Source organism: Salmo salar, chromosome ssa06 (genome assembly GCF_905237065.1).
Source record: "Salmo salar chromosome ssa06, Ssal_v3.1, whole genome shotgun sequence".
Taxonomy (NCBI): domain Eukaryota; kingdom Metazoa; phylum Chordata; class Actinopteri; order Salmoniformes; family Salmonidae; genus Salmo; species Salmo salar.
Window position 1 is genome coordinate 43,704,223 of NC_059447.1, and position 144,179 is coordinate 43,848,401.

At 41.7% G+C, this 144,179-nt stretch overlaps 4 protein-coding genes across 9 annotated transcripts; all 4 read right to left on the reverse strand.

Moving 5' to 3' along the window:
- Positions 1 to 4,774: 4,774 nt before the first annotated feature.
- LOC106607495 (uncharacterized) lies at positions 4,775 to 8,980 on the reverse strand. 2 transcript variants are annotated; one of them, XM_014204494.2, is made up of 9 exons: positions 8,933 to 8,980; positions 8,591 to 8,687; positions 8,325 to 8,448; positions 8,012 to 8,169; positions 7,737 to 7,879; positions 7,255 to 7,435; positions 6,661 to 6,800; positions 5,815 to 5,977; positions 4,775 to 5,555 (listed from the first exon to the last, which is right to left on the reverse strand). In XM_014204494.2, the coding sequence occupies exons 1-9, from the start codon at positions 8,953 to 8,955 to the stop codon at positions 5,490 to 5,492; spliced, it is 1,095 nt and encodes a 364-aa protein (XP_014059969.1). In that variant the 5' UTR covers positions 8,956 to 8,980; the 3' UTR covers positions 4,775 to 5,489. The 2 variants fall into 2 exon arrangements, with proteins under 2 accessions (XP_014059969.1, XP_014059970.1); XM_014204495.2 differs by having other exon boundaries at positions 8,834 to 8,957.
- Positions 8,981 to 10,555: 1,575 nt separating this feature from the next.
- Positions 10,556 to 79,638, reverse strand: LOC106607494 (insulin-like growth factor 2 mRNA-binding protein 1). Of its 4 annotated transcripts, none has more exons than XM_045720628.1 (15): positions 79,617 to 79,638; positions 65,885 to 65,945; positions 25,149 to 25,197; positions 23,964 to 24,015; positions 23,184 to 23,247; positions 20,108 to 20,395; positions 19,476 to 19,610; positions 19,143 to 19,265; positions 18,580 to 18,715; positions 18,244 to 18,360; positions 17,903 to 18,019; positions 17,444 to 17,518; positions 17,004 to 17,135; positions 16,670 to 16,783; positions 10,556 to 16,496 (listed from the first exon to the last, which is right to left on the reverse strand). In XM_045720628.1, exons 6-15 carry the CDS (start codon positions 20,230 to 20,232, stop codon positions 16,317 to 16,319), a joined length of 1,254 nt encoding a protein of 417 aa, XP_045576584.1. In that variant the 5' UTR covers positions 20,233 to 20,395; positions 23,184 to 23,247; positions 23,964 to 24,015; positions 25,149 to 25,197; positions 65,885 to 65,945; positions 79,617 to 79,638; the 3' UTR covers positions 10,556 to 16,316. The 4 variants fall into 4 exon arrangements, with proteins under 4 accessions (XP_045576584.1, XP_014059968.1, XP_014059967.1 ...); XM_014204493.2 differs by lacking the exon at positions 79,617 to 79,638 and adding an exon at positions 67,170 to 67,879 and having other exon boundaries at positions 23,184 to 23,238; XM_014204492.2 differs by lacking the exon at positions 79,617 to 79,638 and adding an exon at positions 67,170 to 67,877 and having other exon boundaries at positions 18,244 to 18,354.
- Positions 79,639 to 84,973: 5,335 nt separating this feature from the next.
- On the reverse strand, positions 84,974 to 103,433 carry LOC106607493 (ubiquitin-conjugating enzyme E2 Z). Of its 2 annotated transcripts, none has more exons than XM_014204490.2 (7): positions 102,644 to 103,431; positions 101,171 to 101,243; positions 100,525 to 100,712; positions 99,580 to 99,691; positions 99,066 to 99,178; positions 94,964 to 95,054; positions 84,974 to 88,897 (listed from the first exon to the last, which is right to left on the reverse strand). In XM_014204490.2, the coding sequence occupies exons 1-7, from the start codon at positions 103,078 to 103,080 to the stop codon at positions 88,721 to 88,723; spliced, it is 1,191 nt and encodes a 396-aa protein (XP_014059965.1). In that variant the 5' UTR covers positions 103,081 to 103,431; the 3' UTR covers positions 84,974 to 88,720. The 2 variants fall into 2 exon arrangements, with proteins under 2 accessions (XP_014059965.1, XP_045576585.1); XM_045720629.1 differs by lacking the exon at positions 84,974 to 88,897 and adding an exon at positions 92,638 to 94,650 and having other exon boundaries at positions 94,808 to 95,054; positions 102,644 to 103,433.
- Positions 103,434 to 108,000: 4,567 nt separating this feature from the next.
- Positions 108,001 to 117,238, reverse strand: LOC106607492 (ATP synthase F(0) complex subunit C3, mitochondrial). Its single transcript, XM_014204489.2, has 5 exons — positions 116,962 to 117,238; positions 115,484 to 115,531; positions 109,284 to 109,364; positions 108,573 to 108,751; positions 108,001 to 108,321 (listed from the first exon to the last, which is right to left on the reverse strand). Exons 2-5 carry the CDS (start codon positions 115,520 to 115,522, stop codon positions 108,207 to 108,209), a joined length of 414 nt encoding a protein of 137 aa, XP_014059964.1. The 5' UTR covers positions 115,523 to 115,531; positions 116,962 to 117,238; the 3' UTR covers positions 108,001 to 108,206.
- Positions 117,239 to 144,179: the final 26,941 nt, after the last annotated feature.

Below are 144,179 nucleotides of genomic sequence, written 5' to 3' on the forward strand. Positions count from 1 at the left end.
AGACAAAACAGAGCAACATTAGAAAGAGTCATGAGATATTTACTAGGGATGTGCAGCTCCCTAGTAAATTCGAGAGCCCATGTATCTAGATACACATCTAGATACATGGGCTCTGATATTTACATTTACATTTAAGTCATTTAGCAGACGCTCTTATCCAGAGCGACTTACAATAGTGCATCTAAATCTTTTAAGGGGGGGGGGTTAGAAGGATTACTTTATCCTATCCTAGGTATTCCTTAAAGAGGTGGGGTTTCAGGTGTCTCCGGAAGGTGGTGATTGACTCCGCTGTCCTGGCGTCGTGAGGGAGCATGTTCCACCATTGGGGTGCCAGAGCAGCGAACAGTTTTGACTGGGCTGAGCGGGAACTGTGCTTCCTCAGAGGTAGGGGGGCCAGCAGGCCAGAGGTGGATGAACGCAGTGCCCTTGTTTGGGTGTAGGGCCTGATCAGAGCCTGAAGGTATGGAGGTGCCGTTCCCTTCACAGCTCCGTAGGCAATCACCATGGTCTTGTAGCGGATGCGAGCTTCAACTGGAAGCCAGTGGAGAGAGCGGAGGAGCGGGTGACGTGAGAGAACTTGGGAAGGTTGAACACCAGACGGGCTGCGGCGTTCTGGATGAGTTGTAGGGGTTTAATGGCACAGGCAGGGAGCCCAGCCAACAGCGAGTTGCAGTAATCCAGACCGGAGATGACAAGTGCCTGGATTAGGACCTGCGCCGCTTCCTGTGTGAGGCAGGGTCGTACTCTGCGAATGTTGTAGAGCATGAACCTACAGGATCGGATACAGGAACGATATGTTTTGGTCATAAATGATTCGGATTGATTAGCAGTGGTTCCCAAATGTTTTAAAGTCCCGTACCCCTTCAAACATTCAACCTCCAGCTGTGTACCCCCTCTAGCACCAGGGTCAGCGCACTCTCAAATGTTGTTTTTTGCCATCATGGTAAGCCTGCCACACACACACTATACGATACATTTATTAAACATAAGAATGAGTGAGTTTTGTCACAACCCGGCTTGTGGGAAGTGACAAGAGCCAGGGCACAAATAATAATATAATAATCAATCATTTTGCTCTTTATTTAGCCATCTGACATATAAAACTTTATTTGCTCATCGAAAATTGAGAATAACCCACCACAGGTTAATGAGAAGGGTATGCTTGAAAGGATGCACATAACTCTGCAATGTTGGGTTGTATTGGAGAGTCTGTCGGTTAGGAGCACTCCGGTTAGGAGCACTCCCTTTAAGAGTGTGCTCCTAATCTCAGCTCGTTACCTGTATAAAAGACACCTGGGAGCCAGAAATCTTTCTGATTGAGAGGGGGTCAAATACTTATTTCCCTCATTAAAATGCAAATCATTTTATAACATTTTTGACATGTGTTTTTCTGGATTTTTTTGTTGTTATTCGTCTCTCACTGTTCAAATAAACCTACTATTAAAATTATAGACTGATCATTTCTTTGTAAGTGGGCAAACGTACAAAATCAGCAGGGAATCAAATACTTTTTTCCCTCACTGTAGAATGTTGAGGCGATGTCCTGGGCATGGGCAACTGCATGTCTTGTGGGCCCTGGGGTCATCCTTAGGACATTTTGTGCTGCCATCCTGCCCTGGTTGTTAAATGGAGACTAGGACCATATTATTTTGCTGTTGACAAAAATGTCTCTTTCAGCTTGGTGGATTTCTTCTTCATCTGAAGATGGTGCATCATGTTTTGGGTTGCATTCTTCCCCATCTTCTTCAGATAACACCTCTTCTAAATCATTGTTCTCTTGCTCATCCTGGACATCTGAAGAAAAAAAATCTGATCTACGACCTGTTGGGCACTGAAACGCGCACTCATGGCTTCAGCAAAGAGAGAAATATAATCTGCAGCACCTTTACAGCCTCTGACTGCATTCCCCATTAGTAAACAACGCTTTCAAGAAATGTTTATTTTGTCCGAAATTGTTTTTATTTTGTCTGTGAACTTGAGTCATGGGTGGGGTCATGGAGGGGAGATGCTGCACATGCACAAGAAAGTTTAAGTTTTGTCTGAGTTCAATAAGTGTAACAAATAATCTCAATTTCTCATTGTGTGTGTGTGTGTGTGTAAATGACTTTATAACTGCCGGGTCAAAAATGACCCTAAGACAATCTTTGTACCCTGGTGGTGAACAGCTTTCACGGAAATATGAACAAAGGCGATGTTTCACTTTTTCTAATGTTGTGGTCACTCTAGGAAAAGTCAAGTTGAAAAAATATCATTTAGGGGGTTCTCTGCTGTTGAACATAGTGGCGAGTCATTTTGACCCTTAAGACAACACAAGGGTTACCCATAGCCTCAATTGTGTCCCGCACATTGAATATAGTTGCGGATAGTCCCGGTAATCCTAGATTCAGATCATTCAGGCGAGAAAAAACATCACCCAGATAGGCCAGTCGTGTGAAACTCGTCATCATGCAAGCAGTCAGACAAGGGAAAATTATGGTCCATAAAGAAAACTTTAAGCTCGTCTCTCAATTTTAAAAAATGTGTCAATACCTTGCCCCTTGATAACCAGCGCACTTCTTCTGTATGTTGTAAAAGCGTTACATGGTCGCTGCCCATATCATTGCATAGTGCAGAAAACACACGAGTTCAGGGGCCTTGCTTTAACAAAGTTAACCATTTTCACTGTAGTGTCTAAAACTTCTTTCAAGCTGTCAGGCATTCCTTTGGCAGCAAGAGCCTCTCGATGGATGCTGCAGTGTACCCAAGTGTAGTCGGGAGCAACTGCTTGCACACACGTTACCATTCCACTATGTCTCCCTGTCATGGCTTTTGCGCCATCAGTACAGATACCAACACATATTGACCACCAAAGTCCATTTGATGTCACAAAGCTGTCCAGTACTTTAAAAATATCCTCTCCTGTTGTCCTGGTTTCCAGAAGAGGATGTCTTCCTTAATTGACCCCCCATAAACATAGTGAACATATACCAGGAGCTGTGCCAGGCCCGCCACGTCTGTCGACTCGTCCAGCATATAATTCACTGGCTAGTATGCAAAGCAGAAATTGTTTCAAAACATCTCCTGCCATGTCACTGATGCATCGCGAAACAGTGTTTGATGAAGGCATTATCTGTATAGTTTTTTTTTTTTTTTACCTTTTCCCCCAGCATTGTCCCAGCCATATCCGCGGCAGCAGGAAGAATTAAGTCCTCCACAATAGTATGGGACTTGCCTGTCCTAGTCACTCGGTAGCTCACCATATAAGACACTTCTAGCCCCTTATTATTAGTGGTATCTGTTGCTTTTATACATGTCTTACTACTCGAAAGATGTCTTAATTCTCGCTCAAAAAACTCCCGTGGCTGATTTTTCAAATTGGCATGTTTTGTTTCTAAATGTCAACAGTGAAGGTTTCATAGAGTAGTGAGATAGTACTTTTGCACACATAACACACTGTGGTTGAGGAAAGCACTACTCCAAATATAAGTGAACCGCAAATCAATGTAGTTCTCATCATATTTGCGGCTCTTCGATGGTCCAACGTCCCTGTCTGTTGTTCGGTGCTTTCCCGGGTAAGGGGGCAGTAGCTCTTCGGCTGCATCAGATTCACAACTGTCAGTGTCCATGCTAGCTAGGCTAACAACAAATGTAGAATTACTGATGCTAGCATTGGATGTGCTCGTGGAAGCAGAACAACCTGTGTCATCGACAGGTGCAGGTGTAGTACTGCTGGTAGTAGCAGTACTAGTAGCAGTACTACCAGTAGAGCTGATATGTGTCTATGGACGCGGGCCTTACTACTTTAACCATTTATCAATATTCGAGCAAACGGAATGAGCAGCAGCTATGTTAAGCTACATACGGCCCGTTACTGGAATTCCCGCGAGAGAGTAACGGTTAATGTGATTGGATGTTAATTATTTGACTAGGCTACCTGTATTTGACATTGTGTGTTGTTATTTCGCTGAATACTAGACGGTTTAATTTTATTTTTGGCAGTGAAACGAGGCTACTCGGGTGAGAAAAACCTCACCCAAATGTATAGCCCCGTTGGAAAATATAAATTGACTTTGAAAATGTGAAGAATTTAATTTAAATATGTGTGTGTGTATATATATATATATTATTTTTTTTTTTTTTTAAATGTGAATCACATTTTTATTTGGCGAACCCCCAATGGCTTTGTGCCTACCCCAGTTTGGGAATACCTGGATTAGGGAAATTAATTGATGGGATTGAGTTCTATCCAGTATTTATTTCTTGTTGTATAAACACATGAAATTTTCCATTTTAAAGTCATATCTGATAATGATTGGAGTGCAGGAGCTGGGCCTCTGAGCTGAGATTACTTCTATAAACTGAGAGGCCCTCTGTTAGTGTCTGTGTGTCAATGGTATAGGCACATGAGCTGAGCCATAGAGCAGACATCTACCAACCCACTATCATCAGATTAGGGGTGAGGGAAATGTATGTTTTGTCCCCCCCCCCACTTTACATTTTTTTTTTTTTAAATCTGCAATCACCATTACCCACTCATTAACTTGTCATTTCGCCAGATAAAATATGTTGAGCTTGTACTATGTCAATAATTATCTTTACAAATTAGCATGGCATTTAATATAATGGCAATTATTATATCATGCAGCGTTGGATTTTACCCTTCTCAAAAGCAAATGGTTTAGACCATTTTTAATGTTCTGGAGCGCTTATCCTGCTCTGACCAGTGAATGTGACCATGCGCATCCTTTATGAAATGACCCTGTTCATGTATAAATGACCAAATACACTGATTGGGTAGTTTTTCTTTAAACAAACTATTTATTATGGGGACCTGAACAATCTACATAAAATCGGAACGATTGAAAACCCCAAATCAGCAGGTCGATGCGAGTTGTGTCCAATCCGGTAGACTACGCAACCCCAGTAAAAATAAATAAATTCTACAGCGCATTTGGTAACAATGACCCAGCAAATTACAATGGTTGTCACTCAACTAATAGACCCTATGATATGACATTGAGAAAGCCATTTTCAAAGCCTCTGAACGCTGAAGGTGCTGCGCTGATGTATGAACAGCCTATTAAGAACATATATAGGCCTACTTCTAGTCGGCGCAAGCAGCTGTGTCTACCTGCACTGTGTTCACAGTTGTTATCTGACAGTCATATGCAGTTACACGCATAAAAGTTCAATAGCCTACTGAACTGAAGGAGAGGACGCATCAACTCAGTCACAACACATAAGAGGTATTTCTGGAATAAAACAATGAGCGAAAAACATTAGTGAACTGGCGATTAATGTTTGAAATTGGTTTTCTGACCGATGCATGCTAAATTTGGATTGGTTTGGGGTTCTGCAGAACCATGCACTAGTATCTTAAACATTTGAACCAGGATCAATGCATATTGAATTGTTACATTCCTAATATTTACATATTAGAAGTAAGGGCGCCCTTTGGTGACCATGGGGAGAGACAGCCACTTCCTCTGTGTCAACTAGAGAGAGGATGGTCAGATGTACGGACTGGAGGAGAGGAACTCCAGCCACTCTGTCAGAGAGGGAGTCTTCTGGGGAGGCTGCAAATTCAAACATACATGTCTCACATTGTAAAGGAACAGAATGTACAAATCAACATCACTTACATGGTTGTTCGTAGCTGTGGATTAAACAATAAATTTTGTTTTTTTTAAGACCCCAGAGGGTTAATAATTTCAAGAACTAAATAATTCATGTTTAAGGGTAGATAATAACTTGAAGAACAAGGGCAGTGCTCTATCTTTTCTAAAAAAAGTTTTTCCTAATACATCAATAAACAGGTAATGGCGAATGTTTTACCTGTAGGACAGCGTTGTCGACCAGTTCTCCGTCCCTGCGTACAGAGATGAGTGTAGCTGTGCCTCTGGAAGGGTAGCCCTCCTCCACCCCCAGGTTGCACACCCTAGAGCCAGTCTTCAGGAACACTAGCAATCTCTGGCCTGGACGCCAGTCTATAGCAAACCTACACACAGGAGAAATTGTCACCATGTCAAAAACAGGTGTTTAAGAACGCAAGCAGATTGGATGTTAGAAAACTTCATGTGCCATTGTGCTTGAAATATGAAAATGGTCCACAGATATGAATAACCTCTCACACAGTGTAATTCTTGCTTAGAAGTGTTGGAGTATAAGCAACGTTATGAACATAAACAGTGTTCTCGTGTGATTGAGAATGCATGGGAAAGGAACTCAATATTTGCTGACAACTTCTACTCACCTTCAGTAGAACTGAGTAGTTCAGAAGTAATATTGTGAAGATATTCTATCAGGGATCATTAAAAACATTGTCTTTGATGGGTTCGCAGCTGAGCTAGTTACGGTTGTTGAGTGCTACTCCGCATGTTTTCGTTTGCAGAAATCTCTGTTGATCTGTGTGTGGATCTGATACAACTGTATACAACTGTTTTACATTCGTTTTTTGTAAGTGTGTGTGTGTGTCTCAATGATCCCTCTCCAAAAGAGAGGCAGTGGGATATAGTCAGACGGCTGTTTTTAATGCTTCAGATCATCTGGTAAAGCAATTCAAACAGTTAAAGGATTCAGTCTCAGAAAGAAACATCATGCCACTTCATCATTGAAGATCAAGGGTCTCACTTCTATCATAACTGACTGATCTTTGTAGGCACTGTGTGTGTGTGTGTATACCTGGAGTGCAGGGCCTGGATCTCAGCCAGCATCTCTCCCTGGCTGATGTAGCACTGCATTATCTCCAGCAGGGCAGCACTGAGGTGAGAAAGGCGACCCTTCATGGACTCCTCTAACAGCCCTGTAGTACCCTGATACACCTTGAGAGGGGGATGGGGGACAAAGTGGGGGTTGTGACTAATGGCGTCAAAATGTTGTTCTTTTCTCAATAGATGCCAAAACCGGAGAAATATTGTATAGATATCTTACTTGGCTAAATCTAACAATGATCCCCATCTAGGAGACCGGGCCAGGAAAGTGGCTCAGATGGAGCTAAAGAGAAGAGTTGTAGGAACTAGGATGGAACCGGACCAGGGGAAGGAGCTATGGAAAAGAGGTGTAGGGACCGGAAACTGAACTAGGAGTGTATTCATTAGTCACTCACTGTAGCAAAACGTTTTACAACGAAAACCGATTACTCTAAGCGGAAAACTTTTTGCAACAAAAACGAGAGTTTCTATTGGACAAATTCAGGAAGGTCCCTCCACATTTTGTTTGCTAGCGTTTGGTTCATAGTGAATACCACCCAGGTGGGAAGTCAGCTGCGTTGTTTACCTGAAGGTGGAAGTGGTCATCAGGGCTCCAAGTGACAGTCAGTCTGAGAGGCTCCAGCTGGCCAGAGAAGGAGGAGGATCCACAGGAGGGGGGCCTCAGTTCCACACACAGCTCCGAGGACCCCACCGACAACAGCCTACACTGCATCACCCCTTGTGTCTCCTCCACATAGCCCTGCAGGCTGGGGAAGGGAGACAACAGGGGACAGAGGTGAGTATGGATTGGAGCAGGGCAGTCAGGTGCCCACACTCATTTGGAATTACCAAGGGGCTAGGTTTGGGGTTCTGGGTTGATTTTAGACGTGGCAAATTTTCATCTCTCACATTCATTATGAAATGATAAATTGAATGAGAGTTCTAATACCTGAGTGTACAACATGGAAGTGTGGAGTCTCAAGACTCAAGTCAGGGAAAATTAGAGTAGAAATAGGACACGTCTCTGCAAGGATGTATGATTGGTGGATAGAGCTGCTTGTCACTCACACGTCTCTCAGGTGCTGCCAGTCAGCTGAGCGGTCCAGTGTGGCATCTGTCTCCGCCCTCAGCTGGGCCAGCTGCCCCTCACACACACGCAAGGCATTGTGGGCCGTCTTGAGGGACTCCCCCATCTGCAGGCTGAGATCTTTCTATGGGAGAGATGTGGAAAGACATTACACATCCAAAACATGGCACAGGACTAATACAAAGTAACCATAGTCACCATACAGACTAAAGTGTGTGTGTCCGTGAGTGTGCATCATGAGTGTGTGTGTGTATACCTTCTTCTCTAGTGCTATGACCAGGTTTGTCAGTCTGTCCCGTTTGTGGTGCAGTTTGTCCATCCTGTCCTGTAAGGTGCTAATAAGTGTCTCCACCTCCTGGACTCCCTCTTTATATTCACTCTTCAGGACCTTCCAGCGCCTGTGAGCCTCGTTGCCTGAACACAGCAGACCAGTCATTTACAAAAGTACTACACTGGGGTAGACCTGACCCCTCCGATTACTATTACATGGTACTCAGAGGCCATGGAAGTAAGGATATCTTGAGTGGCATGATTGCTGATTGTGTGTTGGGTGTGTCTCTGTGTGTTACCGGGGTTTGGGGAGCAGGGTTCATTAAACAGCTGGTCAGTTGACTCCAGTCTCTCCAGAAGCTGCATCATGTCATCCAGCACAAACAACTGTCTGCACAAAATCTTCTGTTTGCTACGACTCTCCTGAACAACAACACAGATAGTACTTATAAAACGTAATTAATGCAATGCATATATTTTCTTTGACCATCTCCAACATTTTGACGAGTTGTTTGGACAAGCATTTCAAAGTGTCTAAAGTAGGTGAGGTTGTTAACCTACTCACGGTTAGGTAGGGCACCATCAACTCTGCTTCCCCACCCTCCTGATGCTCTGCCCCATCGTACAATTCCAAATGTAGATGGTCGCATCTTTCAAGCAACCTGGAAACGATGGTTCAGAGTCAAACTCCGAATTGTTATCTAACTAGCAGCTAGCTAGCTTGCTTGTCTAGCCACTCACATCATCTTGACAGTTATTTTTAGGGATTTATAATTAACTAACGTTAGGCTATTATAGGAAGCCTTACCTCGATTCATAATTTAACGAAAGGCACGATATTATGGAATAGGGTTGAAATACATTGCATAAGAGTATTCCATTTGATAAAAATGTTTGGGCGACTTACGCTTGAACAGCCTCAGTAGCCATTTTGGTTTTCAAAATTGAGCGGCCGCCGTACAACGTGGAATGTGATTGGATAGATTATTGTCCAATTAGATTGAAAGTGCGTGATGGAAAAGGGAGTGGCTTCTCTCATAGCCATAAAAGGCAACATTTATAAGGAAATCTATGTAAAAGCCTAGAAATGGTCTGCTTTTTCCAAATGTATTTATTAGCAGCACAGGCTCCTGACTACCGAACTCAACAGTACTTTACACATAAATACACACCACAGTGTTGCTCTTAAACAGGTATAATTAGTGATTTTTCAATCAGGAAACTACCAAGCTAGCACATTTGGTTCCTTGCAAGTTGTGGGAATGTAAGTTTTTGGTTTCACATTGGTTCTGGGAACGTTTCCTGACCGGTAAAATTGAAAGGTTTTAGATGTTATGAGAATGGAAGTGAAAAATGTAGCTTGTTCTGAGAACGTTCATTTTTAGGTTGCAATCGGGTTCTGACAATGTTTTACATGGTTCCCTGAAGGTTTTCCTGGGAGGTTTTCTTAACGTTCTGAGTGGAAATGATAGGTTATTTGGAGGTTTTAGAATAATTTCCTTAACTTTCATGGAAAGTGTTAATAAAACTTTTGAATAACACTGCTAGCTTAGTTTGGGTTAACTGTTTTGAACTCCAAGCACAAATAGGACACATGGAAATTATTTTGCTTAGGCATTAATCATGCAAAAATTGTAATTTTCAGTGATGCTCAAACCTATGATCTTCTGTTCTCTATCCATGGAATTAGTCCACAGCGTCACCAGGATGGAGCCAGCAAGCTATGTGTATTATAACAGACACCATTTCAAAGGAAACAATCATTCATTAAGATCAGGTGTCACCAATTAGTGTGCTCGGCCAACACACGTAAACACACTTAATAAGACAGAGGATCAAGAGAGTTTTGTTGGAGCTGAGAACGGAATGTATATGTTTTTAAATTACATTCTTAGAACGTCATTTGAACTTTATTAATCTTTTCTTGTGGTTTTTATGGAAAGTGTTCTTAATGTTCTGAGAATATTCATTTCAAATAGAACCATGAGGAAAAAGTTGAAATTCCCACTTAAGAAACATATGGTTCTCAGAATGTTATGTGCTAGCCGGGTATTTTGTGCCCAGAAAGTTGTGGGAAGGCTGTATGCAAAATAACCATAGAACAACCATGCTCTCACCAAGCTCTAGGAAACGTATGGTTCTCAAAACGTTATGTGCGACCTGGGTATTTTTTAATAAGAGGGGGGTACTGCTAAATTCATAGACTGTAAAAAAATAAAAATAATTATAGGACATTGACCTAGCCATGTGTGTACCCATGATACAATTATTCTGTGTGTCAGAGGAAACAGAGGAAAATGCAGATATAGTCATAGAGTTCCTAGACTCTTAATTGATATCTTTGATCGAGGTATCTGATGTGACATGATAAATAGTGTTCCACTCATGGAAATATAATAAATTATTCTAGTTCAGTTCTGTGGTTAAATTGTAGTTTTTCTGTAAAGACCACAGTGGGTGAAGAAGGTGCTGGTGGAGGCACTGTATAGAGTAAAAAGACAACACAGAAAACACACAAGACAGAAGCAGGTTCCGTTTTTCTCGTCTTTTAATAACACATTCATATCTATGCTCTGTTTTGTTTACAAGGAGTTTAAAACAAGTCTTGATGAGAACTAAAGAAATCAGGCAGGCAGAAGTTGAAAGGCCAAGTCCCCAGAGGTGGAGGAGGGCTGGCAGCAGAGAAGAGCTAGATAGATGGGCCTCTCTCTCTTCATGTCCTCCTCCTCCAGCTCCTCTGGAGACTGACCAGCTAAACAGGTCCTTTCTTTTCAAATGAATCATTAAAAATTAAAATAAACAATTTAATCGTTTAGACATCATGCTGCTCTGAAAGGATTCACTGAGTGTTATTATGTTGCAGTTCACAGAGAGAGAATCCTAATGCATCCAAACACAAGAAATACAATCCTATGTCATTTGAAAAAGCAATCAGAAAATAAATCAAACAAAAAAAGATGAAGAATTTTGAGGCTAAAAACATAAGTCTGATGAAGAACAAAAATGCAATTGGATAATTAAATGTTGTTTATCTTGTTTTTTGAGAAAAAAATACTTAAGTTTATCTCTCCCCTTGAATTTTTCCATTTCATAATCCTTTCAAAACAACTTCTAACAACAGAGAAAACAAAATCATCTTTGGAAGAAGTTAAAGTTTTTCTTTCTCTTTAATAGACTATGAACTGCAGTATTTGGAGATGCCGCTACCCAGTTATTTATTCATTTACTTACTTTTTATTTGAGCATTTTCAAATGTTAAACTTTTTGTTTCCTTTTTTAATTTGACCTTTTACCTATTTTTTCCGAAGAGGTAGATCATATTTTTTTACAGGGTTACAGGTATCGTGCCCTTTGATTCAGGAAGTGAAGACAAAGGGAGAGATGGTGGAAGAGGGGCAGAGCTAGAGGAGGACTGTGGGAGGAGGAGGGTGGGACACTGGGTCTCAGGACCCCAAGGTGAGGGCCTATGGGGGAGCTGGTTATCCGAAGGGGTCACGGAGAAATGTGGAACAGGCACAGAGTGTGGTGTATCTACTGAGGGATAGAAGCAATTTCAGGGGCCTCGGGTTCTCATTCAAGAGAGACCGAACAACCCTGCTCCACCAAAAGAGCCACAAAGGGTTTAGTTTCCCATGTATTCACTTTGTTCCAATCCTCAGTGCCCCCTTATCACTCAAACCAACATGTCCCAGGCTTACTAGAGGATGTCCATAATAGACCCAGTCACTCCCCACACATAGTCCTCCCCCTCCCTGCTCCTGCACCCCACTTCACCCTCTGTATTTATTTGTATTTTTACAGTCCCAACTCTAAGCCGGAGAGGTAAATGAAAATAAAAAAATAAATTAAAGTGAGTGAAAGAAAATACTGTAACATGCACTGTTTGCTCTTGTCTGGTTGATAAAAACAATCTTATGGCTAAGTCTTGAGGTAGCGTTCCCAGTTATGTGTGAGGTTTGTTTCATCTTTGTAGCACCCATCTATGATGTTTCGTTTAAGTGAAGACCAGAGTCTACCAATGAGGAAAAAACCATTGTGGTGTGCATCTTTGTTTCAATAATCATAGCCGTCATTGAATCTGTCATCAATATGCGAAGCTACAAGCTTTGATGGGAAGTTTCAAAAGAGTTTTGTCATCTTGTTGTGGCTTTGTTTTGTAAGTGGATAAACAACAGTCCACATGCCAAATGTTGACCATGAATATAGCTTGTCAACATATCACTCAAATTGCATAAAAAAGGACTTCAGTTCAGACATGAGAGAAATTTTGTTTGTGGACACAATAGTGAGCCATTCGCTTTGCCACAGACAACGAGCATGGATTTCATGTTATAGTGCTTCAAAGTGTGAGGCCTGAAGAGTAAGCCACTCAGTGAACAGACCAGGTGTCATCCATTACAGATAGAACCAAATTCTTATTCTTTCTCTTTTTGAGTATAAAAACTTGTGTTTGGCACAGTTATTACTTACATCATGTAATGCGTTACATGTTAGCATTTTGTATTTATTTAGTAGCTGTTTAAGAGATCTGTGCATTAAAAAATATGATCAGAAAAAAATGTAATCAGCAATTTTTCCAAACTAAAGCAACGGAAACAAATTGAAAAAAGTATATGTAATAAAACTAGAAACATCTGAACAGAAGTGAGAAAACGAACACAATCGAGGCCAGCGTAAGAGAGGGTGGAGGACTCCGTAGTTCCCCTCAACTCCCCAAAATGAAACGATTTTTTAAAAAGGTCCTCCTAGTCCTGTGAAGTACAGAAAAGTACAAATAAAATCCTGGTAGTAAGAGAGTGTGAGTAGAAGGATCTTAAACCAGGGTGGTGAGATAGTGAAAGAAGACTAGAGGGGAGGAGGTTACGTGTGTGATGTTAAGTCTACTTTGACTGGACTATATGGTATACAGTTGCATTTCCAGTGACCTAACATAAATAGGCAATTCTTGTACGTCAAACAAGGGTACGCTATTTGTATGTCAGTCTCTGACATAGTAGATAATAGTCCCTCCCCCGCTTTCCACAAAAGATTGGCCCATCTCCTGTCACTCTTCTACGCCTCCGTTACTAAATTGCATCAAGTTTTAAAAAGCCCTGGAGGTTCTCTGTCATTTCAATATTTAGTTGTTTACATTATTCAATTAGTGTAACAGTATTTAACCAGATGTCATGTCCAAATAAAGCTTGCTGTATACAAAAAAAAAAATATACAAAAAAAATGGCTGCAGTCTGAATAATCCAAAATAGTGTGTCTTGGTGTTTGTGAACAGAGCTCTATGGGTCGGAAAGAGACTGAAACTTCTGAGGAGCATTTGTACCCCACATGACATGGAGTCATATGCTCGTTGCCAAGGAGACCTCTAAACATGTGAAGTCAGCTCTTGCCATGGCAAAACAAGAAGTTGCCGTCTCTTGAAAAAAAAATGGAAGCATAAACAGTAGAATAGACTTTCACCTGTCGATGGTAAGAAAGTATGTTTCAAAGCCGCTGGCCCGTCTACTGGATGTGGTTAGTGAGTAGCTCAGGCTATGGAAATGATGCTATCTGGCAGTGTCAATCAGTGACCTGGAACTTTTTACTCTTCGGCTTTTCCATCATTTCTTCATCATTTTTCCCCCATAGTTATTTCAAAAAATACAAAAGTCTGGTGATCGGTTTCCTTTTACATCTTATGAACAGGTTGAATCTATTTATTTTATGCATTTCTTTCAACTTCCTTGTTTTTTGCTCCCATTTTTAAAAGGTTTTTGAACACCCCTCTGTTTGTTGAAAGACAAACGAGTCCATAGGTTCTCTTTCTACTTTTTTCTGCTTTTTTTACACCCCACCACTTCCCCCACAAAAAAATTTAACACTTAAAACCAATAAACAAAAAAAAACACTAACACCCAAACCCACACACGATCACATTCACAGATCAAGATCATGAGAAATGGGGAGGGCTGAGGCTTATTGGTCAGTGCACAGAGCTAATAAATATTCACATTCAGTGTTTTCAGAGTAAGGGGACAGATTGAACGCCCTTCAGTCTTACATCAACATTTCTCTGGCACAGCACTAAAGATGGACTGCAACATGTAAGTAAACATTCTGCGCATTAAGCTGATGTCATCATTAAACAGACAAGAGGGCCTCGGATACACAGTGGTCATAGTCATATCATGGGAATTCTGCCTCAAAAACCTGTCCTGTCATGCTGTCAGTATTCTAGTTCAGCAGTATAACAAATTATAGCTTGTATGACAAACATATATAATCATAAATAACCTTTTGACCATGTCAAAAACATAATTACCGGGACCTGATCATAACCCACACCCATGGTCTGGTATGGACCAAAATGTGCCCAGAGACCCTCTTGACTAACAGCGCCATTCCCCATTGGCCAATACTCTGATTTTAAAGACCGAATGCTCCAATCATACTTCAGAAGAGCCAGAGGCTGCCCCCAAAGCAGGCATGACAACACATGACATGGTCCTATATCACCTGGCCATTGTTGGCTGATTTCACTTTTTCTTCTGGGGCATCACCTCTGGGTCATTCTGATTTTCAAAATAAAAGTCACACAAAAAAAAACAGAAAAAAATAACCAAAGCAACAAGACAAAACCTAAAAAAAGTATTTTTCTTTCCTTAAAAAAATAAAAAATATTCAGGACTATCAGCTTTATATAAAACACCAGCAAGCAAAAAAAAGAAGTTAGGAATACTGAGGTAACAATACCCTGAGGTAGGTTTTTATTTTTTATTTCATTTTATCTAATCTTTTCTAGTAACGGTGAGAGCGCCCCATGCTTCTACCCCTCCTTCATTAGGTGGGGTCTGGAAGCGTCACCAGCAGGCCTTCAGCGGAGGGGAGAGAGAGCGAGAAGAAGCCATTCCCCACTAACTGTTATTACCTTTCCATCTAGAGGAAAGGACTGTGGATCAACTCACCTGACCCATGCAGTCGTGGTCCTCAAAGACCACTGTGTGTACTGTTTTTGATTCCATCTGGTCTCCTAACTCGTTTGTGACCACAGTAAGTATGGGTTCAATCCTGCTTGGTATCAAATTAACCAATGGATTTAGTTTTTAATGTTTTCGTAGATCCAATAAAACAAAATCCAGAACACACAGGGGATTCCAAAGAACCAGTTTTGGTCTAAATTGGGTCTGAGCATGAAAAAGGCAATGAGCAAAATCAAATAAGACCTCTTGTCTGTCAGTCATTGCAGGACTGCTACATATCTGGCTCAACTGTCCACAGTATTTCTCCTTGCCCTCAATTCATTCTCCCGAGGGACCGGGTTAACTCACATATCATATATATATAATATATATAAAATATGCCGTTTAGGCGTGGGCCGCTCGCCAGCGAGCATGGCTAGCTAGTTAACGGTTGTTCTCGTCCGCGTCTCGGAGCTAAGCCTCTGCAATAGAACTGCAGGACTAGCCGCGGCCTCCACGCACTTACTGATCTCTCACTGCTCTGACCACCAGACGCCTATCGGGACCTCAGGAACAAACAGTGCCTCGGAAACGAGGCAGACCTGAGTCTCGAGGCGACCCCAAAAGGCAAGGCGATCGAGGGCAGCATTTCATTACATTTCATGAAGATTCTATTTACAACCTCATATTTTATTTTTTTCTTTGTAGTTTTCTACGAAGGAGTCAAAGAGCAGTGTTAACAACTGCGGCCCCTCTGCTGAACTTTCATTGGCTGACGAACGGTCACCTAATCCATGACCCCGCCCCCACTGCAATGGCTTCCCGGCCCCCTCTCCCGGCTCCCGATCACTGCATTCTATTAATAATACCTCTGAATAAACATTTCTATACATATATCTTTATCTTAAAAAAAAACACCCTTAAAATATCGGACTGGCTGGAGATGGTTAACAGCTCAGTGTGGGTTTAGTATCAAGTAGGCTGGCCCATCCAAGTGTGATCAGGGAGAGTAGTCACTCTCCATATGAGGAGAACCAAATGCCCCCCATTGGTGTGAGAGAGACCCTCTCTGAAACACAAAAGGAGGCCTCTACCTGCCACATCCTCCAAACAACTCACCATTCCTAGTCAGTCGCTCTGGCCTGGCATCTGGTCTCTGTTTCTCTAAGTTTACTTTTCCTCTCTTTTTATCCTCTCTAAACTTTGTCATCTCTCAGGCGTTTCCTCTCTCTGACTCAGTTTGACTCGCATCTCTCCCTGTCTATCGCTGGGTCCGTGTGTCGCTCTCTTTTATCCGTCTGTTCATCTATCCTCCATCCGTTTTTCTGTCTGTCCGTCCGGTAAGGTCCCTCTGCCCCGTCACTTTCTCTGAGGCCGGGGCTCCTGTGCCAGTCCCTGGGAGGGCCCCATCTCAGACAAGACCTGGCTGGGGTGTGGCCCCTGGCGCTCCCCCTGGCGCTCCCCCTGGCGCTCCCCCATGCCTCCCTTCTGCTGCTGCCTGACCTGTGTAAGAATGTCCCTGATCTTCCTTTGGGCCAACTGCAAGAGAGACAACAACATATGAGTGAGCAAGTGAGGAGACGGAAGAGTACTGGAGAAACTGTTGATGGAAATGATGAGGAGAGGTTGGGGCCTCTTCAAATCTTGGTAGGTTCTATATCCAACTTCTATAGGCAGCTTGTGAAAGAGAGTGAGGACTAGGAGATCCTCACCTGGCTTGCGTAGAAGTGGCCGATGATCTTGACAATAACCTGGTCATTCTCGTCTGGGGTCTGTTCGCGAGGGACCACTACCTCAGCTGCAGTGAGGTTCTGAAGCTCATTCACCTGAGGAATAAGAATGTTTTGTTAGTGATTTGCACTTAGTTAAAACTAACATGACTGTTTATAGTGAGTAGTGGTCCTATGCTCAGTTATTCTAGCTCAGGAGAGGATAGCCACAAGGAAATATAGGAACAGAATTGATTGTAATAAAGGGTACAAGCTATGCCAAAAACAGAACGGGATGCAACCTGAAAAGGACCAAGAGAAGACCCTCTACACTCACCGTCTTTCCGCCTTTTCCGATGACTCGGCCGGCAGCGGCAGCGGCTACCTTGATGTGTGTCTCCAGCTTCACTTCCTCCTTTAGCCCAAAGAAGTTTTCCTCCTTCAGTTTGCCATAAATCCTGCCCTGAGCCTGAGGTGGCGACAAAGAGTCAAACGTCAGTTTGACATCGAAAAGTAACTACACCTATGGCTTGACATGTGACTTCAACAGGGATTTGAAGGAAAAAAAGAGAGTATGAAGGAGAGGAAGAGTGTAAGGCTAAAAGTAGGATAATACAGGTTGGAGGAAGAGAAGGCAGGACAGGCAAGCAGAGACCACACACAAAGAAAGATGCAAACACCAAGAAGAGGGCTCCCAGTTCTGGACACTGATATGAACACTATGACAAACAGGGGCTGAAGAATAAATTGTCTGATCATGCTCCCATTCTACTGTACCTTGAACTGGGCCTCAGGTGGGCCAGTTACAATGACCATTCGCATCTTGGAGTCAGGAGCCTCAGCTGGGGCAATCTGGAGAGGAAAAGATATGAAGGTCAACTTAAACCACATAGATAGAGGTCTTTGGCACATGGGGATGTGCGAAACTTACTTCACATGGCACCGACCGGCAAGACGCTTAAGGAGGGCGGTCACGTGTGCTAGCAAAGCAGAGGTCCCTAGTTTTAGGCAGGTATGGGCCGAATCAGAAGGAAGTGGTACTCGCTAAGCAAGCAGTGTGACGTCCTTTACATGATATGTACAAGTATAGGTGTCTCAAAAAGTCATAGTTTTTTTCTAATCAGTTTCAGAGCGGTGATGAAATGCACTATTTACATCAGCTTAATGCATTATCTTTCCTCATTGACCAATTTCCTTGTGTGAGTGAATGTCTGTGTATACTAGTAAATCTCTCACCTTGATTGATGCTCCAGCGAAGCGGCTCAGCTGTTTTATATGCTGTCCCTTCTTGCCAATAATAGCTCCTACCGCCTGGGCAGGGATGTACACATGGACTGTCTCCTGCTCAGGGGCCTGTAGGGTGATATGAAACAGTTACAACTATATCACTACTTGACCACAGCCCAACCAATATCTGACCCGCTGATCTAGAGGTTATTACCACACCACAACCCAACCCTGAGGCAGACAGAGGTAATGTTTGTGAAAGCTAGCATCAGCGTTTGCAAACACAGCCAACTAAACTAAAGCTCAATGACAGGAACACAACTAGCTTAGATAAAAGCCTGTGCACTTACCCCAAAAGAGCCGTAGGGGGATGCAGAGTTGCCTGATGGGGGAGGGGGCATTGAACCGGAAGGGGGGAAAAGTCCAAGCGCTCCAAGGTTCAGTCCGGGAATCAGATGAGTCTGTTGCTGGAGACAAGAAGCAGGTAAGTGCCGAAGGAACTGATCTGAGAATGCATGATAGTTTGAGTGCATGTGACAATGACTGCATGTGCGTTTCTCGCTACGAAAGTCAACAAATACAGGTGGAAACCTAAAGTGCCAAGGGGCAGGGGAAATATCTATGTGAGAAACCATTGTGTTTTGAAGAGAATTGGAGGCCAGTAACTTTATTGAGCATTGACTCACATTCATGGCGGCCATGTCATTGTCATAGGCCTCACGCACTTTCTTCATGATCTCTGTCTCGGCCAGACAACAGGCCTCGATGGGTCCCTTCACTGTGATGGTCCTCTCTGGGTTGTACACAGTCAGGTCCTGGAGTCTTCAAACAGGAGCGGAGGGAAGGAAGAGACAGGGTGGGAGAGGTGAAAGAGGAGAAGAGGAAAGAGGGAGAGGTCAAGTGGAAAAGGAGAAAGATAAGAAACAGGAAGAGCAGGGAGAATGAGAAATAAGATGAAAGAAGAAGCAGAAAGGTGATGGGGAGAGGAGCAGAGGGAGGAAAATAACGAGGAACGTTGTTAATCAACCATAGTTGATCATTGGAGACTACAATAATGAAGAAACAACTCAGTACATTTGATCAGTCTCAGTCATTGGATATAGTCATATGTTTCCATCACATGGTGCATGATCTTTCCGAATGGACCATGGCAGCTCTACATAAACATATCCAGGGACCCGTGTGTTTCATGATGTGTGTTGATGTGTTTGTGTGTGTGTGTGTATGTTTTTAGATGTGTGTGACTAACGGGGAGATTGTGATCTTGGTGTCGGTGTCCTGCTCCACTTTCTTCAGGTTGCGCCCCTCCTTGCCGATCAGTCGGCCTACAAAGTTATTGTGAGACAGGATCTTCAGGGGTACTTCTTCGGCACTTGAGAGGATGAGGAGAACACAGTATGAGATTAAACGCAGAAGAAAATCAAATATACCGTTTCCTAACTGCATGCATAAACGTTCACCCCTAGCACAATTGGAGATACCATTTTGTTTTTATGGGAAAGGTTACGAAATAGCTGGAGGGTCACTTTAAAGTTTTCACACTGTGCAGGTTTGACAGCTGCTTCATGGACACTGCACTCACGTCTTTGTGTCCTTAGCCTCCTGTTGCATGATGTCCAGGATCATACGGCAGGCAGAGGAGCAGCCCTCAGGGGTGGAGTGGATGCTGATTGGCTTCTCAGCTGCGCCGGCATTCTCTTTGCGATGGACGTCGATTCTAGCAGCAGGGACAGAAAACGTAGGAAAGTCCGTTTGGCCATACAGTATTGTGTTCACAAATCGGTGAGCAGGGTGAAGACAGCAATTTCCACCACTTTTGGTTTGTTTAAATTCAATCGAAAGCCCTTTGGGTTGTGCAATGCTCCCAGTACATTTTCATAATCACTTTCAAAGCCTTAACAAAGATGGGATTGGTCCCGTGTGGCTCAGTTGGTAGAGCATGGTGTTTGCAATGCCAGGGTTGTGGGTTCGATTCCCACGGAGGACCAGTACGGAAAAAAATGTATTAAATGTATGCATTCACTACTGTAAGTCTCTCTGGATAAGAGTGTCTGCTAAATGACTAAAATGTAAAATGTAATGTAAAGCTTCATAACAGTAATGGCTTTGCTCTGTCTATTCTAGCAACAAGTCACCGGTATGGCCTGACTTGCACTCACTTGATCTGGTACTCATCTGTTACTACTATATTGGTCAACTCATATTGGTACTTACTTGCTCTGGGTTTGTTTGGTGATGTTGCGGATGGTGGCACCCTCCTTGCCGATGATGGCCCCCACGTATTGGGTGGGCACCAGGAGTCGGAGGGGGATGTCAGCGTGCTGGTGTTTTGAGGGCATGCCTGAGCCCGGGGAACCGCCACGGGTTCCTCGGGGCCCGTAACTGGGGCGACGACTATTGTCTGGGCCGTGTTGGGAGTCGACATCAGACGTCTCATCTGGGATGTAGGAGACACGCAAGGAATTGTTCTCAAACTCGTAGCCGTTCAGCTTCTGGATTGCCCTGGGAGAAACAGGTAGATGTTAGATTTCACATTTAATTATACATCGAGAATATCAGCAAAACTAGAAATTGTCATTTTTATGGATGACGAAAGAGAAAGAAAGAATTCCCGTGGTTTGTGTCTTTCACCCATGAGGTTTTCTGAATACCTTTCTATAATGATGATCTGTTTTTACTCCCCCAAAAATTTGAACCTGGACCTAAAAGCCAAATGTCTCAAAACAATGCTTTTCTTAAGTGAAACCTCCTACTACGGCCAAATTCATCGCCTGCACGTGAGTAGTTCATCTTTAATATCTTTGATAATTGTTCACGTTGCAGGGCAGCGCAATCCTCAACTGCAGTCCTACTATCATACCACTAGAGGTCAAGCGAGTGATATATACACTATATATACAAAAGTATGTGGACATCCCTTCAAATGAGTCGATTTCAGACACACCCGTTGCTGACAGGTGCATAAAATCAAGCATACAGCCATGCAATCGCCATAGACAAACATTACCTGTAGAATGGCATTCCTGAAGAGCTCAGTGACTTTTAACTTGGTACCGTCATAGGATGCCACGTTTCTAACAAGTCAGTTCATCAAATTTCTGCCCCGCTAGAGCTGCACCGGTCAACTGTAATTTTGTATTTTTTTATTTAACCATTATTTTACCAGGTAAGTTGACTGAGAATACGTATTCATTTACAGCAACGGCCTGGGGTATAGTTACAGGGGAGAGGAGGGGGGATGAATGAGCCAATTGTAAGCTGGGGATGATTAGGTGACCATCATAGTATGAGAGCCAGATTGGGAATATAGCCAGGACACCAGGGTTAACACCCCTACTCTTATGATAAGTGCCATGTGTTTGGCGGATGCCAGGAGAGCACTACCTGCCCCAATGCATAGTGCCAACTGTAAAGTTTGGTGGAGGAGGAACATCTGGGGATTATTTTCATAGGCCCCTTAGTTCCAGTGAAGGGAAATCTTAACGCTACAGCATTCAATCACGTTCTAGAAGATTCTGTACTTCCAACTTTGTGTCAACAGTTTGGAGAAGGCCCTTTCCGGTTTCAGCATGACAATGCCCCCGTGCATAAAGCGAGGTCCATACAGAAATGGTTTGTCGAGATCAGTGTGTAAGAACTTGACTGGCCTGCACAGAGCCTTGACCTCAGCCCCATCGAACACCTTCGGAATGAAATGGAACACCGACTGCAAGCCAGGTATAATCGCCAAACATCAGTGCCCGACCCCACTAATACTTTTTGTGGCTGAATGGAACCAAGTCCCCGAAGCAATATTCCAACATCTAGTGGAAAGCCTTCCCAGAAGGACGGAGGCTGTTATAGAAGCAAAGAGGGGACCAACTCCATATTAATGCCCGTGATTTTGGAATTAGATTTTCGATGAGCAGGTGTCCACATACCTTTGGTCATGTAGTGTATCATGCATCAACATGTGGAGTTTGACAAAGATTCAAACAGCTAGGATCTCTTATCAAGTATTAAAGTGTTCAAATATTGAGAAAAATTAGGACATACACTACCGTTCAAAAGTTTGGGGTCACTTACAAATGTACTTGTTTTTTACAGAAAAGCAAATGTTTTGTCCATTAAAATAACATCAAATTGATCAGAAATACAGTGTAGACATTGTTAATGTTGTAAATGACTATTGTAGCTGGAAACTGCAGATTTTTTTATGGAATATCTACATAGGCGTACAGAGGCCCATTATCAGCAGCCATCACTCCTGTGTTCCAATGGCACGTTGTGTTAGCTAATCCAAGTGAATCATTTTAAAAGGCTAATTGATCATTAGAAAACCCTTTTGCAATTATGTTAGCACAGCTGAATATTGTTGTTCTGATTAAAGAAGCAATAAAACTGGCCTTCTTTAGACTAGTTGAGTATCTGGAGCATCAGCATTTGTTGGTTCGATTACAGGCTCAAAATGGCCAGAAACAATGAACTTTCTTCTGAAACTCGTCAGTCTATGCTTGTTCTGAGAAATGAAGGCTATCCCATGTGAGAAATTGCCGGGAAACTGAAGATCTCGTACAACGCTGTGTACAACTACCTTCACAGAACAGTGCAATCTGTCTCTAACCAGAATAGAAAGAGGAGTGGGAGGCCCCGGTGCACAACTGAGAAAGAGGACAAGTACATTCGAGTGTCTACCCTATTGCTTCTTTAATCAGAACAACAATTTTCAGCTGTGTTAACATAATTGCAAAAGGGGTTTCTAATGATCAATTAGCCTTTTAAAATGATGCACTTGGATTAGCTAACACAATGTGCCATTGGAACACAGGAGCGATGGTTGCTGATAATGGGCCTCTGTATGCCTATGTAGATATTCCATAAAACATCAGCCGTTTCCAGCTACAATAGTCATTTATAACATTAACAAAGTCTACACTGTATTTCTGATCAATTTGATGTTGTTTGAATGTACAAAAAAATTGCTTTTCTTTCAAAAACAAGGAAAATTCTAAGTGACCCCAAACTTTTGAACAGTAGTGTAATTTAGCTCTATATGCTTCATTCATATGGTCCTCCGTAGCTCAGTTGGCAGAGCATGGTGCTTGCAATGCCAGGATAGTGGGTTTGATTCCTGGGACCACGCCTTTGTAAAATGTATGCACTCGTAAGTCCCTCTGGGTAAATGTGTCTGCTAAATGGCATACATTATATGGACACAAAAACATCCAGATAAGCAACGTGTGAAAGGATATGGAGTGGGTACATTTGGAAGTAGAGATATAGAAAAGATCATGCACTATGGGAGACTTACTGTCTGGCATGTTCCCGAGTTCCATATGTGACGTTGACCACCGCAGTCTCACTGTCTGTGTTCACTAAGAAAAGGAGCCAGAGTGAGAGGAGAGAGAGAGAGAGAGGAGAGGAGAGAGAGAGGAGGGGAGATTGCATAAGTCAGAGGCTATAAACCCACCTCCTTGTCAGACCCATTTCCTGAACAGTTGAGCACTGAGAGTTAATGATATTGATTGACCTATGACAGAGCATGGGATATCCCATTGATCAAATCTGATTCGCTGACAGAGATGGACTGAGAAGCAGCGATTTACCACTGACATAAAGACTTCACTCTTGCAGGGTTTCCTGTAGACTGGTATACTCAAGCTATTTCTTAATGAGCTGTATTCACAAAGGGAGGTGCTTGGACTACAGAAGGACTCTCAGAACTCTGATCATGCCCCTTATTCATAAAGCGCCTCAGAGTAGGAGTGCTGACCTGAAATCAGTTTTGCCTCTTAATGATTAAGATTACCTGGACAGGTAGGACCTGATCCTAGATCAGCACTCCTGTTTTGAGACACTTTCTGAATATGCTTTTGTTTTGTAGCTCAGATGGATAGGGAAAGCAGATCCGGTCAGGTCTCAGGGATATAAAACAGCGAGTGATATTTTTGTAGTGCAAAAGCATTGTGCAAAGTGCAAAAAATACTGTGAATCTCATTATAATCTTGCCTTATCATTGGATTTGTAGATGAGATGTTCAGAGCAAAGTCTGACTGGTTATGAATAGAACAGAATAACTTCAGTATCTTACCTTGTTCGCAGTTCTCAACGGTTCCATATTGGGCCAGCAGACCATCCAGCACCTAGGGAGGGGAGAACACAATTTCATTATAGTTGTGTTTCAACATTTCCACCTAAACTGAGTTTCTCCAATGTTCTCCTATTTGTCTCACTTCCTACATCAGTGTAAAGCAGTTCCAGTCCTCAAGGGCCAAAGTGTCTGCATCATTTCAACCTCCCACTTAATTGATTAGTGCTACTGACTGGAGAGAGATGCTTCCCTGGTCTAAATCAGACACTGATGTCCTGTGTAGTTCAGTTGGTAGAGCATGGTGCTTGCAATGCCAGGATAGTGGGTTTGATTCCCGGGACCACCCATACGTATAATTTATGCACTGTATGTCGCATGGATAAATGGCATATCTGGCCATCCAGAAGCTTGGTTTGACTGCTCTGATGTAATGCGTTAGAATTGTGTCTTCAACATAGTTTCTTACTCTGACATTGGGCCTTTAAAAAAAAAAAAAATACTCCTTCTGGCTCATGTTCAGGGCTATAACATGGGTGGAGAAACGTTACCCTCGTGTGGCCAGCTAGGGAAGGACATACTGCGTTGCACGCAAGCACTGGCAGGATGGAGTGGAGAGCGAGAGAGCCCCACCTTTGCAGAGACATGTGGCCCGTCTTCGTCCAGCGGTAGCGTGCGCCGCTCGACACACACAATTTATTTTTAAACCTTTATTTAACTAGGCAAGTCAGTTAAGAACAAATTCTTATTTACAATGACGGCCTAGGAACAGCGGGTTAACTGACTCGTTCAGGGGCAGAACAACAGATTTTTACCTTGTCAGCTCGGGGATTTGATCTAGCAACCTTTTGGTTACTAGCCCAATGCTCTAACCCCTAGGCTACCTGCCGCCCCAAAAATAAAGCCCCCCCACAATAAAGACACAAATACACATACGAACACACGCAATCATGTCCGCAGCCGTAGTCAATCTAAATGCCTTGTACCCCCCTAACTCACTCACATCTCAGATGGCTACACAGAACATCCTGTTCTGAACAGATTTTTCCTGATGACTTACCTATGTTGTAGCAGGGACTAACCTATGCTTTTCCATATAAAAGTAACACTGATTGAGAGACACTGACAGTCCCATTGATACATTTTGATACGGTGAAAGTATGATCTGGTCAAACCAGGGGCACTCACCTCCCACTGCAGGTGCGGAGGAATGTTTCTGATCTGGAGTTTCCTGGTCCTAAGAGAGAGAGTAAAAGAGAGAAAGAGAGAGAGAAATACCATTTGAAAATATTCAACTCAAACATGGACGTAAAACATTTACATACTTCATGCAGTCAAATGGATTTGGTCAAGCTATTGCCTGGAGTGTGGTTATAATCCTGAATGCTGATTGGTTAAAACTGCATCCCAGCCAACTCTATTCCACAAGGCTAAATCTATGACGTTAAAATGTCTATTTACTCTGTTCCATCTGACTGCGCAATCCACTGTCTCATCTCCCCAGCCAGGCAATTTATAAACTTGATCTCCACTATAAAAAGCATCTAGACATTATCTCACATTTCTTTTAGACTAACATTTAGTTTTCAACAGCAGACAAGACAGACAAGCAGACAGCGTTTCTCAGCCAGTCGAAATCATGAAACAGCTGGCATAATTTTGATGGATATAAACAACTGTCAATTGAAAAAAGGTCAAATGAAGTGCAGCTGGTTTGCAGTCTTTTCAGTTTGAAGTGATTGTGTTAGCTATGTTGTTGGCTAGCTCCGCTGAACAACAGTGTCCTGACGAGTGAACACGTTTTTTTTATGCCAGGCGAAATTGTGCCTCATTTGCACATTGTTATGGATGTATCCAAATAACTGTCACTAGAAAACAGCTTACACAAATGCAAATGCAGTTACTTTGCTGTTATTCTGGCCGCACTTTTTAACGTGACTGTAAGTTAGCCGTAGTTGGCTAGCTAGCAAGCAGGGGATAAGAACGTTGCCAGCCAGTATGGCAATGGAACATTTAGAACGAACTAGCAACCGAACCTCCAGCCGACCAGCCGGCTTGGGTAGCAACACCTAGATTTGTGTCGGGACTATATCTTGTGGAAGGATGAAATAGTATGACTAAATTCATCAAAATAACGTTTTTAAGGAAAATATGTAAATCATTATTTGAATATGTTTGTAACCGGTTGTATAAAAGTGTGAATGCCCTCGAAGCCGGTGTTTGGGGGATATATTGGTAATAACAACACCCGTGCCAATATGTCCTCCAAAAAACCAGCTTCTCGGGCATTATCACTTAATTAACCATCCAATTCTGAAACGTTTTTTATTGTAAACCTACATGGAAATGTACCAAATATTTTTGGGTCAAACGTCATTCTTTATTTCATTGAATCAGCAGCATGATTGGGTTCTCTGGTTCGCGGTTTAGCACCTTAAAATACCAGTGTATCTCACAGTTTGCCTGCAGCGACTGTGAGAGGAAAGAGCATCGTTGTCACTACTCCATATATTTTATACTAGTTCACAAGTACAACTCCAAAACTTTGAGCCTCTCAACTGAGAAGTCTGTGACCATAAAAAAAATGATGAGCTCCATTGTACTGACCGCCAATACACCATTGAAAGGTATGACACGCTGTCAGAGACAGACAGACAGACAGACACACACACACACGGTTGGCAGTCTTGTGTTTCAGGTCTTAACATCCTGGTTCAGTACACATGAGCGACGCTGAAAGTGTGTGTGTGTGTGTCTCAGCTCATCAGCATCTGCCAGCTTGCATATCTCACTGCCTGTTGCTGGCCTGGACTCAGAGAGAGAGAGAGAGAGTGTGTGTTTGTGTGGGTTGGATGGTCTGAGGGGTGTGTAGGGAGAAAGAATGGGTATATTGAAACCGGACACTGACAACAGCTTTAGTACTCTGCCAGCTGCCCTGGAACGTTCCCAACACATGGGCACAGAGCGAGAAAGCGAGAGAAAGAGAAAGAGAGAGAAAGAAAGAGAGAGTGAGTAAAACTGTGAGGGAGTATAGTAGAGGGAGAGAGCGTGTGAGGTTGGCATTAAGCGAGAGAGAGTTGACTGCAGGGGAACGCATGCGAGAAAGGGACAGAGTGTGACAGAGCGCAAATAGGAGTGAGAGAGAAAGAACTGCAGCAGGGGGAGGACAATCTCCATAACAACAACATCAAGGTTCCCCAAAATACAAGAATAAACAAACAAGCTGAATAACTTGTATATTGAACCACACAGTACCAAAGTAGTACTTACAGATTTATTCAAAGATTTGGCCACAGAGAAGGCAAAGTGGAGGAGATCAGGGGAACATAGTGAAGAGAGAAAAGAGGACAGGGAGGGGTAGCAGGTAGGTAATAGTAGCCTATCAAATTTTCCTGATTTAACCCCTTAGAATCTCTGACTGGGAGTAGAATGACGTCGCCCTAGATGTACGGTCAGTTTTCGAATTTCCCACCAGATTTTAGAGGGTAAGCTGATGCTAGATCTGTGTGCCTAAGGGCAACTGAAACACAGAGCTGGCAATTGGTTGCCAGCGTCCTGATTGAAACTCTAGAGGGAGCTCTAATGATCTATGTGAGAGGTGAGGGTTTGTGTGTTGTGTGTGTGGAGGAGAGAACGGGCGCCAGGGGTCATAAGGGAGGGGCAGCTCACAGCTCTGCTGGTTTGTAAAGGGTTAATATGTGAGAATCCCCTTGTGACCTCTGAACCCTAGTTTCCACACCCAGGGGAGACACAACCCAATAAAAATTCCCTGCCTCGCCTCTTGGGCTCTGCACAACAAAACACATGGAAGGGCCAATCTAAGCTCATGGGCCTCAGGTAAATGACATTCTACACATATATTACCATAAAGCAACCCAATACAAACATGGCACATGTTGTTTTCAAGAGTAGAAACATTCCGAAAACTTCCAGGGCTTTTTGATGATGAGGCTAAGAGGTTCCTGTTTCCTGTGCAACACTGTTGGATGGTAGTTCAGCAATGTGTTGAATGTGCTGTAACAATTAAGGCACTAATGACTATTTAGCCACATAGAATGGTTCAGTTACTCGAAGGTCACCACAGTCTTGAAAACAAATGATTTTGTCCATTTTGGGGAAACTTGTGCAAGCCACCAAATGAATAGCCAACATCATGGCCGTGCTTCAGGCTTCACCACCCCACGGTAGGCTATTTGTGAGGGGAGCAAGTGAGGGGGATGGGTGGGCCTTTGAACTGGTACTTTTCCTCCTCGGCGAAAACCCTTCTTCATCCATCAAAGTCTCTGTCCCGCAAATCAATACATCAATAGACGTAACCATCCACCCAACCCCCACATCTACATAGCCCCCCACCCAACACTGAACTCACATTTGCCCCTTCAACCCCCCTTAACCATCGGCCCCACACCCACACCAACTGTGAAATGAAATGAACCTAGACAACACTGAACTCCAACTCCCGGGCATCTCATTGGCTGACGCCATGACGACAGGGGAGGGGAGGGGAAGATGGATGAGTGGTGAGGAGACAATATGGTTGCACCCATTCATCTGTTGTTGTTCTTCCCTTCGGGGGTGGTCTTCCCCCCACATGCTCCCAACCTCACATAACAAATACTCCAAAAAGAACAAACATTTAAAATTCTTTAAAAACGAATCTCAGCTAAAGCTTAATGAATGTTTATGTCTGTGCTACTGACTTTGCCCTTGAGGTAGCATCTAACGTACATAGCTTGTGTTGGTACCAACAGGACAATGGGAGAAAGAAGAGGGGCCTGGACGCTTAGAAGCCTCAAGCCTACAGCTTTGCGCTGGTGGGGTCAAAAGTAAAGGGCTTTAGACTGATCAGGAGACTCTATTGGGGGTGAGACCATAGCATTGTCTCATAGGAGGGGCATGGAGGAGTTAGTTTACCATGTGAAAGAATAGAATGGTCAGGGAATATAGGGTGGGGTGGGAGAAGCACAGCAGGCAGGAAAAGTAGAGAGGGAATAGTGGAGAGAGAGAGAGAGAGAGAGAGAGAGAGAGAGAGAGAGAGAGAGAGAGAGAGAGCACACTCCATAAAGGACAGACATCCCAAACATGGTTGAAAATGAGGAAGAGGGAAAGTGTGAGGGTGCACGTTTGCGCAGACCTGTGAAGGATAACGAAGGTGTGTTTGCATGTAAGTGTGTACATGTGTACATGTTGTAAAGACACTGGTTGGTTATGTAAGGGAAAATTGACTTGAAAGAGGTTTCGAAAGGTCCTAACTGAATGGCTTGACTCTCTGTCCTCCATTATACTCATGTCCTCAATTTTGGTTTCCGTGTACCGCTCCTTTGAAGATCTCTCCTGCAACATTCCACTCAAGGATAGGCCTCCATGGCAGGGGTCCCCAATTACATTCAGCTGTTGGCTGATTTTTCAGCGGATGGTCAGGGGGCCGGAACATAGTTAGTAATAATTGTACACTGCAAATTGGCCCGCAAGAATCCTAAACAGATATAGTATTTTACAAAAGCAGAATCATTTCAAGCCTTGATGACTTTGGGATACGATCACATATCCCTCTATTTATGCATGGGAATATTTGGGAACAGATTTCCAAAATTATAATCACTTTAAGCTCACTACTGTAAGTCGTTCTGGATAAGAGCGTGTCCTAAATTACTAAAATGTAAATGTACATACAATATAATTTCCTGAAATGTTATGTCCAATAACGAAAATTACATAATATATAATAATAATATATATATATATATATATACTACCTGTCAAAAGTTTTAGAATACCGACTCATCTCAAGGGTTTTTCTTTATTTTCAGTATTTTCTACATTGTAGAATAATAGTGAAGACATCAAAACTATGAAATAACACATATGGAATCATGTAGTAACCAAAAAAGGGTTAAACAAATCAACATGTATTTTATATTTGAGATTCTTCAAAGTAGCCACCCTTTGCCTTGATGACAGCTTTGCACACTCTTGGCATTCTCTCAACCAGCTTCACCTGGAATGCTTTTCCAACAGTCTTGAAGGAGTTCCCACATATGCTGAGCACTTGTTGGCTGCTTTTCCTTCACTCCCTGGTCCAACTCATCCCAAACCATCTCAATTGGGTTGAGGTCGGGGGATTGTGGAGGCCAGGTCATCTGATGCAGCATTCCATCACGCTCCTTCTTGGTAAAATAGCCCTTACATAGCCTGAAGGTGTGTTGGGTCATTGTCCTGTTGAAAAATAAATGATAGTCCCACTAAGCCCAAACCAGATGGGATGGCGTATCGCTGCAGAATGCTGTGGTAGCCATGCTGGTTAAGTGTGCCTTGAATTCTAAATAAATCACAGACAGTGTCACCAACAAAGCACCACCACACCATAACACCTCCACACTTTACGGTGGGAAATACACATGCGGAGATCAACTGTTCACCTACACTGCGTCTCACAAATACACGGCGGTTGGAACAAAAAATCTCCGATTTGGACTCCAGACCAAAGGACAAATTTCCACCGGTCTAATGTCCATTGCTCGTGTTTCTTGGCACAAGCAAGTCTCTTCTTATTATTGGTGTCCTTTAGTGGTGGTTTCTTTGCAGCAATTCGACCATGAAGGCCTGATTCACGCAGCCTCCTCTGAACAGTTGATGTTGAGATGTGTCTGTTACTTGAACGCTGTGAAGCATTTATTTGGGCTGCAATCTGAGGTGCAGTTAACTGTCATTTTTCTTTGCTTATTTGAGCTGTTCTTGCCATAATATGGACTTGGTCTTTTACCAAATAGGGCTATCTTCTATATACCCCTTTAACTTCATACTGAACCACAAATGTATAAAAAAAAGCAATTTCCATGCCAAAATCAGGCTCAATTGCATCACACACACACCCTCAGGTAATTTTACATGGGGGTAAGATGTACACAACCACACACACGCATACACAGAGGAGGTGCGATTTTCACAGTGAGCTGTTACACAGGCATGCATGTCGCCCTGGGTGGCTCGCCTCCCCTTCCCATCAGGATGTCTGTTTAGCATTGGAAAGGTCCCTAGAGCGCCCCCACCGGTGGCTCACCGATGCATGATGGGCCAGTCTCAGCAGGGCTGGAGGACTCGGGTGTCCTCCCGGTGGAAGGAAAAACAATGAGGAGCATTCCATAGCCCATAATCATAAACACACACCCAGACGCCCACACATAACACACCAAGGCACACACCTTCCAAGCAGATTAAAAACAAACACACCCACTCCTCCGCACATGTGCACATTTGAACATAGATCAGAATGAGTATTGTAAAAAAAAAAAAAAAATGTAAGGACAAATAAACACAGCCACATAGGCATTTAGGCACCACACATTCACGTTTGAACACACAAACACACACTGTGTTCTGAAAACACCAACACACCCACACCACACGCATCAAGTGCATACAGACTTTGTAGATGCCCCTTGACTTACAAAATACAGTCAAAAACAAACAAAGGCACACCATAAATGTAGGTCTGAACACACTAGCGAAAATAAAAGGGCACATAGATAAAATACTCATGATCATACTAACATACTGTAAACGCCTACCAACACAAATACACACATACAGACTGTGATTATGTGAATCACTTTTAAACTTAAGTCAGTGGGTGGTTGGCCTAAGTAACCCTTACTGTCCTTTTCATTTGAGAGTATAACTACAACAGACCATGGAGTTTTGAAAATGGAGGCCAAAATTAGTTTTAGGGAAGATGGCGTAGCCGTAGAATAGTGACAATTACACAACAGCATTACATATACAGTCTACTACACAAAGGGGCCCACGACAACTCAACCCACTCAGCAGAATGAAAGAAGTACACACACACGCTAACACACACACACACACACACACACACACACACACACACACACACACACACACACACACACACACACACACACACACACACACACACACACATGCACCAGGGTAGTTGCAGACTTCCAAATCCCACCAAATGAACTATGAGGGGCCCATTGCAAGGTGAAAGGTCAAGCAGGAAATGGAGAACACAGGAAGTCTCAGTCATGTAGCATCACTTTGCCTTTGCTTTTTATCCAGAGCTACTTCCTGTCTAATTTCACCTTGTCGGTGGCTTGGCCAATCAGCAACCAAGCTCAGAGGATGATGGGGGAGTGGGGAATGAAATGCAGAGAGAGAGAGATAGAGAGAGAATAAAAAACAATAGGCTTCAAAGACAGCAGCGTGCATTCTCTCTCTCTCCCTCTCTCTCTCGCCGTGCACTGCGCCCCTCCCCCACATGCACACACCCCCACTCAAAGCTAACTTCCTCTCAATGCATGTGGAGAGCAGAGGACAGGGGCGAGAGATGGAGGAAGGGAAAGGGGTGGGGCCTTCAAAAAAGTGCCTCTTAAAAATAAAAAATAAAACAGGCTACTGATTAACCGCTCCTATGTACACTCTTTTTGGTTCCAGGCAGAACTCTTTTGGGTTCAATGTAGAACTCTCTGGGGAAAGGGTTCTACCTGGAACCAAAAGGGTTCTCCTATCGGGACAGCCGACGAACCCTTTCGGTTCTAGATAGGACCTTTTTTTCTAAGAGTGTATAGAGCAGTTGGGTAACGAGATTAAGCAGCGAACTGCCAAAGCCGTGATATATGTTGGCACTGTACTACCGCTACAAAGCCTTTCAGTCAAAATGCTCACGTCTTCTCCCTACAGCTGTGATGGACCTTATGCGTGTAGACAACATAACGCATAGATTCTATCCGTTTTTTTTTACAACCAGATGCTTATTTCACTGCAACTATCAGGTGAATTTGACAATAAAACATTATTATGATTATTAAAAAATTTTTTTTAAGTATTATGAGTTCATGTTTTGATTTCACATAAAAAAGACCAGTCTGGCAACATTGACATTGAGAAATTATTTCACACAGAATTATTAGGGCTATACCCATAACCGGTGTGTTCGAACAGTGTATTCCACAAACGGTGCATTCAGAATGCCTGCCGTTTCAATATACGCATCAAACGTTCAATTCAATTCTGTGTTTGTTTTGAGCGATCATTCGACATTTCAGCTGAGCTGAATACACTTCACATCCCTACTAGCCATTCTCTGCTGCTTACGCCCTTCAATAGAGGTAGCAGTTTTTCACAGGGATGGAATAGAACTCTAGCCTGAATTTCAACCCTAAAAGAAACCAAATCCACTCTCACCATACAAAGCTCAAAGGCTCCAGATAATAACTATTAAAACAAGGCCATACAATAGCAAAGGATGTAGCCTAGCAGCACCAAAGCTTGTGCTCAGAGAGAACGATAGCGCTAATTGTGAATTGCAATCACTTAATTGAAAAGCTAAGCTAATTCCCATAATTGACCTCAGTAATGTTAGGTTGTCATACAACATACACCCTAAAGCCCCACACTCATCCTTCAATTGTCCCAAATTACATCAATTTGGTTGGTAGACACAGTTGTTGCACCTTCATTATGATCTTTTTACACAAAAATACCACAACTTGTTAATAGTAATGGAATAGTAAGACAGATGCAGATATTGCTTATTACACAATCATACCTTGTGATTTGGTAGTATTGATAGTGATACAAACAAATATCTATTTTTAAAAATACTTCAAATCATTCATCTCTTATTTCAGCAAAATTAACAAAGTTCAACATGTTAAATGAATGTTTTTGTTTTCATGCTGTTTCTCCAAAGTGTGGTAATTGATTTAGCAAGCCTCAGGAGAGCACTACAGATGTCGGATCTTAATTTGATCACCATGTTGCAGGAGAACCTTCCTGCAATGCAGGACCTTTTAAACTTTGAGTGCATTTGAGGTTTAAGTCTCCAGAAGTTTGTAATTTCCACTTTGAAATGTCAGACTTGAAAATGCATCAACCCCTACATAAATGGCCATTAATTATAATCCACATAATAATTCACGTATCCTGTTGCTGCAGGATTATTTTCCCGCTGTTGCAAACTGGCTCAAATTAAGATCCTGTATACACTATACTGTACTGTGTGGGTCAACAGCCTATCCATCCTGGGAATGGTGGTCAAGAAAGTTGATTGTGTGTGTTTTGTGTGCTGTGTGCTGTGTGTTGTGTGTTGTGTGCTGTTTTTATGGGGTGGGCTGGGAATCTGCAGGATAGCAGGCCAATGGTTAAGTTCTAAGCTGATTATGCCGAATGAGAGAGAGAGAGAGAAAGAGAGGGAGATTACGAGCGGACTACAGAAGTAAATGAAAACCACTACACAAAGCCTAGTTAAGAAATTGGATCAGTGTCCACCTTGCTGTTGGTGAAGATGGGAATAGGAGAGCGACACCACAAAAACAACCACCTTTACACACTCACAAACACACACACACAAATACACATAGACACATACACATACACATACACACAGACACACACACAAATCAAAATGTATTGGTCACGTACACAGATTTGCAGATGGTATCACAGGTGCAGCGAAATGCTTGAATTTCTAGCTCGAACAGTGCAGTAATACCTAGATATATAAAACAATTATACACACAAATAAATTATATAGGATGAGCCATGACTAGAATACAGTATATACATATGAAGTGGCTAAAACAGTATGCAAACGTTATTAAAGTGTACAGTGTTCAATGACTCTATGTACATAGGGCAGCAATCTCTAAGGTGCAGGGTAGAGTACTGGGTGGTTGCCAGCTAGAATAGTGACTAAGGTTCAGGGCAGGGTACTGGGTGGAGGCCGGCTAGTAGTGGCTGTTTAACAGTACGATGTCCTGGAGATAGAAGCTGCTTCTCAGTCTCTCGGTCCCAGATTTGATGCAGCTGTACTGTCTCCGCCTTCTAGATGGTAGCGGGTGGCAGTTGTGGATGGTGCAATTGCCGTACCAGGCAATGATACAGCCAGACAGGATGCTCACAATGGTGCATCTGTAGAAGTTAGTGAGGGTCTTAGGGGCCAAGCTAAATATTTTCCACCTCCTGAGGTTGAAGAGGCGCTGATCCGTGTTTACGGACATATTCAATCTCTCCATATCCCAGTCTGTTGTTGGATACAATTTGCATATCTACCCAACAGATCCATGGATGTCGCAATCACCATTGCACTGCACACACTGCTCTATCCCAAACCGAGTGTTTACGGACATATTCAATCTCTCCATATCCCAGTCTGTTGTTGGCTCGAGTGTTTACGGACATATTTTTGATATTTGGCTAGTTTGTATTTTGTTAATCATGAAACAAACCCCACCTGCCTTTCTTTTTCCCATAGAGTTTTTTCTTCTTGTCCGTGAGATGGACGGAGAACCCCACTGGTTGAATGGACAGTGACAATATTTTCCGGAGAGAGCCATGAATCCATAAAACAGAGTATGTTACAGTTCCTGATGTATCTCTGGAAGGAGATCCTTGTCCTGAGCTCGTCTACTTTATTGTCCAAGGACTGAACGTTAGCAAGTAATATACTCAGAAGTGGTGGATGGTATGCAAACAAAGGATCCAGGTCAGGGGGGGTCACATTTCTGCTAGAATTGCTGGTGAGTGACCACCGATCTAATGTCCAAAAGTAATTTCTGGCTGAAGGTAATAATACAATAAATGTTCTGAGAAAATAATGTAAGAAATAACATAAAAAATATATATACTGAAAAGTTGGCTAGGAGCAGGAATCGTGTCTGTCGGCGCCATCTTGACGGCGATTCCATGAGGTCCATACCAGGATGTTGTTGGTGCCCATGACTCCAGGAAGGCAGTTCACAAGACAGGACCAATGAGAGCCATGGAGCTAAGTACTCAGAAACAGGTAGTGGATGTGTGATTATCACAATTCTTTGTGAAAAAAGGCTTACTACCACCCAAGAAGCTCTCAAGATAGCATGGAGGCTAAATGACTTCATCAACATAAAGTGCAAGCAATGAGCACTGACATGAGACAAGAGATAGGGAAGAGTGTGGTAATCTGAGCCATTTTTTACATTCAGCATCACTCCGTCAAGCGAAATATAGTATTCTTTCTAACAAAGATATCTACATATATTTCAGTATGGTGGGTATCCTTGGAAATGATCAGAATTCATGTAAACATTACAGTTTTAAAAGCATAGCTTGTCCAAAAAAGTGGTCTCTTGGCACAACTTACAATGGTAAGTTGATCCGCAGGACAAAGTAAGTTAAGCCGCCTATACATTTCTGTACTGAATGAAATATTATCACTACTTTTTTAAAACCATGACAATCTTTATTTCCCAAACACAATTGAACACAATCACAATCACTTTTTTGTCTTTTAATCATTTTATGCATCTTTTAACACAGGCTTAACACCTAACAAACACTTTATACTTTTTTTAACACTTTTAACATAGGCCAGGCCCTGTTGTTACCTCATATCCCAGAGATAATGTCTTGCATTACACCTGGGTAGAAAACACTTCAATTTGGTTAACTTGCCGTTGGCTCAACCATTGGCTCAACTTACCCCATGGTTATTGGCTCAACTTACCCCAAGACAAACATGTTGACTATATTAGCCCACACATCTACAAGGATGCACTTTCATGCTAGGTTTAGGACCTCATATACAAGCTTATAGAGACCCCAACTGAACAATCTTAAAATGATCTACTTTAATAACCTCTAACACAATAAATTCATTTGACTTGGTAAAAATCAGTTTTTTGGACATATCTTGCTTACTGCTTTTTCCATGTGGTTTCTTGCTTCATAGACTCCATGAAATGATGACGTCTTAAAACATTTGTAGTCAAATTATTAATTTTGTTTATGGTTTCCTAGAAACAAGGATGGCTTAATTTACCCCTTTGGCTCAACTTACCCCACTCTCCCCTACAGTGTATATTTACAACCCTCCCTCCCCCTCCCTCTCCCCCCACTTGATCCTCCCTTCCCCCTTAGAATACCTGATAGCTGCCCCCACCTTCCCTTTTTCCCCCCTCCTCTCTTTCCCCCCTCCTCCCTCTTCTCTTTTCACGCCCTGCCCTACAACGGGGTGAAAGGTCACTCCGCAAGCCAGGCAATCAGGAGGCACCGATGCAACATTAACCCTAAACGTGCAATGGACTCCGTTGGGGAAGAGCCACCACACACACAAAGAGTTGGGTCTTTCTGCTGCTATAGCAGGCTGTCTATGTCACGGCCTACTCCTGACCTACCGCTCATATTCACCTAAATCTACAGTAGACCCTACTACTAGAACATAAAGCTATACTCTTTTAATCACTCGTCTCTCTTTCTCCTCGCTCGATATGAGTCATTTTGAAATGCACAAAACAAGACATGCTAACAAAAAACAAACACAGGGAGATCTTGCATAAGTACCGTAGGTAGAGTCTGTTGCATGAAGGGAGAACAGAGAGCTGGTGGAAAGACTGCCGCTGTCTATACGATTACAATCTTCACCTGGTGCACTACACTTCAAAAACAGCCTTCAGGAAAAGAGGCGCCAAGTTTGCCCGTGTGGAGAGAATTGCAGAACAACAAAAGGGGGAGAAATAGCATGCAGGGGTCTTATTTTCTCAGGGTACCTATATAGAACGCATTGAAAAACGACAGAGTGGGAAGACTTGGGGAAATGGTTAATCATCCCAAATGCTACAACTGTGAACTGTAGTAGGCCTCTATGAATAAAAGAGACAGTTCCCACTGGGCAGAAATTGGTTGAATCAACGTGGTTTCAGCGTAATTTGTCAACGTATTGTGACGTGGAATCTACGTGGAAAATACATTGGATCTGCAAAAAGTCATCAACTTTTGTTTGGGGGTGAAATTTCAACCACAGAATTATGTCATCATGGTAACCAATTTTCAACATAGACAAACCTTTTATAAAATATGTTGAATTTGTACATGAAACAACGTCAGATCTTCAACGTTATATCCACTATAAGAAAGAAAAACTAAGCTGGGCAGCACCTCCTGGAGAGTTTATCTAACTACAGCTATGAATTTGGTTTCCCATCTAGGCTTTTAACCAAACCCAGCCTTGCTTAACTTTGATATTCATCACTAACTACTACCAATGTGCTATCAAGATAATGATTATTTAGAGATCTCTTAATAACTAAATAGATTCACTGTTGCTAGCGAAGTCATTCCAAAGGGAAGGTTTAACAGAGCAAATCAAATGTAACCATATAAGTCATGTATCATCAATGATACTATTTAGGCCTATACATACTGAACAAAAGTGTAAATGCAACACGCAACAATTTCAAAGATTTTACTGAGTTACAGTTCATATAAGGAAATCAGTCAGTTAAAATAAATAAATTACGCCCTAATCTATGGATTTCACATGACTGGAAATACAGATACGCATTTGTTGGTCACAAATACCTTAAAAAGAAGGTAGGGGCTTCTTTTTCAGAAAACCAGTCAGTATTTGGTCTGACACCCATTTGCCTCATGCAGATCTCCTTCTCATAGAGTTGATCAGGCTGTTGATTGTGGCCTGTGGAATGTTGTCCCACTCCTCTTCAATGGCTGTGTGAAGTTTCTGGATATTGGCAGGAACTAGAACACGCTGTCGTACATGTCGATCCAGAGCATCTCAAACATACTCAATGGGTGACATGTCTGGTGAGTATTCAGGCCATGGAAGAACTGGGACATTTTCAGCTTCCAGGAATTGTGTACAGATGCTTGCGACATGGGGCCGTGCATTATCGGGCTGAAACATGAGGTGATGGCGGCGGATGAATGGCACAACCTTTGGGCCTGAGGATCTCGTCACGGTATCTCTGTGCATTCAAATTGCCATTGATAAAATTAAATTGTGTTCGTTGTGCGTAGCTTATGCCTGCCCATACCATAACCCGCCCGCCACAATGGGGCACTCTGTTCACAATGTTGACATTAGTAAACCGCTCGCCCACACAACGCCATACAAGTAGTCTGCGGTTGTGAGGCCGGTTGGACGTATTGCCAAATTCTCTAAAATGACATTGGGGGTGGCTTATGATAGAGAAATTACCATTACATTCTCTGGCAACAGCTCTGGTGAACATTCCTGCAGTCAGCATGCCAATTGCACGCTCCCTCAAAACTTGAGACATCTGTGGCATTGTGTTGTGTGACAAAACTGCCATTTTAGAGTTGACTTTTATTGTCCCCAGCACAAGGTGCACCTGTGTAATGATCATGCTTTTAATCAGCTTCTTGTCATGCTACACCTGTCAGGTGGATGGATTATCTTGGCAAAGGAGAAATGCTCACTAACAGGGATGTAAACAAATGTGTGCACAACATTTTAGAGTAATACTTTTTTGTGTATGGAAAATGTCTGGGATCTTTAATTTCAACTCATGAAACATGGGACCAACACTACATGTTGCATTTATATTTTTGTTCAGTGTAGCATTTGCAAAATCATCAACAGCTATTGTTTCAATTCAACCCAGGGTTCAACTAAAAATAGACAATACATATAGGCCTAGGATTTCAAGCTTTGTTTGATGTCAAATTTAATCTTCAAGTTAATAATGAATATGTTGGATTCTCATCTCCAATTCAACCAAAAATCAAAGTTAATGAATAGGACTAAATCAAATCAAACTTTATTTGAAGTGCATTTAACATTTGATTTGATTTAGTCCTATTCTTTAACTTTAACTTTTGGTGTAGATTGGGAATGTGAATCCAACATATCAATTATTAATTTGTAGACAAACTGAAATTAAAGTCAGACTAAGTACAAACTATACATCTCCTTCAAATGTAAATATTTGGTTGCGTTGAAAACCAAACACAATTCAATATCAGTTTTGCTATCATGTAAATAGCCTATTAACTTGTCGACAAGTTAACAAATTATATGTTGGATTCACGTCTCCAACTAAACCAAAAATAAATGTTAAAGAATAGGATTAAGCCAGTGGCTCAGATGGAACTATGTAGGCATTACATAAATATCCTTGAAATGTTGATATTTTGTTGTGTTGTCAACCTAACAATTCGATATGACTTTTGTAACACAGTAAATAGCCTCAAGTTAAGGCTATCTTACAAACTAATGTAGCAGTTTTTACTCAACCTTAAATGAGTAAATCATCCATGGCCACGTTTTAAGGTTACTTTAACTATAAAAGTCTTTACGTAATCACAGAAAATGTGCATGTCCAAGACAGCATACAAAGGTCGCAGGATCTGTGGAGATTTTCACAATATAAATATCTGTGCAGAATCTCGAACAGCATTGATTACTTGCTCTATGTACTTTTAATGTAATCTCAACTACAATCCAGGTCATTTGGTTGTGCTATTAGAGGAAGCACAGTGATAACACATTAAGTTCTTATACAAATACGAAATATCTGACAGTGTATTCCTATTTCAACTTTGTTGTGCTTTGAAATGGTTGAAAGTGCCATTAGATGACAACTAAAACAAAAATGAGACATCGTTTTTTTTGTGGAACTTAGTTGTGCTTTTAGATGGTTGAGAGCGTAGTGAGAACATATTGGGAATTGAAGACACTTCTGGGTCTCTTTTTGAGTGGGTGAATAAAGGTTGAAATCTCATTGATTAACGTCTCAACCAAAAATGTCCCACATTTCCGCGTTGAAATGACGTGCTGTGCCCAGTGGGTTGTGTCAGTTCAAAATGATCTTCACACTATGGCCAAAAGGTAGGAGATGGGCACTTCCCAGGAACGAATCAAAGAAAATTGAAAATCGGGAGTCGGAAGCAAATCTGAAAATCGTCCATCATCTCTAGGCACTCAAACACAATAAATGGTTGGCTTTCGTTGAAATATAAACGTCATCACCAGTCAGTTTCTATCTACAAGCCATCAGACTGCTGAACAGTCAAACTGGACTGACCACCTGCTCTGATTCTTCGCACCATAGCACACATGCGCTCACTCATGCACACACACGCCCACACATACAAACACACGCATACAGTAAATATACATTCATGCTACACACACACACACACACACACACACACACACACACATCACAACTGCTGCTACCATACTGTTATTAAACTGCGAAATTCATACACATACCCCCTTTCCCCAATACACGTGTAAATATTGGACTATAAATGGTGCCTTCCTGTATTATACTTATGCTAAAAAATGTATTACGTATGATATTCTACTGCCATTTACTTTATTTTCGTATTATATTTTATTATTTCATTTTTTTTGTTGCATTGTTGAGAAGGAACCTGCAAGTAAGCATTTCATTGGATTTGTACCACGCACTTCCTTACACAAAACTTGAAACTGAAACGGACTATTTGAAAATCCTATTGAGGATGTAATCTCAAATTCAAACAACGTACAGAGCAAAACAATGGCACTAAGGGATGATTGGAGCTCTGTGCTCATCAGTAACAGATAGGCTACATGAATGTCAGAGGAGCTGACAACTGTTTTGATAAATGATTGATAGAAATGCATCACATGAATTGCAATGGAGAATTATTTGCATAACAAACAAGGGATTGTACAGAAGCGAGATCACACTTCCAATATGGCTCCACAGCAACGGCCTGACGTTGTTAACCGACCGAAAACTACACTTGCATGGATTGGTTATGCTCGTTGAAACGTTTCTTACTAAGACGCTAACTCACATTTTTCAAAGAGCAAAGAACAGAGTGAGGGAGAAAAGGAAGCAAAAAAAAGGCAGCTTGCAAGTTCACATATTGAAACATGTGAAAGACCCAATGTCTGCTATAGGAGCAGCTATTACGTATGAGAGACAAGAAGATAAGTAAATATTTAATGGGGACTATCTAGCAAGCATAAAATCAGAGATGAATATTTCATTGTTAATGGGAAGGTGCAAAGGCAACCAAATATCGTAACAGTGTTTGTTGGTTCGACTGATCCTGCTGCTAGAGCCTGAAGTGACAATATTCCTCAGTGTGTCATTCAAAGACAGACATGAACCCTTCTGTGGATGTAATACTGTACTTCATGCTTTAAATAGCTAGAGTGTGCAAGAGAGGGAGGGAGGGAGGGGAGGGGGTTGTGAACGAGAGAGGGGGTGGAGAAGAGCGCAAAGAAAGAGTGGTAGGGAGTGGAAATCTCACAAGCACTTGGTGAGATTTCTTGAAGGTAACTGGCAGCAGGCAGTCAACTGGCAGCAGGCAGTCAACTGGCAGCATGGATGACATGTTCTTTACACAGGCTGAGCATTAAATAGGTGCCAGTACTAATTCGAGGTACTGGAGTCAGATTTTAGAGTCAATATTCTACAGAGTTTGAGTCTAAATTCAAGGTCCTGGTACTCACTACAAGTGCACACCTACCCAGCTCAAGCGCAAGTGGATACGTATTACGTAATGAAAAGACAATGAATCTTTACCTTACAAAGACACTACAGTAGCAAGAATAGCCGGGAGAGTTCAAAGACTCGGACAACCTCATTGGCCCGAGAAAACCCGCTGAGAGGGATGAATCTCTTCTAATCAAAAATGTATTTATATGTCACAATACATTTCCTCTGTGGTCGTGCAGTATCGGTGGATGGGCTGACAAGGCTACTGTGAGGAGCAGTGGTTGAAGGTAGAGGTTTGATTCCTCTGGCACTGGCCTGGTCCTGCTCCCTTCGCATATTAGTATTTCATGATTAAAGACAGATCAAAAACAAACAAAACAAGGAATTATGTTTGTTTGAATGCCTTGAATGCCTTTGAGTGCCTTGCAAAAGTATTCAGACCCCTTGGATTTCATCACATTTTATTGTGTTCAAAAGTGGGATTAAAATAGATTTAATTGTCCTTTTTTTGTCAACAATCTACACAAAATACCCTGTAATGTCAAATTGGAAGAAATATTATTTAAAACATTTTTTTATTAAACTTAAAGGTCATAACTAGAATATAGTCATTCGATAAGTATTCAGCCCCTTTGTTCAGACAAGCCTAAATTAGTTCAGGAGTAAAATGTGGCTTTAACAAATCACATAATAGGTTACATGGACTCGCTCTGTGTGAAATAATAGTGATTGACATGATTTTTGAAGGACTAATCCTTCCTCTGTTCCTCAAACACACAACATCTGTAAGGTCCCTCAGTCAAGCATTGAATTTCAAGCACAGATTCAACTACAAAGACCGGGGAGTTTTTTGAATGCTTCAAATAAGGGCAGGGATTGGTAGATAGGTAACATTAACAAATCAGACATTGAATATCTCTTTAAGCATGCTCAAGTTAACAATTACGCTGTGAATTACATATTAAACCACCCAGACACATCAAAGATACAGTCGTCCTTCTGAACTGAGCTGCAGGACAGGAATGAAACTGCTCAGGGATGTTACCATGAGGCCAATGGTTATTTTAAAACAGATACAGAGTTCTGTGATGGTAGAAAACAGAGGATGGATGAACAACATTCTAGAGACTCCACAATACTAACCTAAATGACAGAGTGAAAAAAATGAATACAAATAAATATACAGAATACTTGCGTCTTGTATGCAACAAGGCACTAAAGTAATACTGCAAAAAACAATAGCAAAGGAATACATTTTTGGCCTAAATTCAAAGCAGTATGTTTGGGGCATATCTATCAAACACATCACTGAGTAACTGCCTCCTTATTTTCAAGCATGATGGTGGCTGCATCATAGTATGGGTATGCTTGACATCAACAAATACTGGGGAGGTTTTCAAGATAATAAAGTGTGATGTAGCAAAGCACAGGCAAAATCCTAAATGAAAATTTGCTTCAGTCTGCTTTACACCAGAGACTAGGAGACGCAATCACGTTTCAGCAGGATAATAACCTACAACAGAAGACCAAATCTACACTGGACTTGCTTACTGAGAAGACAGTGAATGCTCCTGAGTGGCCAAGTTACAGCGTTGACTTAAATCTGCTTGAAAATCTATGGCAAGTCTTGAAAATGCTGTCTAGCCATGATCCCCAACATTTTGACAGAGCTTGAAGAACTGTGGAAAGAATAATGGGCAATCCAGGTGTGCAAAGCTCTTATAGACTTACCCAAGAAGACTCACAGCTTTAAACGATGCCAAAGGTGTTTCTAACATCTATTGACTCAGGGAGCTGAATACTTATGCAACAACTATATTCTAGTTATTTCATTTCTATTCATCTTTGAAAAAATGTTTCTTTCACTTTTACATTAGGCTACAGAGTATTTTCTGTCGATTGTTGACAAAAAATGTACAATTAAATACATTTTATTACCACTTCGTAACAAAATAATTTGGGACCTGAATACTTTTGCAAGGCACTGTAGCTTCCTCTTCTCTGGAGATCCCAAATATGCCATGGCATGATAAGATTTGTTTCTAACCAGAATTTTATCGAAACAAAACTCAATCAATTCCAGAAAATCACAAAATCTTAACTCAGGTAAAGGATGCTATTTTCTTTGCAAATCAAGCACCCAATGGCATTCTAGTTTTTTTTTAATCGCTTGACTGAATTTGTTGATTTGCTCCAGTACACTACAAGACCTTCAATCTAATCAATCATTTTATCTTCGAGTCCCATATAATTCAGAATCATAAAAGCTCCTCATCTTTGGAAACGCATCCGTAGTAATCAAGTATTTGGCAACCATGTTTTAGACAATGCCATAAAAAACGAACGGACTAATAAAGCATTCCTAACACATTCATAAGCACTAAAGGAACAGGACAGTTACAGGGTTACATAATAAACATATTATTACTCAGATACAGCATGAACATACTATTAGGCATTAATAGCCTAACACTTCATGACAAGGAAAATTATTAATGACCTATGGTAGGTTAATAATTAAGCAATAAGGCACGAGGGGGTGTGGTATATGGCCAATATACCACGGCTAAGGGCTGTTCTTAGGCACAGCACATTGCGAAGTGCCAGGACACAGCCCTTAGTCGTGGTATATTGGCCATATACCACAAACCCCCGAGGTGCCTTATTGCTATTATAAACTGGCTACCAACATAATTAGGGCAGTAGAAATACATGTTTTGTCATACCAGTGGAATATGGCCTGATATACCACGGCTGTCAGCCAATCAGCATTCAGGCTCGAACCACTCAGTTTATAATGTTGCCTATACACTTTTACAATATGATTAATATAGTGTACATTACTGTTGAGGTAAATTATGTAATTGTTCACTTAACCATTAAATAATATCCCTACTTAAATTAAACTCTATGCAGCTGTTTATTATAATGTGTATTTACTGCTTATGAGTCAAAATTTGATATTTTCTAAAATAGAGTCAAGTTAAGGTGTTACTGACTATTATGCTGCTGTAAACAATAAAGCCTGGTCATCAACGTTTGTGTATATCTCTGTGGTGTGTGTGTGTGTGTGTGTGTGTGTGAGGAGCGGTCAGTCCTGACAGTTTGAGGCCCCTGGGAGCCTCTGTGTTTTTGGTGTCATCTCTCTCACACATCACAGTATTGCACCACACACGCACACACACCGATGGACTGAGGAAAAAAAGCTCTGTTCAGCTGAGGAATGTGGGGCTTCTGCCATGGCAACCAGCAGGGGAGGGCACACAGGTCCTCTCCTGCATTATCACGTTACGAGCTCCAACTTCTTCCCTCCTCCTTTCCTCCCTCTATCCCTCCTCTCACTCACTCACTCCTCCCTCTCCCAGACGCCGAATTCCACAGTTCCCGAGCCCAAAACAAATCTGGTTAAGTTTTCGATCCTAGCTCATTCCATCGCAGCAATGGCGGATGGACCCGACCCATACACCGCAACCCTTGACCCTGGAGTGGTTATGGAATGCTGTAGTTTAAGAGGTTAGAAAGGGCCAGAGGGCAGGCATGGTCAGGGGGTAGCACTAGCAGCAAACAATTGTACTGTTCAAAGGGGCCGCAGCTTCAGCTGAGGTGCAGCCGCCATAGCGGGGGATGGGCTTCCCCTGACTTAAAATAGGCTGCGCATGGTATGTGGAACACTACCAGACAGTCAGCTGCACACTAAGGCTCATTTTTCACAGAGCTGCCTCTGGCACTCCTCTTACATGACATCATATATTAATAGGCTATATATGGATATCATATTTGAGATTTTACGTAATTGCTTGAATCAAAATACCACACAAAAAAACACCTCAACCAACAATCGCCTGAAAGCGTTAGATTGATAGCATCTGATATGCAGGCGTTTTGTTGCATTTTCAGAGTAGTTGAGTACCATTTGTGCTTTCGCCACCTTATTACAGAGTTGTGGCTTGCATATGCTAAGCCTATTCTATTGCAAAATGCTGAAGTACAGATGTAGGATTTCATCACTCGTTTGATGCTGAGAATTTTCCTGCGTAGCAGGAAATGCAAACTTATAGTGTATTTGAGTTTTAAAAAGGCTCCTAAAGTTTTTAATTTCCATTGAGAAATGTCAGATTCGATTTGCCCTAACGAAAAATGTATCAGTCCCTACAAAAAATGGCCATTATTATAATCCTCATAATAATTAACATTTCCCGTTGCTGCTCAAATTAAGATCCTACATCCGTTAATACACTGTGCACATGAATCAATGATGCGAATCGCAGCCAAGGACCCTCTCCTTCACTGTTGAAATGAGTCTACTCTACAGGTCTGGCCTACACAGTAGAGAGCGCATTCGCGCCATTGCCTGGAAGAGGTGGGGTGGTCGTTGCGGTGGCTGGTGGAGAAGAAGCTGAACCTGCGAGGACAACAACTCTGGAGTTCATTTAGCAGTGGAGACGGAGAGACGTACCTTTAGTCTGGCTCATAGTTCATGCTTTTCTCCACAATGACCCGTTCGCCATGAGAAGATGGCAGCCGCAAGATCTCCATTTTGTGTGGCACAGTAGCCTAACAGTGCATAATCTCCACGTTGTAGGTGAGATATTGATCACCATCGAGTACATTTAACCATTGTCACTTTATTAACACATAACTTATGAATATATATTTTCTGTTATACCATTCCGATTACTAAAAAACACGTATATAGCCTATATTTCCATTGTGATAAGAGCAAGGTTGAGAGAATCAACCCATCTACCTACGCATGCAGGGCGATGAGTGCCTTTATTTGTTTCCAACATACGATATGGAATAATAAAGAAATATTTATGCATGACAGTTGTTAATACAATTCCAATGCATGTTTCCTTTACACTGTAGATGTGCTACTGGAGTCTGGTCACTTTATGCCCTGTGCATATGGTCAGTAGGCTATAGGTTGAGTGGATTAACGGTGAACGTAGACCACTTTAGGAGAACGGAGAGTGAACCTACTGTAGCACGCTACGTAGTACCACCATGCCTTGATGCTGCCTGCGCCTCTCGCTCACCACTCCCTCGTGCGCCATTTTGTGCGCAACATTAACCTACATTTTATGCACTGCATGGGTTCGAGAGAAAGGCATGTCCACTTTACAGCATGTCAAGTAAATGATTAACTTTGATTGCAATTATTCCATATATTTATTATAGCTCAAGAATAGTCTATAGGCTACTCGTTTAATTACTTACAGTTTGATCATTAGAAAAAGTTGTCACTCAGATTTGGGTCGAAGTTATTAAGAAGAGGGTCAAATTGATTCATTTTGGTAGGAGCAGGTTACCTAGGTGGATGACTTTGCATCTATTTATCTTCCAAAACGATGATATTTCGTTGTCCCTTTCTCGTTAACCCACCCAATTTGACAGGCTCTGCCATATCACCTGAGGCCCTATATGCCCATATAGACCTATTGATTTGATATTTTTATGCAATATTAATGCCCAAATGATTGGCAATGAATTTCTATTGATCTAAAAATCAACAATAAACACTGCTATACAGGTTTCAAATGTATATTCGTTCAACAGTTTATTCAATCAACTGATGGTCAAAAGACAAAAGTGTTTAGAAACCTGTATACAGTTTTTGCATAGGCACAGGACTACTTGTCGTCTAAAATAATCTCGAGTGTCCAAAAAGCAATAGAGATTTAGGCTACTTGACTGAGGCCATAGGCCTAAACATTCCTCATTCATTAGGCTATATGGTCTATAAACTCATAATCAGAACCGAAGGCTATTTGCCTTATTTGACTCTCTGTCCATATTCCATATTTGCCATGCAGAACCCAACGGATAAACATCTGAATTAGACAGATAAGAAAACTATTATTCAAATTAGAAGTAGTCCGGATTGGGATGAATTCGCGGTCACTTGGTTAATGAGAATGCATATGTTTAGAATATAAACCAAAACACTGCATATAACTTGCGACGGTGGCAGTTAATAAGCACTTACAGGGCTCTTAGACACACATGTCGGTAAAGCCGGATTTTCTAGTTCACTGCGAATGAAACCACCCTAGATAAGTCTGAACCATGTGAGCCAGCAAGTTGGCGGCCATTTTTATTTGACAACGCCCAATTACCACAATGAAATACAGTCACATGTGGCAGCGCAGAATATACCAGAACATTTAGAAACATCAGTGACAGCACAATTCATCTGGGCGTCACCTATTGAATAAATTGATATGGATGAGTGTCACGTAGAGAATTCGTGGCCTGGTTCCTGTATGAGTAAAACAAACGCTTATAAAGATAATATATTATTCATAACTTACACAAAAAAAAAAAAAACAGCTGCCATTTTATCACTATTGTTTAAAGGTTAAACAATAGCAGTTTTATAGGCTATGCAACCATAGTCGAAGACATGCACAATATTGTAAATCTACATATTATGAATGCACGTCTGGCTATATTTCATTCGAATGCAAGGACTGTCCATTACATTCTATTGAGGATGCAAACACGTGCTCCTCTCTCTGGCGGTCGGTGCCGTGGCTACACCCCCCCCTCCCCCCCCTCAGCTGCTAGCGCTCGCTCTACAGCCTAGCAGCTGCTGTTAGGAGGAAAACCTGCCTTCATTCATAAAGTCTGTAAACTACTCGAGAGTACTACAGCATCGTGGAAGAGGCGGTTCTCCGAGTAGCTGCACCGCCCACCTAGAGAAGAGAAAGGGAGGGGAGGGGGAGAAGATAGAAGCAGTCATTGGATAGAAGAAAGGAGGCAGCGTGTGGCTACAATGAATGCCAGAGAGCACGCCTGACGCATACAGGGGGTATATAGCATGGGTTTGGCTATGCTGGTGATATCGAGCAGTGGCACATTTATGATACATGTGAACTGTTTTCGACGAGTGCCAGATGAATCATTGCTACAGTTGACGTGGACGATTTGATTCTCGTCGCTGCACTGTTCAGGAGAAGCCAAGCCTCATAGGCTACTTGCTATAACGTTTAACATGACTGCATGGTGCAGGAACATAACCGCACATCCTTACATTCGCTTTAATTTGATGTCGACATGTCTGCTGGTTCTAATGAGATCGAGATTAAGGGAGTGTTTAAATGGTTAGCCTAGATTTTATATGCATTATAGCCTATACATTAATTATCAAAGCCTCATGGGTCCTCATAAACGTGCAAAATGTTTTTCTTAATTGCAATCATAACGTAGCATAAAGATGACAATATATTCCATCTGAATCCAAACTTTAGATCTATGTTGTCAAAAGTTAAGAGTATTCATAGGGGAATCTCACTCATTTTGCATGCAAGCATCATGCCAATGATCGCAAACAAATAATTAAATACTAAGGGAGAATGCCTACTAGTTGAACGAAATATAGTTAACATCAGTATTATATAAACCCAAATAAAATGCACAATTCTCAAGTTTATCCACATTGTTTTGCCAGAGTAACAACTTCAGTGTAGTCAACTCATTGCTATTTAATGTACACTATAAACAGAACTTGTAAATCTTTGAATTCTATAATGAGAAATGTACATATTTCCAAACAAAATTCTTAAAGATAAACAATTCTTCCCCACTAATAATATAAAGTATTACACTAAAGAAATAAGAAACAATTACATGAAGCAAACACTGGTGAACATTTGTATATTTGCTCACTCTACGTAGTTGTATATAATGTACAGTATGTAAACTTTGTTTAAACTCAGTTTTCTGTATTCGGTCTCTAAATTATGTCTATCACTAGCAGCACCATATCACCAAGTAACATTCTGAGTATGTGTAAATGTACTTGGAGAATGAAGGTGATTCTGATTCTGAGAGAACTGATATAAGCCTAGGCCTACTGCTAAAAATCTGATATCAATCACTGATAATTGTCTGAACTTAAATTTAAAAGAAGAAACTTTGAAAACGGAATAACATTAAAGTTGATGTCATGTCAAATGGTTATTTTGTTGCTTTATTATATATCAAGATACATTCTATTCTCTGCTTAACTCTGATGTAAAACACCTATCAGAGTAACTTTAGGATGACCAGTGAATAACATGAATACACGTGAGAATAGAGAGTGAGAGGAGACAAATATTACTCCTAAATTAGACAAATGAAAACATTATGAAAAGCTAGTTGTCTTAAATCTGATAGTGTTAAAGCATTGTGCCCACACCCTAATGAAATCACAATGTTACCACTGCAATGTTCTGAATTCAATACATCTAGTTTACAAGTCAATTAAGCCCAGAAACCTTTACAACTAATTAATATAACATACTCAAAAAAGTTATTACATATCTTTACACATAAATTCAAATAATTGAATAACAAATTAATATCCATAGAGTAATAACAGAAATTGTATTGTATTATACTCAATTATACAGTACTATTTCCAGTTCAACTTATAGGACCCTCTCCAAATGGTCAGTATTGGGGTAAAGCCGGTCCATTGCCAGATTTCAATGTACAAAAATACAATTCTGGAAAGAATGTAATTTTCTATCAAGTACACGTCGTGGTAAGTGACATCCAATTGCTCAAAGCATTTTGTTATCCAGCACTACAACAGATACTGTTGTCTATTTTCAAAAACATTATTTTTGTTTCTAAATTCTTCAACCACAAAGTTCTATGCCAACAACACCATAATCTTTAGTTAACTATAAACTTTGTCCAACCAGAAGCCTTCTGTGAGTTCCACTTTAGAAGAATAGAGAAGTTATTCTTCCAATTTACCTTTAAAAAGGTAAATAAGGATTTGACTAAATAAGATTTTCCTACTTTTAGAGAATTTACAGTCCTTGATCAAATTGGAACACTTCAAAAGTAACAAAGTGTGAGGTAATCACTGACTACAATGCTCATGTACCTCTATTTTCCCCAGTCACATATCAACAGATGAACAAAAATAAACACTTAAAACCTGCCTCTAAAAACATCTACCAAAATATCCATATTCATCAATATGACCACAAACAGTTCTCAAAATCTTACTTGAAAAATCTGCTAAATGTAACAAGCATCTCCAACTTCAAAAGTTCACTTTGAGAGATTAAGAGAGAAAGAGAGAGAGAACTCGAGCCACAGTGTTCTTGTGTTTCAAAAACAAGAGGGTGTGACGTCAGCTCTGACTTTGTTTTGAATCATTGAACCCCAAGTACCTATAGAACGTCCAGAATGTGGGGGCCAGTCCACTCTATATGCAACTCACTCCTAGGAACAGCCACGGCGCCCCACCCACGCCCGTCCTGCCGCCCTTCCTCTGTTTTGTCCCCTCCTCATGTGCAACTTCCAACACACAGCACAACACCATGGCTGCTGCCCCAAAGATTGATAGAGGAACGTTGGGTAATGATCATTGCTGATCAACATGGCAAATATATTTGGGCTCTGGATTCTAGTAAAAAAAAAAGACATTTTTAAGAAACACTAGAGCGCAACTCTGTTAACTATTTGTTGTGTTTGGTACAGTTCACAGCATTAGAGAGAAATAACGAGTTAAAACGAATACAACTAAACTAGTTGACAAGTAACATTTATGTCAAGCATTTTGCTCAACACTTGAACATTGACGCAAGGACACACTACGTCATGATTCCATTGCATGGTTTCAGGTAGATTGCAAATCTTTTTTTCACATTTACAGAAGTTCTTCTAAGAAATGATCAAACTGCAGGGAGTCTCTGTGCATGTGTGTTTAATCAACGTTCAACGAATCTATCAAATTCCCACACTCAAAATATTAACATTTACATTTTAGTCATTCAGCCGACACACTTATCCAGAACGACTTACAGTTAGTGCATTCATCTTAAGATAGCTAGGTGAGTCAACCACATATCACAGTCATAGTAAGTACATTTTCCTCAATAAAGTAACTATCAACAAAGGAAAAACCAACATAAAGTGTCTCAATAGGGTGTTGGCAACTTGTGGTGGCCCCAACACCCTATTGAGACACTTTATGTTGGTATTTCCTTTATTTTGGCAGTTACCTGTAGGTTTGTTAACCAAGGTGTTGATTGATCTCTGCATAGTGAGTTCGAATGTGTTTCAATTCCTCTTCACTTCTAGTAATTTTGGTGTTTTGTTGATGGTGGTGGAAAACACTGTCTCAGCTGACGCTCCAGAATCTCCCATAAGTGTTCAATTGGGTTGAGATCTGCTGACTGAGACGGCTATGGTTTACATCATTTTCATGCTCATCAAACCATTGTGACCACTCGTGCCCTGTGGATGGGGGCATTGTCATCCTGGAAGAGGCCACTCCCATCAGGATAGAAATGATTCACCATAGGTTGAAGGTGATCACACAGAATGGCTGGCTGTCTATTTATTGGTGTTTACCTTACCCTCTAAGGGGATGAGAGGACCTAAACCATGCCAGGAAAATGCACCCCACTCCATAACCGAGCCGCCAGAACCCTCATTTACTCAAGTGCTTCCTTTATTTTGGGAGTTATCTGTATATGGATAATGAAGACATGGATTAAATGTTGACCCAATGGCATCCCAACATGCCAGTCATTTGAATTAGACCGTTAACTGAAAACCCTACAAAAACAAGTTTTATTCGTAACATCGGTTAGAGTGTGTTCAACCTCGTTCTTTTCGTATGAGACTGAAATGACGCCTGCGACCACAACTGGGGAGGAAAAATACAGTCGTGCATTCTCAAATAACAAAGCAACCATATATGTTTGCTGGACAAAATAAAATCAATACGGAACATATTTCAATAGATTTCGATCTCATCGCTCCTCAATCTATGTGCTCAGCAACTCAGTAAATAATCTTTATCCAGAAATCCAACACCACACTCACATCCATGTGAGCATGTGTCCTGTGTGTGACATGACACACACTCCCAGTATGATGAAATGACTAGTATGAGGTGGCCCACTCAGGGTATAGGGGAGGGAGGTTGAGTAAGGGTGTAGGTTTGTAAGCTGCCCTCGCTCCCTCTGCCTTGTAGTGTGTGTGTGTGTGTGTGTGTGTGTGTGTGTGTGTGTGTGTGTGTGTGTGTGTGTGTGTGTGTGTGTTTGTGTGTGTGTGTGTAATGGGATAGCATGGCCATACCAGCACATGCCTGTTTGGCAGACATGTGACCTGGAGGCTCCATTTTAACTGATTCAGCGTCAGAGCTGTGAGACTGAGGGAAAGAGCGAGAAAGAGAAAGAGCGAGAAGGAGCGATAGAGGGGAAAATAATGGAGGGGAGAAAATGGGTCTTCACTGGGCTCTGTAAGGCCTCATAAGAGAATAATAATAATAATAAAATACTTACATATGATTTGACACACCCACTTCTTACCACCTTATATCCACATTTGAATTGCAGCAGAGACATGTCTATATCAACTTATCCAAACACTTATCTTCATGCATCTAAAGTAATCATCCTCACTAATATTTGACTATTTCTATCTTTTTCCATTGATGTTGCCTTCTAATTATACACATTTTAAAGCTTGACATAGGCTTATTCTTGTATATATTTAAGTATTTCCTTAATACTGCAGTGAGCTAAATCAGGGTCACACAGAGTGTTTCTTGGTAGTCTTTAACAAATCTAGTTTGAAGCAAAAGTACACACCTCACACACATGGTTATGGGCTTAATAAAAGAAGAAGACACCTACCTGTCCAATATCAGATAGAGTCTTGAAATGTGTAACATTTTGAGTTTGCATCCCAGTATTACACTTTATATACATCACAGAAGACTGAAATATAACAAAAGCGTTTGACATAGAAACACTGGATTTTTGGCGGTTTAAAAAATATATTTGTTTATTAATTATGAAGTTATTACAAATATGAATAACATTCCACCCATGAGGCCACTAGGTCTTTTGACTGCAGGAAAGGGCTACAAAAAAAACTCAAACTGTCACCATGGTCAATGGATCTGGTAAGGGAAACCCCATTAACACATCACTGTTAACAAATATTAAGCCGTCCTTGCATGTGCCTCAGATACATCACAACCTTCGTAACTGTATGGGAAGGTTGGCATGAATTAGTCCAGTCTTTCAGTGACTAGTTTAGTTGGGAAAATGGTGATGACTTCAATGCACTGATAGAGCATGGCAATACCAAGAGTGTTGACCCGTGAAGGACAGAGCTATTTGGTCACTAAGACCAGACTCAGTTCAGTCACAATTATTTTCATTGTCTCAATAATTGGTTATTTTGGATGTCTAAAATAACAATGCTTTCTCACCTGTGATGAAACAAAATAATTCGTTTATAAACCATAGTTTAGTAAGGTTCAGTAACACTTTTATATGTGATGTCATATTACATACTTTAAAGACATATTTTATTTTTCAATTCAATACTATGAAAAATGTCATTCCGATTGAACTAATTAATTTGAAGACAGTTTTCAAAAAGTACTAACAACTTCCCCATTGAGGCCAAACATGTTACCATCATTAGATCATTATTCATATGAAAACAATATTTCATCAATCAATAGTTATTCATTACAAAAAGGTAAACATTCTGATTAGAATCCAAGAACCCCATCGTAAGTTAATATAAGAACATAATACAATTATGAATCTTAGGCCCACACAACTCTACAATCCTTAGATCATGCTGCTATGGCTACTACCATCAATAACCATTACATCACGTTACCACTTCAAACTGCAGACAGTCTTTCAATAACTTCATTGAGCTCTTCAAAATGTATTATGAAAATGGAACTAATTCTCAACAGTCCACTGACTTAGAAAATGTAGAAATCAACTTGCCAAAGGACATGCTGTCCAAAAAAGCTTTATCTTCCTCAGCTCTTTAATGACCTTGTACAGTACATACAAGATGTGCACTGGAATTTCATCTGTTGCTTGTCCTTAACAAGGTTTACAGCACCTATGCTTTCCACACCTGGGATCTGCAAACCCCGCCCCCCTTGTGAGTCAATGATGAGAGCAAGGCTCTGAGTGGGATTCCACTGATATGAAACAGGATTTGGATGTTGAAGACATACAAACTATGATTTTTGATGTTGTTGAAAATGTATAGAAATTGGCAGAAAATGTTGAGCTCCGCTACTATGGAACCCATGGACAACATCACTGAGAAGTGGGCCAAGGATTTCTGAAGACAAGCAAAAAATACCCTCTCTCTCCCGAACGAAATCTTCCACGTTCTGAGCCCCACTGTGACACCCACAGAAAGGAGATGGGAACACAGTTGCAAAATCCACATGAGGAGACGCAACACCTCTTAGAGCAGAACAGCAAAGGGACTGACTGGGGAAGCTCCGCCCACTAGGCTCTCTGCTCATTGGTGTCCAAGTGTACAGGGAGCACTCTGGAACAAAATGGCTGCCCTGGCTGATCAACCAGGTGGATGATGAAGCACATTCATGACAAACAACATTTGGGTCCTTTATGAGAAGAGGTGATTAAATGCAACAGAGCTAGTGAAAAGGGACTCTTGTCCTGCTGTGAACCAAATCTAAGGAGAGAAAGATTGTTGACACTACACAAGTTGTCAACATCGTTGGGTATGAAATGAATAATCAACATCTTGGCATTTAATATTTATCCATTCAAAATGTGGAAGCACATTCAAACGTATTTGTGAACTAATGAATGTATACTCAAGCAAAAAACTACACAAATAGTCAACATCAGAATAGCTCAGGAAGGGCCTCCCGAGTGGCGCAGTGGTCTAAGGCACTGTATCGCAGTGCTAGCTGTGCCACTAGAGATTCTGGGTTCGACCGGGAGACCCATGAGGCGGCGCACAATTGGCCCAGCGTCGTCCGGGTTAGAGGAGGGTTTGGCCGGCAGGGATGTTCTTGTCCCATTACACACTAGTGACTCCTGTGGTGGGCTGGGTGCAATGCATGCTGACACGATCACCAGGTGTATGGTGTTTCCTCCGACGCATTGGTGCAGCTGGCTTCCGGGTTATGTGGGCATTGTGTCAAGAAGCAGTGCGGCTTGGTTGGGTTGTGTTTCGGGGGACGCATGGCTCTTGACCTTCGCCTCTCCTGAGTCCGTATGGGAGTTGCAGTGATGAGACAAGACTGTAACTACCAATTGGATACCATGAAAAAGTGGAACAAAAATAAAAGAATAGCTCAGTCACTTTGAAAGGAATAATCAACATCTTGGCATACAACATTTATCCATTCAAACTGTGAAGTAATTCATGCTTAATTTCAACTGTTTAATAATTTAAGAGCAAAGTTTGGAGAAAATAAATCCTATGATTTCATTTAAACTTTCAAGCAAAAGAAGTGTTTCTGTCTACACTTAATGTGAATTACATGTGAAAAATATTCAGCAATCTTTTGATGATGCCCAAATGTAACTACATTAAAACTCTCTGCAGCACTATATATTATAGCACATTAAGTAGTAATAACATGGTAATAAGATTTTAACAAGATCTTAGTTTCTCTCAATGAAAACATTACTTGAATATCCTTTGATTTAATGAACAGAAATAAAGATAAACCAGTCACACCTTTATAAAAATGTATCCAGTTGGAATTTTCACACAGTGAAATGAAACAAGACATTTGGCAATGGATTTAGATTATGATTGTGTATCACTCGTTTGTTCTAACGTCCTTCAATTTTCAATGTATCGACATAGAGAGGATAGCAGTTGTCACCAGTCATTTACAGTGACACTCTGGTCTTGCCTATTGACCCCCTGTGGATTGACAGTGGCCAAAGGTGCTGAGAGATGCAGCGTAATGTATGCCATCTAGAGCTGCAGCCCGGAGGCTTATTTTAGCTTCCTTTGGGTTTGCAGATGCCGAATACAGAGGCTCTGTCCTGTTCCCTCTGGCCTTGCTTTTCCATATCAACGCGGAAGGATACAAAGGAACAGGCGTGATAGACATAGCACTGATAGACAATTTCATAACAAGCCATCATAACAAGGCAACAAGACAAGCTTGTCTGCAGTTAGTTTGAAATGCCAACAAAGCCAAGGAAAAATCCAATAAGGATGTTTGACCTCCAGACGGATTCAATTTGATGAGTCAAACTCACAAAATGAAGAAGATTGCACAAGACGCACACCCATAATGCTATTCATCTTTTAACTTTCTCCACATTTAGAGGGGAGATGGTATTCAGTGTTAAAATAACCTTTGTCCTTGAATACATTTTTACAGTTCAGTCATTTAGCAGACACTCTTATCCAGAGAGACTTACAGTCACTGCATTCAACTAGGTAAGACAACCACAGAAGGGTCTTTCCAAAGACCACAGCAAACATACTGGTAGTGTAATACATTTTATTACAAAGTTACTAAATACGAGGATGTCAGTCGGAGCTAGCTGTTACTGTGTCAGGTTAACTTATTTACAAAAAGCTGCATCATATTGGAGCAGAAGCTATATGCGACAACTTCAAGAGAGAACATTTCCCAACCTCAACAGTTTATATGATAGAAAGAATATTTCAGAAAAATGTGCCTTTGACATGTGCCCGTGGTACACATATTTCCTGTGAAGTTTGCAAAAACTAAAAAAAAGCAACAACAAAAAGAACGATAGAGCACTGTTACATTTTAAAGGAGTCAACTTCAGGTTTGAAAAGATCCACATGGATAGCAAGAGAGGGACTTTAATTACACAGAATGACTATACCTCCTTGATCTTAAATTTCTCCCATTGCAAAATATATTTTTAAGTAATTAGGTCTAAGGGGCAGTGCCTGCCGTCTCCCTACCCCTTCATGCACACACACCCCTCCCCTCCTCCACTTTGCACCGAGGGGAAACTTTGGGAGTGTTTACTGTGTTCCTCACCCAACCGAGCCTCCAGAGAGGCCGGTTCACAAGGCACACAAAGAGAGGTCAGGGGTGAAGGGGCGGGAGGCCCCTAACACAGGGAAGTACTTTTTTTTGGGGGGGGGGGTGAAGACGTTCTGCTAGACTGAGCGAGGCTGAAGACTGTATTCCAGGAACAGTGAGGTAAGTAAGTAAACATCCGGCTGACTGTGTTATACAGAGTAAATAAATGTGATAAATAAAAACAAATCAACAAACGCCCCTTAGTCGTGTCAGCTCTTCAGATTCAGGCCAGACATCATTTATTTAACTCTACGTTGATGTTTTTATTCAAACCAAATTGAACAGTCTGTATAATATCATAAAGGAGAGTAAAGGACCGGATTTAACTTAACAAAGTACTTTAAAGTGTATGGGCACAACCTAAAGCATGAATCAGACTGAAATGTATCACTGTGGGAGGCCGTTCCTTTTCTTGCTAGGACAAAACTGGTACCTGCTTAGTGCCGACCCGGTAGCAATGAACCTGCCGTTTCTACTTGTAGAATGGTAATGCTCGTCAGTGCCCAACAACTTGACTTTAAGCCAATCAGAGAGCATAAACCCCCACGTAAGGAAGCCAACAGGAGTGACAACAAAAACGGAAAAAACAAGGCATTTTACATCCACGGTTAAATGTCATGAGCCAGTCACACTTCATATGCAATGTAGCTTATGGGATGGTAACTAGCGAAGTGCACTAGTGCAATGCACACAACACAAAACACTTCCTCCAAGCTAGTATTGACACTATAATTAAATCACAATGGATTTGTTTACATGAAACAGCTGCCTGTGTTAGCTGCCGTGATAGGTCCGTCTGCTTAGCTAGCTAGAGAATATGTTAACGTTAACTAGCTAAATATTTGGCTATGGGCTGGCACTGGCAGTAGGGGATTATGATCTTATCATCTTGTTAGGTAGTTATCTAGCTATGGCTTTCTATAAAATAGCAACATTAGCGCAGCTAGCTATATAGCTAGCTAACATTGGAATCTAGACAATAAAAGAAGCAACACACACGGACATGTATTGCCAAACAACGCTACTGCCACCTTCTGGTTTGGAGTATTTTAACACGGCTGAGTGGCTGACGACTTCAAGGTCTTTGCTGGATGAACACAAAAGTGATTGACTGGCAACACTGTTCAGAGGTGCTAATTACTGTCTGAAGGCAAATGTTTGACAAGCCTACCACTGTGTCTGAGCTATAAGTGTCAACCCGTCTACTAAACCTTGAAAAGCACATTTAAAAAATGCATCATAAATGCCCACCCAATTTGTTATCATAGTTAACCTGTGCATTTTGTGCTTATCTGCCCCGTCAACTGCCCTTTCTATCCAGCTGTTTGGTGCAGAGCCACCCCTGGAGAAATACACTCTCCGGGAGACTTCTTCTGGGTGACGTGCCCTTGGATGGGTGGGATGGAGTGGAGTGGGACGGTGAGGCGAGCCTCCGTCTGTCCACACAGGGACAACTCAACTCTACCCCCGGGGCCTCCCTGCTGTGTTTGCGTGCGTGTGTGTGTGTGTGTGTGTGTGTGTGTGTGTGTGTGTGTGTGTGTGTGGGAAGGGTTGGTTTCCCTTGCATTTCAATTGTAGCTCGGAAAAGCCTGACTCTCACACATGGAGAAAAATCCATTTGGCTGCACACTGACCCCAGCCGAGTGGATCGCTCCTTTCCTTGCTCCACCGCCATATAGGCTCTCCCATTCAACACAAAACCCAAAGATATCCAATTTTTTTCTGTCCTCTCGCTCTGCCTTTCTTTCTTTTCACCCTTGGCTTCTTCCAGGTCAACGGTTCACATTTTTACCAAAATTTATGAGACACGTTGCCAATCCCCCTGCTTTTTTTCCACAGCAGCCATGGTTGGTTGATGTGTGTGTGTTGGGAGGGGGACAGGGTTGGGGTGGATTTAGAGGCTAGTGGTGTCCATGGCAAGTCCAAAGCTGTGAGAAGATCTGAAGGGAGTAGGACTCAACCCCTTTAAAAACAGGACAGATGGTCCAAACCAGAGAGGGGGAAGAAGACACATTAGCAAGGGGTTGGGGGTTTCTTAAAGAGACGGTGCACATTTTCCCCCAGCTAGCCCCCTCCAACAGATTCCCTTCCCTCTTTCCAATACATACACACAGAAATGGACACGTCTCTCTCGCCATCTCCACAACCCACACAACCCCCCACTAGATTTTCTTTCCTTCTGAAAGCCCATAAGGAAGTCCTTCCATGCAGCGTCCCTGCCTCTCCTCCCTCCACTATAATCCGCAACTGAAGCCCCGGAAAGAGAGCGAGCAGCTAATCATATGACCCTGTAGAGGAGCGCGCGTTCATGTATGCGGCAGCTCTCTTTCTTTCTCTCTTTTTTGTCTCACTTTCTCTCATTCACTCACTCACTCAGATGCTCGCACGCACACTCTTTCTCTCATTCTGCCTGGCTGGCAAAAAGTTATATATCAGGAATGTAATAGAGCGCAGAACATGTCTTTCTACTCTGGGTGTGTGAGAGGTTGGGGTGTGTGTGCCAGCTGTGAGTGGATGTGTGTGTGTGTGAGAAAGAGCGAGAGAGACGGAAAGGGAGGGAGCGAGGGACTGCCTTTTTGTGTGCTGCAGCGTCAACGGCCTCTCGGCGCTGCACACAGGTGTTCCAGCCAGCTGATTGGTCGCACCCCCTCTCTCCCAACGCCCCCGCCCTCGCCTTGCCTTTGGTAGTAGAACAATCGTAAGAGGAAGAAACAGTGAGTTTGCTGGTTGCTGGCTTGAGACATGGAATGGGAGCAATACTACAGCACTACTAGGGGCTTGATTGATGCAGATCAAGGACTTTTCATATGTGCCACATATTTCAAGGAAGTTTGTTTGCAACGCGGGAAAGAAAAGAAAAAACAATAGGACCTGTTTTTTTACATCTTTCAATGTACATTTCAAAGTAATTTCAAAAATGTTCAATGAAACTTTGGAAACATTATTTGAATAATCATATACTGGGCTTTTCCCTCATAATAAAATCACACTTGTAACCTTTTTTCCCCCATTTAACCCTTTATATAACAACAAATACTTTAAAACTGTAAATATGCAAATATGTTTCTTGCAACCAATAAGAGGACAAACACAACTAATACATTCAGTTCCAATTCTATAAAACCCAGAGGACAACGTCTTTAGTGCACATAAGCGCAACAGTAATAGAAAGCCATACTGGATGGATAGGAGGCAAATGGGAGGATAATTACAGAATAGTTCAAAAATATATATATTTACAGTAATGAACGCAATCAGGAGTTTAGGGGGCATGCTTTCTTTTTCACTAAGCACTCCAGCAACTACCCTGCTCCCCATATACAGATGTGCCCAAAGTGTTCAATTGCCAATAGCTGCATCCCACTGGGCATAGACAAGTGGCCTGGAGGCCTGCAAACACTGGTCATGATGTCACAATAGGATGCACAATAGGTGATACTAGAGGGGGGGGGGGGTGATGTGGGGGAAGTAGTAGGCTATTGTAACTTTTTTTTTTACCAGCACCTGGCATTTAAGAGGGGGTCTGGAACTTCCCTTTGTTTCAACATCTCTCAGAAGTGTAGGAACATCAAAATAGGCCCACCACGTCATTGCAAACGGCCATGCTCGAGCTAATTTAGCATTCCTCATTCAGCTTAAAGCAGTGAAGTAGGGCCATGGGTTTGTGTGTAAGATTGAGTGGAAGAGGTGTGGTGCACACAAAAGCTGTACACACCCACACCAAAACACATATATTAAAAGAGTAGTTCCCTATTTTACAAGTTGATATTAGATGTTTCCTCACCCTGAAAGTAGTCTATGGGCCAAGAGAAACTGCAATCCAGGGTTCAGTTATCATTATTAAATAGCCACTACAAACTTCAGCTAACACAAGCAACTCTTTCATCCAAAGTGACTAACACTAATGCTTGTATACATTTTACATATGGGTGGTCCCGGGAATCGACACCACTATCCTGCCGTTGCAAGCACCATGCCCTACCAACTGAGCTACAGAGGACCATGTGAACATGTTTTTAAAAAGTATTTGCAAATCACCTGAAATCAGTTCAAATCATTTCCATATTTGGTTTGATGTTCCTTAAAGGTGATTTGGCCATTTAAAAAATGCTCACATCCCCCCATCCCTTCCATTGATTGTTAGCTTGTGGTGGCTAAAGTTAGCTGAAGTTTGTAGTGGCTGTTTAATAAAGAGAACTGAACCATGGATTACAGTTTCTCCTTGCCCATAGACTACTTTCAGGGTGTGGAAGCATCTAACACCAAGTTGTAAAATAGTGAACTACTCCTTTAAATCGGAAGATTAACGCAAAAAAATATATATAATGTTCCACAGTTGCTTTTAAGAGTTGTGACAAACTATGCCAAAAATAGATAACATTTAAAGCTGCAATATGTAACTTTTTGGTTGACCCGACCAAATTCACATAGAAATGTGAGTAACAGATCTTTCATTCTCATTGAAAGCAAGTCTAAGAAGCGGTAGATCTGTTCTATGTGCGCTATTTCTATGCTTCCCGTTCTTAAGTTGAATTTTTGGGTCTTTTACTTTCGGTTTTGTACACCAGCTTCAAACAGCTTAAAATACAATATTGTTTGTTATTGAAAATATATTTAATAGCGGTTTAGATGGTACAATGATTCTCTACACTTGCTTGTTTTGTCGCATAAACTGAAATCAGATGAACTATTAGAATTTTAGCCACCAGGAAATGGCGGAGCGATTTCTACATATTGCACCTTTAACTTCCTCATCTCAAACAATGTCTCCCATTTTTTCTTAAAACATCAGATATAAACTAGGAGTTGTCACAACAGCTTAATTATAATAGTAAGTAAGCATTTCACTGTTAATCTACTCCTGTTGTTTACGAAGCATGTGACAAATAACATTTGATTTGATTTTGTAGGACATTTCAACGTCAATACATTTCTAATTTATAGTGTATGTACTTATGTCAGGAGGCACAGAGTTGTCTGAAGATCCTTCCTCTACCACCCCTCCACCTCTCACGTTTTACTCTCTCTCTCTCTCTCTCTCTCTCTCTCTCTCTCTCTCTCTCTCTCTCTCTCTGACACACAACCACAACTCTACATCGTACTCTAGGTCCTACGTCACTCACGGGCTTTAGCCCACCTCAATACTTAGGACGCTGCAGAAAGAACACGACTTGTGAAGATATATATTTGTGTTAATCAACAAGGGTGGCAACGTAAGCCAATACAAAGAAACAATTATAAATACACAATATAGCTTGAATATTGGAGAGTAGTCTCATTTAAGCACTAGTATGCAGAAAACAAACGAGATCAAGATAATATGCTGAAATGACTTCAAATAGCCTATTTGTCAAACGTAGTGTTTTTACAGTAGGCGAAATAAGATGGAACAATGAGTTGGTGTTGCACTCGAGTCACATGGTTGCTCTAGAACAGGACTGAGCCAAATGAGCAGAGTTTGAACCATTTTCTAATACCTCATAAAATGACCACTTTCTTCAAATGATGTTTTTCATTAAAGCTCCTATGCCCGGGATTCTCATCAAAATCAAATGAGGCTTTAGGTAGCATATTCATTGGAAATCTAAAACAACACAACTCGACATAGGCTACCGTAGTAGCGTTTACATAATTCCCAAATAATTGATAGGCCTACAATTTATATGTTCGGGTGACAATGAGGGAACTATAAACATGTATTTGCGTGAATTTAAATTCCTAATGCTTGTTTTAACAGAATTTGGCCACCGCTAGTTGAGTTGTTGCGGCCATTTTGAGTGTCAGCAAGATATTAGGCCTAGTCGAAACATTTATTTTTAGCCTATGTTTAACTTCATGATAAAGCCTATAGATGCCTAAGATCATCAGAATACAAAACTTAAACCGTTTTGCTACATTCATAGAGAGGAGTGAGTGCTTTGCAGCAGCGAATGAACGAAAGAAAAAGGACACCCTTTGCCATTCATGATGAGGCTCGCCATTTTTCCCACTCAAGTGACGTTGGATGACTTCTCTCAGTGGGGGTGACCACGTGTTGTGTATCACCAAAGGTAGGCCTCTCCAGTAACACTGAAATGTAGGCTATTTCATGGGCGAAAACCTCAACACAACTATATTTATCTATGCCATTCAAGGTTGGTAACTTAGGACATATAGCCTCGTTCAAATTGGCCATAGGCCTATGCATATCCGTGCATTTGTTATTCAGACAAAGGTTATACGATTCCTATATGCATCAATTAGTGTTATAATTGTTGTTCACTTATAGGCATAAAATCCACCAATGAATGACACTCGAATGGTAGGTTATAAAACATATTTATATTATTATTGCAATACAGCCATCACTTTTCCTTGTCAGGGCTACCGTCTATTACATACTTGTATGTAGTCTATACGTTTACATCAGCCTACATACATACCACGTTTACAGATAGGGCCTAACATACGTTTGAATATATTTACTAAATCAAAATAAATTGCCTTTGATTAAATGTCGTTTTTTTTTAATACAAATGGCACAAAAAAAGGTACGCCTACACCTGAATTAAAAACTGTTAGCCAAACCTCACAACTGTTACAGCCTAATCTCAAACCCGCTCTTTCCTAGACTAATAATTTAAAATAACCTAAGTGTGTTAAAAGGTTAATGGTAATGAATATTTTTTTAAACTAAGCTAAACTTACGTAATATTTGTAACTGGGTCAACTGTAATGGAGGGAGGGCTCAATGTCCCCATTTTGTTATAGCGTCTAAATAGACGCTATAACAAAACATAGGCTACTGAAATTATTTTTGACCGAACGATCCACTGAATTGATGTGAGTATTGCATTACATTTCAGCACAATGTGTGTTTACTGCCATACACACATACACATGTCTTTTTAATGACAAAATACGAACTAGACCAGAGCAAGAATAGATATAGCCTATGCATGTACATATAACCATGTATTTTCTACAGGCCTACTTCATGATTAATGACCAGAAACAGTATTTTTCACATTTCTAACCTAGAGACCAAATTTATTGGTGATTCGACATAATAAAACATCGCCCAGACAACACCAAAACAACGTTCGTGTGCAATAAAAGCAAAAACGTAATTAAAAGGCTTCGCTCTTCATAATGAATAATCGCTGTGCAACAAATTACTGAAGTTTCAGTAGTTGCCGTGACGTGAATTAAACACATTTCAATCCCACATATTGACATAGCAAATCGATTGTCTCTAGGCTGTGCATGAAAATGTAGTGCCAACATACACAATGTAATCACGTAACTAATGCCACTAAACTTCAGAACATGACACTTAAAATGTGAAAAGTAGCTATGGCCTACACATTTTTTTTTTTATAAATAAATAATTCTGCACACAGGAAGGCCTAGGCCTATGACAAGGCCTTCGAGAGGTAAAATGAACATGAGGTATTTATGTGATGACGTTGCAACCAATATTATATTCTCTGTGACAAATAAGTGTCCCAATAGTTAATAGCATTCATCATTTTCGTTTTATGAGCAGCCTTTAGTGCATACGTAGACAAGACTCGTGACACCACATACTCCACACATGAGTAGGCCACACCGTTCACAGCAATATAATTAAAGAGTAGCCTAAATACAAAAACTTAATTCAAATATTGGATTTGCTAGTCTTACTACTACATCCACACACCAGGCATATAACTCGACATCTAATGCGTGCATTAACTTAAATAGCAACATGTCCCTTCTGCAGCAAAATCCATACATTACCAGATGCAACAATTGAAGTGTTATTGGGGGAGGGTGCTAAATACCTTTGCTTCTTAGGGACAGAGTGTTCGACCTCAATATGTTTCCCATGGAGCTCCACTTTACCTGTAAAATAAATGTTTATGTTGAAAGAAAATGAGGCCATGTCCTCCATTCAGAGTGTAGAAATGGCATTGTATTTATTTGCCATATGGAAATAATATTTACCATGTGACTGAGTTGTGTGTTCCTTAATTGTGTCTCATGTTGTCTAATGTGCACGAATAAATGTTCAAGATTAGTAGTTAGGGTCAAATAACGCAATAGGCCTGTCATTCAAAGATGATGGGCAAAAAGTTACCCTCCTGGGTCAACTGGAAAGCCATTCAAAAATTGCATTGTGTATTAACTCATCAACTCCTATATCACGTACACACATTGTTGATCTTTTACAACTCATTCAAATACAGTAAAACAGAACACGTATAACTTAATAGTCCATTTGAAAAGGACATTGTCAAACATGTATTAAAAGCTGAAGATACACGTCTGCGTGCCCTAGAGTTCTTAGTGATCAATTTCAGGCTTAACACACGAGCAGCATGGCGTCCTTCGTGCTATATAGAACACACATCACATGCTACATATGTTGGAAATCATCAACATACATTTAAGGAAATCAAGCCCGTTCGTGACTTGTGAGAAGAATGGGAGAGTCATTTGGCAATGTAATGGTCAAGGCAATCAAAGCCATTAATCTATGAAAGAATAGTGTCGATGTATGCTTTTAAACTACACCTACAATAGCTATAGTGGCCTATTCGCCAAAAGGGGGAGGTGGAAGATTTAATTCTATAGCTCTACCGAGTACACAGAACCTAGTCATACAAGGCACCAACCAGAGAGCAAGGCTTCGGTAAGTACAATAAAAGCGTGTGGCCATAAGGCCGAAATATAGGTATCTGGCTATCATATCCAGGACTAAACATTTGTTTTAGTGTATGTAAATTGACCTAAAATAGAATACGATTCGAGAAATCTGGATATCTTGATGTTCACGTTCAAATAGGTAGGCCTATGTGATGGGCCCCCTCTCCATGGAAAAGTTGAGTATCTTGTTGTTCGGATAAGCACTTCATAAACCTTTCGTCGATTATTATAGGCCCATGGAATACATTTTCTTCGAAGTGTCTCTTAATTCTACCATGTCTTCTACTGGACATTGACATTAGGACCCGTGAGGGGAGTGGGCAAGCCCTTATATATTTGAGCCTTGCTAGTTTCCCTATTGAATTAAATTACATAAAGGTAAGACGCGATTGAAGTGCTCATTTACGTTCAATTACTTACCAGAAAATGCTTCAATGGCTTTCATAGCCCATTGGTCGTCCGGACAATCAACAAACGCGTAGCCAGTTTTCATAAGAAACTGCCCAGAGTATGGAATCTTGTTGTCATCAAAGGTTTTAACCAAGTCCTCCGCAGTCACGTTTTCATTGAGATTTCCAATGTATAGCTTGTTCATGTTGAAAAATAGAGGTCCTCCAATTGAAATGAAAAAATCAGAGCAACAAAACTTTTTTTTATTTGAAAACGCAACAAGATAGATCTACCCAGGATGATCACAGGTTGAAAACACTTGCAAATGTCCACAAGCAGTAAAAGAAAACGGAAGACATTTATTTTCAAAGTAAAACTAAAGAAAGAGGAAAAAGTTGAAAGTAATGGTGATGTAGTCTGATTAAGTCCAATACTGAAGTGGAGAAACCTTGACTGCAGCAACGCAAGCGAATGTATCGCACAATGTAGAAATTGATCAATTTGAATTAATTTGATGGTGGTTATGGTGGAATAGTGGTAGAAGTATGGCGGGATCGGGAGAAATGTTTTCCTCTCTCTGCCCCTCAACCTCGAGTTGTACTCTGCACTGTCACAGATCCTTCTGCCTGGCGATGGCACCGCCTCTAAACCGACTCGAATTCACTATTTTTTTGTTTGCAGTGAGGAAACCACGTGGTATTCGAGTAGCTAGAGAAAGGGCCAGCCTCCTGGCCGCGTAGCTTCCCAGATGAGTGTACGCAGCGAGCCTTCGTTCTGTGTGCGTATAGGCTTTATGCATACGTAGCCCACACATGCGCGAGTGTGCTGGGTTTGTGTGCGGAATATCAGTCACCGGGAGGGAGACTTCCTTCAAGATGCGGATGTGTGTTTTGTCTTTTACAAATATATAAATAATTCGCAGGTTTTGGATAGGAACACAATGTATGACTATGGTGGCGGACGTGTGCGAGTTGTGGTCTCCTTGGTTTAATATCAGCTCTTAGCTCATATACCATTTGGTCATGACGTTCTCTCTTCAGCCCAGCTCTAGAAGTCATCCCGCCTCTCCAATGAATATGCATTGTGGTAAAGAATTTGGTCGCCAGGAGGATGTTACATAAATGTAAAATCATTGAGCTTCAAGTCATTTTCGAAAAGGCTCTAACAAAAGGTTGTGACATAGGCAAGGAGGCCAACCGCAGTCAAGCAATATACATTGTAACAACCTGCCGCGTGGGAGGAAATTTGTTACATTGTGTCATTGTTTGGGTTCATTGTAGCACTCGTAACATTGTTGCATTCGCCTGGAACTAGAAGGCCTCGCTGGAGCAATGAGTCCTTGGTTTGAGGTTATTCTTTGGCCATTTAGCCAGCCTTACACGTTTCTCATCGATTTGTATCAATATTCAAGGAGTGAATGACAATAGTCATGGTATGCAAATACGCCCAAGCCCAAGGTTAAACACAACTCGGCAAAATAGGCCATCAAAGCCAAAGAAGATCTTGGTTTCTTCCGTTTTCATCATAAGGCTTTGGGGAAACTGACAACTCGCAAAATGGAGGATCCAGTGTTGCAGGCCCCAAAAGCGCAAAGAGCAGCATTTCATTGGAAGGGGAAATGGTAGAGCTTCTGTTGCAGTCTGTGTGCGTAGTGTGCTCCATCGAAAGTCGTGTACTTCATCACGAACTTACGTTATAGTGAGTTAAGTGTGTTTAATATAATCATGCAATTATCTCTACAGACAGAACACTTACTTTGAATAAATCATACGATAACGAAGCTGCATTGAGCCATTAGGTTGACTACTGAGACTGCAGCATATACTGTATTCAACGTGGCATATAGGCATACTGTATCGCTTAGTTGTAAAATTGCTCGCCTACAGACATTGGAGGGTTAAAAACTCAAAATCTTCCAACAATTTTATTATCTGTAACACATGGCAACGACTCACGTTATAACACATGTGTTATGGAACTGACAATAATATCACAATAATTAATGCTATACGAAACATGCAAGTCGTGGGCTTGAGAACCAACAGCAAAATTATTTTGATGCTAATTAAATGTTTATTTTTTTATTAATTACACATTATGACAAAACCTAAGTTTCACTTACATAAAGCTACTGTAGAACCTATTAGATAGTAATAACATCATCTATAGCCTATACCTCTTCAGCGTCACACAGTAACTGCAGATAGAACAATGGCCGAATTGTACTGAAAGGAAACTGACCAGATTCTGTTTCGAATTAGCCACGAGTAAGCCTATAGAATGGGTACTGCATAGTTATTATACCAAGAACTTGAAATTCCATGAAACCACATGATATCTGTTCACTTTTTATCTTTTAAAAAACGTTTTACAAACACCCATATGCACACACACATAATAAAAGTCTGTTATAAGATAAAAAACTGTAAAAGGCAAAAGGAACATACATTGTGAACGTGCATATAAAACATACCCTAACATTAGAGAAAAAAACATAGGCAAACACTTACAATAATACACAAAACAATAGAATAATGAACACTTTGGGATAATTGAGTTGATAATGAGGACTTGGACTTCACACCAGGTTAAAAAGATTCACAAAGACTATTGTAAGGAGGAACTGCCTTAGCCTTTGGCCCACCCTATATAATGTTTTAGCAACAGTGTAATAGTATATACACTGTATGTTGAAAGCTATGACCAATGGCACCAGTCACTCAAAAAAACTAATGGTAGATGCCACTCAATATTGAGTCAACCCACAAATAACAAGTGCATGTTTTGTGTTGTATCATTGATGTAATTTGTTGCGTGCAAAAATTATTACATTCTAGAACAAACTGTCTAGTCAAAGCTTAATTGGTTCCTATACTATCATACAAACATTTTATTTAACTAGGCAAGTCAGTTAACAACAAATTCTTGTTTACAATGACGGCCTCCCCCGGCCAAACCCGGACGACGCTGGGCCAATTGTGCGCCACTCTATGGGACTCCCAATCACGGCCGGATGTGATGCAGCCTGGATACGAACCAGGTACTATAATGCGCTATAATGCACTGAGATGCAGAGTCTTAGACCGTTGCCCACTGTAATAAGGCTATTCAGTCTGGTACAGTGGGGAAGCATTAGTCACTAGGGAATTGAAGTTGTAACCCGGGAGGTTTCTAGGTCAAATTACTAGATACTTAACATAAATTGCAGAAAAATACCCTGAGGACAACAAAATGAATAACTCTCAATACTTGTAATGGTCTAAATGGAAAGGTTACAAAGTCATGTTTTTTTGCTTATGTCTTACAGTGTGTTTTGTATCAATATGTTGCACTCACTAAAACGATCAATACAGTTATTATGGAGACCCACACACAACTGTGTTTGATAGGGAACTGTTATGTACAGAGGCAGGATCTTAATTTGATCACTCTATTGCAGGAGGTTTAAAAAGGCTTCTGAAGTTTGTAATTTCCACTGATATTTCAGACTTGATTTTCCCGTAAGAAAAATGTATTAACCTCTATAAAAATGTCCATTAATTATAATCCACATAATAATTCACATTTCCTGTTGGTGCAGTATAATTCTTCTGCTGTACCAAACTGGCTCAAATTAAGATCCTGCATCTGTATGGGATCACTGGTATGTAAAGCACACACTGATAATAGCATACATTGAACCTAGCTAAAAGGTTTGATAACTTAATGAAACAAATGAGGTTCTGATATCTTCATCATCAAATCAAATTGTATTTGTCACATGTGCCAAATACAACAGGTGTAGACTGTACAATGAAATGCTTACTTACGAGCGCTTTCCCAACAACGCAGAGTTAAAAAGTAAGAAAAAAATAAAAAATGTGCAAATAAGAAAAAAAGCTAACAATAAAATAACAATAACGAGGCTATATACAAGGAATACCAGTACCGAGTCAATGTGCAGGGGTAGGTAGTTGAGGTCATATGTAGGGTAATGTGGGAAAACTATTCCCTTGGGGTAGATACATAATCCACTTGTTTAGAGATACAAATTGTAATCAGCTTTTACCAAACCAGTAAAATTTACGGTAAGTGTGTTGAGGCTAACTGGCCCCCTCTCCAATAGGGCAACTTGTCCCCCGGCAATCCAATGCAAGTCAATGGTACCTACATTTGCATTTTCTAAATCATGGAAATGATGTGACGCAAAAATGAAAAGAGGGACCTTATATCAAAACCTCATTATAGTGAGGATATTAATAGTGAGATGTGCAATGCCGTTATGTTTCAATGTTTTGATTTTAGACTTTAGCTTTTAAGAGTTAATTACCAAAAAAATCAAAATAAAATGTGTAAAATTGATTTTACACACTAATCTTCAGGGGAGCAAGTACCTCGGGACTTTGGAAAACATTTAATGAAATAATAAAAATATTGTAAACTGTAGCCACTTATTTCCCTTCATAGCTTGTTTGCCTTAGCATGACCATCATTCACATACCTAATTTTTACCAAACATTGCTTTTTTCCGAATGCCAAGCCAGTCAAGATCCTCTGGATTATGTAGCCAACATATTGAAAATCAAGATCATTTTATTGTCCATTGTCCACGAATGTTCAACAAGAAATGTGTGTTCTACTTTATCCCAACCCCTTTCGAAAGACACCAATAGCCTACACACACAGAGGGTGGCAAAGTTAAAGCAGAGTGTCGGCCATAGTAGTTAAGGGGGTAAGTGCCTTGCTCAAGTGCACAACGGCAGGAGGCGGCATCTAGGATACAGGAGTACCGGTGCTTTTGATGTACAGAATCCCCTATTTGTGCTTTTCAACCATCTCTGCTGCTATATGAGTGAGGGGGACACTGACGATAACTTTGTTATAGAGGTAACAACAGAGAATGCTGTTCAATCAGTGCTATGCAATGTCAATTACTAACTCTGGCATCCCAATGAAAGGTTTTTCCACATACAAAAACAGTTATGTCAGTTGATGTCTGATGACACATCATACGGGCGTCCATTGTTGTGTGTTCCAAAGCCTCATTCTTCTTCATCGCTAGCTCACTGGTCTACCAGCAACATGAATGTCTGTGTGACAACAGCAAGTAGCCTAGCAGTTAGAGGGTTGGGCCAGTAACCGAAAAAGTAGCTGGTTTGAATATCTGAGCCGACAAGGTGAAAAAATCTGTAGATGTGCCCTTGAGCAAGGCCCTTAACCCTAATTTGTTCCAGGGACGCTGTACTACTATGTCTGATCCTGTAAAAACAACACATTTCACTACATCTATGTGTCAATGTAATATATTTTATATATATACAGTACTAGTCAAAAGTTAAAAAGTTTGGACACACCTACTCATTCAAGGGTTTTTCTTTATTTGTACTACTATTTTCTACATTGTAGAATAATAGTGAAGACATAAAACTATGAAATAACACATGTGGAATCATGTAGTAACCAAAAAAGAATTAAACAAATCAAAATATATTTTATATTTGAGATTCTTCAAATAGCCACCCTTTGCCTTGATGACAGCTTTGCACACTCTTGGAATTCTCTCAACAAGCTTCATGATGTAGTCACCTGGAATGCATTTCAATTAACAGGTGTGCCTTGTTAAAAGTGAATTTGTGGAATTTATTTCCTTAATGCATTTGAGCCAATCAGTTGTGTTGTGACATGGTAGGGGTGGTATACAGAAGATAGCCCTACTTGGTAAAATACCAAGTCCATATTATGTCAAGAACAGCTCAAATAAGCAAAGAGAAATGACAGTCCATCATGACTTTAAGACATGAAGGTCAATCAATCCGGAAAATTTCAAGAACTTTGAAAGTTTCTTCAAGTGCAGTCGCAAAAACCATCAAGCGCTATGATCAAATGAGGACCGCCGCAGGAAAGGAGGACTCAGGATTACTTCTCAAAATAAATGCTTCACAGAGTTCAAGTAGCAGACACATCTCAACATCAACTGTTCAGAGGAGAGTGAATCAGGCCTTCATGGTCAAATTGCTGCGAAGAAACCACTACTAAACAACACCAATAAGAAGAAGAGACTTGCTTGGCCAAGAAACACGAGCAATGGACATTAGACCGGAGGAAATCTGTCCTTTGGTCTGATGAGTCCAAATTTGCGATTTTTGGTTCCAACTGGCGTATCTTTGTGAGACGCAGAGTAGGTGAATGGATGATCTCAGCATTTGTGGTTCCCACAGTGAAGCATGGAGGAGGAGGTGTGATAGTGTGGGGGTGCTTTGCTGGTGAAACTGTCTGTGATTTATTTAGAATTCAAGGCATACTTAACCAGAATGGCTACCAAAGCATTCTGCAGCAATCCGCCATCCCACCTGGTTTGCACTTAGTGGGACTATCATTTATTTTTCAACAGGACAATGACCCAAAACACACCTCCAGGCTATGTAAGGGCTATTTGACTAAGAGGGAGCGGGATGGTGCTGCATCAAATGACCTGGCCTCCACAATCACCCGACCTCAACCCAATTGGGATGGCTTGGACCACAGAGTGAAGGAAAAGCAGCCAACAAGTGCTCAGCATATGTGGGAACTCCTTCAAGACTGTTGAAAAAAGCATTCTTCATGACGCTGGTTGAGAGAATGCTAAGAGTGTGCAAAGCTGTCATCAAGGCAAAGGGTGGCTGCTTTGAATAACTTTTTTTGTTACTACATGATTCCATGTCTGTTATTTCATAGTTTTAATGTCTTCACTATTATTCTACAATGTAGAAAATAGTACAAATAAAGAAAAACCCTTGAATGAGTAGGTGTGTCCATACTTTTGACTGGTACTGTATATATGGAGTTTGAAGGGTGGTGTGTGGGTTGCTGTTTACATTATGGGTTAAAAGTTACACATATGGGAGAGTTATGGACGTGCTGTGCAAAACAAAAGACAAAAAAACACCTACTTTCTACTCTGACTTTCACCAAATCAGCTCACCTCCCCTTCTTCACTGGTAGTGGTGGTTGTGTGTGTGTATGTTTTGGGGGGAGGTGCAAAGAAGGAGGTCAAGAGGTTAGGATAAGCATGGGTTACATTGGGCGGGAATGCAGAAGTAGAAGAATAGGGTCTCACCACCTTTTGCATGATGGAACACCAGACTGCTTTTTTTAAATAGAGCCATTAATTAGGTTGGGTGCTATACCCTCAAAATACCATGGAATGATTAAGTGGACGATCCTCAAAACATCATGGTGGAATACCCTCAGAATATCATGGAAGTCCCTGTGAATTAGCAACACAAACCTAATATTGTTTAATTAAAAAAGGGTGAGACTCCCATTTCCAAGTTACAGTGCCTAACACACAACATATTTGTAGGGATAACTTTGTGGATGGAAAAAAACACCTTGAGCAACATTGATGGAGCAAAGGTGATGAAAGTTCAACTATATAGATCTAACATGGCAGCTAGTTTCTAACCTGAACTAACTTTATCCTTGTTACTCCACCTGTCTTGAAAAGTGATATACTCTCAACCCATTTCTATGGACACTGCTGATTTCTCTGTATTCTCCATTTTACATCTGAGTGATACAGACATCTAAGTAGGGAACTAAAACCTAAGCTGCATGAAATATACTCATTGGGTCAGCAACAAGGAAGGCTGTATGCAGTTCAGCAATCGTACAAGGTCTTACCGAGTTCCCACTCTTACACTGGTATAATGGCGGCAATGGTACACGAGTTATAAGGTTTCTATTTAATTATGTTTCTATTCATTGATTAAATGATGTTGGTGATATTCTTTTTACCAAGATGTTCTCTCTTTTTCTTGATATATTCAACAAAAATGTAGCTTCATAAGCTACAGAATAAACCTTTGGCCTCATGTAACATAACCTCAGTGGCGTAAAGTACTTAAGTAAAAATACTTTAAAGTACTACTTAAGTAGTTTTTTGGGGTATCTGTACTTTACTTTAGTTTTTATATATTTTTTTACAACTTTTACTCCACTACATTCCTAAAGAAAATATGTACTTTCTACTCCCATACATATTCCCTGGCACCCAAACGAATGTAACACATGTCTGAGCATTCGTTACATTTCGAAGGCTCAGACAAAACAGCAATATGGTCCAATTCATGCACCTATCGATATAACATGTCATCCTTACTGCCGCTGATCTGGCGGACTCACTAGACACAAATACTGGCATTTGTAAATGATGTCTGAGTGTTGGAGTGTGCCCCTGGCTGTCCGTAAATAAATAAAAAACAAGAAAAGTGTGCCATCTGGTATGCTTATTATAAGAAATTTGACGTACAGCATTTACTTTTACTTTTTTACGCAAAAATGACTATTGAGTACTTTTTCCACCACTACACTTAAGTACATTTAAAACCAGATCGTTTATAATTTTACTCAAGTACTATTTTACTGGGTGACTTTCTCTTTTACTTGAGTCATTTTCTATTAAGGTATCTTTACTTTTACTCAAGTATGACAACATAATACTTTTTATCACCACTGCATAACTCTGCATAAAACTGTTCAAAGTACAATTTTCAGAGGCATCAAAAGACAAGGTGATAGTAGTAGTTAATGAAAATAAAGGGAAAGAAGATCTGATGAAGTTAACAAAGATAAGGTTTAGAAGAATGATAGAAGAGTTTAGTTTTGAGAAATTCCAGTAAAGTAATAGTTGTAATAATATCTTTAATGTAGTGCTACTAAAAGCAGCGGCAGCGACCATATTGCTGTTTTGCCTGAGTATTGAAAATATAAACAGTACTTTTGGGGTGGCAGGTAGCCTAGTGTTTAGAGCATTGGGCCAGTAACCAAAAGGTAGCTGGATCATATCCCTGAGCTGACAAGGTAAAAATCTGTCGTTCTGAGCAGAGCAGTTAAATAAGAATGTATTCTTAACTGACTTGCCTAGTTAAATAAAGGTTCAAATTTAAAAATGGTTTACAACTGATCAAATTAGTTTAAAAAAACATAGCTCAAGAGACCTCAAATGCAATTTTCTCAATGAAGATGAGACTGCATTCCAAAAACGACACGAGGCTACATTGCTGCTGCTCTACCTAAAAGGCAATACCGGACGGCCGCCCAAAACTGTTTGTCAGTTTGTCTTCAGAGCGTGTTCTACACTTTTGTTTTAGTGGCATAATCGTAACAAGAGATTGATACCTAGAAGGAGGAAAGAGACGTGTAGTAAACATAGTGAATGAAGCGTTATTGTAAATAGCCAAGAAGTACACCATGTTGACATGCAAGATACAATCAAGAGCCGGAAGGTTAGTAGCATACTGCAGACATGGTGTTACATTTTAGAATGTACAGTATTGTGTGCGATTTAAGCGGAACACCTGAGGGGAGAACATATTGGTTCTGCATCTATCCAATATGGTCACAGAACACATCATCTTGTATTTAATGGTTTCCACCTTTGGAGAAGATACATGAAACATCCAATGAGAATGTGCCATATGTACCATCACAGTGATGGCTGTTTGTGATACCAGTAGGTTGACTGACTGACTTTGGAGATGGAGTGTTTGCATTATGGCATTGCCTACACAGCCAAAATATTACAAGATAAAAAAGAAAACTTCCTTCATACCGTCTTACTGGCATTGTAACCCTGGATTTTCATATATGCACTCAACTACGATAGATACACACGACTAAGGATTCCAAAGGTAGTTTAGACAGTGCTTGACTGTAGACATCCGGTCTATGTCTGTGAATTGGTTCAGTCTGCACAAGGAATTGAGGATGTTCATCTCTCTCAGTTGGCATCACAGTCTTGGGCTATGTCCCAAATATTCCCACGTCGTGCACTACTTTTGACCAGAGCCATATGGGTCCTGGCCAAAAGTAGTGTACTGTATAGGGAATAGGGTGCCATTTGGGATGAATCCTTGGGTTTCCCTTAAGACCAAGTGTATGAGCCCCTTTCTGTCTGTCTCTGCATATATATTACATAATCTGTTATATTGAGGACCCCCATCCTAATCTAGATGTACTTATCTCAATGGACAGAAAGACTAGTTAGAGTCCTAAAGTGTGCTACCTTTTCAGAGGCTTGTATAGGATATCAGTGGGTCAGGGTGCTGTTTGTTAAGTGTTGTTTCTTGTTTGGGTTTTCCTTCTGGTTGTCAGTCACTCTTACTTCTGAGGTTGTGTGGTACCACACACTTCCTAAAGTAAAAGTTGGCGACATGAATGTAATATGAATACATGGTAGTGTGCACATTTCTAGTGCAATTTACATTTCAAAGTTGACTTACCTTTCTACCCATTTAGAGAATTACAGGGTGAAGTGAGAATGTAGCCCGATTTAGTACATGGCATTTCCCCCCCAAATTGAATGTAACATAATAAGTCAAATCAAACTGGATGTGAGAATACTTGTCTAAAAAGTAATAACACATCAGCTTTAAAGTCTTGAACCAAACTTGTAATGTTACAAAGTAGTTATGGCTAAAAGGGTATACATTCCTGTTCTTCAATAAGCCTGAAACAGGCGTGGGTGTATAAACACAATTATTCAAAAGTTTGTCTTTCTTGATACAGCATTTGTGGAACTAAAACATAAAACTATACAGTACCGGTCAAAAGTTTTAGAACACTTACTCATTCAAGGGTTTTCATTCAAGGGAGTTCCCACATATGCTGAGCACTTGTTGGCTGCTTTTCCTTCACTCTGCGGTCCGACTCATCCCAAACCATCTCAATTTGGTTGAGGTCAGGGGATTGTGGAGGCCAGGTCATCTTATGCAACACTTCATCACTCTCCTTCTTGGTAAAATCGCCCTTACACAGCCTGGAGGTGTGCTGAGTCATTGTCCTGTTGAAAAACAAATGATAGTCCTACTAAGCCCAAACCAGATGGGATGGCGTATCACTGAAAAATGTTGTGGTAGCCATGCTGGTTAAGATTGGCTTGAATTCGAAATAAATCACAGACAGTGTCACCAGCAAAGCACTCCCACACCATAACACCTCCTCCTCTATGTTTTATGGTGGGAAATACACAAAGACACGGCGGCTGAAACCAAAAATCTCCAATTTGGACTCCAGAGCAAAGGACAAATTTCCACCGGTCTTATGTCCATTGCTCGTGTTTCTTGGCCCAAGCAAGTCTCTTCTTCTTATTGGTGTCCTTTAGTAGGGGTTTCTTTGCAGCAATTCGAACATGAAGATCTAATTCACACAGTCTCCTCTGAACAGTTGATGTTGAGATGTGTCTGTTACTTAAACTCTGTGAAGCATTTATTTGGGCTGCAATTTCTGAGGCTGGTAACTCTAATGAACGTATCCTCTGCAGCAGAGGTAACTCTGGGTCTTCCTTTCCTGTGGCGGTCCTCATGAGAGCCAGTTTCATCATAGTGCTTGATGGTTTTTGCGACTGCGCTTGAAGGAACTTACAAAGTTCTTGAAATGTTCCGTTTTGACTGACCTTCATGTCTAAAAGTAAAGATGGACTGTCGTTTCTCTTTGATTATTTGAGCTGTTCTTGCCTTAATATGGACTTGGTCTTTTACCAAATACCCCCCTACCTTATCACAACACAACTTATTGGTTCAAATGCATTAAGAAGGAAAGAAATTCCATAAATTAACTTTTAACAAGGCACACCTGTTAATGAAATGCATTCCAGGTGACTACCTCATGAGCTGGTTGAGAGAATGCCAAGAGTGTGCAAAGCTGTCATCAAGGCAAAGAGTCGCTATTTAAATGTCTTCAGTATTATTATTCTAAGATGTAGAAAGTAGTAAAAAATAAAGAAAAACCCTTGAATGAGTAGGTGTTCTAAAACTTTTGACCGATAGTGTATATATTTTGCAATGCACATATTTAGGGAAATAAGTGCAAGAACTTCACAGTAAATTCAGACAGAAGTTGAACAACAATAACAACAACAACATTATGAAGGTAAAGCGTCATGCTTGACACATTGATTCGTGGGCTATAAAACATTTACAACTAAATATTTGTGAAAACGTTTAAGTCAACCTCAATTTCATGACAGGAAAAACTGTAAAAACTCCTAAACCATTTCAGTCAATTTGATCCATGTTTGTAACAAAACTACAGAAAAACAAAGAGTTATTTATGATACTTCATAATTCTGTTAATTTCAGAAAAACTGTTACAAATTGGCAGATAAACAGTTACAAAAAAAGTTTTTGGAAACATTAAGGGATGTATTTTGTAATTGAATTGTATTCAAAATAATCATGTTCGAGACTTTCTAGGTTATATACTGGATATTACTATTCACCAAATAAATTCTTACATAATTTATATATATATCAAAACATTATTTGAGGTTATTGTTTTCTCTAGGAGAGATGTTAGTCAGTGATCAAAACATTGTCATATTATCTTTTAGGAAGAAAGGCAAGTTAGAAATATATACGTTTGCTCACATTAAGTCAAAGGCTACGAAACAGACCCGCGCCCAAATAAAGTAAATAAAACGTTAAAAATGTACTTATTGAAAATCTTAGTAATTCTTACCATTGACTTGTTCAGAAATGGCTCATGTGTCGTTCTCTGATACGATAGTTTCTGTTGTTTCAGTCAATGCTCAAAATGGAGAGAGAGAGAGAAAGAGGGAGGGAGGGAGGGGGGAAAGAGAGAGAGAAGAGAGCAAAGTTATTTCCGACGAGAAAAGCGCCAACAGGAACAAAAAAAAATTACCGCTGAAGAGGATACTGAGTTATTCCCTGAACGAATATTAAAATAAATAAACAGTGTTCAGTTATTTTTTTTAAATTATCCCCACGTTTAATTAGCCTAATTGCAATAGCTACTTTCAGTCAATTATGAACCTTCTGAAATATTTCATTGAAAATCAGAAATAGTTTTGATTTAGAATTTTAGTGCATGTGATTTTGATTGCTACTTCATCAATAACTTATTGTTTGTTTGTTTGTCATAGTATCTAGCAATATCAGTACATCTGGCCAAGATTTCGTTCACTAATCAACTGCTACAGAAGACCTGGGAGAACATAAACAGTTCTGTGTGTGTGTTCAGAGGCATGATTGATTAAGAAGAGGTGGTCCTAGACGTTTCACCCACCAAGATTGTTCTGCTCGTAGCTACTCCCACCAAGTGGACACGTTGAGATAACGCATCGCATGTGCACATACATGAACTAAAATGGTTCAAATGTATAGTATTTCTCCTCAACTCACAACATAGCCCACCATGAACATTAGTTCGATGTTGTATTATCCTTCATTAAACTGTAATCCGCTAACAGGCCTGTAAGGGAAATTATAAAATGATCATAGAATGCTGCACTTTATTTTCAAATTAAGATGAGTTTTTTTTATACTGAATGTAGGCTACTGCAGCGAAGTAAACATTTTAAATACAATAACCTACCAAACAATATAAAATCAAACATATAAAATATGTTACATATGCCGGTTAAAGCTAAACTAGGATTTATTCAGCATATCGAAGTAGCCTATATTTGATCAAACGTGACAAGAGACATGCCTGGTGATTACAATGATGTTCGCTTATTTTCACGTGAACATTTGACAACAAATTTAAGAATGAACTATCTGGTTAAATCCCGTTGTCTTTTAAATGTTACATGTATTCAATTTATTAGAAGCTATTATTTAGAATCTTGTTTGAGTCATCGTTAATTATTGTGTAATAAAATTGTTAACTCATGTTTTGGAACGATAGGACAATTCTTTGGATTTCTCATCAAAAGTTCTACTGAAAGCACAAACGAAAAGCTCTCGAAAAGGCATATAATTACAAATCAACGCTCACCTTGAACGAAATCAGACCATCACAATGGCAAAAAATTATATGAAATAGCTTTCCAGGTGTAAATGTGAACATGTCATTGAATACACCTTTGTTTTCCTTGATTTTCTATTGTATAAATTAGGTAGTAATAATAATGATAATAATATGAATAATAGGATACAAATAATATGAATTATATAGGCTACAATAGACATTTGAATGGGTGTCAAGACTGCCTACTAACATAACGATGAATGTTTGCAGAGAATATTCCGTTTCAAATTCAACACACTTGACATATGAATAATTACAAAACCTCTCAAGAGACTTGATCAGTTACTACATCGAAAACAAGTAACTGTATGGAGCGACCTCGAAGTTATGCTTTGGAAAATCGTCAGAGTCATATTGAATCTTGTACAATTACGAAATGACAAAAACATACTGGATCCCTGTATCAAAAATGACTCAATTCGTTCAATATAGTGTATTTCATATCTATTCTCTAAGTTGTTGTCGGTTGGGAGGCACAACACCTGTTGTGTTGAAAGAAAGCGTATCCCGCTCATCTCAATAATAGGCTGTGTTTGAGGGAGGGTCGATAGAACGAAGGTATTTGGACCGTCAGATAGTAGGAGCGTTTACTAAACCAACATTGGGAATATTGAACAAGAATACTGTATAAAACGTATGTCACAAAGTCGTTTTCCAAATGTATAAATTATATAGGCCTATAGAGCAATAGCAAAATGTTATTCGTCGACGAGACAACTTGGAGAGAATTGTCTCACATTAAGCTGTCATCAACTAATGTCTCCACTGAAGATAGTATATAAATCACAAATGTTTCATCATGAAGTTGTGGCTTTCTATATGGTTTCATCAATAATTAAGATCAATATCTTATAGTCTTATTTTTGCTCTGAATTAAATGTTTTCATCCTCTTTTAAACTGTTAATATAACTACAAAGAAAAACAATTTGAATTAATCAATAAATTCAATCAATAAAATCTGTGAAACTCTTACAGATGAAAGCCTTACTGCCTGTGCCTGACAAGCACACAACATTGCCCAAAGTCTGAGAAAGACAATAATGCATTCATAATTTTTTTTTTTTAACTTAGTCCAAAGCAGGCTACCCTCAGAATAGCCAACATTTCAACATTGCTCCTAGTCCCTTGTCTCACATGATGGAATGCTCTTATTTTAGTCAAGTAAGTCTCACATGTAGCATAGATGAATGTAATTCCTGTGAATTGATATACAAAGTGAAGATAAAGAGTGGTGTGATTTAGGTTTAGCACTGTCAGGGGCTGTTGGCAAACAGTCACTGTTGCATTTCTAATGCCAAGCAGGGCCGCAACTTTGGTTTTATAAGTGGGGGGGACATAATAATAATAATTATTTTATCCAGTCGGATAAACACTCCAAACATCCTACCAGACCGCTCGGAGGTGTCAGCATGGTCCTAAAGCACACCGCAGCCTTGTTTTGTATCATAGACCAATGATAAAACTGGGGGGGGGGGGGGGGGATGATTGGCACCCTTGATAAAGATTAGCAAAAAAAAGACTGCATAAAATAAATAATACAAAGTTACTGTATTTTATATGCAAAAAATATAAGATATTATGTTAGTTTCTACTAATACAATTGCTCAAATAAAAAGATTATGTTTAACAAGTAAATATTTTTTCTCTCAAAAAGATATGGTTAAAAATGATTGGCACCCATGTTTTCAGTACCTTTCAATACCTCACCTTGCAAGGATAACGGCACTGAGCCTTTAATAAAAAATAAAAAAAGAGATTAGAGAACAGATTGGGAGGGAGTTTAGAGCATTCTTCCATACAGAATCTTTCCAGATCATTGATATCCTTCTTCTGCTCATATGGACTGCCCTCTTTAATTCAAACCACACGTTTTCAATGGTGTTCAAGTCCGGAGACTAAGATGGCCATTGCACAATTAAGATTTTGTAGTCAATTAAGAATTTATTTGTAGATTTTGTGTGCTTGGGGTTATTGTGTTCCTGGAAGATCCACTTGCGGCCAAGTTTCAGTCTCCTGGCAGAGGCAACCAGGTTTTTGGCTAAAATGTCCTGGTACTGGGTAAAGTTCATGATGCCGTTGACCAAACAAGGGCCCCAGGACCAGTGGAGACAAAATAGCCTCAAATCATCAAAGATCCACCACCATATTTAACAGTAGGTGTGTGGTTCTTTTCTGCTAATACATCCTTATTTTGATGCCAAACTCACCACTGGTGTGCATGCAGAGTGCAAACTATACCGTGACATTCGGGGAGGTCTCAAAGTTTTTCACGGTACCTCCTATATTTTTCTTGGCCTAATAGTAAAGGTTAAGGGAAAGGGAATGAAGGATACCTCGTCAGTTGCATAAACTAAATGCATTCAACCGAAATGTGTCTTCGGCATTTAACCCAATCTCTCTGAATCAGAGAAGTGCGGGGGAGATTCCTTAATCGACATCCACGTCATCGGTGCCTGGGGAGCAATTGTTGTTGGGGGGTTAACTGCCTTGGTCAAGGTCAGAACGGCAGATTTTTCCACCTTGCTGGCTCGGGGATTTGAACCAGCACCCTTTTTATTTGGAATGAACACAACAACGTCATGATGTTTTCATCTTACTGTCAAACAAAAAGTGTAATGTCATTACAGCAATTGTCATTGAGTCTTCACTCTTGTAGCCTGAATTAATAGATTTGTCTTGCTGACAGAAGAACCCTTTGGAAGAAACAAAAGGTGGGACACCTGAAAAGGGGCGGAGATATGGAACTGTCACAGGTGCAGCCACAGGGGGGAAAAATTATTTAAACGATGACAGAGGTGGGGGTGTTCATTTCATTTGGAATAAGCTTTTATTTCAATATTTACCACTGTCGCAGTACAAGTTACATTTTAAACAAATAGGAGAATGGTTAAATTAGCGTTCATTATTTAGAGACCTCCCCGAAGTTTGACTTTGTTGCATTTAGGGGGACTCATGTCTCATTCAGGGGGTCTGAGACCCCCCGTAATTCGCACCCTGTGTGCGTGGCCAAAGAGCTCTATCTTCATGTCATCCAACAAATGTAAACGCCTGGAGTTTGCTATATGGCATTGGCACTCGGATTGGAACCGGTCAGATGACATGAAAATAGAGCTCTTTGGCCACGCACACCAATGGTGGGTTTGGTGTTGAAATAAGGATGCATAAGCAGAAAAGAACCACACACCTACTGTAAAATATGCTGGTGAATCTTTGATGTTATGGGGGCTATTTTGCTTTCACTGGTCCTGGGGCCCTTATTATGGTCAACTGCATCATGAACTTTACCCAGTACCAGGACATTTTAGCCAAAAACCTGGTTGCCTCTTGCCTGATGACTCAAACTGATTTCTTCCGCTGCTTTCGTGGGCGTGGCTAGGCGTTTGCTCAGAGCAATGTGGTTGGCTAGCCAGGCAAGGTTGCCTCTGCCGGGAGGCTGAAACTTGGCTTCAAGTGGATCTTCCAGCAAAGACAACCACAAGCACACATCAAAATCCACAAAGAAATTGTTAATTGACCACAAAATTCAACATTTTGCAATGGCCTTCTCAATCTCCGGAGGGCAGTGCATAAGCGCAGATGAAAGATATCAAGGATCTGGAAAGATTCTGTATAAAATCCCTCCAATCTCATAAAACATTTTAGAAAAAGGCTCAGTGCCGTTATCCTGGCAAGGTGAGCTATTGAAAACGGGTGCCAATCATTTTTACCCGTTTTTGTTAGAAAAAAATATTAATAAAATCTCTTTATCTGAGAAATTGTATCAATATAAAATATAATGCCCTTTTTTGTAGCATACAATATAGCTCAGTATTGGTATTATGTATTTTATACAGTCTTTTCTGCTAATCTTTATCAAGGGTGCCAATAATTTTGGAACTGACTAATATATATATATATGTGTGTGTGGGGCTTATGGGACTTGTAGTCCTCCTTGGCATTACCAACACAAAGGTGGCTGGGCTGAAGCCCTCAACTGAATGCCTATAAAATTGTCACTATTAACAATAACACTTGCACTAAAACAGAATGCCACCGATCAAAATAGCCATTGGTATATTTTATTATATATTTTTTACATACACAATATAATGAAAACAGAAATTAAGACAGATGAAAATAAGTCTTGCATAAACTTGGCGGTGAAAGTCTTGGGGCTAATGCCTTGGCCTGGAACGTTGAGTCAAGGCCTAAAATGGGTCCCACATCTTCTGTCAACTCAAAAGTGTAAACCAATCACTTACCCTTGACTGAGACTGAGAATGAATGGCCATTAGTGTGTTGAGCGCCCCTGTGGGAATGTACTGCTAGAGCAGGGTTTCCCAAACAGGGTCCTGGGGGGCACCCCTGGGGGCCACGTATTGATTTTTTTGCCATAGCACTACACAGCTGACTCAAATAATCAAAGCTTGATGATGATTTGGCTATTATTTAAATCAGCTGTGTAGTGCTAGGAAGAAAAAAAAAAAGATGTGCACCAAGGGGGAGGGGGGGCCCAGGACCGTGTTGGGGAAACCCTGTCGTAGAGCAACTGCTCTATGTGGCAGCTAGTTTTAGCGGCCCTGTACATTGCTGGTAGCTAGCTAAGAAGCAATGTGGTCTACTCTACACCACCAAGTCCTAAACTCAATCTTGAGGAAAAGATGCAGTATATTTTAGTATCACACTCTTATCTTATAAAAAAAATGACATAGATTGAAGGTCAGGAGATACTATGAGACATCTAACACAATGGGACTCAATACAAAATGTTACTTATCTCATTGAGATGGCTGACAGATGAATTCCCCCCCGTTTGAAGTTATTATTATGCCCATGGCCTTGCCAACATTTATTCTAGAAGTTTCTACGCTTTACATACTTCACTTCTTGAAAACACCTAAATGCAAATACCATTATGGATTGAAGATGCCCTAGTAAAAGCAATTCAGATAGATACTCTGGGTTGGAGGCACAAACCCAAAATAAACCATCAGACAAGGGACACAATAGAAGGGTCCCATCAGAATGATACATGAATATACACACACCAAACCATAACAAGGCTTCAAACTGACTGCTCACTATATTTAGCATGAAGTGTCATCTCACACCTACTCATTTGCAGTGGAGCAGGCCAGTAGGATATTTGCTTGAATAGTTTCATTTGCAGTAGATTCATACATTTTAAACCATTTTTTCTTCGTTCAAACTTTGCAAACAAAGTTAGCAGTACGATCTCAAACATGAGATCTATTAAATCCAACATTATTTCCTGGGAGAGGAAGTCCCAATCGACAGAGAACTGAGCAGAAATTCACCCAGATGGGAGGGAATAGAAAAACATGTCCATGAGAAGGAAAAGAAGAAGGGTGAGGTCCGGTCCCGTTTGGGTGCCAATCTGCACTGGAGCTGCCCTCCTCAATTAGACAGTAGATTGTGGTCCAGACAGTCCATTACAAAGCAAGAGGTTTTGTTGTATCCTGAGTGCTTAGTTTCAAAATGCAATAAGGACTGAAGACAGTATAATTCTTTGCATCTTGCTAGATAGGATTACAAACCAAGTGACACGGTAGAGGTGTTTAGCCCCCTAGACCTTTAAGCAGTTTTGATAAAACCAGAAATATGAAGAGCCTTTGAGGCCTCAGTAGAGGTTATTGGTAAGCTGCACTGGCTGATAGGCACAATATTGTGTGACACTTTGAAGGGGGACGATTCAAGAGAAACAATTGTGGCTTGGGCAGAGGTCTCGAAAGGGGATCTGACTTAACGTCTTCGGAAGCAAGAATAACAACTCCACATCAATATGAAATAATAAGATCTACCCCTTACAGCAGACAAGACCACTGGTTAGAATGGGTCATACGGTTTATCGTAAAAAATGTTTTATCCTCCTTGATCACCTGAAGTCCAGTTTGTGTTGTCAGTCTTACTGCCAGGTTAGGTTTATATAGAACTTGTACCTTAGACTGTGTCAACCTGTGGAACACACTTCTGACACCATATATGTAAGCCAATGTCAAACGTTTAGCGCTTAAAATGGCCAAACCGACATAAGATCATTCTACAAACCAATCTACAGAAACCCATCGCAGGCGAAAACTCGAAATGAAAGAAAGTTCACACGGCCTTGAAGCAGGTGTCAGGTATTTTTGTTACCATCATAAAACATTTCCTGTGGCTCGTTTGAAATCCTGGCGGTGGCCTTCAGATGACTGAAAAGGTGACACCACGGAGGTCTAACACAGGTCTGTGCCTGTTTGGTACCAGACGACACTGCTAAATGGAGCTGAAGAGGCACCAGTCCACTGCCTTCCAATGAAAAATGCAATGGAAAATGGGACAGGTCAAATGACAAATCTGGCTTTCTTGGCATTCCTATTAGTCTCTACCAGCATTTTAGCATCAGAGAAGAAAACCATCTCTTGAAAGTTTAACCCACAACACTATAGCTCAATGATAATCATACACATCAAACATTGATTCAAAGTATCGTTTTCATGCACAGAAAGAAAATAACTTTCCATGCAGGCTTTAGCATTCAGTCAACAGAAAATTCTTTGAAGACACTACCCACAGACCATAATAAAATCTCTCGCTGTGCGCATATATATATACACACACACACACAAATATATTGGCACCCTTAAATGAGTCACTATTTTCTTATCAAATATGTTCACACCTATTTTTGTTTGATTTACATCTGCACAGGACCATGTTCTTATCAAAACTGAAATTTCGACTTTATAGTCAAAATATGGCCTGGGCTACATTATTGGAAATTCTAATAAATTTGGTTGGAGGCAAGTGATGTGTAATTTTTCCTCACTTGTCATACATTGCAAGTGACTACAGGGTACAAATAGCCACCCAACCAGTTTGAAAATAAGAAATATTAAAGGGAAAGGGGGATACCTAGTCAGTTGTACAACTGAAATGTGTCTTCCGCATTTAACCCTCTGAATCAGAGAGGTGTGGGGGGCTGCCTTAATCAACATCCACGTCTTCGGCGCCCGGTGAACAGCCTTGCTCAGGGGCAGAACGACAGATTTTTACCTTGTCAGCTCGGGTATTCGATCCAGCAACCTTTCAGTTACTGGCCTCAAAGCTCTAACCACTAGTACAATCTGTTCCACTGTAACGTGCAAAGGTGCCAATATATTTGGCCACAACTGTACATATTTTGTACTAGGCATTAATGGAGTTTTTTTTTTTAAACAAATGCAATTCATTATGAATTCATAATGTAATTATGACTCGCTTCATAATTGTATTAAGTACTGTTCAGATTAAAGAAAGATCATAAGAGACAATGGGACTTTAGAAGTGGATAGTCTGAGGTGTATGTACCGATGTATGAAAGAATAGAAGTTGGTGATCTGATTAAGACGATCGACGTGGTTGTACTGACTGAATATTGAGAATGGGCAATCTCAGATTTCACCTCTACTTCCTCATCCAATCAGCCGCGGGAAAATAAAGACAACAAAAAGGCAGAGTGTATGAAAAATTGCTTTCAAAACAACTAGTGTCCATTTCTACAAGCCAAACTTCCCCCAACACTAGCATTGTTTACTTACAACAGTTGAAAAACAAACAACAACAAAAAGTAATCAAAAGGCAGTCATTTGCAGGGGAAGGAAAAAGAACCAATCAAAAACAGACATTAGCTATCCCCTGCCTTTGTATCATAAGTGCTTCCTGATATCAAGCCTTTCCCCCCCTCCAACATCTAACTTGTTGCCAAAAACATCCTGCAAAAACAGAAAGGGAGAAACAGAAAAATAGGTTGTGTGGCGCCATCTGGTGGCTAAGGCTGGGAGCTGCCCTGGCTATCTGGGTCTGTGCCTGAGGAGCTGGTGTCCGAGTCCGAGTGGTCATCGTTGTCCTCCGGTGGGCACTTCTCCCGTATGCGCCTCTGGGTGGCACTCAGGCGTGCCAGTAGGCCCTGGTAATCGAAGCGACCCCTCTTCTCCCCAAAAGGGTCCTGGACGCATGTAAGGAGAAAAAGTGTGTGGGATATGCATCTCATATTTCAACATCTCATATTTTCCACTGTGGTGAGGGGTTAAAGCATGTGGGAGCAGTATATACTGTTTTTAAAATGTATTTTGTATAAGAGTACAAATCATTTATTTATACATGTATAGAGAGCATTTCTTTATATGTGTAGAGAGAACCTTCTGTAAATAAACCGGGACAAATTACTTTGGCAATGAAGAGTCAGATGAACTCGTAGCATACATTCATGGATGCCAAGGGAAGCCAGGCTTCCCAAAATAATTTACCAATAATTTTTTTACAAATATTTTCTTTGTGTTTCATAAATTTCCTTCAAATCAAATTTTATTTGTCACATGCGCCAAATATAACAGGTACCATGAAATGCTTACTTACAAGCCCTTAATTCTATTTTCTTAACCGCATTGTTGGTTAAGGAAAAAATAATAAAAGTAATACAATAAAATAACAATGAGGCTGTATACAGTGGGCACCCGTACAGAGTCAATGTGCAGCGGTACAGATTAGTCGAGGTAATTCGTACATGTAGATAGGGGTAAAGTGACTATGCATAGATAATAAACAACGAGTAATAGCAGTGTCACTCAGGAAACTAAGAAGATTTGGCATGGGTCCTGAGATCCTCAAAAGGTTCTACAGCTGCAACATCGAAAGCATCCTGACTGGTTGCCTGGTACGGCAATTGCTCGGCCTCTGACCGCAAGGCACTTGAGGGTAGTGCATACGGCCCAGTACATCACTGGGGCTAAGCTGCCTGCCATCCAGGACCTCTACACCAGGCGGTATCAGAGGAAGGCCCCAAAAATTGTCAAAGACGCCAGCCATTGACTGTTCTCTCTACTACCGCATAGCAAGCGGTACCAGAGTGCCAAGTCTAGGACAAAAAGGCTTCTCAACAGTTTTTACCCCCAAGCCATAAGACTCCTGAACAGGTAATCAAATGGCTACCCGGACTATTTGCATTGTGTGCCCCCCCAACCCCTCTTTCACACTGCTGCTACTCTCTGTCATATATGCACAGTCACTTTAACTTTACATTCATGTACATACTACCTCAAATTGGCCCGACCAACCAGTGCTCCCGCACATTGGTTAACCGGGCTATCTGCATTGTGTCCCGCCCACCACCCCCTCTTTTACGCTATTGCTACTCTCTGTTCATTATATATGCATAGTCACTTAAACCATATCTACATGTACATACTACCTCAATCAGCCTGCCTAACCGGTGTCTGTATATAGCCTCGCTACTGTTTTTCCACTGTCTTTTTACTGTTGTTTTTTTTTAACTTACCTATTGTTCACCTAATACCTTTTTTTGCATTACTGGTTAGAGCCTGTACGTAAGCATTTCACTGTAAGGTCTACACCTGTTGTATTCAGCGCATGTGACAAATAAAGTCCGGGTGGCCATTTGATTAATTGTTCAGCAGTCTTATGGCTTGGGGGGGGGGGGGGGGGTGAAGCTGTTAAGAAACCTTTTGAACATAGACTTGGCGCTCCGGTACTGCTTGCCGTGCGGTAGTACAGAGAACAGTCTATGACTTGGGTGACTGGGGTCTTTGACAATTCTTTGGGCCTTCCTCTTACACCGCCTAGTATATTGGTCCTGGATGGCAGAAAGCTTGGCCCCGGTGATGTACTGGGCTGTACGCACTACCCTCTGTAGCGCCTTACAGTCGGACGCCAAGCAGTTGCCATACCAGGCGGTGATGCAACCGGTCAGGATGCTCTCAATGGTGCAGCTGTAGAACTTTGAGGATCTGAGGACTGATGCCAAATCCTTTCAGTCTCCTGAAGGGGAAAACGTGTTGTCGTGCCCTCTACACGACTTTCTTGGTGTTTGGACCATGATAGTTTGCTGGTGATGTGGACACCAAGGAACTTGAAACTCTCGACCCACTCCACTACAGCCTCGTCGATGTGAATGGGGGCGTATTCGGCCCTCCTCATCCTGTAGTCCACGATCATCTCCTTTGTCTTGCTCACGTTGAGGGAAAGGTTGTTGTCCTGGCACCACACTGCCAGGTCTCTGACGACCTTCCTAAAGGCTGTCTCATCATTGTCGGTGATCAGGCCTACCACCGTTGTGTCGTCAGCAAACTTAACGGTGGTGTTGGAGTCGTGCTTGGCCAAGCAGTCGTGGGTGAACAGGGAGTACAGGAGGGGACTGAGCACGCACCCGAGGGGCCGCCATGTTGAGGATCAGCGTGGCAGATGTGTTGTTACCTACCCTTACCACCTGGGGGTGGCCCTTCAGGAAGTCCAGGATCCAGTTGCAGATGGAGGTGTTTAGTTCCAGGGTCCTTAGCTTAACCTCTATGGGCTAGGTGGGACGCTAGCGTGCCACCCGTGGTGCACTCCATCAACAGCAGGTGCATTTCAAGAGCGGCAAATTTGAATCCAAATAAATGTCAAAATTCAAATTTTTCAAACATACAACTATTTTACACCCTTTGAAAGATAAACATCTCCTTAATCTAACCACGTTTTACGATTTCAAAAAGGTTTTACGGCGAAAGCATAAATTTAGAGTATGTTAGGACAGTACATTTACAAGAGTTGTGTGTAATGTTTTGTCAATTCAAAGACAGGGTCACCAAAACCATAAAACCAGCTAAAATGATGCACTAACCTTTTACAATCTCCATCAGATGACACTCCTAGGACATTATGTTAGACAATGCATGCATTTTTAGTTCTATCAAGTTCATATTTATATCCAAAAACAGCGTTTTACTATGGCATTGATGTTGAGGAAATCGTTTCCCTCCAATAACCGGCAGTCAAGTCAGCGTCACAAATTAAATAATTAAAATTAGAAAACATTGGTAAAATATTATATTGTCATTTAAAGAATTATAGATTTACATCTCTTGAACGCAATCAACTTGCCAGATTTAAAAATAACCTTACTGGGAAATCACACTTTGCAATAATCTGAGCACTGCGCCCAGAAAAATACGCGTTGCGATACAGACTAGACGTCATGTTGGGGAGATCTAAAATCGAAAATACTATGTAAATAATCCATTACCTTTGATTCTCTTCATCAGATGTCACTTCCAGGTATCACAGGTCCATAACGAATGTAGTTTTGTTCAAAAAAGCTCATCTATGTCCAAAAAGCTCCGTCTTGTTAGCACATGATCTAAGCCAGCCGGACTTCTCGTCATGAACGAGGGGAAAAAATATATTTACGTTCGTTCAAACATGTCAAACGTTGTATAGCATAAATCATTAGGGCCTTTTTTAACCAGAACATGAATAATATTCAAGGTGGACGAATGCATACTCTTTTATAACGTATTGGAACGAGGGTACCCAACATGAACTCGCGCGCCAGGTGTCTAATGGGACATCATCGTTCCATGGCTCTTGTTCGGTCAGATCTCCCTCCAGAAGACTCAAAACACTTTGTAAAGGCTGGTGACATCTAGTGGAAGCAATAGGAAGTGCCAAAATATTCCTCAGCCCCTGTGTTTTTCAATGGGATAGGTTTAAAGGTAATACAACACATCAGGTATCCACTTCCTGTCAGAAAATGTCTCAGGGTTTTGCCTGCCAAATGAGTTCTGTTATACTCACAGACACCATTCAAACAGTTTTAGAAACTTTAGAGTGTTTTCTATCCATATATAATAAGTATATGCATATTCTAGTTACTGGGTAGGATTAGTAACCAGATTAAATCGGGTACATTTTTTTATCCAGACGTGCAAATGCTGCCCCCTAGCCCTAACAGGTTAATGATGAGCTTTGTGGGCACTATAGTGTTTAACGCTAAGCTGTAGTCAATGAACAGCATTCTCACCTAGGTGTTCCTTTTGTCCAGGTGGGAAATGGCAGTGTGGAGTGCAATTGAGTCTCTTGTGAATTTTGCAGATGTCTCAATGTACAGCACTGGAGAAAGCATCTGAGCGAGCAAAACAGCACACCTCTGTCTCTGTATGCTGTCTGGTCCAAAAAGAGTATGACATTGTTGCCGCCCGTAGCATTGAATGCAAGGGAAGCCAGTGAGCATTTGGACTCCCTTGATAAAAATAAATAAAAAATCTAAAATAATAGCCAATCAGCGTTGAGCTAAACTGAGTGAGCTCAACTGTGAATGGTCCTGGCACACCAACGACAAAAAAGTGTCAAGGGAAGCCAGTTTGGATTTTGCGTAACTTCTATCAAATCGCAACAAGAGCATACATCACTGACAGAAACAACTGGAATTGTTGAATTTGGTTGTGCTAGCTAGAAAAAAATCATGTCTTTCCTAAATTAGCCATGGATGGAGATAGGGATTTGGACTTGTGGTTTTACTTAATACTCCTTACTGGCCAATGATTATAATACCGATTCTGATCCAACCATTAATTAACCATATATTGTTGTGCCCCTGGCCTGAGAGTTCAATAAGTAGAAGGCTAATGTTAACTAGCTAACATTGCCTACAAAAAGGAAGTTAAGCTAGCGAGCAAGCAAGCATTTTAGCTAGGTAGTCTAGGACAACAAAAAATAAAAGCGTGTACTGTATGACAGAGTGATCATCAACATGAGAGGATGGCATTGGCGGGTGAGTCAACACGTTTGTTTTCTACTTGCACGTACACAAATCAGAACCATGGACAGCCACATCATTTTTAGACTATTGTTTTTGGTATTTTTTAGTTGCCACTGTATTAGACTAAGCATGGGTGATTTGATGATGTTGAAATGGTGGTGGTACAGTGGAGGCAGCTCCTGTTTTCTTTGTGACTTGCGGTAACTCTGTGGTTCTAAATCAATAGTTGTTTAGTGGTCTGAAAAGGTTGGAAACATTACCTTGCTTGACCATGTTATAGGTCATGTAACTGTTTGTTACATGCAATATGCCTTGTGGACTTCTCCGGACAGAGGTTGCTCTCTGGTTTTGTAATGTAACAAAGATGTGGTTAACCTGTCAAGGTATAGGGGGCAGTATTTTCCATTTCGGATGAAAAGCGTGCCCAGAGTAAACGGCCTAATACTCGGGCCCAGAGTCAAATATTTGCAAATTATTAGTAGATTTGGATAGAAAACACTCTAAAGTTTCCAAAACTGTTTGAATGATGTCTGTGAGTAAAACAGAACTCATATGGCAGGCAAAAACCTGAGAAAAATACAAGCAGGAAATGAAAATCTGGTTCCTGTAGTTCTTTCAAGTCCCTGCCTATCGAACACAGTGAGTTAGGGTTCATTTTGCACTTCCTAAGGCTTCCACTAGATGTCAACAGTCTTTAGAAAGTTGTTTGAGGCTTCTATGGTGAACAGAGAGCCAACAAAGGAAGTTGGAAGTTGGTGACCCAGGGAAGGGCATCAGTTCATTTGCGCGCATTCACGCGAGAGTTAGCTGTGTTCCAAAACGTTTTTCAAGACACTGGTGATTTTACCCACGCACTGCTACTGGATATCATTATTTTGTTTCTGCGTTCATGCTAGCTATTACCATAGACACCCAGTCATTGTTAACTGTTACCACAAGACACCCAGTCATGTGCTAATGTTAGTCAGCATCGGCTCGCAAAACTACCTCCAACTTCCTTCATAATGAACGCAGAAACAAAAAAATTGTATACACAAGTTCATCTGTGTGTAGGGAAGTAGATACAGGATTTAATTGGCAAAATCCTGAAGTACCCCTTTAAAATGTTTGGACATGTAGATCCCCGTCTTCCTCTAACCCAGGGTTTCCCAAACTCGGTCCTCGGGGACCCCAAGGGGTGCATGTTTTGGTTTTTTCCCTAGCACTACACAGCTGATTAAAATAATCAAGGCTTGATGATTAGTTGATTATGAGTCAGCTGTGTAGTGCTAGGGCAAAAACCAAAATGTGCACCCCTTGGGGTCCCCGAGGACTCAGTTTGGGAAACCCTGCTCTAACCCCAGGTAAGGTGCGGTGCATTAGTCATCAGGATGTGTGATGCATTATAACCTGTGTGTTCTGCTTCTCCAAGGTGCATAAAGAAATGTGTACACACAGAGAGAGACAGCCAGAGAGCCAGAATGAGGTCTCTGGCAATACCTGCATGTTCTGTCCCTGTTGGTGTAGTCTCTCTTTGCAAACCCCCTCGTAGAAGTCATAGTACTCCAGGAATGATTTCTCCATCACACTCCTGCAACACAGGAACATTCATGAGGTTAATTAACCACCAAAACAAAATGCTAAAACGACTACAAATTAAATGACTCGCCACTGAAAGCTGTGTTTGTTCTAAAATGTATTGCGGGTCAGTGGCTTTGAACATGTCTCTTGCAATCTAATCTGTTAAGAAGGTTCAACAATATGCCTCATATACAATAAGGAGATTAGACGTGGCCTGTAGCCTTACTTTGGAGTCCAGGCATATACAGTCCCTTCAGAAACGATTCACACCTCTTGACTTTTTTCACATTTTGTTGTGTTACAAAGTGGGATTGAAATGGATTACATTTTCATTTTTGAGCACGATCTACACAAAATACTAATGGAAAATAAAACTATTTTTTGATTAGATAAGTATTCAACCCCCTGAGTGAACACGTTAGTAACATTTGGCAGCGATTATAGCTGTGAGTCTTTCTGGGTAAGTCTAAGAGCTTGGAAAACCTGGATTGTACAATATTTCCCTTTTTTAATGATTTTTATTATTCAAGCTCTGTCAAGTTAGACAGCCATTTTCAAGTCTTGCCATAGATTTTCTAGACAATTTAAGTTAAAACTGCAACTAGGCCACTCAGGAACATACAATGTCATCTTGGTAAGTAACTTGTGTACATTTGGCCTGGCATTTAGGTTGCTATCCTGCAGAAAGGTCCATTTGTCTCCCAGTGTCTGTTGGAAAGCAGAATTAACCAGCTTTTCCCTCTAGGATTTTGCCTGTGTTTAGCTTTATTCCTTTTCTTTTTATCCTAAAAAACTAGCCCCTGCAGATGACAAGCATACCCATAACATGATGCAGCCACCACCATGCCTGAAAATATGGAGTGGTACTCAGTGATGTGTTGTGTTGAATTTGCCCCAAACATAATCCTTTGTATGCAGTATTACTTTTGTGCCTTATTGCAAACAGGATGCATGTTTGGGAATATTTGTATTATGTACAGGCTTGCTTCTTTTCATTCCATCATTTAGGTTAGCATTATGGAGTAACTACAATGTTGTTGATCCATCCTATCACAACCATTTAACGCCAACTGCTTTAAAATCACCATCGGCCTCATGGTGATGCTCCCTAAGGAGTTTCCTTCCTCTCAGTCAACCGAGCTAGGACGCCTGTATCATTGTAGTGACTGGGTGTATCGATACACCATCCAAAGTGTAATTAATAACTACACCATTCTTAAAGGGATATTCAACGGCTGCTTTTTATTTACACACCTACCAATAGGTGCCCTTCTTTGCGAGGCAGTGTAAAAGTGGGGGTGGGGGGGAACAATGCAAGTAGTCCGCCATTTGATTAGCTGTTCAGGAGTCTTATGGCTTGGGGGGTAGAAGCTGTTAAGAAGCCTTTTGGACCTAGATGTGGTACTCCAGTACAGCTTGTCGTGAAGTAGCAGAGAGAAGTCTATGACTAGGGTGGCTGGAGTCTGACAATTTTTAGGGCCTTCCTCCGACACCGCCTAGTATAGAGGTCCTGGATGGCAGGAAGCTTGGCCCCAGTGATGTACTGGGCCATACACACTACCCTCTGTAGTGCCTTGTGGTCGGGGGCCGAGCAGTTGCCATGCCAGGCAGTAATGCAATCGGTCAGGATGCTCTCGATGGTGCAGCTGTAGAACATTTTGAGGATCTGAGGACCCATGCCAAATCTTTTCAGTCTCCTGAGGGGGAATAGGCTTTGTCGTGCCCTCGTCACGACTGTCTTGGTGTGTTTGGACCATGATAGTTTGTTGGTGATGTGGACACTAAGGAACTTGAAGCTCTCAACCTGCTCCACTACAGCCCTGTCGATGAGAATGGGGGCGTGCTCTGTTGGGGTGGTATGTAAATTGGAGTGGGTCTAGGGTTTCTGGGATAAGGGTGTTGTGAGCCATGACCAGCCTTTCAAAGTACTTCATGGCTACAGACGTTGAGTGCTACGGGTCGGGAGTCATTTAGGCAGGTTACCTTGGCGTCCCTGGGCACAGGGACTTAAAACATGTTACTACAGACTTGGTCAGGGAGAGGTTGAAAATGTCAATGAAGACACATGCCAGTAAATCAGCGCATGCTCAGAGTATAAGTCCTTGTAATCCATCTGGGCCTGCGACCTTGTGAATGTTGACCTGTTTAAAGGTCTTACATCGGCTACGGAGAGCATGATCACAGTCATCCGGAACAGCTGATGCTCTCATGCATGCTTCAGTGTTGCTTGCCTCGAAGCGAGTATAGAAGTTATTCAGCTCGTCTGCTAGGCTCATGTCACTGGGCAGCTCAAAACATTTCAGCTTTTCATTTGTTATTAATTTCTAAAAACATAATTCCACTTTGACATTAACCTCTATGGGCTAGGTGGGACGCTAGCGTGCCACCCGTGGTGCACTCCATCAACAGCAGGTGCATTTCAAGAGCGGCAAATTTGAATCCAAATAAATGTCAAAATTCAAATTTTTCAAACATACAACTATTTTACACCCTTTGAAAGATAAACATCTCCTTAATCTAACCACGTTTTACGATTTCAAAAAGGTTTTACGGCGAAAGCATAAATTTAGAGTATGTTAGGACAGTACATTTACAAGAGTTGTGTGTAATGTTTTGTCAAGTCAAAGACAGGGTCACCAAAACCATAAAACCAGCTAAAATGATGCACTAACCTTTTACAATCTCCATCAGATGACACTCCTAGGACATTATGTTAGACAATGCATGCATTTTTAGTTCTATCAAGTTCATATTTATATCCAAAAACAGCGTTTTACTATGGCATTGATGTTGAGGAAATCGTTTCCCTCCAATAACCGGCAGTCAAGTCAGCGTCACAAATTAAATAATTAAAATTAGAAAACATTGGTAAAATATTATATTGTCATTTAAAGAATTATAGATTTACATCTCTTGAACGCAATCAACTTGCCAGATTTAAAAATAACCTTACTGGGAAATCACACTTTGCAATAATCTGAGCACTGCGCCCAGAAAAATACGCGTTGCGATACAGACTAGACGTCATGTTGGGGAGATCTAAAATCGAAAATACTATGTAAATAATCCATTACCTTTGATTCTCTTCATCAGATGTCACTTCCAGGTATCACAGGTCCATAACGAATGTAGTTTTGTTCAAAAAAGCTCATCATTTATGTCCAAAAATCTCCGTCTTGTTAGCACATGATCTAAGCCAGCCGGACTTCTCGTCATGAACGAGGGGAAAAAATATATTTCCGTTCGTTCAAACATGTCAAACGTTGTATAGCATAAATCATTAGGGCCTTTTTAACCAGAACATGAATAATATTCAAGGTGGACGAATGCATTCTCTTTTATAACGTATTGGAACGAGGGTACCCAACATGAACTCGCGCCAGGTGTCTAATGGGACATCATCGTTCCATGGCTCTTGTTCGGTCAGATCTCCCTCCAGAAGACTCAAAACACTTTGTAAAGGCTGGTGACATCTAGTGGAAGCAATAGGAAGTGCCAAAATATTCATCAGCCCCTGTGTTTTTCAATGGGATAGGTTTAAAGTCAATACAACACATCAGGTATCCACTTCCTGTCAGAAAATGTCTCAGGGTTTTGCCTGCCAAATGAGTTCTGTTATACTCACAGACACCATTCAAACAGTTTTAGAAACTTTAGAGTGTTTTCTATCCATATATAATAAGTATATGCATATTCTAGTTACTGGGTAGGATTAGTAACCAGATTAAATCGGGTAAATTTTTTTATCCAGACGTGCAAATGCTGCCCCCTAGCCCTAACAGGTTAAGGGGTATTGTGTGTAGATCAGTGACAAAATGACAATGTATTCCATTTTAAACTCAGGCTGTAACAAAATGTGGAAAAAAGAGTCAAGGTGTGTGAATACTTTCTGAAGCCATTGTAGCTGGATCTAGACAATAGATGCCGTGGGACATTGACTCATCTCGACATCAGTCAAGTTTTGAGTTTTCAAAAGGTCTCAAACTTTTATTTTGGAGTGAACAATCCAAGACTAACTCACCACAGGGCTTCTGGACAGGGCACCTTCCCATCCAGCATGTCACATACAGCCACGCGCATGGTCTCATGGCGGATGCACTCGTTGTAGTTCTTGCTGTCCCCCGGGTGTCTCTCCTGGCAAAGGGAGTGTCAGAGGGAGCAGGTGTAAAGGGGACAATTCTCAAGACACAAAACGTGACACATTCCACACTGGTATGGTCAGTCCGTAGCTGATGACAGAAAAACGCTTTTCACACACGTTTACAGACTTCTACAAATGGGGAAGAAATGGCAAACAACGGACTAAATAGACACATAGAACACCGGCTGAAGACTTCTGTAAGTCGGACAACACAGTCATATTACATCACAATATCATATGCCAAAAAAACATTAGCTTTGTTGATCAAAATGGCTGCATTTCTTCACTGAACCACATTCCCCATAAGGCTGTAGGATTTAACTGCATTCTGGGGATTGTGGTTTGGCTTGCCAGCTAAATTAGAAGCCAACTTACCAGTGGGCTATAGGCTTACCTGTTCAAAGCCTGGCTCATTGTGGTAGGGGTTCTCAGTCATCAGAGACTGGATGGAGATGAGAACTGAGGAGATGCTCTGGGCTGGGCTCCACGCTGGCCCTGTCCAAGTCCTACACAACAAACCAGAACAAAGAGGTAAGTTTAATGCACAAAAGATTCACATCTGGAGCCCGCGCACTAAGCAAAATATTACGTTTAAGTTATATGAACTACGGTGCTTCACCCAAAAAAGTACAGTAGACTGAATAGTAGCTCAATTTTATTCTTCGTAGTGCAAGCTTTTGAACTCCCTGTAGGTTCTCGAGACTGACCAACACTACTGTAAAGGGAACGAGAGGAAGTACTTCAAAGCTGATTCAAGGAGCCATAGGTGCAAAATAGTTTTACGATACATGGGCACGTTATTCCAAGAAAATTAAAAAGGTATTCTATTGAAAGCAGGAGAATGATGGCATCACATCCTCTGGGCCAAAGTCACCCACACGTCGACAGTGAGGGGGAGATCTGGACCGGGTCTGGGAGGAAGTGCTGACATGCAAGAAATTATCTGAGTCTCTAGAGAGCTGCCATAAATAAGCATGTTCCGCCAAAGAATGACCGTTACCTGAATCTACCCCTTACAGTTGTGGTCAGACCAGGTCAGGCATTAATAATACAGACTGACTTGCAACTTTGGGCAGCACTGTCTGCTGTTTTTCATGCTCTTGTGTGTAATTAGGTGGAATCATGATATTGATTGCAGGTCTCATCACACAGTACCCCAAGTATATAATTTTAAGAGCTGCTATTCTATGGGCCTGGGTTTAATAGGTAGACTTATGAATGCCTTGTCCCATTTTGACCCCTAGTCACCCCATCGCCTAGTTAGAAAGGGAACTGGGCATAGAAGTATGGGTTGCTCAGGTGCAGCAGGTTTCCCCTGAGCTGCAGGACCCTGGCTTACCCGAGGATGCTGAGGCATACTTTGCCGTTACGGTAAAAGTTGGGGTTGAAGCGCACAGTGTTTTGGCCGGTAGTGATGAGCTTGACCCGTGGGGGGTGGATGGGGTAGTCCGGGGGGCAGCGGAATAGAAAGAGGAAGAAGCCTCCCTCGTAGGGTGTGTCGAAGGGTCCTGTGATGAGGGCATGGATCTGAGGAGGGAAGACTAGAGTCAGGACTAATATATAGGGAGGATGTCGATGCGTTGAATTTCTCCACAATTCGCATGGTTGCCATAATCCTCATAATAGTTGTGCAGAAGACTAATTCCAAGATGGCTGTTGTTCCTCTTGCCAAGGCAAAAGTTCTTCAAGGCTGTATTTTTTGTTTAGTAAGTCCAATTTCATTTTTCTTTTGACTTAGTACAAACATTGAGTCTGTGGGTTATAATTTAGAAGACAAACTAGGGTAAATTACCTGATAAATAGTTAATTTAGTCAGGCCACAATTTACTTATGTTAACTTTCTTTCAAGAAGGATCCCCCCCAACAACAAGTTGAGCCTGGGATAGGAGTTGTTGGGGGAAGGGGTCTGGCTAGCTCAATGTACAACAGTAAGGTGGTCTGGACAGACCCCGTGGACCTAGGTAGTGGAAGTCTGTGAGCTTTACCTTAGTCATGTCGTGAGGGTCAGGAACTACAAACATACCCGGGGGAGGCTCCTTATAGATGGACATTATATCCCTGAGGAAAGAGTAAGAAGAGAAACGTAAGAAAATATGCAAATACACAATGACAGTAGCCTGATCACAGATCTGTTCGTGCTCTTGCCAACTTGGCATGATTTATTATTATTTTAACCTTCATTTAACTAGGCAAGTCAGTTAAGAACAAATTCTTATTTTCAATGCCGGCCTTGGAACTGCCTTGTTCAGGGGCAGAACGACATTTTTACCTTGTCAGCTCGGGGATTCGATCTTGCAACCTTTCGGTTACTAGTCCAACGCTCTAACCACTAGGCTACCTGTCGCCCATGATGGCACAAGCAGACTGGCACTCGGGGCACCTTTTATGCCAACAATGTAATATTGATAACGTTGTGTTTATACGTTTCATAAGGTCAATATATTAATTACTGAGAGTCACATAATACACAAATGGATTTACACATTATGACAACAGTAACTCTGACCAATTAATACAAACTATTGGCTTAACTTGTAGCCTAAGTAAGCATTTTCTTAGGGCACATTTTCCTACAGGATATACCTGTGTTTCACCAAAAAGGCTTAAACTTCTCTTTCCATCTATGCAGGCCAGCACCAGTGTCTCACTGGGTCATAGTTCTGATGGACCCGCTCTCACTTGGAACTAAAGGCAGGCCTCTGGTACTTTTCAAAGCAACTGTTTTGATTATGCAGAGGTTGTTGACTCTGCTCTTCACAAATCCTGTCAGTCCTAGCTCTCCAACTCTAGGCGGCATGCTGCCTTCTCCCTAGTTTTCAGCTATTAGCTTCGCCCAAAACTACATATTTTGAACTACAATCCTGACGCTGTTTTAACGTTTAGAAACGTCATTAATCATCACTTGCGACAGGGCTTTCGAAACATACCGCCCTCATCTTTCATCAGCGGGAAAGAATCCTTAAAAAAAACAGATCCATACAGTTATGGGTGCCTCCATCCAACGAAACTACACTTCTGCTACACTTAGACACAAGTGTTCAGAGCATGCTAGATGGCTAATTAAACAATCCCTGTAACATGGAGATATGGACGTGTGGGAACACTAACCCGATGAAGGTGTGTATCATTTAATATATATTTATTTATTTCCCCCTGATATGAAAGGTGCTTCCAAAACCGTACTGCAAGCGACGAGTGTTAACGTTCAGATTGAGTCCACAGAAGACGCCTTTCGTCCAATGACTCATGTGTATGGTCAAGGAATTGAGAGTCACGATCAAGAACTATGTATGTAAACACAGTAGTGTAACACTGATGTTTGTAGAAAACTAGCATTTATATTCACAAAAATACACGTGTGGTTCTTTCGTTTTCAGACAGCATGGAAGTTGGAACCACATCCCATATGTTCTAACAGGCAAGCCCACCAGTGTATATCTGCATACTCAAATTATTACCTTTTGATTCGGAGAATGCATTGCTGGGACGTCTTCTCGTTGTCCCAGTCGGTACTTAGTGTTGGGTCCCAGGACGTTGCGTGAATCTGGGACAAGAGGCCCGCTCCGGCCACCCCCAAACCGATACCGCCCGGCAGAGCATTGGTGGCCGAGTAAGGGGGTATTGGAATGGCAGAGCCCACTACCGCGCTAAGAACACCTGCACCTCCAAACCCGCTCCCAGTCCCCACGGTTGAGGTAGTTGTGGCTCCAGGGGCCATGACGGCTAGGCCAGTCTCCGCAGCCGCTGCTGGGGGTGGTGAGGCCGGTTTAGCGCCACTCGTCGAGTGGCCCGGCAGAGAATTACCCAAACTCGGTAACAGCGGAGCTCCATTTCCCTGACTACCAACACCTAACCCAATTTCACCATTAGCAACCTCTCCTACGCTATCCGCCATTCTAAATTAACACGTGTTCAGGTTATAGCTAGCTTGCTAGCTGCAGTTATTGACAGTTGCCGATACAGTAGTTTCTTGTTTTGAGTCCGTCCTCACGCAGTCGGTAAATGAGGAAGAGCAAGGAGAGGCGAAGACGAAAAAAAGCGCTCCCACGGAATTGCATGTCTTTCTTCTCGCCTCCAAAAGTAGCTAATCGTGTTTAGCTATGTCTTAAGAACCTACAAACTGTCAGTCGAAAAGTTAATGCTATTACCCATCACGAATTCTCAGTTTTACCAGTCACCAACGCAGTTTGCAGTTTCAGCCTGTTTATCGCTTAGCTTTTTCTTCGGTTTTCAATAACCACTTCCTCTCCACAGCACAAAATACCTTTACTGCCACCTGGCGGCGACAGTTTGACTGCGTCCACACCCGATTAGACAACATTCACCGCATTAAAGGGTGGAAATCATCTTAAAGTAGCAACATACAACAGTAGGCCTACAGTTAGTATTTTACATGTTCTTAGAACACCATACCTTGACGTGACTTACAACCTAAATTTAATGAAAAAGTTGACTAGTAACTTGTAGAAGACTGCTTTAGTTTAACTCCGGGTTACAGAACATCCTGGGTGTCCACTTGTATTTAACAGTTACATTCTTCTATTCTGGTTGTCACTTTTTCCATTAATAATTGAAGTTGTACATTACCACTAGTATAGTGAATACACATAGCATTTTTACTTGGGAGCACTAGTGCAGGTCAGAATACATTAAATGGCTACATATGTATCATTGTGTGTAACCTTTTCTTTACCTAGGCAAGTCAGTTAAGAACAAATTCTTATTTATAATGACGGCCTACCCTGGCCAAACCCAGACGATGCTGGGCCAATTGTGCGCCGCCCTATGGGACTCCCAGTCACGGCCGGATGTGATACAGCCTTAAAATCGAACCAGGGACTGTAGTGACACCTCTTACACTGAGAACCAGTGCCTTAGACTGCCTTTTCCAGTGTGCTCAGACTGTTACATTTGTATTTGAGGGGCGTGCGCCACGAGCAGTCATTTGTATAATTTTACTTTGTAAAAACCATCAGCACAGGCAAGTCTGATTAGGTTAAATCAGAGAAACATTTAATATATGGCTGGGCTAAACTATAGAACAGCGGCTGCCATAGAAACAAACGGAGCATTGCTTTGTCTGTGGTTGCGCCTTTAAAATGCAGAAAAAACGCTCCTGTAGCCCAAACTGTTCAATACTACATACCTACATTAACTGAGCTAAAAAAAAAATATTAATCTGGCCCAGATTGGTGAGATGCACTTAAAGGGCTACACACAAATTAACCATAATGAATAAGGAACTATCAAAACTATGAAAATGTAATAAACCCTACTTAATCTATAAAAAAAATAAACTGTCACAGAAAATCAATAATTGCAGTATGACTCAGATGAGGGAGGTCATTACCACTAAATACATTTAAGTGTGTCACAATTTTATAGCCCATCAAATTGTGCCACAGTTCAAAAAAAGTTGGGAACTACTGACCTAGCGAATAAAACTACACTCCCCTCCATATTTATATGGACAATGAAGCTACAACTTTTAACTTGGCGTTATACTCCAGCATTCTGGATCTGAGCTCAAATGTTTTATCAGGAAACAGTGCATAACGTCACATTTTATTTGAGGGTATTTTCATACATATGTTTTACCTTTTAGAAAATGAAAGCATTTTATGCATCTAGTACCCCCATTTGAAGGTGTCAGTTAGTATTTTGAAAAACTCACTTAATGTATTAAAGTATTCAAGTTTAGTATTGTGTCATTCCTAGCACGCAATGACTACAAACTTGCAGTTTTGGATTATGCCAGAAATTAATGGTAAATAATACATTGTGGATACTACCATGATTACTGATAATCATGAATAACGATGAGTGAGAAAGTTAGGCACACAGATCATACCCCTAAAAACATGCAAACCTCACTCACAATTCATGATCTTTAATCATGGCAGCATCTGCATGAATGCAGAAGTGTTCAGAAGCATAGTCCATTATTTACAATAAGTGACTCCAATGACAATACATTATTTACCATTCATTTCAATTGGGCACATAATCCAAAACAACCAAAACTGCAAACACGAGATAAAGCGCTTAAGTCTAAACGGTGATATCCTTAAATAAAAAAAGTAATTCTGGATTGTATGAAAAATTTGATCAAATCCAAAATGCTGAAATATAAAGCAAAATTAAACATTTCAGCTTCACCGTCCAGATAAAATGAGGGGCGTGTATCACCAATTTAACATGTACTTCATTTCAAGTGCTCAACGATGTGGTTCATTCTCTAGTGACACTGGCCCACCCATAGTTGTCCAGAAACAACGCACAGACGTCAGTGCTGAATTCATATTCTCCCTCCAAAGTGTGCCCATTGGCTCCCCCTCATACATTCAAAAGCAATTGACAGGTCAGGTGTAGTAAGTGGGAAGTACCTATAGTCCGTGGCTACACCAAGGGTCCTTTGATTCCTTGCGACAAATTACATTGAATATACACCAAATGCTTTTTCTATGACCCACTGACCAGATGAAACCTCTTGATGTCCTGTTAAATCCACTTCAGTGTAGATAAAGGTGACAGGTTAAATAGACTAAAGCGACTGTGCCATTGAGGGTAAAAGGGCAAGACAAAATTTAAGTGCCTTTGAACGGGGTATGGTAGGTGCCAGGTACACCGGTTTGAGTGCGTTTGCAACATTACTGGGTTTTTCCACACTCAGTTTTCCCCATGTGTATCAAGAATGGTCCACCACCCTAAGATCATTCAGCCAACTGTGGGACGCATTGGAGTCAACATGGGCCAAAATCCTTCTGGAACACTTGACACCTAGTCGATGCCCTGACGAATTCAAGCCGTCCTGAGGGCAAAACTCATTAGGAAGGTGTTCCTAATGTTTTGTACACTGTATAAACTAATACAGGGATGACAACTTTAATTGGGCCAGGGGCCACAAAAAAAAAAAGAAAAAAAAAGGACTCATTACGAGGGGCCGCAATGACTCATGGGTCTGTAACAGCGCAGACAAAAAATAAAAAAAGTTTGTTTCCTTAATTCTACACATTTTTCCATAGGGTGGAGGAAAATGCTTGCAGTTATTAATAAACTCAGCAACAAAAAAAAAAGTCCCCTTTTCAGGACCCTGTCTTTCAAAGATAATTTGTAAAAATCCAAAACAACTTCAGATCATTGTAAAGGGTTTAAACAGTTTCCCCACGCTTGTTAAATGAACCATAAACAATTAATGAACATGCACCTGTGGAACAGTCATTAAGACACTAACAGCTTAGACAGTAGGCAATTGAAGTAAGTTATGAAAACTTAGGACACTAAAGAGGCCTTTCTACTGACTGAAAAACACCAAAAGAATGATGCCCAGGGTCCCTGCTCACCTGCATGAACATGCCTTAGGCATGCTGCAAGGAGGCATGCAGATGTGGCCAGGGCAATAAATTGCAATGTCCATACAGTGAGATGCCTAAGACAGCGCTACAGGATGGACAGCTGATCGTCCTTGCAGTGGCAGACCACGTGTAACACCTGCACAGGATCGGTACAGCCGAACATCACACCTGTGGGACAGGATGGCAACAACTGCCCGAGTTACACCAGGAACGCACAATCCCGCCATCAGTGCTCAGACTGTCTGCAATAGGCTGACTGAGGGCTTGTAGGCCTGTTGTAAGGCAGGTCCTCAGACATCACCGGCAACAACGTCGCCTAAAGGCACAAACCCACCGTCGCTGGACCAGACAGGACTGGCAAAAAGTGCTCTTCACTGACGAGTCGCGGTTGTCTCACCAGGGGTGAAGGTCAGATTCACGTTTATCGTCGAAGGAATGAGCGTGACACGAGGCCTGTACTCTGGAGCGGGATCAATTTGGAGGTGGAGGGTCCATTGTGGTCTGGAGCAGTGGGTCACAGCATCATCGGACTGAGCTTGTTGTCATTGCAAGCATCTCAACGCTGTACATTACAGGGAAGACATCCTCCCTCATGTGGTACCCTTCCTGCAGGCGCATCCTGACATGACCCTTCAGCATGACAATGCTACCAGCCGTACTGCTCGTTCTGTGCGTGATTTCCTGCAAGACAAGAATGTCAGTGTTCTGCCATGGCCAGCAAAGAGCCCGGATCTCAATCCCATTGAGCACATCTGGGACCTGTTGGATCAGAGGGTGAGGGCTAGGGCCATTCCCCCCAGAAATGTCCAGGAACTTGCAAGTGCCATGGTGGAAGAGCGGGGGTAACATCTCACAGCAAGAACAGGCAAATCTGGTGCAGACAATGAGATGCACTGCAGTACTTAATGCAGCTGGTGGCCACACCAGATACTGACTTACTTTTGACCCCCTCTTTGCTCAGGGACACATTATTCCATTTCTGTTAGTCACATGTCTGTGGAACTTGTTCAGTTTGTCTCAGTTGTTGAATCTCGTTATGTTCGTACAAATATTTACACATGTTAAGTTTGCTGAAACTAAACACAGTTGACGTTTCTTTTTTTGCTGAGTTTATGGTAACTGATGATCAAATGGGCCCCACCCCGGTCAGTGATGCGAACATGCTTACTACAAGCTTACATAGCTGGTCCCTAGACTAATTTACCAATCTAAAAATGCTTTGCTGACATGGGCTAATTGGGTCACTTCTGATTCACAACTACATTACGAAATTGCACCTTGTGTATTCTATTAATTCTAACTCAACACTAAGTTGAGACCCAGACTTACTTGATAAGAAATTCCACATCCTGTACATTTAGCTTATATTGCATTCAATGTGACAAGGTACCTAGTACTTTTAGTTTACACATCTTTAAGTCCAGCATCCAAACACTGAAAATAAAGACTGACAAGTTTAGTTATCCCAACCATTTATTCTGACAGACCGTCTAAACCAAAGTGAGCTCTTACGTTAAACTTCTGAAAAAAAATAAAAAGGGGGAACATAAAAAGGCAGGATTTGTAGTCGGTGATTTTGATTGGAATGGCGGTGCCACGGCCTCATGAGCTTAGATTCCCTGGGAGAAAGGTGACGGGGCAGGGACGGGAACAGTGTGTGACTAAATTACATAGCGAACAGGATGAGGAATGCCACCATGAGACAGAAGAGCCCCATGGCCTCGGACAGGGCAAAGCCCAGGATGGCATAGGAGAAGAGCTGCTGCTTCAGGGAGGGGTTCCTGTCAACAAGAGAAAGAGGACTGGAAGTTATGCTTTGGCTGGACGACAGCACCAGTAGCAAATTGTTAGTTAATTATATGAACCAATATGAATAGGCTCACACGCTTCAATACTCTTGCAGTAAAACATTTGCATTTCTCTGCCACCCACATAATCAATGATCACAACTATTCTTTTGCATCAGGTTTTGCTTCGGAATCGACTCACTCCCACAAACAAAGGGTTGAATTCCTTTTCGTTCATCAGTTACCTGGCATAGCCGATGATCAAGCTGCCGAACACAGTTCCAATTCCAGCCCCTGATCCAGCCACTCCCACTGTGGCGGCTCCAGCACCGATGAACTTGGCGGCAGTGTCGATGTCTCTGGAGACAGCGCTGGTCTGGAACCCCCGGGTTAGAAGAGAGGCCTCACCAGCAGGCAACAGGGTCTGGGGAAGATGCAGGGGTAGAGCAGTCAAAATCAGAACATAGAGAAGCTAGAGACTGAAATGGAACTGAGACAACCTGACAGGTGTAGATAGTATAAACACCCACCCCTCAAGTTTAAAAATCTAGGCGCGCAGAAATCTAGGAGCATTATGAAAACTATTTCAGGTAATTAAACTAAAACCCTTCATTTCTCTTGGCACACTGGTGCTCCCAAATTTAAATTCCATGTTGCACAGAAAAATATTGAAGGTGGACATGCGAATAAAATGGTCACACTGGAGAGTCCTGAAGGGACCCGTGGAAATCGTCACAAGGAGACATTTAAGCACTGGCCACGTTAGTATTTCGCCAGACAAGGATTCAGAATGGTCTGGTGTTCATGATTAATACAACTGAAAAGGAAATAAGGGTTACTGAGGTGTTGAAAACAAACAAACGTTATGAACAAGTGGCCTTATCACAAAAAGGGGCAATTGGAATTGTGAGCAATGTTAGTCACAGGGTTTCATTTTGGTTTGAAGAGGGGCTCACCTGCTGCTCACTTTTGGCTTCAGGTCTGTTGAAGACTGAGACCGAGACTGGCCGGGCGAGGACTCTGGACCCCCCACGCAGCTGCAAGAGACAACTACACATCAGACTCCTAAACAGACTTGAAAGCTTGTAACAAGCTCTACTTAAATCATTACTATCAGACTGCCAAATATAGATTACCCTGAGGTGAGTTCTGGAGCACACCAAGATTATGACCCTACAGAGTTGCATCTAATAGTGTAACATCTAGGAAGATTTGAGACATCAAGACTGGTAGAATGGCAATATCATGATTAGTTGCAAAGGGTCAAAAACTTTCTGGTAAATTTCCATGTAAAGTTAAGCCTGGGAATTTTGCTTAAATTCATCAAAAGAGAAGTTAGCAGTGAACCTTGTGGGATACACAAGGAATTCTAGGTCGTGTGGCAAATTTTGGTTAAACTAATTCAATGGAATTGCAACCCTCTGCATGCACGGTGCATTCTTCCATCACATGTACAGCTGATTCTCAAAATCTTGAACACTGAGATGCTATTGAGCTCACACTACTACACTGTCTGAGCCAAGGACTACATGCTTTCTGGTAAGTTCTGATTACAATACTGGGTGGGGTGAATATATTTTATATGACACATGGTTTTTGTTAACTAGTAAATAGTAGTTGCCTGTAGTTTGCTGTAGTTGCCTAGAGCAAAGTGTTTAAATCATTTTTAACAATTTCTGCTAGTTAGTTTTAGCTTGCTTGAGCCTGCTAACTGAGGTGTTAATTCACCTGTTTCCATACATGTTTCATTTTAAAACATCTTACAAAAGGAGTTGTTTAATCTAACTGTGTAACTATCTGTACATGGAATTGCATTTGTTTTTTTTACTCTTTTTTCTAATCTTTACAGGAAAATGCCACGGGCACCATCTGTGTAGACATTTCACTGCAGCTAATGTAGAAGGAAAAGCTGTGTACATTTGCAAATACTGTGCCAAATCATATGTGAAGAAAACAGATGCAGAATCATCTGGCCAAGTGCATAAAGTTCCCTCAGCGCTCACAAGCAACTGCTGACAAAAGTCCCTCTACTTCTATGCGAGGTGAAAATTATGAATCAGACACCTTATCGATAGCAACAGCTCATGGTCCTCCTGGAATCAGAAGTTTTGTTTGACTCAATGGAGGAACGTAGTCAGAAATGCTGATGTCTTGCTCAAGCTGTGTACGCAACTGGTTCACCTCTGATGCTCACAGGCAATGTGTATTGGAAGAGATTTCTGGACGTTCTTCACCCAGCATACACCCCTCCAACCAGACATGCTTTATCTACTCATTTGTTGGGTGCAGAATTCAGAGTTCAAGTGAAGGTCACGCAAATCAGAGAAAGCAGCTATTGCAATCCTCTGATGGGTGGTCAAATGTTCGTCGGCAAGGAATAATTAACTACAGTATCTCCACCCCTCAACCAGTATTCTACAAGAGCACAGACACACCACATCAATGACCTTGGACCACAGAAGGTATTTGCACTGGTGACAGACAATGCTGTGAAGATGAAGGCTGCTTGGTCTACCCTCACATCACACCCATTGGCTGTGCTGCTCATGCATTAAATCTGTTCAAGTACATCATTGCACTGAAAACAATGGATACTCTACAAGAGAGCTAAGGAAATGTTAGCTATGTGAAGAGTCAAGTTATAGCAGCAATCTACCTCACCAAGCAAAGTGAGAAGACTAAGAGCACCATATTGAAGCTGCCCAGCAACACCCGTTGGGGTGGTGTTGTCATCATGTTTGACAGTCTCCTGAGGGGAACGAGTCTCTCCAAGAAATGGCCATATCAGTCTGCCAATACAAACAGCCCCATCAAGAGGATCCTACTGGATGATGCATTTTGGGAGAGAGTGGTAAGCAGCTTGAAACCTATAGTAGTAGCCATTGCACAGATTGAGGGAGACAATACCATCCTGTCTGATCTCCAGACTCTAGTTGCAGATGTAAGAGAAGAAATCTGTACTGCCCTGCCCACTTCACTGTTACTCCAAGGAGAGGAAACTGAAGTGTGAAGACTGCTGCCTGAAGACCATATGCCACAGCGTACATGTTGGACCCCAAGTATGCTGGCAAGAGCATCCTGTCTGGTGCAGAGATCAAGGCCTATGGTGTCATCACTACCGTGTCTCACCACCTTGGCCTGGATGAGGGCAAGGTTCTTAGCAGTCTGGCAACGTACACTTCCAAGCAAGGGCTTTGGGATGGAGATGCAATATGGCAGTCGTGCCAACATATCGCATCAGCCACCTGGTGGAAGGGACTTTGTGGATGAGGCTCTGTCCCGTTACCTCCATCCTCCAAGTCCCACCAACATCAGCCACCTCAAAGCGCAACTGGTCCTTGTTTGGGAACACACCAAAGCACGCAACAGGCTGACCAATATAAGGGTTGAAACATTGGTGGCCATCCGGGCAAATGAGGCTTTTTGAGCCATCCTCCACAAGGTTGGAAAGTGACAGTGAAGATGAGGCCTCAGTCTGATGTTCAAGAGGTGGACATTGAGGTCCAGGGAGAAGACATGGAAGCCTGAGAGGAAGACAACCAATGTTTAGTTTCTAGACTATCATTTTACAGATGTACAGTTGAAGTCAGAAGTTCACATAAATGAGTTAATGACTCCAACCTAAGTGTTTCAACCACTCCAAATTTCTTGTTAACAAATTCGTTTTGGCAAGTCGGTTAGGACATCTGTGTACATGACAAGTAATTCTTCCAACAATTGTTTAGACAGATTATTTCACTGTATCACAATTCCAGTGGGTCAGAAGTTGACATACACCAAGTTGACTGCCTTTAAACAGCTTGGAAAATACCAGAAAATAACATGGTTTTAGAAGCTTCTGGAGGCTAAGCGACAATATTCATCATTTGAGTCAATTGGAGGTGTACCTGTTGATGAATTTCAAGGCCTACCTTCAAACTCCGTGCCTTTTTGCTTGACATCATGTGAAAATCAAAAGAAAATCAGCCAAGACCTCAGAAAAAAAATATTGTAAACCTCCACAAGCCTGGTTCATCCTTGGGAGCAATTTCCAAACGCCTGAAGGTACCACATTCATCTGTACAAACAATAGTACGCAAGTATAAACACCATGGGACCAGCTGTCATACCGCTCAGGAAGGAGACATGTTCTGTCTCCTAGAGATGAATGTACCTTGGTGCAAAAAGTGCAAATCCCAGAACAACAAAATACCTTGTGAAGAAGCTGGAGGAAACAGGTACAAAGTATCTATATCCACAGTAAAATGAGTCCTATGTCAACATAACCTGAAAGGCCACTCAGCAAGGAAGAAGCCACTGCTCCAAAACCGCCATGAAAAAGACAGACTACGGTTTGCAACTGCACATGGGGACAAAGATCAGAGGATATTTCTCCAAAAAGTACAGTCTGATGAAACAAAATGAACGGTTTAGTCATAATGACCATCGTTATGTTTGTAGGAAAAAGAGGGATGCTTGCAAGCCGAAGAACACCGTCCCAACCGGGAAGCACGGGGGTGGCAGCATCATGTTGTGGGGGTGCTTTGCTGCAGGAGGGACTGGTGCACTTCAAAATAGATGGCATCATGAGGATGTAAAATTATGTGGATATATTGAAGCAACATCAAGACAGTCAGGAAGTTAAAGCTTGCTCACAAATGGGTCTTCCAAATGGACAATGACCCCAAGCATACTTCCAAAGTTGTGGCAAAATGGCTTAAGGACAACAAAGTAAAGGTAGTGAGTGGCCATCAAAGCCCTGACCTCAATCCTATAGAAAATGTGTGGGCAGAACTGAAAAAGCATGTGCGAGCAAGGAGGCCTACAAACCTGACTCAATTACACCAGCTCTGTCAGGAGGAATGGGCCAAAATTCACCCAACTTATTGTGGGAAGCCTACCCGAAACATTTGTCCCAAGTTAAACAATTTAAAGGCAATGCTACCAAATACTAATTGAGTGCATGTAAACTTCTGACCCACTGGGAATGAAATAAATCATTCTCTACTATTATTATTCTGACATTTCACATTCTTAAAATAAAGTGGTAATACTTACTGACCTAAAACAGGGAATTTTTACTAGGATTAAATGTCAGGAATAGTGAAAAACAGAGTTTAAATGTATTTGGCTAAGGTAAACTTCAACTGTATGTTGAAAATGTTTTGGGCGATGCGATGGATCATTGGGGATCATTCAATATTCCTTTTAGTTGTTCAGTGAAATCATCCTTTGTGAAGAGTCAACTCATTTAATTAAAGTTACATTTGTAACTAAATTGTTTTTTATATTTCTATTGGAATGATTTAATCATTTACAATTTTGTCTACTTATGGTAAGGTACAAGGTTTGTTTGTCTCCATATGACATGGTAAATACACCCAATGCAAAAATCATCACATTGAAATGGTATTAATATAAATTGCATACATTGCCATTAATTCCCATATATTCCCACAGAAAGTTTCCACCTCTGAATATTCCCCAAAATGTGAAACCCTTATGATCAATCCAAATCTTGTTTTTAGTAAAGACTGAGTACTATGGGGTTAGATTAGCCTACAAGGTGAGAGGCTAATTGCCTACATAGTGATCCCCCCCCCCCCCATTTATCCCCAGCTGACCACTGGTCATGCACACAGGTAACACTGCCATAGACTTTTCTTTCCATCATGAACCTTTAAAAAAATATGCATTCTCATCTCATGTTCTGGTCATGCTCACATTAACACCATTATCCCAGAAACCCTAGACCCACTCCAATTTGCATACCACACCAACACGCTGATCCTCAACACAGCAGCCCCTCAGGGGTGAACGCCCAGTCCCTTCCTGTACTCCCTGTTCACTAATGACTGCATGGCCAGGCACAACTCCAACACCATCGTTAAGTTTGCCAACGACACAGTGGTAGGCCTGATCACCGACAATGATGAGACAGCCTATAGGGAGGAGGTCAGAGACCTGGTAGTGTGGTGCCAGGATAACAACCTCTCCCTCAACGTGATCAAGACAAAGTAGATGATAGTGGACTACAGGAAAAGGAGGACTGAGCACGCCCCCATTCTCATCGACGGCGCTGTAGTGGATCAGGTTGAGAGCGTCAAGTTCCTTGACGTCCACGTCACCAACAAACTAACATGGTCCAAACACACCAAGACAGTCCTGAAGAAGGCACGACAAAGTCTACTCCCCCTCAGGAGGCTGAAAAGATTTGGCATGGGTCATCAAAAGGTTCTACAGCTGCACCAGTGAGAGCATCCTGACTGGTTGCATCACTGCCTGGTTTGGCAACTACTCGGCCCCCGACCGCAAGGCACTACAGAGGGTAGTGTGTACAGCCCAGTACATCACTGAGGCCAAGTGTCCCGCCATCCAGGACCTCTATACGGCATGTAGCCTAGTGGTTAGAGCGTTGGACTAGTAACCGAAAGGTTGGCAGATCAAATCCCAGAGCTGACAAGGTAAAAATCTGTCATTCTGCCCTTCAACAAGGCAGTTAACCCAGTGTTCCTAGGCCGTCATTGTAAATAAGAATGTGTTCTTAACTGACTTGCCTAGTTAAAGGTAAAATAAATACAAAAAAAAAATACACCAGGCGGTGTCAGAGGAAGGCCCTAAAAATTGTCCAAGACTCCAGCCACCTTAGTCATAGACTTCTCACTGCTACCGCACAACAAGCAATATCGGAGGGCCAAGTCTAGGTCCAAAAGGCTCCTTAACAGCTTCTACCCCCAAGCCATAAGACACCTGAACAGAATCAAATGGTCCCCCCGCCTCCCTTATTACACTGCTGCTACTACTGTTGATTATCTATGCATAGTCACTTTAACTCGACCTACATGTACCCATTACCTCAACTAACCTGTAGCCCCGCACATTGACTGTACCAGTACCCCTGTATTTAGCCTCGCCACTTACTTTACTGCTGCTTTTTAATTAACACTTATTTTTCTTAAAACTGCGTAGTTAAGAGCTTGTAATTAAGCATTTCACTGTAAGGTCTACACCTGTTGTCTTTGGCACATGTGACAAATAAGGTGATATTCCTTACCATTGACTTATTTGCTGTGCATCTTTTAGCTAAACAAGAGTGTGTACATGCTAGATCTAGACTGATAAGGCACAACCGGCAGAGCATCAAACAGGTGACATTGTCATTTCAAAGAATACATACCACAGCAGGTGAGGTGACAAACTTAGCGCAGGCGTACATGGCTGGTGCCTGTGAAGAGAGATGAATTACATTTGGACACTATTTTTTTTTTACAATGGAAAGCATGCACAATTCTTAGCTACAGCCCACCACCTAAACCAGCTCTACACTGCTAAAGGTACAGTAAAGGTGACCTGAGCTGTAAGTGTAACCAGTCAAGCATTTGACCATGTGCATCAGGGAAGAGGATGTGCGAAAAGCAGACTAAGGTCCTGTAGTAAAATCTGACTGTATAATCTCAAGAGGTTACAACTCTGCATAAATAAGAGTCAAATTACAATCTTTACACCCAGGTCATAAGACTTTGATTAAGTGAAATTACATGGAAAAATAGCAAGGCTTGTTTGAATGTGGCAAGATGCCAATGAAGCATTAAAGAAAAATACTTTCAAAACACTAAATTGGGTGCTAAACTATGATCAACTTCGACATCCAGAGATGTCTAATGCTAATTAATCCAATTGCGTTGGTAGCGAGGTAGTGTATTAGCGCCTGCGCACATAAGGCCCAGACAGTCAAGCTAGCCTTTAGCTATGAATGAATAAAAATCTAACTAGCTAAATTCTGTGTAAAAGATAATACTTTAGTACAGTACACCCCCGTCGCCATTCCGCCCCTGGGCTGGTAACGTTATCATTAGCACAAAGGACGGATTGACCATGGGGGAACCTAAACTATACCAAATCAGATGTCCATGCGCGAATGGGGCTTATTAAACCCATGTCACATGCAGTGAGGGTAGCAGCGATTTGCAAAAAGACGAAAGCATGAAACGCTAGTTGGCTAACCTGGGTAACGTTCGCTTGTTAGCCATAGCTAGCTAGGTTTTATATACTTCAGACGGACACTGCTAACGTTAACAGATAGGTGGGAAAATTTGGCTAGCCAGCTCGAGACGTGAAGGTCAAAAATGACCCAGACACCAATACAGGATTTGAAAGACAAGGACGCGGCATTTGGTACAGGACACAAACTATAGCATTTGTTAGAAATTGTTAAACGTCCTTCTCAATCCTCTGGGACATGAATCCATAATAACCGAAAACATGCACTGGTTCACTAGGCCCAGATATGGACGCGCAAGTCAGACATTTTGCAGAAGCTTCACCTCATCTTTGAATCGGTTGTACTCCAATGCATGGTTTCGCAAGTTAACATTTGCATGTTTATTTCCCAACAGTATACGCGGCTGCCCATGTAGACACTTCTCTGGTAAGAATTCTACAGTACGAACACATTCACTGTAAAATGTCATTCTTGTGAAGAAATCATTGAATGGCCGTCAACTTCCTACAATGCATGGATAACGTTAGCTAGCTAGCATGCTAACAATTTCTATTCGCCCCAGCAATGCAGACACAGGACACTTCAAAATATTCACAATGCGATTATAAGCTTAGCGAAATGACAAAATATGTCACACTAAACTATTAACTCACCTTAATATTACAGTACACACTGGGTCCTCGATTACTAGCTCACAGCAGCAGTCAATGTGCACTCTGACAGCTGTCACCTTGTTATTTATAAGCTTAGTTCTTACGTCCTAAACGTCCATTGGACAAAAGGAAATCTCCTTCGAATGTGATTTCCTTTCTATCTTGTCACTACTTTTAACCTAGCCTATAATGGAGCTTTCAATGAACTACAATAATTGCAATTGGTTGACAGTATTTTTGGGCGGTATAGTAAGAATGGAGTCGAATCCTATTCCCTTTCCCCATTGGACCATATTGCCGTTAACCTTTCAAACTTCATCCAGTGTCCTCGATTTCTATAGGACAGTGTATAGGATGTCCCGCCTACTTCCAAAATCTTAGGAGGGAAGGAAATTCTGTCTGCTTTAAATGACGTGCAGTTTATAAAGGCTTCATGCAATCTATAACCGTATGTTATACTTTATAAAGGGTTCATAAGTGTGGCATTAATGTGTGACATAACCACCAATGTCAAATGTGACATAACCCACTATGTCAAATATGACATAAACATGTGCTTTAAAAGGGTGGCATAAGCAACGCTTAATAATGGCCTTATAAATCATTAAATTGAGGCTTCACAAAGCATGCATCTTGGTAGAGCACTGTAATGCCAGGATATTGGGTTCAATTCTCAGGACCCCCCCATCCATATAAAAATGTATTCATGCATGACTGAAAGTCACTTTGGATAAAAGTGTCTGCTAAATTTGATATATTATATTTCCAAAAACATTTCTAGGATGGCGGAACCTCTTTCCCTCTTGGGTGTATAGTCAATATTGGACCTGACCTCAACTTCCCCAAAAACGCTGTGCTGCAGGATGACACACACTTTAAAGTGCAGTCATGCAAAGCCAAAACCGTTGGTAGGGCTCTTTTAAAATCCGTAAAATAGTTTTACCTACTTCTGTTTTTTCCAAAATTCCGTTTTCTTGATTTTGTTTTTCCAAGTTTCAGATTTCACAAATTCTTTCTGATTTTTCACAGTTTTTAACACTTTTTTAATAGAAAAACAACACAATTGGATTTTCTGTGTTCACAACAATTCTTAAACCACATCAGGGGATGACATTTGAGGTCTGGGAAAAAATCTAAGAAATGTATATTTTTAATGTAGTTGCCGCTTAATTCAGTGAGCATGCCACTGTTGTTTGGTCAGCTGTTTTCTTTAGTGCAGTAAGCGCACATGTAAAGTGAACACTCCATATTATTCAGAGCCCCATGAAATGACAACATATACAGTGCCTTCGGAAAGTATTCAGACACCTTGGCTTTTTCCACATTTTGTTACTTTACAGCCTTATTCTAAAATGTATTAAATAAAAACAATTCCTCAGCAATCTACACACAATACCCCATAATGACAAAGCAAAAACAAGGTTTTGGACATTTTAGCAAATTTGTATAAAAAATGTAATAAAAATGTACCTTATTTACATAAGCATTCAGACCCTTTGCTATGAGACTGGAAATTGAGCTCAGGTCCATCCTGTTTCCATTGATCATCCTTGAGATGTTTCTACAACTTGATTGGAGTCCACCTGTGGTAAATTAAATTGATTGGACATGATTTGGAAAGGCACACACCTGCCTATAAAGGTCCCACAGGTCCCACAGAGCAAAAACCAAGCCATGAGGTTGAAGGAATTGTCCGTAGCGCTCCGAGACAGGAGTGTGTCGAGGCACAGTTCTGGGGAAGGGTACCAAAAAATGTCTACAGCATTGAAGATCCCCAAGAACACAGTGGAATCCATCATTCTTAAATGGAAGAAGTTTAGAACCACCAAGACTCTTCCTAGAGCTGGCCGCCCGGCCAAACTGAGCAATCGGGGGAGAAGGGCCTTGGTCAGGGAGGTGACCAAGAACCCAATGGTCATTCTGACAGAGCTCCAGAGTTCCTCTGTGGCGATGGTTGTCCTTCTGGAAGGTTCTCCCATCTCTGCAGCACTCCACCAATCAGGCCTTTATGGTAGATTGGCCAGACGGAAGCCACTCCTCAGTAAAAGGCAAAGACTCTCAGACCATGAGAAACAAAATAATCTGTTCTGATGAAAACAATATTGAACTCTTTGGCCTGAATGCCACGCTTCACATCTGGCAGAAACCTGGCACCATCCCTACGGTGAAGCATGGTGATGACAGCATCATGCTGTGGGGATGTTTTTCAGAGGCACGGACTTGGAAACTAGGACCGAGGCAAAGTTGAACAGAGCAAATTACATTGATTCTTTATGAAAACCTGCTCCAGCGCGCTCAGGACCTCAGACTGGGGCGAAAGTTCACCTTCCAACAGGACAACAACCCTAATCACACAGCCAAGACAACATAGGGGTGGCTTTGCAAAAACATTCTAAAACCTATTTTCACTTTGTCATTATGGGGTACTGTGTAAAGATTGATGAGGAAAACTATTTATTTAATACATTTTAGAATAAGGCTGTAATGTAACAAAATGTGGAAAAAGGGAAGGGGTCTGAATACTTTCCGAATGCACTGTATTAGCCTGGGATATCAGCCATTCAAAGTTCGCCTTAGTGGGAGTGACCATAGAATTCTATAGGATTGACCTTACCAAGGAAAGTATTTCTCATCACTATTTAACACAGTCAAAAAGTCATAATTATTGCTAAACCCTGCCAACTTCCACAATTGAACTTCTTAAAATTTGATTTGAAACTTAACCCTAACTAATGAAGGCCAAGTTTGATGCGTTGGTCCACCAGAACTTTTGCGCCTTTGGGCAGAAGTGTCTGGGAATGAGATTAAGTGTAATGTGACCAACATGGCATCACTTTAGAGCATATGCCATCCTTCAGCAGAACATGTCACCCTTTATAAAGCACATGTTTATATCATATTCTACATAGTGGGTTATGTCACATTTGACATTGGTGATTATGTCACACAGTTATGCCACATTTATGAACCCTTTATAAAACATAACATATGGTTATAGATGCTTTGTAACCCATTTATGTAGTGCTTATGAAGGCTTTTTGAAGCCTTTATAAGATGAAAGTCATTTAAAGCGGGATCTAAAATTCAACAGCAAATTCTGCTGCATACAAATACATAGGCCTTATATATCAAAATATATCAAAGAATACATTATTATTTAGTTCATTTCAGCAGACCAAATACAGATGGTATATAGCCAACAGAATAGCCTACATCTTAGCAATATCAGGTATGCCTCACCTTGTCATGTGATGACAAAGGGGTCTCTGGATCCCCTGGAACAGGTGATCCAGGGGTATGTGCAATGCGGTCGGGGGTACGCCAAATAAAAATGTGATTCACTTTTTTTTTAAATAATAAATTCTTCACATTTTCAAACAGTCCATTTATATTTTCCAACGGGGCTATACATTTGGGTGAGGTTTTTTTTCTCGCCTGAGTATCCTCATTTCACTGCCAAAAATAAAATTAAACCACCTAGTCTTCAGGGAATTAACAACACAATGTCAAATACAGGAAGCCTAGTCAAATAATTAACATCCAATCACATTAACCGTTACTCTCTTGCGGGAATTCCACTAACGGTCCGTATGTAGCCAAACGTAGCTGCTGCTCATTCCGTTTGCTCAAAAATGTATTAACGGTTAAAAAAAGTAAGGCCCGCATCCATAGAGACATATATCAACTCTACTACCAGCAGTACTACACCTGCACCTGTCGACGACACAAGTGGTTCTGCTTCCACGAGCACATCCAATGCTACCATCAGTAATTCTACATTTGTTGTTAGCCTAGCTAGCATGGATACTGACAGTTGTGAATCTGATGCAGCCGAAGAGCTACTGCCCCCTTACCCAGGAAAGCACCGAACAACAGACAGGGATGTTGGACCATCGAAGAGGCGCAAATATGATAAGAACTACATTGATTTGGGTTTCACTTATATTGGGAGTAGTGCCTTTCCTCAGCCACAGTGTGCAAAAGTACTATCTCACAACTCGATGAAACCTTCACTCTTGCGCAGACATTTAGAAACAAAACATAGCAATTTGAAAAATAAGCCATGGAGTTTTTGGAGCAAGAATTAAGACGACTTTCGAGTAGTAAGACATGTATAAAAGCAACAGATACCACTAATAAGAAGGGGCTAGAAGTGTCTTATATGGTGAGCTACCGAGTGGCTAGGACAGGCAAGACCCATACTATTGTGGAGGACTTAATTCTTCCTGCTGCCGTGGATATGACTGGGACAATGCTGGGGGAAAAGGCCCAAAAAACTATACAGACAATTCCTTCATCAAACAACACTGTTTCACGACACATCAATGACATGGCAGGAGATGTTTTGAAACAATTACTGTTTTGCATACAAGCCAATGAATTCTATGAGTTACAGCTGGACGAGTCAACAGACGTGGTGGGCCTGGCACAGCTCCTGGTACTAAAAATATCCTCTCCTGGTTCACTACGTTTATGGGGGGTCAATTAAGGAAGACATCCTCTTCTGCAAACCACTGGAAACCAGGACAACAGGAGAGGATATTTTTAAAGTACTGGACAGCTTTGTGACATCAAATGGACTTTGGTGGTCAAGATGTGTTGGTATCTGTACTGATGGTGCAAAAACCATGACAGGGGGACATAGTGGAGTGATAACGCACATGCAAGCAGTTGCTCCTGACCCCACTTGGGTATACTACAGCATCCACTGAGAGGCTCTTGCTGCCAAGGGAATGCCTGATGGCTTTAAAGACATTTTGGACACTACAGTGAAAATGGTTAACTTTGTTAAAGCAAGGCCCCTGAACTCTTGTGTATTTTCTGCACTATGCAATGATATGGGAAGCGACCATGTAACACTTTTACAACATACAGAAGTGCGCTGGTTATCAAGGGGCAAATTATTGACACGTTTTTTAAAATTGAGAGACGAGCTTAAAGTTTTCTTTACTGACCATGATTTTCACTTGTCTGACCGCTTGCATGATGACGAGTTGTCAAATGTGATATAGCGAAGCACCTGAGTGAGTTGGTGCGCAATTATGCGGGTACTTTCCCAAAACTGATAACACAAACAACTGGATTCGTTATCTCTTTCATGCCCTGCCTCCAGTCCACTTACCGATATCTGAACAAGAGAGCCTCATCGAAATTGCAACAAGCGGTTCTGGGAAAATTTAATTTAATCAGAAGCCACTGCCAGATTCCTGGATTTGGCTGCACTCAGAGTATCCTGCCTTGGAAAATCACGCTTTTAAAGCACTGATGCTCTTTGCAACAACGTACCTATGTGAGAGGGGATTCTCGGCCCTCACTAGCACTCACCTGGGGTACCGGGCCATGCAAAACAAACTTGCCCAATGACAAGAAGCTGCCATGTGGGGAATTGTAGGTGGCTCATTTCAGCAAGTTTCATATTGTTCTTGATAACATGTCTTGTTAGGGATTCAGCAGCTAAGCTGGTAAAACCCTATTGTATTTGTTAGTGTTCATTATTAGTGGTTCAAATAGCGAACCCCTAATTATTATTATTATTATTATTATTATTACTCTTCTTCTTCTTCCATAAGGCAAAATTAAAATGCAAATTCCCATGAGATGGTGAAGCCTCGGATGGTGCAACCTTGCATGATGGTAACGGGCCAAGGGCCAGACCCTCTCATGCCAACATTTTCCAGACTAGTACCTAAAACAACGTGGCCAGTGTTGACCAATTATCATTCACGTGGGCGTGCTCTGGCACATAAATGCATATAAATCAGTCACAAATGTTAATATTGTTCCAAACACTGTGAAGACTCAACATATTCAATCACATTCAGATCAACCACACGGTGGTGCTATAACGGGCACATGTTTATATGTCTTAATCTTTTTTACTCAGAGTGATGAAATTTGGCACACATACTGAGGGATATGAGTCTAGCTAATCTGCAAAGTATGGTTCAGTTTTGCCTCATGGTGGTGCTGTTGAACATTAAAAAACATTCTTGCAAGCTCATTGGCTGATAGCGGCCATATTGTTTGAGTTAGAGTCATGGGTACATAGATTATATATACCAAGTTTGGTGCCAATCGGTCCAGCGGTCCCGGAGAAGAAGACGTTTAAAGTAGTCAACATCATTGAAAATTGTCCAAAATACCTCAAAAGCATAATATTGCATGACCTGTTCGATGTTGAGTTCTGATATTTGGCAAGCGTGGTAAGCAGTATAGAAGCAGCTCATGCTACGGCAATGTGTCCAATTTGTCCTGATGGTGGCACAGTGAGCACACAGCTGAACCCCGACAACCCTTGCAGCTTTAATTTTGTCTTGATTTTTTTCAGGTTAATGCTAATATGGCTTAAATTCACTAGCTAGCTAACCAACAACTGTAACAATGTATTTGATAGACAACAAGTGCTCATTGTGAAAATGTATTTGTTTTCAATAAACGTTTGACGATGAAATACTGTGTATACTGAACAAAAATATAAACGCAACATGCAACAATTTCAAAGACTTTACTGAGTTACAGTTCATATAAGGAAATCAGTCAATTGAAATAAATGCATTAGGCCCTAATCTATGGATTTTACATGACTGGGAATACAGATATGCACCTGTTGGTCAAAGATACCTTAAAAAAAAGTAGTGAGTATCTGGTGTGACCATTTTCCTCATGCAGCGCGACACATCTCCTTCACATAGAGTTGATCTGGCTGTTGATTGTGGCCTGTTGAATGTTGTCCCACTCCTCTTCAATGGCTGTGCAAAGTTGCTCGATATTGGCGGGAACTGGAACACGTTGTAGTACACGTCGATCCAGAGCATCTCAAACAGGCTCAATGGGTGACATGTCTGGTGAGTGTGCAGGCCATGGAAGAACTGGGACATTTTCAACTTCCAGGAGTTGAGCCTTGCGACATGGGCTTGTGCATTATCATGCTGAAACTTGAGGTGTTGGCAGCGGATGAACGGCACGACAATGGGCCTCAGGATCTTGTCACTGTATCTCTGTGCATTCAAATTGCCATCAATAAAATGCAATTGTGTTCATTGTCCATAGCTTATGCCTGCCCGTACTATAACCCCACCGCCACCATGGGGCACTCTGTACACAACAGGAAACCGGTCGCCCACACGACACCATACAGTACATGTGGTCTATGGTTGTGAGGCCGGTTGGACGTACTACCAAATTCTCTAAAAGGACATTGGTAGCGGCTTATGGTAGAGAAATGAACATTCAATTATCTGGCAACAGCTCTGGTGGACATTCCTGCAGTTAGCATGCCAATTGTATCTGTGGCATTGTGTTGTATGACAAAACTGCACATTTTAGAGTGGCCTTTTATTGTCCCCAGCACAAGGTGCACCTGTGTAATGATCATGCCGTTTAATCAGCTTCTTGATATGCCACATATGTTAGGTGGGTGGATTATCTTGGCAAAAGAGAAATGCTCACTAACAGGGATGTAAAGAAATTTGTGCACAACATGTTAGAGAAATAAGCTTTTTGTGCATATGGAACATTTTGTGGATATTTGATTTCAGCTCATGAAACACGGGACCAACACTTTACATGTTGCATTTATATTTGTGTTCAATGTAGTTTACATGTTGTCAACAATCTATGCCAATACTGTCTGTTTTTCCCACAGTTGCACACACTTCGGTTTTGTTGCTAAACCACCAACCCATCTATATGGTAATAAAACAAGAAAACTATTTGTCTCATTGAAGATCCAGATAACTTTTTTGTACTCTCTGGACTAAAACCTAACTATGATAAGTGTACAATATTACGTATGGGATCCTTAAAAAATACAACTTTTACATTACCCTGCAGTTTACCTATAAAATGGGCTGATGGTGAAGTAGACATACTCTGTATTCATATCACAAAAGATATAAATAAGCTCTCTACAATGAATTTCAATAGAAAACTTGTAAAAATATACAAGATCCTGCAACCACGGAGAGGTAAAGACCTGTATATTTTTGGAAAAATTGCCCTGATTAACTCCTTAGTCATTTCTCACTTTACTCACTTACTTATGACGCTGCCTACTCCTGATTATTCGTTTTTTCAAATCATTTGAGCAAAAAATATTTCGCTTTATCTGGGACGCTAAACCAGACAAAATAAAACGTGCCTATCTTTATAATGTATAGGAATTGGGTGGGTTGAGATTATTAAATATAAAAGCACTAAACCTCTCTCTAAAAGCTTCACTCATTCAAAAGTTGTACTTGAACCCTAAATGGTTCTCAAGTAGATTAATAAGAACAGCTCCTCCATTGTTTAAAAATGGCCTTTTTGCCTTTGTGCAGATTGCCATGTCTCATTTTCGATTCATTGAAAATTATACTTTTTCTAAGTATCTCTCTTTTTCACCAAGCATTGCAGAGCTGGCTACAATTTCTATTTCATCCCCTGAAAAGATAGAACAAATATTATAACAAATATTATGGCTGAACTCAAATGTGCAGGTTGATAAAATACCTGTATTTATGCGAAAGATGTTTGAAAAGGGAATTTTGTTCTTAACTCTACCATTCCAATTTACAATATAATTTATGTCCTTCATGGAGTTACGAGAATTGAACGGAAAGGTCTGCTCAAACCAAGAGTACAACCAATTGATTACAGCATTACCCCAAAAATGGAGGAGGCAGGTGGCAGCAGGAGGAGCAGGAGGAGGTAGGGAACTGGTCTGTCTGCCCAATACAAATTCCGCTACAAGACCATGGTGATTGCCTACGGAGCTGTGAGGGGAACGGCACCTCCGTACCTTCAGGCTCTGATCAGGCCCTACACCCAAACAAGGGCACTCCGTTCATCCACCTCTGGCCTGCTCGCCTCCCTACCTCTGAGGAAGCACAGTTCCCGCTCAGCCCAGTCAAAACTGTTCGCTGCTCTGGCACCCCAATGGTGGAACAAGCTCCCTCACGACGCCAGGACAGCGGAGTCAATCACCACCTTCCGGAGACACCTGAAACCCCACCTCTTCAAGGAATACCTGGGATAGGATAAAGTAATCCTTCTAACCCCCCCTTAAAGATTTAGATGCACTATTGTAAAGTGGTTGTTCCACTGGATATTATAGGTGAATGCACCAATTTGTAAGTCGCTCTGGATAAGAGCGTCTGCTAAATGACTAAAATGTAAATGTAAAATGATAAAGGATCAAAACTGGTGGAGGAATAAAAATAGCATAAATAGGAAAGTATACCAGTTTAATTTGAAGACCCGGATGTTGACAACTGTGCCATACAGATTGCAAAATAGTTGAGAAGATATTTTTGATGTACCAATTCCATGGTACAGGGTGTATGAGTTGATATATAAAACAACAAGATTCAAGACTTTGTGCTTTTCAGCTAAAATTATTATATAGAATTCTTGCCACCAACAAAATGTTGAATATTTGGGGCATAAAATCATTGAAGCTCTGTAGATTTTGTTGTGAGGATGCAGAATCAATATACCATTTATTTTGGTATTGCCCTCAGGTAGCCTGTTTCTGGTCTCAGGTTCAGGAATGGCTGAAAATGCATAGCATTGATCTAAAATTGACCCTAGAAATAGTACTGTTAGGAGATCTGGAGAGACCGGTTCAGTCAATTACTAATATACTAATACTCTCAGTAAAAGTATTTATCTTCAACACGCTATCTGTGGATTCCATTCGATTAGATAGATTGAAATTGTACGTTAAACATCACAGCATAGTTGAAAGATATGTGTTGCGTAGAAACCCGAAGTGGGTGGCCAGCAGAGATAGATGGGATGAGCTGAGGGAAGCTGAGGATTGGTATGTGGAATTGGAGACAAGTGGGAGTGGAGTTGCTGTGTGGGAGATAAAATGATGGTCAAAGATAAAAGTAAAAAAAAAAAAATACATAATGAAAAGTACATTTGAATGACACTAAGTGGCAGTGTTTTTACAACTAATTTATTTGAATGAGAGTGTGTGTATATGCATGTGTACAACTCTCATTCAAATAAACACATACAAGAACACACACATACATGTAATAGTGCCAGAAATGCACACAAACATATACAGTTGGCATTGCTGTTATGATTTTAGTTGTCCTTGATGTCCTTTGTTTTAAATTTATTATTTTGCTCTATAATTTTTTTTGCATTGTTGTTTGCTGTTTTCTTCTGTCTTTTCCATTTTTCGCTTTAGTTCATTCTCTTAATTGTTGGTGCATTGGGGGGGTTCTTGGGGGTGGGGAATGGAATTAATTGTATTTTTTTATCATTTGTTTCTTCCTGGGGGAGGACTGTGGGATGGGGTCTTGAATGGTTGAGAGACAGCTATTGGGGAACTGTGGGGGGATCTTGGAGGGTTCGGGTTCACGTTTTTTGGCCTGGTGGTAGATCAGTCAATGTGCCCTTGAGCAGTGCATTGACCCTGGATGCTTCTGTGTGTCGCTCTGAATGGGAATCTGTTGGATGACTGGTATGATGTAGTTGTTGAGCGGCTTCACTGCAAGTATATTGTATCTTTCGAAAATTCAATAAATAAAATACATTTAAAAAATAAAACTATTTACAATAAGAAGAAAAATATTTACATAAAAAATAACTTGAAATGTTCAGAGATAAATGTTTAAGAGATAAAGAAATATTAAGGCTAGGAAATATTCTGTGCACTGCTCATCAAAGTCAGACTGGAAAGGGAGGAAAATGTGGGGGGTGGGGTGCGCAATTATATACTGGCAAATGAAATAGTTGGTAATAAGCTCAAATCAAGTTTTGCCAGTCTGCCATGTATCGAGAATGCTACACTTTATTGGCTATAATGAAAGCCAATTGGTCAATCATTCTTTTCATCTATCACTTCCATCAGAAAACCTTCACAAATATCATTACATCTATTCATACCTCTACTGCTGAAACTATTTACCTATCTCTTTTCCAGCTGTAGTTAAACCACAGGAAAATATACATTTTTCACAGTAGGCTATGTTAGACAGACTGACATCATAAACCGATGTCCTCCACCGGCATGTTTTGTGGTGTGCCACCTTACCCTAGAAGGCCTACTTGTTTGAGCAGCCTCTTCTGCAAGACAGAGAGAACATTAGTTTGCAGTGCACACCAAGAGAGACCATATCAAAGGCTATGTCCATAAGCAACTTTTGACCAGAGCAAAAAGTGCCATCTAAAACCTAAAAAGGTTCCTCGGCTGTCCCCATAGGAGAACCCTTCCAAGAACCCTTGTTGGTTCCAGGTAGAAGAACCATTTTGGTTCTAAGTAGAACCATTTGGGTTCCATGTAGAACCATTTCCACAGATGGTTCTACATGAAACCCAATTGGTTCTACCTGGGAAAAAAAAATGTGGATAGCCTAAGTGTTACGCTCATTGTTGGAATGAGACCAAGGTGCACCGTGGTAGGCGTACATTTTCCTTTTATTAACAACGACACCAGGAAAAACAACAAAATATGAAAACGAACGTAAAGCTACACGCAGTGCAGAAAGCAACTACACACAAACAAGATCCTACAATCACAGGTGGGAAAAAGCGCTGCCTAAGTATGATCCCCAATCAGAGACAACAGCTGCCTCTGATTGGGAACCATATTAGGCCAACAAAGAAATAGAAATATAGATATGCCCACCCAAGTCACACCCTGACTTCGGCCGCAAACCTGAACCTATAGGGGAGGGTCTGGGTGGGCATTTCCTCTCGGTGGAGGCTCCGGGGCGGGACGCAGACCCCGCTCCGCTTGAGGCTCCCCCCACTTCCGTGGAACCGGACCGTGGATCGTCGGCGGAGGCTCCGGACCGTGGATCGTTGCCGGAGGCTCTGGACAGGGAACCCCCGCTGGAGGCTCTGGACTGCAGACCGTTGCTGGAAACTCCGGGCCTTGGCTCGTCGCTGGAGGCTCCGGGCCATGGATCATCACTGGAGGCTCCGGGCCATGGATCACCACTGGAGGCTTCATGCCATGGATCATCACTGGAGGCTTCATGCCATGGATCATCACTGGAGGCTTCATGCCATGGATCATCACTGGAGGCTTCGGGCCATGGACATCACTGGAGGCGTCGGGCCATGGATCATCACTGGAGGCTTCGTGCCATGGATCATCACTGGAGGCTTCGTGCGTGGAGCTGGCACAGGGCGTACCAGGCTGGGGAGACGCACTGGGGGCTGGGTGCGTGGAGCAGGCACAGGGCGTACCAGGCTGGAGATACGCACTGGAGGCCGGGTGCGTGGAACAGGCACAGGTCGTACCGGGCTGTGGAGGCGCACTGGAGGTCTGGAGCGTAGAGCTGGCACAACCCGTCCTGGCTGGATGCTCACTTTAGACTGGCAAATGCGGGTGCTGGCACAGGACGCACTGGGCTGTGAAGGCACACTGGCGACACAGTGCGTAGAGCAGGCGCAGGATATCCTGGACCGAGGAGGCGTACTGGAGACCAGGAGCGCTGAGCCGGCACAACCCGTCCTGGCTGGATGCCCACTTTAGACTGGCAAATGCGGGTGCTGGCACAGGACGCACTGGGCTGTGAAGGCACACTGGCGACACAGTGCGTAGAGCCGGTGCAGGATATCCTGGACCGAGGAGGCGTACTGGAGACCAGGAGCGCTGAGCCGGCACAACCCGTCCTGGCTGGATGCTCACTTTCGCACGGCAAGTGCGAGGAGCTGGCACAGAACGCACCGGGCTGTGGATGTTACATTTACATTTAAGTCATTTAGCAGACGCTCTTATCCAGAGCGACTTACAAAATGGTGCATTCACCTTATGATATCCAGTGGAACAACCACTTTACAATAGTGCATCTAAGGATTACTTTATCCTAGGTATTCCTTAAAGAGGTGGGGTTTCAGGTGTCTCCGGAAGGTGGTGATTGACTCCGCTGTCCTGGCGTCGTGAGGGAGCTTGTTCCACCATTGGGGTGCCAGAGCAGCGAACAGTTTTGACTGGGCTGAGCGGGAACTGTGCTTCCTCAGAGGTAGGGGGGCCAGCAGGCCAGTGGTGGATGAACGCAGTGCCCTTGTTTGGGTGTAGGGCCTGATCAGAGCCTGAAGGTATGGAGGTGTCGTTCCCTTCACAGCTCCGTAGGCAATCACCATGGTCTTGTAGCGGATGCGAGCTTCAACTGGAAGCCAGTGGAGAGTGCGGAGGAGCGGGGTGACGTGAGAGAACTTGGGAAGGTTGAACACCAGACGGGCTGCGGCGTTCTGGATGAGTTGTAGGGGTTTAATGGCACAGGCAGGGAGCCCAGCCAACAGCGAGTTGCAGTAATCCAGACGGGAGATGACAAGTGCCTGGATTAGGACCTGCGCCGCTTCCTGTGTGAGGCAGGGTCGTACTCTGCGAATGTTGTAGAGCATGAACCTACAGGATCGGGTCACCGCCTTGATGTTAGTGGAGAACGACAGGGTGTTGTCCAGGATCACGCCAAGGTTCTTAGCACTCTGGGAGGAGGACACAAGGGAGTTGTCAACCGTGATGGCGAGATCATGGAACGGGCAGTCCTTCCCCGGGAGGAAGAGCAGCTCCGTCTTGCCGAGGTTCAGCTTGAGCTGGTGATCCGTCATCCACACTGATATGTCTGACAGACATGCAGAGATGCGATTCGCCGCCTGGTTATCAGAAGGGGGAAAGGAGAAGATTAATTGTGTGTCGTCTGCATAGCAATGATAGGAGAGACCATGTGAGGATATGACAGAGCCAAGTGACTTGGTGTATAGCGAGAATAGGAGAGGGCCTAGAACAGAGCCCTGGGGGACACCAGTGGTGAGAGCGCATGGTGCGGAGACAGATTCTCGCCACGCCACCTGGTAGGAGCGACCTGTCAGGTAGGACGCAATCCAAGCGTGGGCCGCGCCGGAGATGCCCAACTCGGAGAGGGTGGAGAGGAGGATCTGATGGTTCACAGTATCAAAGGCAGCAGATAGGTCTAGAAGGATGAGAGCAGAGGAGAGAGAGTTAGCTTTAGCAGTGCGGTGAGCCTCCGTGACACAGAGAAGAGCAGTCTCAGTTGAATGCCCAGTCTTGAAACCTGACTGATTAGGATCAAGAAGGTCATTCTGAGAGAGATAGCAGGAGAGCTGGCCAAGGACGGCACGTTCAAGAGTTTTGGAGAGAAAAGAAAGAAGGGATACTGGTCTGTAGTTGTTGACATCGGAGGGATCGAGTGTAGGTTTTTTCAGAAGGGGTGCAACTCTCGCTCTCTTGAAGACGGAAGGGACGTAGCCAGCGGTCAAGGATGAGTGGATGAGCGAGGTGAGGAAGGGGAGAAGGTCTCCGGAAATGGTCTGGAGAAGAGAGGAGGGGATAGGGTCAAGTGGGCAGGTTGTTGGGCGGCCGGCCGTCACAAGACGCGAGATTTCATCTGGAGAGAGAGGGGAGAAAGAGGTCAAAGCACAGGGTAGGGCAGTGTGAGCAGGACCAGCGGTGTCGTTTGACTTAGCAAACGAGGATCGGATATCGTCAACCTTCTTTTCAAAATGGTTGACGAAGTCATCCGCAGAGAGGGAGGAGGGGGGGAGGGGGAGGAGGATTCAGGAGGGAGGAGAAGGTAGCAAAGAGCTTCCTAGGGTTAGAGGCAGATGCTTGGAATTTAGAGTGGTAGAAAGTGGCTTTAGCAGCAGAGACAGAAGAGGAGAATGTAGAGAGGAGTGAGTGAAAGGATGCCAGGTCCGCAGGGGAGGCGAGTTTTCCTCCATTTCCGCTCGGCTGCCCGGAGCCTTGTTCTGTGAGCTCGTAGTGAGTCGTCGAGCCACGGAGCAGGAGGGGAGGACCGAGCCGGCCTGGAGGATAGGGGACAGAGAAAATCAAAGGATGCAGAAAGGGAGGAGAGGAGGGTTGAGGAGGCAGAATCAGGAGATAGGTTGGAGAAGGTTTGAGCAGAGGGAAGAGATGATAGGATGGAAGAGGAGAGAGTAGCGGGAGAGAGAGCGAAGGTTGGGACGGCGCAATACCATCCGAGTAGGGGCAGAGTGAGAAGTGTTGGATGAGAGCAAGAGGGAAAAGGATACAAGGTAGTGGTCGGAGATTTGGAGGGGAGTTGCAATGAGATTAGTGGAAGAACAGCATCTAGTAAAGATGAGGTCAAGCGTATTGCCTGCCTTGTGAGTAGGGGGGAAGGTGAGAGGGTGAGGTCAAAAGAGGAGAGGAGTGGAAAGAAGGAGGCAGAGAGGAATGAGTCAAAGGTAGACGTGGGGAGGTTAAAGTCACCCAGAACTGTGAGAGGTGAGCCATCCTCAGGAAAGGAACTTATCAAGGCGTCAAGCTCATTGATGAACTCTCCAAGGGAACCTGGAGGGCGATAAATGATAAGGATGTTAAGCTTGAAAGGGCTGGTAACTGTGACAGCATGGAATTCAAATGAGGAGATAGACAGATGGGTCAGGGGAGAAAGAGAGAATGTCCACTTGGGAGAGATGAGGATTCCAGTGCCACCACCCCGCTGGCTCGATGCTCTAGGGGTATGCGAGAACACGTGGGCAGACGAAGAGAGAGCAGTAGGAGTAGCAGTGTTATCTGTGGTAATCCATGTTTCCGTCAGCGCCAGGAAGTCTAGGGACTGGAGGGTAGCATAGGCTGAGATGAACTCAGCCTTGTTGGCTGCAGACCGGCAGTTCCAGAGGCTGCCGGAGACCTGGAACTCCACGTGGGTCGTGCGCGCTGGGACCACCAGGTTAGAGTGGCAGCGGCCACGCGGTGTGAAGCGTTTGTATGGCCTGTGCAGAGAGGAGAGAACAGGGATAGACAGACACATAGTTGACAAGCTACAGAAGTGTTGTTTCTTGTATTATTGTCTCCTGTGTCTTTAGAGAACTGTTTCACTTTGATATCCTTTTTCTTCTGTCCTGATTTTCTCTTTCTTTTCTTCTGTTAACTAGATATTCTTTGTTGTTCTTCGTTAGCTAGCTAGCTTCTTCCAAAAGAGTCCCTAGCAACTGCTTAGCAACTGGCAAACAATTCAGCTTGCTAAGATAACTACAATTTTATGAAAAATAGTTATTTTTCAAAAGCCTATCTTCTTTGTTTGTTGCTTGTTTTTTCTCCTATTCAGTCTTGCAGTTTTCTTTTGCTTTTTTCCGATGTACTTCACTCTAAAAACCATGTAAATTTCAATATTTGTAGGAGCTCATTTTTCAGCTGCTGCTGCTCAAATTGGAGTTCCGGACTTGCCATGTATGTAGGATGTGCACTGGAGACACATTGCGTATCTCTGCAAAGCATGGTATCTGAACCGTGACCAACTCCTCATCGTAATTACAGGGAGTTGGTTCTTGTTCCCACCTTTGCTCCGCTCGCCCCCCCCCAATTAGTTTGAGGCTGGCTCTCGGGTTTCCGTCATCTCCTTGATTCCTGGTCTCGTCGCCGTTCCTCTCTCGCCGCCTCCGCCTGCTTCCATGGCAGGGTCTTGTCCCCTGCCATTACCTCCTCCCAGGTCCAGGATGTCCTCCACTCCTGGGCAAGCTGCTTGGTCACTTGGTGGTGGGATCTTCTGTTACGCTCGTTGTTGGAATGAGACCAAGGTGCAGCATGGTAGGCGTACATTTTCCTTTTATTAACAATAACACGGGGAAAAACAACAAAATACAAAAACGAATGTAAAGCTACATGCAGTGCAGAAAGCAACTACACACAAACAAGATCCCACAATCACAGGTGGGAAAAAGGGCTGCCTAAGTACGATCCCCAATCAGAGACAATGATAAACAGCTGCCTCTGATTGGGAACCATACTAGGCCAACAAAGAAATAAAAACATAGATATGCCCACCCAAGTCACACCCTGACCTAACAAAATAGAGAATAAAAAAGGCTCTCTAAGGTCAGGGCGTGACACTAAGAGCCCTTTTAGAACCCTTTTTTCTAAGACTAGGGAAAAGGGTGCCATTTGGTACGAAGTAAAGTTGTGTCTAAAGTGTAGTTTATTTAGGTTTCAACTTTAAACTCAAGCCTGTTGTGGGCCATGCTCCTTTTCCCAGAGCAGCTGGACATATTTACAGTACACGTCATTAGTTTTGACACACCTACTCATTCTGTCACGTATTTCGTTGTGTTGAGGAAAGGAGGACCAAACTGCAGCGGGATTGTGGACACTCATGTTTATTCCTAATAAAAACAGGTAAGGTATCCACTTGAAGAAAAAACCAAAACAATAAACAATACTCACAACGGCAACAGTGTGGCAGGCTCAAACAAACGCAGTGCACACAACAATCTCCCACAAAAGACACATACAAACACACCCTAATATATGGGACTCTCAATCAAAGGCAAATGACAACACCTGCCTTCAATTGAGAGTCCCAACCCCAATTGACCACACATAGATATACAACTGCTAGATCAATCATAGACATACATAACAAGGAACAGTGCCCAAAAACCCCGGAAATACACAAATCAAAACCCCTACAACAAACACACCACCCCGAATACCATAAAATGAATACCCTCTGCCACGTCCTGACCAAACTACAATACCAATTAACCCTTATACTGGCCAGGACGTGACACATTCCAGTGTTTTTCTTTATTTTTACTATTTTCTACATTGTAGAATAATAGTGAATACATCAAAACTATGAAATAACACATATGTAATCATGTAGTAAACAACAAAGTGTTAAACAAATCAAAATATATTTTATATTTGAGATTCTTCAAAGTAGCCACCCTTTGCCTTGAAGACAGCTTTGCACACTCTTTGCATTCTCTCCACCAGCTACATGAGATAGTCGCCTGGAATGCATTTCAATTAACAGGTGTGCCTGGCCAACAGCCAGTGAAATAGCAGAGCGCCAAATTCAAAACAACAAAAATCTCATAATTCAAATTTCTGACACATACAAGTATTAAACACCATTTTAAAGATAAACTTCTCGTTAATCCAACCACAATGTCCGATTTCAAAAAGGCTTTACGGCGAAAGCATACCATTAGATTATGTTAGGACAGCATCTAGACAAGAAAAACCACACAGCCATTTTCCAAGCAAGGAGAGGCGTCACAAAAACCAGAAATACAGCTAAAATGAATCACTAACCTTTGATGAGCTTCATCAGATGGCACTCATAGGACTTCATGTTACACAATACATGTATGTTTTGCTCGATAAAGTTCATATTTATATCCAAAAACCCCATTTTACATTGACGTGTAATGTTCAGAAATGTTTTACCTCCAAAACTCCCGGTGAATGAGCACATCAATTTACAGAAATACTCATCATAAACGTTGATAAAATATACAACTGTTATGCATAGAATTAAAGATAAACTTCTCCTTAATGCAACCACTGTGTCAGATTTCAAAAAAGCTTTACGGTGAAAGCACACTTTGCAATAATCTGAGTACAGTGCTCAGTCACCAAAACAAGCCATACAGATACCCGCCATGTTGTGGAGTCAACAAAAGTCAGAAATAGCATTATAAACATTCACTTACCTTTGATGATCTTCATCGGAATGCACTCCCAGGAATCCAAGTTCCACAATAAATGTTCGTTTTGTTTCGATAAAGTCCATATTTATGTCCAAATACCTCCTTTTTGTTCGCGCGTTCAGTTCACTATTCCAAATGCAGAAGGCGCATGCACAAGGCCAGATGAAAAGTCAAAAAAGTTGCATTACAGTTTGTAGAAACATGTCAAATGGTGTATAGAATCAATCTTTAGGATGTTTTTATCATAAATCTTCAATAATATTCCAACCGGACAATTCCTTTGTCTTCAGAAATGAAAAGGAACTCAGCTTGCTCTCACGGCCGCGCGCATGACTGAGCTCATGCCAATTTTCCAGGCACCTGATTCCAATAGCTCTTATTCTCTCCCCATTCACAGTAGAAGCCTGAAACAACGTTCTAAAGACTGTTGACATCTAGTGGAAGCCTTAGGAAGTGCAATATGACCCCACAGACACTGTATATTGGATAGGCAATCACTTGAAAAACTACAAACCTCAGATTTCCCACTTCCTGGTTGGATTATTCTCAGGTTTTCGCCTGCCATATGAGTTCTGTTATACTCACAGACATCATTCAAACCGTTTTAGAAACTTCAGAGTGTTTTCTATCCAAATCTACTAATAATATGCATATCCTAGCTTCTGGGCCTGAGTAGCAGGCAGTTTACTCTGGGCACGCTTTTCATCCGGACGTGAAAATACTGCCCCCTACCCCAAACAAGTTGCGTTTGAGCCAATCAGTTCTGTTGTGACAAGGTAGGGGTGGTATACAGAAGCTAGCCCTATTTGGTAAAACACCAAGTCCCTATTATGGCAAGAACAGCTAAAATAAGCAAAGAGAAATACAGTCCATCATTACTTTAAGACATGAAGGTCAGTTAATGCGGAAAATTTCAAGAACTTTGAAAGTTTCTTCATGTGCAGTCGCAAAAACCTTCAAGCGCTATGATGAAACTGGATCTCATGAGGACCGCCACAGGAAAGGAAGACCCAGAGTAACCTCTGCTGCAGAGGATAAGTTCATTAGAGTTAACTGCACCTCAGATTGCAGTCCAAATAAATGCTTCACAGAGTTCAAGTAACAGACACATCTCAACATCAACTGTTCAGAGGAGACTGCGTTAATCAGGCCTTCATGTTCGAATTGCTGCAAAGAAACCACTACTAAAGGACACCAATAATAAGAAGAGACTTGCTTGGGCCAAGAAACACATGCAATGGACATTAGAGCAGTGGAAATCTGTCCTTTGGTCTGATGAGTCCAAATGTGAGATTTTTGGTTCCAACTACCGTGTCTTTTTTGAGACACAGAGTAGGTGAACGGATGATCTCCGCATGTGTGGTTCCCACCATGAAGCATGGAGGAGGAGGTGTGATTGTGCTTTGCTGGTGACACTGTAAGTGATTTATTTAGAATTCAAGGCACACTTAACCAGCATGGCTACCACAGCATTCTGCAGCAATACGGCCTCCACAATCACCCAACATTAACCCAATTGTGATGGGATGAGTTGGACCGCAGAGTCAAGGAAAAGCAGCCAACAAGTGCTCAGCATATGTGGGAACTCCTTCAAGATTGTTGGAAAAGCATTCCAGGTGAAGCTGGTTGAAAGAATGCAAAGAGTGTGCAAAGCCGTTATCAAGGCAAAGGGTGGCTACTTTGAAGAATCTAAAATATATTTTGATTTGTTTAACACTTTTTGGTTACTACATGATTCCATATTTGTTATTTCATAGTTTTGACATCTTCACTATTGTTCTACAATGTAGAAAATAGTACAAATAAAGAAAAGCCCTTGAATGAGTAGGTGTGTCACGTTTACTCCCGCTCCCCCTCTCTGGCGCTCCCCCTCTCTGTCACCAGTTCTCATTATTACGCACACCTGTCACCATCGTTACGCGCACCTGTGCCTCGTGAGACTCACCTGGACTCCATCACCTTCCTGATTACCTCCCCTATGTCTGTCACTCCCTTTCTGTCACGCCCTGACCTTAGAGAGCCATTTTATTTCTCTATTTGGTTAGGTCAGGGTTTGGGATGGGCATTCTATGTCATCTATTTCTTTGTTTTGGCCGAGTAAGGTTGCTAATCGTTGTCTCTGATTGGGAATCAGACTTAGGCAGCCTTTTCCCACCTGTGTTTGTGGGTAGTTATTTTCTGTTTAGCATTCTGTGCCTGACGGAACTGTTTGTTTTGTTTGGTTATTTCTTGTTTGAGTGTTTCTTGGTAATAAATATCATGAACACTTACCACGCTGCACTTTGGTCCACTCCTTCCGACGAAGCCCGTTACACTTTGGTTCTTTCCCCAGGTGTTATTGACTCTGTTTCAGTGTTTATGTAGGAATGCTACTCTTGTTTGGTTCAATATTCACTTATTAAATTCACTCCCTATACTTGCTTCCTGATTCTTAGCGTACACGTTACAGTGTGTCCAAACTGTTGGCTCTTACTGTATATGTGGCCACTGTAGTGACCTTACTCCTGATGTAGGGACCTCTTAGGAACAGGCATTATGCTTATGGCCTGTGCTTGATCATGTGGCCAGTGTTGCGGAGTAGTAAACTAGGCTTATATGTAGTTTATCTAGTAATTTAACTACATTTTACAGTAGCTTGGTGGTAGTTGAACTAAAATCAAATCTAGGTAAGGTTTTCAGTAGTTAATTACTTTTTTGCGGTGTAGCTAACTATTGGAACTACTTTATGCAATATGTTTTAGTTGAAACATAATTTATCTGTTGACCCCAAAGTTATCTGTTCTTTCAGTTTGTAGTCTATGACATATCAGTTTTTCAGACGATAATGTTTCACAAAGTAGTTTGGATATAGTGAACTACTTTTTCAAAGTAACTTTATTTAAGTAAACTATATTTTTTCATAAGGATGGCTTTATTGTAGCTTCACTTCTTCCAGTGTGAAGTTATTAGTAGCTTGGTAAACTATGTTTTCAGAGTAGCTTCCCCAACACTCCATGTGACCCCTACTAAGAGAATACATTAGGTTGCTATGCACATTTTTCTTCCTATTCACACTTCACTAAAAGTAATGAGGTCCATATCAAGACAAGTCTTATTTTTTTCTTGACGTAGCCAAGTAGGCTGACTTTATACTAGTGGGACTACAGTACATTATCATGTGTCTTTCTCATATAAGCCAAATCTTATTTCCATAATCCATTTTACGTCTACACAATAAACCAAGCTGCATGAAGACCCAATAAGGCAAAACTTGGTCCTCTTTGCCACCTCCTTTCGACTATCTACCGTAGATAATCTGGTTGCCATCTCTTCTGAATCAATCAACTGAAGTGATAACCTCAAAGGTGCTGACTCACGCAAGTAGGTGGTTTGTTGATCAACCCTAAAATTGTCACCCTTGAATGACAAATGTGGATAGAGTATACCCACGCACAGAACAAGCAGTATGGCTGGTGGCATTGTCATGCTGGAGGGTCATGTCAGGATGAGCCTGCAGGAAGGGCACCACATGAGGGAGGAGGATGTCTTCCCTGTAACGCACAGCGTTGAGATTGCCTGCAATGACAACAAGCTCAGTCCAATGATGCTGTGACACACTGCCCCAGACCATGACGGACCCTCCACCTCCAAATCAATCCTGCTCCAGAGTACAGGCCTCGGTGTAACGCTCATTCCTACGACAATAATCGTGAATCCGACTGTCACCCCTGGTGAGACAAAACCACGACTCGTCAGTGAAGAGAACTTTTTGCCAGTCCTGTCCGGTCCAGCGACGGTGGGTTTGTGCCCATAGGCGACGTTGTTGCCGGTGATGTCTGGTGAGGACCTGCCTTACAACAGGCCTACAAGCCCTCAGTCCAGTCTCTCTCAGCCTATTGCGGACAGTCTGAGCACTGATGGAGGGATTGTGCGTTCCTGGTGTAACTCGGGCAGTTGTTTTTGTCATCCTGTACCTGTCCCGCAGGTGTGATGTTTGGATGTACTGATCCTGTGCAGGTGTTGTTACACGTGGTCTGCCACTACGAGGACGAACAGCTGTCCCTCCTATCTCCCTGTAGCGCTGTCTTAGGCATCTCACAGTACGGACATTGCAATTTATTGCCCTGGCCACATCTGCAGTCCTCATGCCTCCTTGCAGCATGCCTAAGGCACGTTCACGCAGATGAGCAGGGACCCTGGGCATCTTTCTTTTGGCGTTTTTCAGAGTCAGTAGAAAGGCCTCTTTGAAAGACAGGGTCCTGAAAAAGGGACGTTTCTTTTTTTGCTGAATTTAGTAATCATGTAACTATACTGTATTTTGCAGTAGCTTTGTGGTAGTTTAACTAAATTCAAATGTAGGTATTGTTTTCAGTAGTTCATAATTTTTTTGCCATATAGTGGTGTAGCTACCCAGCAAACATGTTCACATTGGCCAATGCAGGCTAAAATATTGGCCCCATGTAGGCTGCCAACATTGGGTCAATGCTCATTGGCGCCACGTTGGCAGCCAAAGGCATTTTCCCAGGGGTATATTCAGTTCGATTAAACGTTTGATACTTTGCGTAATGGCTTGTACTGAACAACACGTTTCCCCAAAACATTTTTCAAATGTTCTTAGACTTTGAGGTACGTTTGCTCCATATGGTGGGTGTGGCGGGATGTGGCTTGAAGCAATGAGTGAAGCATTTAAAGGACAGTGGCCATGCTGACAGCGTTCCACAACCCAACCCCTCCCTATTTTTCAACTTGTCGTTCAGTACAGCACCTTTTGCATTTAATTGAACGTTGCATTACGTTTTTTTGTACTGAACGCAGCCCAGTGTGGCACAGTGTAGGCAGCCCATATCTGGTTAAGGCAGCCCTCACTTTATCTGAAATAAGCCTTTATTTTTTCCAGAAAACATGCCCACATTGGCACGATGTGACCCCAAAGCAGGCTAAAATAATGGCCAACGTAGGCTGCCCATATTTGGCCGATGAGCCTTTGATATTTAATAGGAATGTATTTATTTTAAATGTATTTGTCACAAATTAAAGGTATTTAGGAAATGTGATACCCTGTATCAGAAAGACAACCAAGTTTCTCATATGTCACATGCACTACAGCTGTTTGCAAACCATGACCCCAAATATTCTAATGATACCCTGTCTCTAGTTGGGCTTGGTGTGGGCTAGCCCGTGCTGGGCTTGGTGTGGGCTGGCCCGTGCTGGGCTTGGTGTGGGCTGGCCCGTGCTGGGCTTGGTGTGGGCTGGCCCGCGCTGGGCTTGGTGTGGGCTGGCCCGCGCTGGGCTTGGTGTGGGCTAGCCCGTGCTGGGCTTGGTGTGGGCTGGCCAGTGCTGGGCTTAGTGTGGGCTGGTCAGTGCTGGGTTTGGTGGGGGCTTGGCTTTGTTGGGATGGTATGGGCTAGCCTGTGTTGGGGTGATGTAGGCTAGCCCGTGTTGGGGTGTTGTAGGCTAGCCCGTGTTGGGTTGGTGTGGGCTTGGTGTTGGCTGGCCCATGTTGGGCCTTGGATCCGCGCTGGCATCTGTTGGGCTGGTGTAGGCTAGCCCGTGTTCGGCTTGGTGTGGGCTGGCCCATGTTGGGCTTGGTGTGGGCCGGTGTAGACTACCCCACACCAAGCCCAACATGGGCTAGCCTACACCGGCCCACATCAACCCCAACATGGGCTAGCCTGAGACTCAGAGTTCACCATCACGGCTGAAAGTATGCCGGTATATTGCACCCCCGTTCAAAATAACCTTTCACTCGAACAGGATCCAGTTCATGCACAGAGCGCATAGGAAGCCGAATACCCACATGGGGTCAATGGGGTCAGGTTTGCTGGGTAACTACTGGAACTACACACTAGGCCTACTCTTTTTGCAAAAATAAAATAAAATATGGGTGAAGTAGGCAATAATTTACTTTCTTTTTCAGCATCAGACCTGCTTAATTCTCACTTGAAACATCGTTTTTGTGTTTAATAGGCTTAATTACACATTCTGTTAACATCTGCAATTTGTTGTCTATGATGTAACCCTATAATCAGTAGTCAATAGTCATCAACAATGGTCCTGGTTGGGTATACAAACAATGTAATTACAATGCCATCTTGTTACTTTTTAAAAGTAACGTTAGTTAAGTAAACTACATCTTTCTTAAGGGTACCTTTAGTGTAGTTTAACTTCTTCCAGTGTGAAGTTATTGGTAGCTTGGTAAACTATTTTCAGAGTAGCTCCCCCAACACTGCCAGTAAACATCATGCAACCCTTAGATTTCATGGCTTTAGCCAATAAGTCACTTCACTCTTGTCATTCTTGTCCATATATTATTTCCTCAACATATAGTTCCAAGGTAGAAATGTTAACTCCATCCACTCAATTTGACTTAGAATACGTGGATAACTACAAATACCTGGGTGTCTGGCTAGACTGTAAACTCTCCTTCCAGACTCATATTAAGCATCTCCAATCCAAAATTAAATCTAGAATCGGCTTCCTATTTTCGCAACAAAGCATCCTTCACTCATGCTGCCAAACATACCCTCGTAAAATTGACCATCCTACCGATCCTCGACTTCGGCGATGTCATCTATAAAATAGCCTCCAACACTCTACTCAACAAACTGGATGCAGCCTATCACAGTGCCATCCGTTTTGTCACCAAAGCCCCATACACTACCCACCTCTGCGACCTATATGCTCTCGTTGGCTGGCCCTCACTTCATACTCGTCGCCAAACCCACTGGCTACAGGTTATCTACAAGTCTCTGCTAGGTAAAGCCCCGCCTTATCTCAGCTCGCTGGTCACCATAGTAGCACCCACTCGTAGCATGCGCTCCAGCAGGTATATCTCACTGGTCACCCCCAAAGCCAATTCCTCCTTTGGTCGCCTTTCCTTCCAGTTCTCTGCTGCCAATGACTGGAATGAACTGCAAAAATCTCTGAAGCTGGAAATTCCCATCTCCCTCACTAGCTTTAAGCACCAGCTGTCAGAGCAGCTCACAGATCACTGCACCTGTACATAGCCCATCTGTATACAGCCCATCTATCTACCTCATCCCCATACTGTATTTATTTATTTATTCTGCTCTTTTTGCACCCCAGTATCTCTACTTGCACATTCCATCTTTTGCACATCTACCATTCCAGTGTTTAATTGCCATACTGTAATTACTTTGCCACCATGGCCTATTTATTGCCTTAATTCCCTTATTTTACCTAATTTGCACTCACTGTATATATACTTTTTTTTCTCCTTTCTTTTTTTCTTCTGTATTATTGACTGTATGTTTTGTTCATTCCATGTGTAACTCTGTGTTGTATGTGTCTAACTGCTATGCTTTATCTTGGCCAGGTCGCAGTTGCAAATGAGAACTTGTTCTCAACTAGCCTACCTGGTTAAATAAAGGTGAAATAAAATCAAATTTAAAAAATAATTGATAAGGGCTTTGTCTCCACCTGTTGGTGACAATCTGCCTGTACACTACTATGAATTTGAGCCACTGGTGTGTGTGTGTGTGTGTGTGTGTGTGTGTGTGTGTGTGTGTGTGTGTGTGTGTGTGTGTGTGTGTGTGTGTGTGTGTGTGTGTATGTATATGTGTCCTCATAATTCACCCTTCCTATGCTCTCTGTGCATGAACTGGAGCCTGTTTGAGTGAAAGGTTATTTTGAACGGGAGTGCAATATACCGGCATACTTTCAGCCGGGATGGTGAACTCTGAGTCTCTTCTCCCCAATGACCTGAGCTGTCAGACCTTTCCTTCTCTCCGTGTCAAGATGTCTATATCATTTTAACTGCCGGCCTGAACATGGGCTGCGCTGGATTATAGTGACCACCACCACCACCACCACCACCCCTCTGCACCCTCCAATTCCACTTTAAACCAGCACGCCTCCTCTTTCAACCGATATATTGCTTTCACCTACAGTATCCTGGAGTTTCAGATCGGTGCAGATGAAGAAGAGGAGACGAAGGGAGGTCGCTTTAGTCTATTGAGATGCGCCCAGTGTGTCCAATCATCTATGTCTCATTGACGCCATGTTGATACACAAGTGAGGTTCTTTAGATTAATCAACCTCTTCGCTGCTCCTCTGTGGTTGGTCACGCTCTAACAACCCTAACTGCCATTGGACAATAACCCAAGAATGCGTAACAACTGTAGTAGCGCTGCTGTGGCCAAAAGTTGCATTGACAGCGTGAATATCAAATCTAAAGCATCTAAAAGAAAGGATTTGGTCAAAATGCCAACTTTATCTCCATAAAGTTACTCCATTACTATTTACAGATGTCAGGAATCTGGATGTATCTTGAAGTTTGTTAGATACAGTTCACCATGCAGCAAGATGTAGTGCAGCAAGATGTAGAACTAATTCATGCAAATCCTCATTTGGTGGGAATACTTTGAACAAACTCAAGTTGACACATAAAACATGTAAACAGATTCAAAGCGTCTACATGTGATGATTTTGAAATCTGAAAAATGGTTCCTTTTTGTTAAAGGATTGGTATGAAATCATTGTCATTTGGATATTCAGTATTTGCAAGACAAGTTTAGCTATTGCATAAATGGGCTCCCGCTTGTATTTTCAAATTATCGAGGGCTAATTGTTGATGATTTTTTGTGATTTATTATGCATTATCCCTATCACCAAAGCTCTATAGATACAACCATAAATATTATGGTTTCCTAATATCTAGCCATTAGTTGTGCATTTCCTCTATAGTCAGGCTATTTTACAAATAATATGTTCAATTAAAATGTTATACAAACTGAAAAACATAACTGGGATTATGTTTTGACAAGAGAACCTCAAAATAATGTCCTACT

Coding starts and splice junctions, on each gene's coding strand:
- LOC106607495 (XM_014204494.2), bottom strand. CDS start 8,955: ATGGCTACTGAGGCTGTTCAAGC. Junction 8,449..8,590: donor TGATGGTGCCCTACCTAACC/GTGAGTAGGTTA, acceptor GTTGTTGTTCAG/GAGAGTCGTAGCAAACAGAA. Junction 5,556..5,814: donor TCGACAACGCTGTCCTACAG/GTAAAACATTCG, acceptor TTGAATTTGCAG/CCTCCCCAGAAGACTCCCTC.
- LOC106607494 (XM_014204491.2), bottom strand. CDS start 67,344: ATGAACAAGCTATACATTGGAAATCTCAATGAAAACGTGACTGCGGAG. Junction 25,198..65,884: donor TCTGTCCCTAAGAAGCAAAG/GTATTTAGCACC, acceptor TCTCTCTCTTAG/GACCAGGAAACTCCAGATCA. Junction 23,248..23,963: donor CGTTGAGAACTGCGAACAAG/GTAAGATACTGA, acceptor TCCTTTTCTTAG/TGAACACAGACAGTGAGACT.
- LOC106607493 (XM_014204490.2), bottom strand. CDS start 103,080: ATGGCGGATAGCGTAGGAGAGGTTGCTAATGGTGAAATTGGGTTAGGT. Junction 100,713..101,170: donor ACCCTCACGACATGACTAAG/GTAAAGCTCACA, acceptor TTCCCTCCTCAG/ATCCATGCCCTCATCACAGG. Junction 88,898..94,963: donor AACAGGGACAGAACATGCAG/GTATTGCCAGAG, acceptor ACATGCGTCCAG/GACCCTTTTGGGGAGAAGAG.
- LOC106607492 (XM_014204489.2), bottom strand. CDS start 115,522: ATGTACGCCTGCGCTAAGTTTGTCACCTCACCTGCTGTG. Junction 108,752..109,283: donor AAGCCAAAAGTGAGCAGCAG/GTGAGCCCCTCT, acceptor CATCTTCCCCAG/ACCCTGTTGCCTGCTGGTGA. Junction 108,322..108,572: donor TTGATCATCGGCTATGCCAG/GTAACTGATGAA, acceptor TCTTGTTGACAG/GAACCCCTCCCTGAAGCAGC.